The sequence below is a fragment of the Siphateles boraxobius genome, unplaced genomic scaffold (assembly GCF_051911475.1).
Source record: "Siphateles boraxobius isolate OS27281-9 unplaced genomic scaffold, OSU_SipBor_1 43, whole genome shotgun sequence".
In the NCBI taxonomy this organism is placed as follows: domain Eukaryota; kingdom Metazoa; phylum Chordata; class Actinopteri; order Cypriniformes; family Leuciscidae; genus Siphateles; species Siphateles boraxobius.
Window position 1 is genome coordinate 2,975,922 of NW_027509064.1, and position 144,179 is coordinate 3,120,100.

General features: G+C 37.9%; 2 protein-coding genes across 9 annotated transcripts; both read left to right on the top strand.

Moving 5' to 3' along the window:
- The first annotated feature begins 640 nt into the window (after positions 1 to 640).
- LOC143708839 (uncharacterized) lies at positions 641 to 4,186 on the top strand. The gene is made up of 4 exons (XM_077200152.1): positions 641 to 735; positions 1,674 to 1,762; positions 3,266 to 3,358; positions 3,468 to 4,186. The coding sequence occupies exons 3-4, from the start codon at positions 3,320 to 3,322 to the stop codon at positions 3,783 to 3,785; spliced, it is 357 nt and encodes a 118-aa protein (XP_077056267.1). The 5' UTR covers positions 641 to 735; positions 1,674 to 1,762; positions 3,266 to 3,319; the 3' UTR covers positions 3,786 to 4,186.
- Positions 4,187 to 6,980: 2,794 nt separating this feature from the next.
- phactr4a (phosphatase and actin regulator 4a) lies at positions 6,981 to 105,529 on the top strand. Of its 8 annotated transcripts, XM_077200113.1 has the most exons (15): positions 6,981 to 7,379; positions 50,623 to 50,670; positions 73,623 to 73,787; positions 74,253 to 74,333; positions 74,638 to 75,558; positions 77,755 to 78,225; positions 94,389 to 94,520; positions 95,810 to 96,293; positions 97,024 to 97,271; positions 98,705 to 98,861; positions 98,952 to 99,007; positions 99,135 to 99,196; positions 100,942 to 101,079; positions 102,231 to 102,307; positions 103,676 to 105,529. In XM_077200113.1, the coding sequence occupies exons 2-15, from the start codon at positions 50,658 to 50,660 to the stop codon at positions 103,689 to 103,691; spliced, it is 3,021 nt and encodes a 1,006-aa protein (XP_077056228.1). In that variant the 5' UTR covers positions 6,981 to 7,379; positions 50,623 to 50,657; the 3' UTR covers positions 103,692 to 105,529. The 8 variants fall into 8 exon arrangements, with proteins under 8 accessions (XP_077056228.1, XP_077056230.1, XP_077056234.1 ...); XM_077200115.1 differs by lacking the exon at positions 94,389 to 94,520; XM_077200117.1 differs by lacking the exon at positions 77,755 to 78,225 and having other exon boundaries at positions 7,044 to 7,379.
- The last annotated feature ends 38,650 nt before the right edge of the window (positions 105,530 to 144,179 follow it).

Here is a 144,179-nt window from a genome sequence, read left to right on the forward strand (position 1 = left end):
TGAAAAACAAAAAGGCGGGAATAAACTCTAACACAAATAACAATTTTAGCATATGGATGATAGGATGCATGTAAAGAACCTTTAAAGAACCATCTTTTTTAGAGTGTATAAAAAACTAATAAAAATGACAAAACACACCAAAACTTTGAACTAAACTTTAAAAGGGTGGTAAAACACGATTTCAATTTTCTAACTTTAGTTAGTGTGTAATGTTGCTGTTTGAGCATAAACAACATCTGCAAAGTTACAGCGCTCAAAGTTCAAAGCAAACAGAGATATTTGCTTTTAAAGAAATCAATTTCTAAGGACTACAGCAAACAGCCGGTTTTGGACTACACAACATTCCTCCAGGGTTGCTGACTCAGCAACCCCAATAAACCCCTCCTCCAACACTCAAAAAAATGAAAATTGGTAGTTGTTGGTCCTAAGAATCTAATTATGTTTAAATTAAATAATGCTCTTACGTTTGTGCATTAAAATTAAAACAGTTGTGTTGACAAAATTAGAAAAAGTGATATTTCCCATTTACACAGCTCATTTGTGTTAAATGAATGAAATGCAGTTATGTTGCTTCTGCAGTACCGCACTTTGGTCAGCAGGTGGAGCTGTATTTGCACATGCGCAGATGGAAAGCACATCCAACGATCCTTCAGCTCACTCAAATTCCCTCATCGCCATTTTGTGCAGTCAAATGCAACATTTCACAATCAACGTTTTGTCTTTGTGGACACAGAGGTGAGGTATTTTACTTTTATGCATTTATATAAGCTAGAAGCTGTCAGTAGATTATCGCGGATATCATGTTTTGTATGTTAGGCTATTTTAATGAAGTTGCCGCGTTCCTCGTCTGGTTTTCGCATTTTTGTTAGTTAACGTTAGGCATAACGTTACATTCGTGTGTTTCGATCTTTTATAATATGCATACTTGTTAACTTTGATGTGAATTTCCTCACACAAAGACACAAATAACTTATTAAATTGTTAGTTAATAAGAGTTTCTCCATTTATGTGTTGACAGAGATTGTTGTGTGTACGTTACTGTATAAAGCAAAGCACTTTCACATTTTAGTAATGTTATCAGTTTTAATAACTGTCTCAAATAATGGTGTTGAGCATTTTTATTTAATGTCAAATGTTAACTCTCAAACTTTGGAAGACCCAAATAACAGCTATAAACACATTTGACATGTGAATAAGATGGCATCTGATGTTAGCTAAGTAATACAAGCTTGGTGGTTAGGCCTAATCTAAAGTGTAAACTATTTATCATGGATATACAGATTTTTACTGTATAGCATACCACTTATTAATAATTTATAAACCTGTATTAACTAATAATTTATAAATTACTTATATCTGAATTAACAAAAATATAAAAAAATTGCATACCACTTATTAGTCATTTATGAATGTAGTCATGTTTTGTAAATGATTAGTTCATCATTAACTAATAACCTTATTAGTGACTTATAACTAATTTAACAAAACATTCATAAAATGTTAGCACAGCACTTATTAATCATATGTGAATATAGACATGTTTTGTAAATTATTAGTTTATCATTAACTAATAACTTTTAAGTCACTTATAACTGAACGTTATTATAAAGTGTCACAGTGTTGTTTATATCATTATTATTCTTTGGTGACTTACATCTTGTTTTTTCTCACAGAGTTTTGGAGTTCTAGAGTCCTACATGTGGCTGTGCAGAGATTGTGGCTCGTCTCACACATCAAGATCAAAGCTTTTAAAACACTTCAGGTTGGTACATGGACACTATGGCCGCAGACAAGCATATCCATGCGCATATTCTTACTGTCCATGCACTTTTAAAACCTGGAATGCACTGCGGTCCCACTTATGCAGATCACATGGTAGTGAGCAGCAACCTCAAAAGCAAAATTCTAGCGAAAGTACAAAGATAAATTGTCATGTTTGTGGTGTTACTGACATTCCTTCAGTAAATTATTACTTTCTCCACATAAATAAGCATTTGCGCAGTCATGAGACAGTAAGTTGTATGTTTAAGGACTGCTTGTTTAAATCAAATGTGTATAGCACATTTAATTCACATAAGAGGCGAAAACATTGTCAGTGTTCGTTGACTGATTTTAAGGAAGGAATAGTGAAAACACAAGAAGTAAGAGGAATATCTGATGACACTCTTTCAAACGAAGAAATCAATACATCTACGTTAGAGGAGGATTCCGATTGTATTGATACAGGAGAGGTTCCAGAGAACTTGCCAAAGTTGGTAGAGCTAAAATTTGCTTCCTTGCTGTTGAAGCTTGAGAATCCCTATCATGTCCCAGGCACAGCTGTCGATGAGTTGTTGGAGGACTTGCATTATTTACTGAGTGATGCTTCTTTCCCTTTGTCATACAGAATTATTGTAGACACCTTACAAAAGCACAGGATTGACAATGATGAGTTTCTAGTCAAAGACCTTGTTACATCTTTAAGTACAACAAATCCTTTACTCACAGCAATAAAGCATGGTGGTCCACTAGCCTCTGCATTTAAGCGTAAAGAATATTACAGGGAAAATTTTAAAGTTGTAGACTCCGTGGAGTATGTTTTGAGGCCAAGAGAAACAGAACCCAAAAAAATGGTTTTAAGCCAGGTATTTAAATCTTTTACTGCAGTGTGTCTGTACAAAATGTCGGTTTACATTTCCAAACATTCTTTTTGCCATTAATTGTAATAATCCAGTGACATCTTTATATGCACAAGGAGTCTGACAATAGCCAATATGATCCACACAGAGATTGGATCTCATCATCATCAAGTCTGTCTATGATTACATGAAGAAACAGAAACACTGAGAAAGATTCAATCCAGAAGATCTGCGTCAACATCTCTAAGACACCTGAAGAAACCTTCCTGCGAAGCTACAGTAATTTTTGTACTGTTTTAAAACATAATGCCATAAATAGATTTTATTTACTTAACTTCTATTAACTACATAAAACCAATACTTGGTGTGACCAGCCTTTGCTTTTGTCCAGGTACACTTGCTCATAGTTTTTCAGTTAGCTTTGCAGGAAGGTTTCTTCAGGTGTCTTGGAGATGTTGACGCAGCTCTTCTGGATTTAATCTTTCTCAGTTTTTCTGTTTCTTCATGTAATCACAAGAATGACAAACTTGACTTGAATGAAAACATCACAGTGGAATAATCTGTATAATGCTACTTAAAATGTTACAGGTACAGTAACAAGTCTAAAAAGCAAAGTGCTAACTAATGCTCATTTCAAATTTTTTCAGAATGACACCATCGAAAAAAAACGGGAATGCATCTTGAAAGCCGTTACGGTTTACATGAACGAAGACCCCACAAACCTTGTGAAGGAGTACTTGGTAAGTTATTTACTTAAAAAAAAAACTATTGTATGTTTCTTTACAACCAACTCCCACTTTCACCCCAGATCTGTTATTAATTATTTCTATTTGTGTTTTACTTTTTTAGGATGTTGAACATGATGAAGCCCAAACTTCAGTGCGCAACACCACCCTAGGCATTTATGTCATCGTACATGAAGGGGCAGATGCTACAGACGCTTATGAAGATGTCGGCATTATCATTGAAGGCGTCCAAATACTCGAAAACCTGAACAATGTGGCTAATGCTTGTTCTGTGATGCTTGGTCTAATTTACACTTTAAACTTGGCTTACCCACAGGACCTGAGGTACACTTTTGAAGTATTTCAAAAGATTTTTATGGAGCTAGATGCACACAAGCTTTCAAACAAGGTCCAGGTCCTGAAAAATAAACTCCTTTCGTAAACGCTGTAACTTGATGTCAGGAGTAACTTGATGTCAGGACCAAGAGCCAGGAAGGCGTAATGGAGTTTGTTTTCTCCATAATGTTGCATACTGTTGCATAAAGTACATACATAATACTGTTGTTTTTTTTGTTTTGTTTTTATGCAATTAAAAGGAGGCAAAAGAAGACTGCTATTATTTTTCAAGTATAACACATGTATGTGAATATTTTATAAATCCTTTAATTTAAAGACAACATGCTTTTATTTATTTTTATTTTCTTGTAATAAGCAGATTCTTTACATTTTGAAAAGTAAAGTTAGTCTTTTGAGATTACATATTTTGTACAAGTTATTCTTGTTGGAATTTTGGTTGAAAGTTTTCAGAATTGTTATTGAATGGATTCAATAAAAAATGGAACAGAATGAAAATGGATTATTTATTTTGGATGAATTTAAAAAAATTAATTTTAGGATAATTGTAGTTAATTAACTTTATTGTTTAAAACAAAACCAAGACTGGTAAGTTGATTCAACTAAACAACATTGCATTTACCTTAAGTAATTCACTTACGTTTACCGAAATAAATAATGTTACTTAAATCCAACATAACCCAGTTATGTGCATTCTGTTGACATAAAAAAGTTAAGTTAGTCCAACATATCATTTTTTTGAGTGAAGAATACTAAATAAGGGGGGCGAGGCCATTTTATATTGCGTTGGAGAAGAGTTGTGGTATAGGAGTGTTGTTGCCACAAAATGTCGTCGAAACACTGTTATTTTCATCAGTGCCCGGATTGCAGGTCTACTTTCTTCAGCCTTCCTAGGGTCGCGGGAGTTAGGGATCAATGGTTAATTATTACCCAAATCTCGCTCTCTGTACTGCACATTTTACGAGGTAAGCTTCCACAATCTTTGCGAGTTCAATGCGGGATTCGCACAAAGGCTTGTGCTGAAAGATGGAGCAGTTCCAACTGTAAGAACAGAAGCTGTTGTTTACGGACCACAACCTGTAAGTATGATTTATTTTTCGTCGATGTGTTTTCCTGTAATAGTTCGTATTGTTAATTGTACGTTGTTGCAAGGAAGTAAACAAATGACAACGCTGTTTGGCTCTGCAAACCAGTTTGTTAAATGTTCATTCATACTTAACGTTATCCGACAAACACCTAACGTTACAAACTTTTTTTAAATCTCAACAGCGAACTTGGAATTAGAGTAAATTATTCTTTGATTAGAGCTTTTAGGTATTGTTTATCGCTTGTTTATCTACAGGCATGCAAAACATGGTTCTGTACAGTGTTTGATTTGGCTACTGCAGTAAAGCCAATGTTTAGTGTTAGTTTTGGGTTAATAGTTCTGGCGACAGATATTTGGCTACAATCGTTCTAAAAATACAAAAGTAACCGTGCCATACAGTCAGTAACGATCACTATAGATCCGCAGTCTTTACTCAAAAAAAAATCCCTTTGAGGACTGTAGTATAATTTGTTAGAACGATTATATGAAATTCTTGTTTATGAAGCTTAATTTTTTGTAATAATTTAATAATTAGTACAATTAAATAACAGCGTATCTAAAAGGTAATGAGTCAACAAAAAACAAACCTTTCTGAAACGTCGTTTAACAGCCGTTCTTGAACAGGTTCTGCTCGATCATCTTCACTAACATTCTCTGGGTCTGATTCGGGCTCAAATTGGTATGGTTTTATTGACGCCATCGTTTATAATACACCAAAGCACAAACTAGGCTACCGGTAAAGGTACGGGGCGTGAAGTTTCCGGAAAACGTGCACTTATCGGTTAGCGAATCACAACACACTGGGCCAGCTAACCAATCTGAGCCCATTGCGTATTTTTGAGGGACTGGCTTCATAGAACCCGGAAACCATCAGACTGTTTTTACAAGGAGGGACAGTGTAGAATCAAAGACAGTAAAGAAATGGACGCACCGATTGATTTCAACGGAGAAGACTGAAGCCCGATTATTGCACTTCCTGTCTGATGGCTGAGCGACTGCGCTGGCTCAATCTGAGCTTGACGACAGTCTGACAGTTGTATATCTTCTAGTAGCTGTGCCAAGACAAATCTGAATCACCTAATTCCTCAAAATCATTGTAGAAATATTTTGTCCCATTGTTTTTATGGACTCTCTATCTATGGGCTTCTCCCTTGACTTTATTCCTCTATGTCCCCCCGATTGCCTCATAGACAGTAAAAGATTGCCTGCGAGCTTCTCCTCCTGTCTATACAGTAATGTCTCTATTGTGCAACATAAAGTTGCGTGGTTATGACACAATCGTTAGCCTGTTTTTAACAAAAACGGCTTCTACGGGGCCATAACGTAAGATACACAGTAATGGAGCCTTTTATACATTGTCGTGTTTCTTTAGAAATAAATAATGGACAAATAAGTCTTTGGACGCCTCAGATGTAAAGTTATTCGCTGTCAAAGTGACGCCAAAATGAATGGGAGTCAATGGAATGCAAACAGCAGGTAAAGTTCTGCTACAATGGTGCCTCCCGCGAGGCTTCAGTTTCCGGCTGATGGATTACCCCCTTGTGTAGAATAAAGGTAAAATATATGAAAAATAATGCAATTTTTAAAACGAAGCATGAACACATGTTACAGTGCACCCCACAAACACAATCAAGCCTTTGAAAAAATGTGTTTTACCACCCCTTTAACATAAAAATGAAAACAAACATATTTACAAAACTATAACAGTATGTCAATGATGCTAAAATAACACTGGAATGGGTAAAGGCTTCAAACTCATAATTCATATTTAGAAACAAGACAGAAAGAGTGAGAGTTTTAGAGAATTAAAAAACATTTTTTTTTATTAAAGTCAAATTGAAATTTAAAATACATGTACATCAAGTCAAAAGTAACATTTGGATTTTATAGTGGATTTTATATTTTTATAGTGCCTAGTAGTTTCCAGTTTATTTTCTATGTATTTCTGTAATGATGACATGGCAGTTGCAGTCCAGTCAAACAATAACAGTAAATTAATAAAGTTATTTAAAAATATATTTAGTTAATACAATTATTAACATAAACATTATACAACAACATGTTACAACTTAAATATAAAATGTAATTATGATATGTAAAATAAATAAATGAGCAAAATATACATTTAGAAGGAGGGATTTATTATGGCAACCTGGCAACCTTGCGATTTTGCTGGCAAGTTAGAGCTTTTTCCTTGTCACATGATCTGCCAGACTGCCAGCCATGGAAGAGAACGAACCGCCACAGGTTTTGCAGAGGAGGAATTCCAGGTGAGATACCTGGCAACCCGTGATCTCGCGCTTGATCAGAGAAACCTGACAGTCAACCAACTGCTGCGCTCGATAAACACGGGTTGACATTGGGTTAACCGAACTAACTCAACTCACAACAACGCCATGAGGGGGCCTTGGATTAGGACATATTAATCCAAGAACATTTTGGGTGCTTCTTTGTTTCATTTCATCTCATTTTGGGAGTTTGTGGATCTGACAGAGTTTGACTGACAGCCGCAAGGTTAACCTGTGGGACCCGCGTTTAAAACTCTTCACGGCTTAAGAAGTTTTATGGAGGGATTTTATTAACACATTCACACAGGTAATGGTTTTTAAGTTGTCTAAATGTCTTCATTTATAATAAAAGGTGATGTTTTAATGTTTTGACTTGGTGTGAAACATTAGCTGCTAACTGCTAGTTATTAGCTCAACAACCTGTTGCTGTTTCAGAACATCATCAGCTGAGCAAACCAGGAAATAATTAACAATAATAAACAATTTTAAAAATAATGTAAACACCCGAAGCAAATCTTTTAAACACAAACGTCTAGGGGATAATTGTATAAATAATGTTGTCATGTAATTTAGTTAATGATAAAGTGACTAACGTTTTGAGTCAAGTTAGCATCCGGTCTGTTATTCACCTTTTCACCATGTGATCATCAACAGTGATTTGTAGTTTATATGTAGAGTGACTTTCAGCCGTTTTGTGACTCGGTCAGATGAACTTATTTGTCGTTGACATGCACGAATTCATTGCATTCCCCACATGGTTTCAGTTGGCCTGGACAAGTTTCAGCAGGCACAGGTGATGTTCAGGTAGAAACTCACAGAAATAGCAACCCCAGGGTTTGTTTTCTGCCTGATACACATTGAAACCACCACATACTACAGGAATTCGAACAACTGGTGCTGTTCTGACATCTCTATTTATTGCAAAGTTCAGGGAAGGGAAAATTGGCAAAAGTGACGACAAAAAAAGTTGAAATTGACATATGCCTACTAAGAATTTGATCTTTTTGGGTCATAGTTATTACATTTAAAGGAGCAGTATGTAGGATTTTGGTCAAAACTGGTACTGCAATCACCTTCAAATTACTGTAGAGCGGTGTATCCCCTTCCCCTCCTCCCTGACTCGAGGTTGCCAGATAGGCTGCAGGATACAGCTGGAACCTAGGCTGCTACAGAAGCTTCCAATGGCAAGTGACGAGTCCTACACAGTAGGCTAAGTTTTTTTTTTCTCTTAATTATGTTTATGCTTCAAATGAGAGATGTTTTGCAAAGTAATTATATATCGCAAACATTTACTAATGGCGATTAGCCAAATATAATAGTAAAGATTTACGCTCGTATGTGACAGTACATTGTTAGAACAGTAGCTGTTAGTATACTAACGGTAGGTATCTGTCATTAACGTAAGTACAAGCACAAGCCTCGGTCACTATGTGTAATCGATATCAAAGTTACAGCTATTCATTTAGCTGACAATATAAGTGAAAGCGACCAGCTGTATTTTTTAACTTAGTCTGCAGTACACGTCCATAACGCTAAAATATGTGATGTGAAAGATTACATGTTATTCTATTATTTTTGGCTGTAGAACTTGCATGATAAACAAGTAGGCTACAAAACGTTCCAAGTGGGACACATTATTCACATCATAGGCTACAATGTGCTTTTCATTGGTGTTATGGACGTTAGAAAAAGTTATTTTACCCTGGAATTGCACCTATAGTGCTTCCAATTCGATGACCCACCTCCTCCATATGAGCTAACGTAACGTTACTTTGCACGAACATGCATAACTTTGTTCGACTGTCATGAATATTTGAAATGTCCATTTACATCAAATACAAGTTAGCCAAACATAGATGAATCTTAGTTACCTGTCCAGAAATTCTTCTCCGTTTTCAGCTGTCTCCATCTTTCAAAGGCATCTCCTATACAGATCCTTGTTTTATTTCGGACTTTGTCTCGAAGTATTTCGGATTCATAACGAGTTTGAGTTTATCTGTTTATCTGATTCGCAATGTTAGACTTTTTTTTTTTTATCCGATTCCGAGACGTTTGTAGCTGCAGCTGTGGTTAATAGAGCAGAGCTGGCAACCCGGATGCCGCAACACTACTGACTTCGTGATTGGTAGATAGGTGGAGGGTCGTGCATCAGACCAAAACACAACATTACAATATCAACATCAGTTGAGGGCTGCAACTCCACTTTTTAAATGACAATATCCTGGCCGGACTACTGTTGTCAGTGATAAAAGTATTTGAAATGAACATGATTTCTTAATGTCTAGTGACATATCAGGGCCATTTTATGATTAATTCAAATCAATTTCTTACATACAGCTCCTTAAAAGTCATAACTTGTACTGTGAAAACTGAATGCTGTGTAACTTTGCTGGTGGCGGTGTCCATCTTAATACTATTGAAGACCATTTCTGCTTTGGTAAATCGTCATTATTTCATACTAAGATATAAATATGAGATTTATAATGTGAAATTATGACATACTAAGTCATAAATTTAAATTTTTGTGCCATAGTTATGATATTAAAAAGTTAAAAGGATGACCGTATCAAGATCAAATAAATCTAGAAAGTCAATTTATTATTTTTAATGTCAGGATTTTTGTCTTTTTAATCTCATAATTAGGCCTATCACTTGTTATGTCATAATTATCACTTAGTATGTCATCATCACAATTATCACTTAGTATGTCATAATTGTTACTTTATCTCAAAATTTTGACTTAATATCATAACTATGACATAAAAAGTTAAAAGTACAAGTGTGTCAATTTAATCTTCTTAATCTCATAATTATGACTAACAGTACTGTATGTCATAATTATGACTTAGTAGTAGGCCATATCATAATTTGACTTTTCATCTCGTAGTTATGACAGTATATTCCATAGTTTTGGCTATACAGCTCATTATAATTTTGACTTTTCGTGTCAGATTCAATATTTTAATCTCATAACTTGATTTAGCTATTACTTAGTAGTGTCATAATTTGGATTAGGGCTTTGCGATTTGGGGAAAATGTCATATTGCAATTATTGAGGTCAATATTGCGATTGCGATATAATAAACAAATGGTTTCATGAGTCAACTTCCTAGGTTCTCAAGGAAAATGCACACAGATTAGTGATAATGCTAATGTGTAGGCCTATTTCTCTACTCAAACTAGCAAGCAACAACAACTAAATGCACTTTTACATTTTTTTTTTTTTTACAAATTAAATAATGACATTTTTGCATTACTGCAAACTCGTTATTGTTTCAATAGTACAATAGTATAAATATAACAATAAATAAGATAATTCTGTGTGCTCATGAACATAATATATTTTGAACATTCTGTCCAGACAAGCAGGGACATTTAAGAAGCAGGATGTAACATAATATGCTCTGTCTAAACTCAGTCTGTGGATCATTTTTGGAGAATGTGTATTGTGATTGTCAAAACAATTACCAAATTGGTAACTAAACAGAATTTTGTTAAGTTTAGTGACAACATGTTACAACGTTTACATGGTACAATGACTTGTTGGCTACTGTTTTTATTATTGCTTGACACAAATTTCACGATTTAATTTAAAATCTTGTGATTTGACTCCGATCTTGATTTAATATCGATTCATTTGGATAAATATTAGGTAGCCTAACAGTAGATACATGTTAAGTTTTCTCAAGAAAAAAAATATCTCGCCTAATACAGAGAGCCCTGTCAGCTCGTATTATTATTAAATGTTAAAGATAAAAACAAATTAAATATAATGTGGTTTTTACTAGGCTATAATAACAACGTTACAATATTTTATTAAAGTAAAAATAATATAAATATTTAATTTAGCCAACTAACGTGCTATCAAATGGCTTTCCTGAGGTAAATGTAACGTTATGTGACATTGTTCTCCAGCTGTTTTATTGAACTCTCTTTGCGGTTGAAAAAAAAAACACTGATTGATCGATATTATGTATGAGGCATAAAGATTTTGGTAAGTTGTACTGTATCTTTCAACGCATCTATTGTTCATTCGTGTTTATTTACTATTAACTAGTAGTAAAGAGTAGGGTCAGAGATGTTTGTTTCACGACCACGATCTGACCCGGTGCAGGGAGCCGGAGAAAGCCGAAAATGATCTCTTATAGTTGTTTATGGAATCAATTATATCACTTAAAATACTACCAAGATCTATATTACTATCACACGAGCAAATTGCAATTAAATGCACGGATGCATAGTCAAATTAATGGTGGGGTATGTGATTTGGAAAACGACCGGCAGATTTTGAAAATACACAATTCAAATGGTCCTACCTTCTTTCCTCCAATGCTGGCCCTGACTCCGCCCATTTGAAGAACATGGACGCGCAATCATGCACGAGCGAAAACTCAGATGCGCGAGAGATTGTAATGACGATTTACTACTAATAATGGAACCGGCTTTATTGACGAGATGCGCATGCGTCACGAGTTTTGAGTATGCGCACGAAGGGGGTCACGCGCGCTGGGGGGGGGGGGGTGTGGTAACGACCGTTTGATTGACAAACTTACTGTTTAATGATTCTAGGTGGTCTTGGAAATGATTGGCTGGAGTTTTTCGAGTCCAGCCCGTTCCACAGATGATTAAATTGCTTAATTTTCATTTCAGTGCTTCTAACTCAGGGGCTGTAAGTGGGTTAGGAATAGGACTTCAAGTTATTTTGAAAAAAAATGGACAAAAAAAAGAGTATCACATACCCCACCTTTAATCATTGAAATACAACTGTTCACGTACAGAAGATTGCCTTGGACTCATGCTGCATACGCAATGACAATTATGCCTACTGTAAATATAGAGTTACAACTACAATTAGAGTTGTTTGGATAAAATACCCCATGAACATTCACACGTTTGCTCTGTGATAGGCTACAATTTATCGCCATAAATACTATTTTCTCAATTCTGCACATATATTTTCACTTGCTTACATCAATTGCTCGATCAATATTATCATCACATATTTTACGCCTACATGCTTTCTTTGCATCATTTTTTTTATAAATAAAAACAACAGCGATTAAAACATCTTAATAATTGCGATTAATTAACATTTTTAACTGTAGTTAAAACAAACAATTTAATATAGCTAAGTTTGTGTATATTTTATACGTAGTAAAATACTGTATGTGCTGCTTATAAACACCAGACAGATAATGATTTATGAAACGGATGCTCTTTACTCATCTCATTTGCACAAATTAAATGCAGTAATAGAAAGCATAGAAATGCAACAGTGTTTACACTGAAAATTATATGCATTTAAATTACATAATAAAATATAAACAGTTACCCTAGCAATAATAATTTTACCAAAAAATAAAGTAATGCCGACTACAGACCCGGGTGTTTTTGGTTGGGTTGAAGTTGGATCTTCTGCATCCACTCAGCCCGTACCGCAGCGTCAACGGGGAATGCATGAAAGCTCACTTCTTTGTTGTAACGTGACGACACCGTACATGCATGATTCATCAATGCATTGCAATTATTTGTTTCTCAATTCAATATCGATTCATCAAATCCTATGAATCGATTCAGCCCACCGGCCAGTGGCGGCGCTGTGGGCAACACTCTAGTGAGAGCGTTCAGTGTTGTACAAGACGCGCTTTACCAAAACAGCAAGATGACGGACAGCAGCTGCACTCCGTTCAAGCCTGCACCACCAACCAGGGACGTCGTTAGGCCTATTTTAGGGGGGCTGAAGCTACCCCAAAATGTTCCTAAGCCCCCCTAAATGATAATAAGAACAACAATAAGTCTCCAGGAGTCTCCTGCATATTCATAGCGGCTCCCTGATGTCCGCAAATTAGTTCAAATCTCCTGAAATCTAGAGCTCGCGAGCTCCAAAATGCGTAGCGCGCGCACGACAGAGAGGGAGAGAGTAATGAGTCCTTGCGTGTATGTGCAAATGTGTGCGGGTGTGCCTCACGAAGCGCATTTGTTTTTATGAGTATGCACATTTTGTGTTTCTGTTTACCTTTCTTTTATAACTTGAATGTATAGACCAATTTCGAGCCGACGTCACAATTACGTCACGGCGCTAGCTGGAGGCAAAACAAAGGGAAAACTGCAGGCGGCCAATACAAACCAGCACAGATTCGGCTACATAATAAGGAGTTTAAATTACTATTATTATTATTAAATGTCATCTTGTTGTGTTGTTGGATGCAAGAATCAATGAAAAATGAATATGCTGTATCTGGAATTTTTATTTCTAGAAAATATTCACATCATTAAAATTGCACCGTAATGTCACTCTTTACATTGACGTCTTCTTGGCGCTGGCTAGGCAGAACTGCGGATCGTACCACACAAGTCTTGTACATGACCATTCATCACATAGTTATAGGCATCTAAAGATTTATATGACCCCAGTATGTCTTTACGCTCGGTTTCTCTATCGGATAGGTGTAGGACTGAGCCTAGCGTTAACGTTAATCCTGTCAGATCGTCCATCCATTGCCTGAGCGTGTACGGGTCAGCCAATCTGGTTCCGTCTGTTATAATTAACTTTTGCAAATAACAATCGCGGTCCTGGACAGTGAGTGACCTTGCACATTAAGATAAAATCGGATTTTCTCCAGTCATTGTTAAAAAACAAGCTAACAAAACTTGCAAACTAACGTTAGGGAAGCGGCCAGAGGGATCGTTCTGCAACCACCTAAGCTCCGCCCACAGAAAAACGTCACCATGTTTACCAACTGAAAAGGGGTCTATAGGAAGAAAGAAATATACTTTCTATTACAGTTACATGCACTTTAGAGGTGTGTTAATAAAGCACCTGTTTGTTACAGTTGTGGTTTGTATTCAACACATGTACAATATTGTACAGTTTGTTCTGCTAAATAAACCATGACAGGAAACATGCTGGGGTCAATTTGTTCTTAAACATTGGTAATACTGCACATATCATTTAAAAATATACTCAGGTACTTAATTACTTGTTTATTTACTAATTATTTAATCGATATCGAAGCTAATAAATCAATATCGAATCGAAATCGAATCGAAGCCTCAAGAATTGAAATCGAATCGAATTGTGAAATTCCTAACAATACCCAGCCCTAGTTGTCATGTCCACATATACATTTATTTATTTCAGAAAATCGCAGCATCTTGCGTCATATAATCGCATAGGCTTAACATCACGGTTGCAATATGATTAATCGTGCAGCACTAATTTGGATTTATCTCATAATTTTGACGTTTTATCTCATAATTATGACTTATGAGAAAGTCATAATTATTACATTTTATGTCATCTTGTTGTGTTGTTGGATGCAAGAATCAGTGAAAAATGAATATGCTGTATCTGGAATTTTTATTTCTAGAAAATATTCACATCATTAAAATTGCACCGTAATGTCACTCTTTACATTGACGTCTTCTTGGCGCTGGCTAGGCAGAACTGCGGATCGTACCACACAAGTCTTGTACATGACCATTCATCACACGCGTGCAATAAGCCTATACGTGTCAATGGGCCATTACCGGAAAGGCCACCGCAAACAAAACACATTTGCGCAATTCATTAACTGGGTATATTTACAGATTTCAGCACATTTACACACATTTACAACTAATATTTGCGAGCATGCATCGTTAATGATAATGAGGCAGCATTTAAACTAGTCAAAATATAATCTAAACACCTACTAGGCCTATTTTCTAAAATAACTTCTAAATTCTAACTTTCATACATAATGATCTAACATATCATTTACACGTAGGGCCTATACAAATTCCCTAACGAAGTGGTTTAGTAGCATATGCACTAAAAACAAAACAAAAAACATTTTTGACGTTGAAATGGTGTGAGATATTAAATCCATGGGATAGATATGCACTTTATAGCACTCTGTTAGTAAAAAAGCACTTTTTGTGTTTTTTGCCTTAAGTTTGCATGCCTCTACAGGGCTCCAGTCTAACATTTGAGAGCAGTAGCACTGGTGCCACTAAGTTCTACAGATGGTGGCACCATCAACTGATTTGGTAGTGAGCTTGAATTGAGGTGCAGATAAAATGAACTTTTATTAACAACAGTTAATTGCAAAAACCTTTACAAAAAACTTTAAATATTCTACTCTTTTTAATATACTATTGTTCTTTTATAGTATCATACTGAACTCACCAAGAGCTTCAGTGATTATAAAAGGAGTGCTCTTTACCTAGTTTCTGTGTAATTCAGTTGCAATTTAAAGAAAAGTTTTTTTTCATGAGACTTTATGACTTCCTACTTTTTTCTACATATTAGGGAATGGAAATGGCTAAAAAAGTGCTCCTCTGCTGCCATCTACTGGTTATAGTGGTAATTCCATCTCTTTTTTTAAATAAAAGTGTTTGTTTGTCACAATTTTTGTTTTCCTGCATCTTAAAACTTTGTTTTACAAACCATCCCATTAAAAATAACATACAAATTGGATAGGCCTAATATTTAGAGCTTTGAAGTGCTGGAACAAGTTTGAAGCACTTGAAATCCCTTGAAAAGTGATTGAATTTTACTAGGTTGTACGAACCCTGATATTAATAATGTAATTTTTTTTGACTATTTCTGCCACAATACCATGGTTACAGTTAGTGTAGCTACAAATGTTGGTGATTTGTGGACTGACAAGCCTTCTATAACTTGTTTGTTCATGGCAGATTGTTTCTCCTGGTTTCCACATCAGCTGTGTTTGGTCTGATATGGTTTATAACAGATAATTCTGTGCCGGATTTGAATGCTTCCCACTAGATTTCGCTGCAAGTTGTTAACTTGTGGCAAATTCAAACGATTTCTCACTGGATCTCCCCAGCCCTGTGGCCCTATGTTTCAATTCCAGAGATGCTGGGATCTCAAAATGGCTCTAAAAGTAAATTGTAAAATTGTACACATTTTCAGTGGTCAAATACAAAATGTGGTTCACTTTGTTATCTGCAATATTTGCAGAACAAATAATGTTGAAACTATGTCTTGTTTTTTTCTATCAACACAATTACATAGAACATACTGCAGTTGTAGCAGTGTGGTCTGTGAAGCTTAGGCCTAACCGATCGTCAATCACAACTCCTGGCTGCCCTTGATGGAGTTATGGCTGGCGAATCTAGCTGAACGTAGAAGTTGTGATGAAGTGTTGGATTGGCTGAGACCACAAGCAGCTCTATCTTCGCAAGGTTGAGTTGAAGGTGGTGGTCCTTCATCCAGCAATACATTTCTGTCTGGCTGTCCGAGATCAACCTCTTTCCTCATTTATTATTTTCTGTGTGGAAAACTGTACACAGTACATTGTGCAAATTTATTCATCTTGTGTTGTTCTGAAGAAAGTCTGTTCTATAAGGCGCCATTTACACTGCATGGTTCAAGTGAACCAAATCCGATTTTTTCCTCTCATGTGGCACAGATCGTATATGACCGGTGAACATGTAAGCAGGACATTTTCTCAAATCGGATTCAGGCCTCACTCATATGTGGTAATAAATCGGAAATGAATTGGATACGTGCATTTGCGTGTGCCATGTAAGCAGACAAATCAGATATTCCCCATTAAATGCGAGTCGTACGTCATTAAAAATGTGACGTCAACTCAGGTGGACACTAGGGTTGGGCGGTATTTCGGTAATACCGTATACCGCGGGGTCTTAAAATAGAAACGGTATCAGTTTCAATACCGTCATTACCGGCACTTATATATAATATATAAATATAATTTATTCAATGCCTAAAAATGCTTATGTAGTTGTCATCAAGTGACAGTGTGGAGGAGAAAGAGAGAGAGAGAGAGAAGGGAGAGGCGGTAAATACTGACGAGGCAATTTGTAAATGTTGCAATAAAAAAGGTGACCACGAGAGATGGAAACACCTCTAATCTAATGTCGCATCTCCGAAACAACCACCCACTCACTGCTGCGAGGATGCATTTTCCCCCGAGCTCATTAAATAAGCGCAGTAGTTTATATTTGTTAAAATATTATAATGTAATTTTTTTTTACGTTGATAATGAAAACTGAACAGCACGAGTAAGATGGGATGCATCGGGAGTCAGACATTGACCACTTAATTAAGTTTCATTTTGTAAAAGGCCTTTCTTTAAAGTGAATTTCGTTTTGTATAAATTGTATCTTAATTTTAATAATTTTTTTATCAACCAATAATAAATAAGAATCAAATATAGCAGACAACATAATCATGACATGATCGTGCGCTGGCGCGCCGCGGTCACTTGCATTGAAATCTCATCATAAATTAACCGAAACTCAGTGTATGCCTCACAGACATGACAGATATCTAAATAAAGCTTGAAATGTCATTAAACGAAACAATTCAAAATGAAAAGAAATAGGCCACTCGCTGATTATTTAATCCATGATGTGCATTTCTCTCTATGCGCGTTCATACGGAAATGGCGATCATCAAATTAAACGAAACAATTCAAAATGAAAAGAAATAGACTAGCCTACTCTCTGATTATGTAATCCATGATGTGCATTTCTCTCTATCGTTCACTACGGAGAGGGCGATTCGTCAATTTCTTTAAACGAAACAATTCAAAAGGAAAAGAAATATAGCATACTCTCTGATTAATCCATGATGTGCATTTCTCTCTATAGGAGCGTTCACTACAGAGATATCAATCGACAATTTCTTTAAACGAAACAATTCAAAACGAAAAGAAAAAGGCTAGCCTATACCTTCTGATTATGTAATCCATGATTTGCATTTCTCTCTATATATGCGCGTTCACTAGGTGATGGCGATCGCCAACTTAATCTTTGCAGCACTGACAGAAAAGTTGTATTAATAAAAATCAATGGACGCGTGTCACCGGATTTACAAATGCACTTCTTGCTTGTTGCTTGTTAATTTAATTTAAAGTAATTAATAAAATGAATACAATTGTCATAATTAAAATAATTAAATATTATTAATTGTCCCATTTTTGCTCATTTATAAATAGCATTTATATCTACCACCCCCTCAGCACATGGGTTAAACAATTATTTGGCGCCACCATATTATAACGGCCCACGTATTAAAAATAGTTGAGTCTAAATAGGGCTACGAGCCGTAGGCATTATTACATTTAATGCCGTCAACAGGGATCAGAATCAACGTGCACGGGTTGGCCTTGATTTTTATTTATTTTATTTGCCCGATCTGGTATTCAGTTTCTGAACGTGTAGACACAAGCCAACAGTTTGGTGACGCTGTCTGAGCCTTATGTCATAATTTTTAATTAGTCACGGTAATACCGTATACCCCGGTAAAATAGGGAGGAGGTTTGAAGGTATCAAAATTTGGATACCGCCCAAGCCTAGTGGACACCACCAACTGAGATCACATGACTTATTATAGGCGCGATGGAGGACGAAGGATACACACAGTGGAGCAATGCGGAGGTTTCATGTCTTTTGAGTGTTTGGGGCGAAGAGACAGTGCAGCCAAAAATGCAGGGTTGTTACAGAAATAAATCCGTGTTTGAAGACATTTCACGAGATATGGGGAGGCATGGTTTTAAGCACTCGTGGCTGCAGTGCTCTCCTCTTTTTTTCTCCGCCGTACGAGACCAATGTTTTGCTGACTTTTCAAAATATTGTGGAAAGCAAAACACTGGATAATTTTATTCACATCTGCATCCATTGCATTTCGTGCTGTTTTACTTCCTTTTCCAGGTCAGAACTTCTACATTTGGTAGTTTCAGCAGTGCATAGTGTAAATGCAAAAATCAGATACGGGTCACTTTTAAAAGATGATGTAAGCGGGTCGTCTAAAATATATAGTCATATATAGTCAGAAGATCGGATTTGGGCATCAAGACCTGCAGTGTAAATGCAGCCAAAGTACTTTTCCTTTAATTAAGTGCTGGAGGAGCATGACAGTCTCAGTTTTTTAGATCTGTGCCATGTGTCTGGGGCTTGTTTGAGCTAAAATCTAGCTTGTACTTTAAACTCTTACAGCTATGTAAACACTGCAGTGACACCAGGTCACTTTACACAACCAGTCAGTCCAGTTCCGTCTCATTTTTGTTAGGCTTTGGCACTGTACAGTTTCTCTATTGTGGGGATGTTTGACTGTTTGGATGTTTGGTTGGTTGTTTTTTTATTAATTTTATAATCATATCCCTGCAGTCCACATTATGCTGTTCACATCACATGCACATTCACAGCACTGGCTGTCTTGTGATTGCTCTTGCATTTTGTACAGTGTCAGTAAAATGGCGGCCCAAAGGGTTTTTTGCTCACGTTTCCTCTCTAGAGGGGGGTGATGCAAAGCTGCAGGAGTGTCAGTGTATGTTTTGTATATAATTCAAGTGTTGATCATTTTGTTGCTTTGTCTATATTGTTTAAGATAATAATTTTAATATATTATAATGGACATTGATTGATAATTGAATGATTTTAGTGTGAGTTTCTGTTCAGTGTTACTTCGTAAAGTATTTTAAAATGGGCTGGGCTGCCAGAGAATTGTCAAAGCACAGACCTGTAAAAGTCAGTTTTTTCTCAGAGGTTAGCCTTTGTCTCAACATGTCCTCTGTGAGCATGAATTGTTCAAGCTAACTTCAGCTGTGCTGCGTTTTTTTCAACTGTGTACTGTACAGTGTTCAGGAGTTGTCAGACCAGTTTGTCAGGCCTTACAAATGCGTTATTACTACTACCTTAATTTTGTTCTCCATCTGCACTTTTTGTTTTGTTTATTTATTTATTTTTTCGTTCACTTTCGTTCACTTTGCCATCCTTTGCTGTGTTAATGAAGATGAATTCTGGAGATTGTATATCTTTTTTAGGCAACTTGTCAAAACAACAGCAGGCACAATTGATTAACCTTACTATTTTAAAATTACGGTACATGTTGGTCAAGTCACTTGTTGATGTGTGTTCTTACATAAATATCCTGACACGTGGCTTTCAGTCCTTATTTCTACTCAAACTACTGGAGATGCAACAGATGCCTGGGATCTTGAGCGATTTTGGAAGGTGGTTAAGAGAAACACGCAACCACAGTTTAAACAAGTACGAAGACATTTTTATCCATCATAACTTCTAGAGGGAAATAGTAGGGCTGGGTTAAAAATATAAATTTCTCAATTTTAAGTGAATAATTTTGATGAACCAATATAAAGTATTTTATCAATAATACAAATAATTTAGCTAGTAAGTAGGGCTGGGCAATATGGCCAAAAAAAAAAATCACGATAATTTTTTTATATCAGTCGATATCGATAATTATCACAATAAATGTCAAATCTTTATTTCTTTCAAGTTTAAAGGCAGATTTTTGCTCCTAAGTGAAATTTGTAGAAACCAGAGCATTAATTGTGGTTTTAAACTACTCTTTATTGTCAGAACATATGACGAACACTTGCCAAACAGGTGAACATTTCACAAATCTGAGGTTGAACTTTCAAACATTTGTCATTTTTCCTTAACAAAATAAATATCTGAATAGAAAAACATATTTCTTAGTTTCTGCATGTGCTAATGGGGGATATTGTTTCAAGTCTTCAAACAGGGTTGTGCTGCCTGACTTTGACGGCACGTATCTTCAGCACAGTTTGCAGTGCAGGCTGCAATATTAATATTACATGTTTTGTCTCGAAACGCTTATTTGACAGTGAGTTGACAGTGAATCTGCATAATCTGCATCACCTAACTCAAGCTAATACTACTGTTAAATTTATGTTCATTAACAAAAACAGTAACATCTGTTAAAAATAAATAAAATAACGACCACATTTTTATTTGGTAAAATGTAATATTCTGACTGTTTGAGTTTTATTAAAATGAACCATTGGTCATCCAGCATCATGCATTTAGATCATGATAACCACAGATAAAACCAGGCATAGCCTATAGCACCTCACTATCATGGCAAATTGTAACTTTATGGTTTCTATGGTATTTGTATGAAAAAGAGTAGCCTAAATACATTATTAAATACTGAAATACAATTCAATATGTATTATCCCACATTTCATGGTGCAGTTAATATTACTAGGCTAACGTTACAGTAAATCCATGGTAATTGGATTCAGTATCAATTCAGATTCTGACTGTATCGTTGCGGACAGTGTTTCAACTGTTTGTCACCGTTGTTTCATCTGCCTTTAAACTGGACATTTGTGTTCTTCGCTGAATTCAAGCGCTTCTCACTGGATCTCGAGACCGATCAGAGTAAACGCATCTGCTCTAGTGAGCTCGCGCTGCCGTTGGGACTTTCAGTCGAGCGGTTAAATGGTCCGTGTGGCGCGCGGGTCAAATGAGTTTCGTTACACTTTTGGCGCATAAACATTATCAAACATTTATCGAACTCTTGATATCGTTTTTTTGAGAAAAATTATATCGGGATAATTATCGTTATCAGTTTATCGCCCAGCCCTACTAGTAAGTGATGCAGCTAATAAAGTTATGGATATGAACTATGGATATTTTTCTAAAAAAAAACGCATCGCTTCCAAAGGCCTTTATTAACCGCCTGGAGTCATGTGGATTACTTTTATGATGGATGGATGCACTTTTTTGGGCTTTAAAATCTTAGTTACTATTCACTCCTATTTTAAAGCTTGAAATATAGCCTTGCTCTGATTGTGTTTGGCTGAACGAAGAAAGTCAAATACACTTAGAATGGCTTGAGGGTGAGTAAATTATGGCATATTTTTTGTTTATTTCACTTTAAACCTGTAACTGGCGTAGCTTATTGAGAGTCTGCAAATTAGTGCCTGTCAAAAAACTTTAATATTTCCAACATGATGTTGGAAAACACTTTTATCAGAATAATTTCTGTATATTTTTTTTGTTAAAGGGTCATTCACCCAAAAATGAAAATTCTGTCAGTATTTACTCACCCTAATGTTGTTCCAACCCTGAAAGACCTTAGTTCATCTTCGGAACACGAACTAAGATATTTTTGATCAAATCTGAGAGCTGGATCACTCCTCCATAGGCTTGTTCAGGGATTGAAACTTGCGAGCCCCGAAAAGTTGTTAAAGATATCGTTAAAATAGTCCAAGTGACTATAGTGGCTCAATCTTAAGTTTATCAAACGACGAGAATTCTTTTTGAAATAAAAATACTTTATTTCAACTATTCATTTCCTTCTCTGTGGGCCTCGAGTGAGTTCACTAGTGTAATAGCGTAAGCTTCTGTTGTTATACATCACACGCATCACACACATGACCAGCGTCGGCCAATAGTGAGCCTACGTGTGACGTAGCACTACGCCATCACACCACCTCCTAGTGGTCATTATATAAAACCTACGAGAAATTGCTTAATAAATGAACACCCTTAAAGGGTTAGTTCACCCAAAAATGAAAATTCTGTCAGTAATTACTCACCCTCATGTTGTTCCAACTCCGTAAGACCGTCATTCATCTGCGGAACATGAATTAAGATATTTTTTATTAAATCTGGGAGCTGGATCACTCCTCCATAGGCTTCTTCAGGGATTGAAACTTGCCAGCCCCGAAAAGTTATTGAAGACATCGTTAAAATAGTCCAAGTGACAACAGTGGCTCAATCTTAAGCTTAAGTAAGTGACGAGAATACTTTTTAAGCGCAAAAACAAACAAAAATAACGACTTTATTTCAACTGTTTATTTCCTTCTCTGTGGGCCACTAGTCAGTTAAAAATAGCAAAAATATACAAAAAAGTGCAAGAGTTCATTTCTCTAGGAACCAACAAGCTGTGGACACTGTAACTTATGACTAGCCTGCAGAGGTAAATATAATGCTATGTGACAAAGCTGTTTTATTGACTTCTTTCCACTGCTGAAACACTGATTGAGCGATTACACGAATTATGATGACTTTCAATAAGTATACTGTATCTTTCAACATACCTTCAGGAATCAGGTGTCCATTCATGTTTATTCTGTAACTGAGGACGAGATGGTCACGTTTAATCGCTGCCGCTTGAAATGAGAAGCTAGTACAGATCTATCACGCCACATCACAGAGTGCCGAAACGGCATTTATTGTTTGAATTTCGTTTATTATCAAAAGAGTAGTGGTCTAACGATATGGGTTTTTTTATGGCCGATGCCGATATCTTAGAGAGCAGGGTGGCCGATATAAAGCCGATATTTTTATATATATATATATATATATATATATATATATATATATATACATGCACACACACACACACACACACTTTATATTTATATATATATAATACATTTGAAAAATTTAATACATATTTAAAAATCTTTAAAATAAACATGCTTAGGCCCTATACTTTAGATGGCAACTTCTTGAATCTGCAATCCTATTACAGAATTTTTCACAAATAAAGTAATTGTTTAAAAATATATGAATATGTGAATAACAAGGAAGTAAACACTGTAACAGGGCACTCAGTAATCTGGTAATTAATCAGTAATCACTGATAATCATATTTTTTCAAATAAAGACTTTTTTTACTTTGACTTTTGACAGGGTAACGCTAATTTTACATACAGCACACAGTGAAAACGACATGAATATGACACAGTGGGCCACTGGATATAGCACAGCATATTCTAAAATGAAGGATTTAAAGTGTTTCGATAGTCTCCTGTGAAGCTGATCTGTTCGCATTCACTCACTGCGCACGGACCGACCGTCACTCGCAGGAACACGTTTATGCAGGCTAGAAATGCACACTTCACAAGATATCACAGCTGGATTCGATTAAATCTGCAAGGTTTGTGAAATTAAATGTTTATTAGATATTCAGAGATTTGTTTAAATGATGTAGATGCGCATTTGCTGAATGTTGACGGTAAATGAGAAAGCATTTTAGGCTGATTGTTTGCCTTTTCGGTTACAAATAATATAAAAGCAAAAGTATTACTTTTTCGCATACCATTTACTTTCTTTGACCAGTTCTGTAGCCACCGGTTCTGTCTAACAAAGTATTAGATCTGACTGACAGGGATCGTAAACGAATGAAGACGGAGAATGTGAGTGAGCGCTGTGTGATCAGGCGCTGCCGTTCTCTTCTGGTGCTGGTGTTCTCAGCGCCGCCCGTCAAAATAAAAGTCCGCAGCGCCGTCAAAATAAAAGTCCCGCTTCCAACACATCGGCCAATCAGAAAAACTAATCGGCCGATGCCGATATTTAAAAAAAAGACAAATATCGGCCGATATATCGGCCGTGGCGATATATCGGTCGACCACTAATACGGAGCTTGCTATTATATGGTGTTAATGGTGGTTAGGCTACAAAACTGAATTTGTTGTGTACATATAAGACATGAGGTCCGATGAGCCAGGGCTGGGCGGCGTAGCAGGGGCGGGGCGTGTTCGCCATGAGAGAATCGCGATGCGTATCGTGTGTTCTGTATCGCGTTTTTTCGGTTCGGTTTGAATATCGTTACACCCCTAATACATAATAAAAAAAAAAATATATATATATATATATATATATAGATATTAAGGGTGTCACGATTTCGAATCGATCGAAATTAATTCACAAACTCAAAAATCGAAATAAAAAATGGAATCGTCGATACTGCCACGCCCCCATGTCGCGCCCGTGATGGAAAGTTCGGATCGTTTTACTGACTCTATTGTTCAATCTCATTCATCAAAATTAACTAATCTTTTTTCTAGTCATTTCAGGGGCTTTAAATGTTATACTTTTAACAGGCAAATTCCCCGAACACATCCAACTAGGGCTGAACGATTATGGAAAATAATCTAATTGCAATTTTTTTTAACCAATATTGCGATTGCGATTACTTTAAGTTCTTTACCTTCTGTATTAGTCGACAAAGACAAGCAATAAATCATTGTACAGTAGGGATGGGAATCTTTAGGCAGCTCATGATCCGGTCTAATTTTTTTCTTAATTAATCTTAATAACACTTAAAATAGGTATTTAATTACATGTGTAAATATATATATATATATATATATATATATATATATATATATATATATATATATATAAACACATTTAATTAAACCAATTATTTAATTAAACCAATTACATATTAAGAATTTTAAATGGGCTATAAACTAATATAGCTTCAAAATATAAAAGCTAGTAAATAAAGAGGAACAAAAAAAAAACATTACAAGCAATAAACAAAGAGTGCTTTCAGTATTTAAAAGTAGGTTGTCTGAACGTTTTCGATTCAAGAGCTGGAGTGATTTTCCCCCTATACGATAAGCTGCATTCACACACTAAACCACACGTCCTGTTGGTTTAAGATATAACTGACCGTGTTTACATTAATTTCGCGTCAAAAGCATTTTGAGATGCAAGTACATTTAACCAATGAGTCGTTCACAGCCGCATGCACGAACACTCTTCACAAAGCGCGCATAAGTATTTTAAAACGAAAGCAGCTTTCTCAGTGATTTTCATATTTTTAATATATAAGCCAACTGCATTACAAAAGACATAAATAATGCCTTTGTGGAGCATTTGTAAAGAAAATTCCGGCGCACTGCAAGAGTAACTTTAACATCAAAGCGGCAAAACCTGTGCAATGAAGCCCGCGACTGTCCTTGTAATTCGCTTAAACCCCGAACTTTATGAAAGCTTATTTTTCGGAAGGTTTGAGCGGTGTCGTGTGTGTGTGAGAGAGAGAGAGAGAGAGAGAGAGAGAGAGAGAGAGAGAGAGAGAGAGAGAGAGAGAGAGAGAGAGAGAGAGAGAGAGAGAGAGAGAGAGAGAGAGAGAGAGAGAGAGAGAGAGAGAGAGAGAGAGAGAGAGAGAGAGAGAGAGAGAGAGAGAGAGAGAGAGAGAGAGAGAGAGAGAGAGAGAGAGAGAGAGAGAGAGAGAGAGAGAGAGAGAGAGAGAGAGAGAGAGAGATTAGAGGCAAGCAGAATATGTTATTTCTAAAGCAAGCGCAGCGTCATCACGCATCTGTGTTTAAAAACTAAGCTCAGACTCGATTCTGAAATTCTCTGAATCGATCCAGAATTGTTGGAGAGAGAATAAATAACACTATCACATACATAAAAAATAAAAGTGTTCTTTCCTGTATGCCAGGCCTCAAGTTGATGCTTGGTCTGCAGAGTGCTTTTCTCTCGCGTGTCACGTGACCAGTGTAATCGCAGCTTTTGCGGTTACAAAATCTCATTTCATCATATCGCGATATTATCGCAAATGCAATTAATCGTTCAGCCCTACATCCAACGCAATCTTGATCATATTCTGAATTAAGAAATCATTATAATGCAGTCAAAAGTAATTTACAGGGAACATTAATACTTGACCTTCCGAGTCTTTTGTTCATTTGTCGCGTGACAGAGGCAATTAACGGATCGTTCATGAACGACTCATCACGGCGCGGGAAAAAAACACACGTGTTGAAAGGCTGTGAGTCCTCTAACTTGGATTCTATGTCCGAGCCCGAACTTGGCCGATATTTCCCGTCACTATCCTCGGGCCGGGCTCTTGATCTATAGACGTGCACTCCCAACGCAATAGAGTGCGGCGCGGGACTAGATTTGATGGCCGAGTGCGAGCGCGGGGGGTAATGCACTCACTCTTACCCCTTTTCCACCAAGGCAGAGCTGGTGCTGGTTCGGAGCCAGAGCCTAGTTTCAATTCGGTTCTTTGGTTTTCCACACGCAAAGCACCAGCTCCGAACCAGGAAAAGTGGTTCTTAAGTAGCACCAAATCATTGCTGGTCTAGAACAGAGCCAAGTAAGAACCACTTGCGTCAGGGGCTGGGGGCGGGGTTACCGTGACCAACAAGACGAATAGAAACTTGTGACCGCCATTTTTAAATAGCAGCTAGTCGAGCTAATAGCAGCTCGATTATAAATATCCATCTATGTAAGTTACGGCGAGCTGCACAAACGCGTTGGACTCCGATGTATTTTGTAAACCCATGAGCATCCATAGTATTGCAACGTCCGTTATTGTTGATGGCTTGTTCGAGATGCATCGGAGCGGCGCGGACCGATCGGAGCTGCGGGAGTGTTTGGAGAACATACGACTCCTTGTGCTTTTAAATCGCTATCGCAGTGCTTTGATGTCATGCGGAGATCGATCTGCGAGAAGCCGATGCATCTCGAACAAGCCTGGCGTACTGTTTGGCGCTGCCGCACTAGCGTTGCTGGGCAACATGAGACGTATACAGTGACGTAAGATCTGGCTCTGTTGTGGCTCTCTAGCCGGTGGAAAGGCAAATCGGTTCTTATTAAGCTCGTCAGTCGAACCCACTCTGAACCAGCTCTGGCTCTGAACCAGCACCCGGTTCTTGTTGGTGGAAAAGGGGTATCTGTGTGTGCGGGAGAATAAAAAGATTCGCGGGACTCCCGCAAACTAGAAATATCTATGAATAAAAACTAATACTTTTTTTCATATGTTGCAGAAAAGCAACAAGAACAACTAAAACAAAATAGAAACGATTTACAGGCCAGAGTTTCTATTTATAACATGTTTGCAGCGTTGAGCGATTTAGCCAATCACAGACATACGTGTTGATTTCTTGAACGCAATGACCAATCAGAAGCATTTCTGATGGTCTTCAAAAAAAAGTCACACTCGTGGTCTTCGGGGTCTATTGGACCCCAGACAACAACATTTAATTTTGTAACCGAACAATTTTTTTTTTTTAACAAATATAATTTTACTCGGTTTATTAATGTTTTTACTCAACATTTGTGCAGTTTTTGTAGAATTTATGATTTTTAAAACATTTCTATAATAAATAAATAAATATTTGATTAAATAGGATTTTTACAAAAAAACAACATTTTATGTTAAATAAACTTTATAAAAGACCCATATTTCTAACTTTCATTCCTGGGGATACCATGGATAATTTTACAAGGTTTAATGTAAGATTTTTGCCCATTTTTTGGAAAATACAGGTTAAAATTTGTAATAAATCTCTTTAACCACTAGATGGCTATAGAGCTCCATTATATGCTATTTGCTATTTGAATTACTGAAAGATACAGTTTCTAAAGTTGGATTCAGTTGGATTCATATCTAAATATTATAAAATCACAATTATAACAAAAATAAAATAATTTTTGTCAAAATTTTGCATTTTTTGTACTGAAAAAACACAATGCATGGTAAACCGCATGACTTCTGCAGACAGGGTTGGAGCAGGTTTGGCACTTCACTGTTGTTGTTGTTGTTTTTGTGTGTGCGTGTGTGTGTACATTTTATTTTTATTTTTATGTGTACAGTGTCACCAATTTATTTTTGAGGTGGTTCTTCATTTTGTATGATTTTATTTGACAAATTATAAGACTTTTTATAGCCTTACAAATGTATTTCTGTGTGTGTGTGTGTGTGTGTGTGTGTGTGTGTGTGTGTGTGTGTGTGTGTGTGTGTGTGTGTGTGCGCACGCACATTTTCAATGCGTCTAAGTGTTACCAATTTATTTTTCTGGTGGTTCTGCATTTTAGATTATTTTATTTTACAAATGATAAGAGAACAGTTTTTATAGTCTGTGTGTATTACTTTATAAATGTATTCCTCTTTATGTGTGTGTTTGTGTGTGTGTGTGCGCCTGTGGTGAGCATGATAATTTTGGATTGTGGATGTTTTTTGCATTGTTGGAAGTGTGCCACTTTATTTCTGTCATTTCTGTCTATGTGTTCTACGTTGTTTCTGATTTTGATGATGTTATTTTGTCTATTTTGATTGCGGGGTTCAATAGACCCCAAAGACCACGAGTGTGACTATTTTTGTCACGCCAACATAAAAACAGATATCATAATTTTTTTTTTTTTTTGTAGATCTAGAAAGTGTTGAGAGCAGTAGAAAGTTTCAAACCATTTGGACAAAGAGAACATTTTTTTTATTTTGAGCAAAAGTCATTTGGGGTCCAATAGACCCCGAAGACCATCAGAGGGTAAGATAGGCAAGGCAAGGCAAGGCAAGTTTATTTATATAGCACATTTCATACACAATGGTAATTCAAAGTGCTTTACATAGAAGAAATTAAAATAATCAAAAGAAATCAGAATAATTAAAACGGTTTAGAATAAAAGATAAAATACAGAAATAATCAAATGAAATCAGAGTAATTAAAACTAAATAAAATACAGTGCAAACAGTCGGACGAACAGTGGCACAGTGCTCATTCAGTAAATGCACAGCTAAACAGATGTGTTTTGAGTCTGGATTTGAATGTGACTACTGTAGGAGCACATCTGATCTTTTCTGGAAGCTGGTTCCAGCTGCGGCTGGCATAGTAGCTAAAAGCAGACTCGCCATGCTTAGAGTGAACCCTTGGTATTTCTAGCTGATGTGATCCTAATGATCTGAGTGATCTGTTGGGTTTATATTCAGTGAGCATATCTGCAATGTATTGAGGTCCTAGGCCATTGAATGATTTATATACCAGTAATAATACTTTAAAATCAATCCTAAATGTAACTGGCAGCCAGTGTAAAGACCTGAGGACTGGTGTGATGTGTTCATATTTTCTGGTTCTGCTCAGAATCCTAGCAGCAGCGTTCTGTATGAGCTGCAACTGTCTTATGGTATTTTTGGGAAGGCCAGTGAGAAGTCCATTACAATAATCCACCCTACTGGTGATAAAAGCATGCACAAGTCTTGAATGGAAACAAAGCATCTAATTCTTGCAATATTTTTCAGGTGATAGTATGCTGATTTAGTTATTGCTTTGACATGACGACTGAAACTAAGGTCTGACTCTGGAGACACACCAAGATTCCTGACTTGATTTTTAGTTGTTTGACCCCTAGACTGAAGGTATGCTTTCACCTTGAGAACTTCATCTTTGTTTCCAAACGCAATGACTTCAGTTTTGTCTTTGTTTAACTGAAGAAAGTTTTGGCACATCCAATTGTTTACTTCATCAATGCATTGGCAAAGGGAGTCAATGGGGCTGTAATCGTTAGGCGATAGGGATAAGCAGAGCTGTGTGTCGTCTGCATAGCTATGGTAAGCGATTTGGTTCTTTCTCATTATTTGGCTCATTGGGAGCATGTACAGGTTGAATAGGAGTGGCGCAAGAATTGAGCCTTGAGGGACTCCGCATGTCATGGATGTCCACTCAGACTTATGGTCTCCTATACTCACATAATAACCTCTGCCTCCTAAGTATTACCTGAACCATTTTAGGACTATCCCAGAAACCCCAACCCAGTTTTCCAGGCTGTCAAGAAGTATGTTGTGATCGACAGTGTCAAATGCAGCACTGAGGTCGAGTAGTACCAGCACTGATAATTTGCCTGTATCAGTATTTAAGCGAATATCATTTATTATCTTTATGAGCGCGGTCTCTGTACTGTGGTGCGGTCGGAAACCAGATTGAAAATTGTCAAGTATCCATTCGAGCTTAAGAATTTGTTCAGCTGATTGAAGACAACTTTTTCAATGATCTTGCCTATGAAAGGAAGATTTGAGATCGGTCTATAGTTGTTTAATATGGTCTTATCCAGATTGCTCTTTTTCAGGAGGGGCTTGACAACAGCAGTTTTCAGGGAGGTTGGAAAACTCCCAGAGAGAAGTGAGCAGGGTCCGAAATTAACTTTTTGGCTCACCTGCCACGGGGATTGGTAGATGAAAAAATCCACCAGCCAAGCATATTTTTTACCGGCCAAAATAATAAACAGCCTTTTTGTGTCACATATACATTCATTTCAGTACATTTAATTGAGATAAGTATTATGTTGAATGAATAAGAGTACATAGAAGTCAAATCAGAGCAACAAATATAAGACATGGAAGATGGGAGCATGGAACTAGTGCTCATAACAGTACATTTGAAGGTTTTGTAAAACTAGGGCTGCAACTAACGATTATTTTGATAATCGATTAATCGGACGATTATTTTTCCGATTAATCGATTAATCGGATAGAAATTAAATTAGATTTTTTTTTTTATTATAACTAAATAAAACCGTAAATCAGGGTATTTATGTGTTAAAGTGTACTTTAAAAAGTGCAAAAGCCACACATTGAGTTTTACTAATATCAATTTTGCATTGTTTTTAATAATAATTGCTGATGGCAAGTTGACAAACATGATTATTGTTAAAAAAATGATATCCAACATATTATGTTTTAACACAATTTTTGTTAAAACAAATTTACACAGACATGTTGTTCAGATGTGAATATCTGAACTAAAAACAAACTAAAAACATCTAAAATATATAATTCATTTAATTTTTATTTAAAATTAATTATATATAAGGAATATAAGGATAAAGAATATAATATATATTATATATATAATATATAAAAGAATATAATATAAGGATAAATTGATTAAATAAATATAGAAAGACTGAAAACAATTGTGTGAATGTAGAGCCGCAGTAGATCGCGTTTGAAAAACAATTAAAACTTAGTAGACAAATGCTATAAAAAGAGAACGGAATGGAGGTAACGTTACCCAGCAAGCTAACAGGCTTGAGTAAAGGACAGGAGAAATTATGCATTAGTGCACAAGCATTCGCTGAAAACCACTGAGTACAGTGACTAAAAAACAATATTTTACTGCTGCTGTTATTAACTGCCTTTGTATTTAATGCTTCACTTTGTAAACACCGTTTTAATTTAACCTATTTCTGCGGTAGCGCTATTTTAATCCATCACTTACGTTGCGAGCGAACTGATTGCACAACCTGATGCTCGAGACAAAATACAGACATCCCGGAAGTCCCGGGAGTCTCCCGCATATTGATTGCGGCTCCCTGATGCCCGCGAATTAGTTCAAACTCCCGAAATCTAGAGCGCGCAAGCAAGAGCGCGCGTGCGAGACAGAAGAGACTGCTCCAAACCGTGTAGCGCGCGCGCTCGGCAGAGCGCCTGAGGGAGAGAGACCTTGCGTGTGTGTGCGTACCAGTAAACGCTCCCCGTGACGTAAGCAGACCAACTAATCGATAATGACATTCGTTGACAACGATTTTCATAATCGATTATAATCGATTTTATCGATTAGTTGTTGCAGCCCTATGTAAAACTATCAGATACTTTACCGAAAGTAAACATAAAATTATGTTTTAAAATTATATATATACACACACACACACACACACATTTAGCTTTTTTGTTTGTTTGCTGCATGGTAAAAAAAAAACAGTATATATACCCTGTATTTGTTAAATCATGGGGTGCGTCGACACGCGCAACCACACGCGCCTAAAGACATATTTCGCTGAGCAAGCACAATGAAGCAAGGCAAGCGAAAAGAAGTAGCTACTGTGTGGGACCATTTTGACAGAAAGGGCGACGAAGTTACTTGCAAAATATGCTACGTGGTATTAAAATAGCAGTAGGCCTAGTGCAAGTACAATGCAATATCACTGGCGAAGCAAACATCCACAAGCAAATGAAAGGCGCTTTCCGAAATTGGCCACTCTAGCGAGACGTCATCTCTGTATTCCCGGGACATCTGTGCCATCGGAGATCCAGACTCACCCCACATCATGTAGACATGTGACTTTTGAGTATTGAGGTAGGCCTGCTATTTTTATTTGACGAAAAAACGTAGTCTGATGAAAAAAAGCGTTTTTTCAAAGCTTCAAACTGATTCAGTGTTTTCTTTTTGTCATCTTAATTAGTTAATTCTTTAAGTTAAAATAATATATTTAGTGTTGGTCTTTTGGGTGTGGAGAAGGTTCACACACGCTTCTTGAGGCACACACACACACACAAGGTCTCTCGCTCTCTGCAGTGCGCGCGCTACACGGTTTGGAGCACAGTATGAGCGCGCTCTTTCTTTCTCGCTCGCTCTAGATTTCTGGAGATTTGAACTAATTTGCGGGCATCAGGCAGCCGCTATCAATATGCGGGAGACTCCCGAAACTTCCGCAAGACTTTGGATGTCTGGAACATCCACCCGCCAGTGTGGCGGATAGCCTTTTGAGATTTATTCGCCAAACGGAAAATCTACCCGCATTTGGCGCTTGGCGGGTGCTAATTTCGGACCCTGGAAGTGAGGCATTTACCACTTCTAGGAGATCTGCTTCTAAGCTGTGTAACACATTTTTGAAAAAAGATGTGGGAAGTGCGTCAAGGGCGCAGGTTGATGTTTTTAGGTGCTGTACGGTTTCTTCCAAAATTTTGCCGTCAATTTCTTCGAAATCAGACATAGTGGCTACTTTCTCAGGCTGTTGTCTGATCTGCCTGACCCCAGCGCAACTCAAGGATGAGCTGATCACCTTTCTGATATTATTGATTTTCTCAGAGAAGAAAGAAGCAAACTCACTGCACTTTCTCACTGAGAGCATTTCACTGGGAATCTGGCTTGGGGGGTTTGTCAGTCTCTCTACAGTAGCAAAAAGAGTGCGCGTGTTGTTTATATTGCTGTTTATAATATTCGAGAAGAAAGTCTGTCTAGCTTTGCCTAGTTCCTTATTGAAAGCATGGATGCTGTCTTTGTAGATGTTATAATGGACTACAAGTTTTGTCTTCCGCCACATGCGCTCTGCTTTTCTGCATTGTCTTTTCATATTTTGCACTGCTGTTGAGTTTCTCCAAGGTGCTTTTTGTCTGCCACTCTTCTTCCTGACTTTCACAGGAGCAATATCATCAATTACACTGTTAACTTTTGAGTTAAAAGAATCAAGGAGAAAATCAACAGTCAGCAGATATGCTTGGTGTTAAAGATATAGCCTTCATAAATAGTACACTAGTGTTCTCATTTAAGCATCTCTTCTTGACAGACACAGATCTAGCTTCAATGGCAGGAGAGATCAATATATCAAAGAAAATACAAAAATGATCAGTCAGTGCTACATCCTTAATAACAATTGATGAAATGTTTAGACCCTTACTGATAAGTAAATCTAGAGTGTGTCCACGATTATGTGTGGGTCCATGTACATGCTGAGTCAGATCAAAAGTTTTTAAAACAGTTTTGATTTCTTTTGCCATATTATTTCTGCATTATCTATGTGAATGTTAAAATCTCCAGCAATGGCAAAGCAGTCAAACTCTGAGGAAATTGTTGATAACAGTTCTGTTAAGTTCTCAGCAAAAGCTGGAGAGTATTTTGGAGGCCTGTAAACAATGATAAGTAAAATGCGTGGAGCTACTTTTAACACAATACCCAGATATTCGAAAGACGGGTAATTCCCAAATGATATTTGCTTACATTGATAGACATCTTTATAAAGAGCAGCTAAACCTCCGCCTCTTCTGACAGCTCTGCAGACACTCATAAAAGTAAAGTTAGGAGGGGCTGTTTCATTGAGGACTTTTGCACTGCAACTTTCTTCTAGCCAAGTTTCTTTAGCAACATAAAATCCAGGTTGTATGTGGTTATTAAGTCATTGACTAGAAGTGATTTATTTTTAAGTGAGCGGATGTTTAAAAGTGCTAACTTAACAGTCTTACTTTTTGTCCCCACAGCAATCTTGGTATGTCGTGTAATAGGCACCAGATTAGATGGGTTTGCTGTACGGCTTTTGAAGGCCTTAGACTTTCTATCATGTAATCGAACAGCAAAAGAAAAGGATACAGGCACACTGGGTTCCCACTTGTTCTGTAAACATTTGAGAAAGTTATTGTTGAAATAACTGACTCAAAACTGACTTTTTGTTCAGTGCTGAATTCTGTAAGCTGGCAAATCCTCTAATTATAACAAACAAAGTGTAGGCTATATATTATGAAAGATTCATTGTGCAGTCAGCTTCACTGATAATAACAGAGATGTGTGAGATTGCGATGAACTGATGTCAGCTTTTTAGGAGCAACAGCAACCTGTGCTTAAAAAAAAAAAATCGAGAATCGAATCTAACCTTGACCTTAGAATCGAAAATGTAATCGAATCGAGGATTTGGAGAACCGTGACACCCCTAATATATATATATATATATATATATATATATAAACCCCCAACCACCCACCAACAAACTGTTGCACAGTTTATTTGCGCAGAAGTCTTGCTCATACCGAAAATAAAATTAGCTGTTCAGACCCTTTATACTAACCATTTGTGCTACACTAGGGCTGGGCGATATGGCCTAAAAAAAAAAATCCGATTTACGATTTAAATCGATTTTTTTCTCTCCCTACTTAAAATCAATCTGCAGATGACAAAGAAATTGTTCAAAACAAGTTTTTACTTTATTTTGTTTTAATATTCCCTTCTGGGATTTGATCTCGATTAAAGTGCAATCAGAAACAACAAGCCAAAAAGGCAAGAGGACAGGCCCTGTCTTTGAAAACAATGAAAATGTAACATAAAATAAAATGGGTGGATTGGGATTGGGGGGGATGTGTAAAAAACAAAAAACTTGCATCACAATAAGTGTATTGTGATTGTCAAATTATTTGGTAACTAAACATAATTTTATTAAGTTTACTGGTATGCTACTGTTTTTATTATTGCTTAACACAAATTTCACAATTTCAATTCAATTCTTGTGATTTGATTCTGATCTTGATTCAATATAAATTCTTTTGGATAAATAGGTACAGTAGATACGTTAATGTGTTAATTGTTCTCCCAAAAAAAAACAAAAAAAAATTCACCTAATGCTGTAAACATACAGAAAGCCCTGTCAGCTGGTATTATTAAAGGTTAAAACCAACTCAAATGAAATATAATGCGTTTTTTATTTTATAATGCGTCTAACTAACATGCGTGCTATGGGTCATTAAAAGGCATCCTGAGGTAAATGTAACGTTACGTGACATATGTTGTTCTCCAGCTGTTTTATGGACATCTTTCCGCGGTTGAAAAACACTGATCGATCGATTTTATTACATCTCGGTAAGTTTGTAGTAAAGCGTAACAGATGTTTGGTTCACGTGCTGCTTGAACTGAGATCTGCCAGCGTTCTTTCACGTCAAATTTACAAGCGCCAAAACGGTGTTTATTGTTTGAATTTTGTAATAAAATTGACAGAATCTGAGAGCTGAGAATCTGTTTCATATCGATAGTAACCTGCTCTGTCTTGTCTGTCGGTGTCAGTGTCCTCTTTGCTTCGCGATTTTTCTTTGTTTTGATTGTTCGTGCGAAAATGGATGTGTGGCGTGAGAGCGTGTAAAAAGTGACAGAATTGCGTCTCTCACAGTGAACTCGTGAGAGTTGGCAGCCCTGCAGATTCAGCTTGTAGCCTAAATGTTTTCGACAGGTGTGCTTCTGCTGCCGCGGTCTTGCTCATTTGCCATGTTGTTTGTGTATCTCTATCATGGCAAGCGCTGAGCCCGGTCGAAACTACGGGAGCCCAGATGGGAGCGTCGGCGGTTGTTAAAGAGAAAACCGATTTTCATTCAAAAAAATCGGCGTAAACTACACATTCGAGTTAATCGATAAAATCGATTTATCGCCCAGCCCTATGCTACACAATAATTTGAGGCAATGCAGTTTTCTAAGTGATTAGATTTTCACCTGCAGTTCATACACATGACACAAGAGAGCATCATAAATAGATTTATCATAGAGTATCATGTCATACTTTTTTGTTGCGCAGCACCACTCGTCAGAAAATTTGGGTTTTGAAAATATAATGCGTGGAAATAAATATACTAATCTTTGCCAGCCATTGATTTTTACATGTTCTGTTTGCTACTTTTCAAGGATTACACTCAGGGTCCGAAATTAACACCAGCCAAGCGCCAAATGCGGGTAGATTTTCCGTTTGGCGAGTAAATCTCAAAAGGCTATCCTAGGGTTGGACGATTTTGGCTAAAATTATAATCGCGATTAATCGAACAAGTTACCTCGATTACGATTATTGAACGATTATTTTAAAAAAAACTTTCTCATGTGTCACTGGCAAGACTTATATATAATTTATACTTATAAATATGTTCACGGTTATTTTTTTTAATGAAAGAATGCATAATCCTATCTTTGTGATTCTAAAATAAGGAAACACACAGATAGCTTTTAATGCTTACTTAATAAAGATTTCAAACAATTGAATCAAACAAAGCATACAATGCTTGAAATAAAAACGTCTTATATAAAACTAATTAAGTTTTAATGTAAAAAGAAAGTTTCCTAAAAATGTAGAAAATAGTTATTTTTGTAAACAAAATAAATTATTGTAAATATTGCCATCTTAAAAGTAAAATATAACTTGTATAAAACTAAAAAAACTAATCCTTTTCATATTGTGTAGCATTTGTAAATGCTTGTGTTATCGAAACCTGCTTTGTGGAGTGGAGGCACGTGTTGCTGGGCGTTTGTCAGTCTCTCTCTTTTTTCACGTGTTTCTTTGGTACAAGCGGCTCCTGTTGCTGAGTTGACTCAGTGTTTGAGTTCCCTTTCACACAGAGATTTCGGAAGTTACACGGATAAAGTGGGCCGGGATTTGCCCCGGGTTCGTTTGACTTTGGTTCATTCACACTGCCAGTGATTTTCCGGAATCAAGAGAGTGCGTTCACACAGACACACACAACCCGCAAAGACACGTGACATGTCCCAGTGGCGTCTATAGTTTGCTTATGAGCTGCGATTTCTCTCGAGAAAACCACGCTTGTGGATTTTTTTTCTCTGATTCGATCATAAACTAGCTCATTACGAACCGTTTCACGCTGGCGAACGATCCCGGCTTAGCGCCATCATTACGACACGGCATTGACTATGGCTTTTGTTCACACAGCGCGCGTTCCGGGACTGAACACGGCAATGCTACTATGTCCCCAACCTGGCATCAATCCCGGGTCGTGTTTGCGTTCACACAGAAGGTGTTTGTTCTGGCAATTTCCCGGGATCAACGCGCTGTGTGAAAGTGGCTCCTGTTGCTTCAATGTCGCAGACTGGACGGGGCGGAGTTACATGACTACACACGCGGTAATATGTTTTAAGGGGAAAGTACATTAACACACAATGGGCGGAAATATTAATAGGATTAAAAAAATGAAATAACCGACATGGTAAAATTACGTCGGTTATAGGCTCTGAATTTCGGTTTCGATTATTTTTCGATTAATCATCCAGCCCTAGGCTATCCGCCACACTGGCGGGTCAATGTTCCAGACATCCCAAGTCTCCCGGAAGTTCCGGGAGTCTTCCGCATATTGATAGCGGCTTCCTGATGCCCGCAAATTAGTTAAAATCTCCCGGAATCTAGAGCGAGCGAGAAAGAGCTCGCACATACTGTGCTCCAAACCGTGTAGCGTGCGCACGGCAGAGTGGGAGAGAGCGAGAGACTTTGCATGTGTGTGCCTCAAGAAGCGTGTGTGAACCTTCTTCACACCTAAAATAGACCTACACTAAATATATATATTTTTAACTTAAATAATTAACAAATTAAGATGACAAAAAGAAAACACTGAATCAGTTTGAAGCTTTGAAAAAACTGCTTTTTTTCCTATCAGACTACGTTTTTTTCGTCAAATAAAAATAGCAGGCCTACCTCAATCCACAGCTTGTCTAGTTTTTACTTAAAAAAAGTCACATGTCTACATGAAGTGGGCTTAGTCTGGGTCTCCGATGGCACAGATGTCCCGGGAATACATAGACAACGTCTCGCTAGAGTGCCCAACTTCGGAAAGCGCCTTTCACTTGTGGATGTTTGCTTCGCAAGTGATAGCCTATTGCATTGTACTTGCACTAGGCCTACTGCTTTATTTTAATACCGCGTAGCATATTTTGCAAGTAACTTCGTCGCCCTTTCTGTCGAAATGGTCCCACACAGTACTTCTTTTCACTTGCTTCACTTTGCTTGCTCAGCGAAATATGTCTTTAGGCGCGTGTGGTTACGCGTGTCGACGCACCCCGAGATTTAACAAATATAGTTTATATACTGTTTTTTTAACCATGCAGCAAACAAACAAAAAAGCTAAATATATATATATATATTTTTTTTTACTTTTAAACCGTTTAACTAATAGTATTAATCTGTAAAAATGTTTACTTTCGGTAAAGTATCTGATAGTTTTACAAAACTTTCAAACTACTGTTATGAGCACTAGTTCCATGCTCACATCTTCCATGTCTTATTATTTGTTGCTCTGTTTTGACTTCTATGTACTCTTATTCATTCAACATAGGCTAATACCTTATCTCAATTAAATGTACTAAAATTAATGTATATGTGACACAAAAAGGCTCTTTATTATTTTGGCCGGTAAAAAATATGCTTGGCTGGTGGATTTTTTCATCTACCAGTCCCCGTGGCAGGTGAGCCAAAAGGTTAATTTCGGACCCTGACTACACTGGAGAGAGTAAAGATAATGACTGATACTAGCATGTTTGTTTTGCTATTAGAAGGATAGGGTTTCATTAATGTTGTCATGCATGGTTGCCTCATCCTTTTGCTCTGCCAATGACTGATCCTCAAATCATCCATACAAATAATGTTTCTGTTTTTCATAATCAGGCAAATGAACAAAAGCCACATACACACTGTAACGTTTCAGGAGTGACAACCGCATTTAAATACATGATTGAATCCCCCAAAATATTTCTTTAGTCAACGAAAACAAAACGTTTTGCATTTTTGGAATCTATTTTTTTTAGTGCTGTCAGTTAAACGCGTTATTAACGGCGTTAACGCAAACACATTTTAACGACGTCAATTTTTTTAAATGCTCTAACATTTGTGCTTTTTTCAGTTATTTATAAACATGTTAATGGCAAAGGTGTAAATTCACTCTATATAGCACAAACAGGGCTACCATAATATGTAGGGCTGCAACAACTAATCGATAAAATCGATTATAATCGATTATGAAAATCGTTGTCAACGAATGTCATTATCGATTAGTTGGTCTGCTTACGTCACGGGGAGCGTTTACTGGTACGCACACACACGCAAGGTCTCTCTCCCTCAGGCGCTCTGCCGAGCGCGCGCGCTACACGGTTTGGAGCAGTCTCTTCTGTCTCGCATGCACGCTCTTGCTTGCGCGCTCTAGATTTCATTTCGGGAGTTTGAACTAATTCGCGGGCATCAGGGAGCCGCAATCAATATGCGGGAGACTCCAGGGACTTCCGGGATCTTGGGATGTCTGTATTTTGTCTCGAGCATCAGGTTGTGCAATCAGTTCGCTCGCAACGTAAGTGATGGATTAAAATAGCGCTACCGCAGAAATAGGTTAAATTAAAACGGTCTTTACAAAGCGAAGCACTAAATATAAAGGCAGTTAATAACAGCAGCAGTAAAATATTGTTTTTTAGTCACTGTACTCAGTGGTTTTCAGCGAATGCTTGTGCACTAATGCATAATTTCTCCTGTCCTTTACTCAAGCCTGTTAGCTTGCTGGGTAACGTTACCTCCATTCCGTTCTCTTTTTATAGCATTTGTCTACTAAGTTTTAATTGTTTTTCAAACGCGATCTACTGCGGCTCTACATTCACACAATTGTTTTCAGTCTTTCTATATTTATTTAATCAATTTATCCTTATATTATTCTTTTATATATTATATATACTATATATTATATTCTTTATCCTTATATTCCTTATATATAATTAATTTTAAATAAAAATTAAATGAATTATATATTTTAGATGTTTTTAGTTTGTTTTTAGTTCAGATATTCACATCTGAACAACATGTCTGTGTAAATTTGTTTTAACAAAAATTGTGTTAAAACATAATATGTTGGATATCATTTTTTTAACAATAATCATGTTTGTCAACTTGCCATCAGCAATTATCATTAAAAACAATGCAAATATTGATATTAGTAAAACTCAATGTGTGGCTTTTGCACTTTTTAAAGTACACTTTAACACATAAATACCCTGATTTACGGTTTTATTTAGTTATAATAAAAAAAAAATCTAATTTAATTTCTATCCGATTAATCGATTAATCGAAAAAAATAATCGTCCGATTAATCGATTATCAAAATAATCGTTAGTTGCAGCCCTAATAATATGTTAGCAAGATGTATGTACATGTTTGTATTTTTGAGAGAATATTGTTTATGCATGGTTATTGAAAAAACTAAAACTTAAAGTCTCTGAAATAAGGCCACAAAACACATACTAAATATGTGTCCACAAGACTTTTGACTAATGGATGTTCTCGCCTAGGATTTTTGCTTCAAAATGATCTGAAAATCATCCTTCCAAATCATTCACATAAAACAATACATTGATTTAAATTTAGTAAAACACTTTTTGTTTGGAAAGGCAATATGTGAAATGGCCGTGACTCATGTATAATGGTCTGATTCACACCTGTGAAGACAAAAGACCTGTTTAATGAGCCTGCATAATGAGCTTTTCACAGGTGTGTCACTGAGCCACAAGAAAGAATACAAGGACACAAGAAAAGAAATGTGTATATATACTACAAAATTGGTTCACAGTTGGAAACATCTATAAAAAAATAGTATTTTTCCACTTGTATTTTTGCTTGCAAATTGTATAATATCCAAGGTGAACATTTCTAGTAATTGTGTAGTTAATTCTCATACTGTATTTTCAGAAAGTTTTGGATATGTATCCTCTCCCCATATTTGTCACTAATAAAACACAATACAAATAATTTGAAGAGAAGGCTTATATTGACCTTTTAAGATTTTGTTTACATCTACCTTGTAAATATATTATTTGCTATTTTATTAAAAAGGTTACAATTACAGCAACAATTAAAATAACAATATTTCAAGTGTAATATTTCTTTGTAAAAACTAAAGTATACATTTTATCATACATATTTCAAAGTTAAGGATTCATTAGTTTGAATAAAGCCTACATTGGAACAAACACTATAATAGCATCCTAGTTGATGACTTTATTTTTGACAAAACAAACATAGCCTAATATATTTAACATTTGAGCAGAAATTGGTGAACAAAAGCTTATTCAATGTGGCAGTAGTCTATAGTTTAGGCTACAGTAAACAGTTAATAATATATCCAAAAACTAGTCAACGAAATGTTGTCTTTCATATTTCGTCTGTAACATAGGGATATCGTTTGTTGTTTTTATGATAGCCTATATTAGGGCATATAAACATTAATTTGCAGTTTAATACGTTGCTAATACAAAGACATTTTAACGTTATTTCAACATATTTCAGTCGATTTTCACTCATCTCAGTATAGCAATAGGGTTTGGTAAAAACTGTTCAGTTCATTCATTCACACACGCGATTCATATTTAAACAGTCTTTTTGCGGTTTACATACACTATTAGGGCTGCAACTAACGATTATTTTGATAATCGATTAATCGGACGATTATTTTTTCGATTAATCGATTAATCGGATAGAAATTAAATTAGATTTTTTTTTAATTATAACTAAATAAAACCGTAAATCAGGGTATTTATGTGTTAAAGTGTACTTTAAAAAGTGCAAAAGCCACACATTGAGTTTTACTAATATTAATATTTGCATTGTTTTTAATGATAATTGCTGATGGCAAGTTGACAAACATGATTATTGTTAAAAAAATGATATCCAACATATTATGTTTTAACACAATTTTTGTTAAAACAAATTTACACAGACATGTTGTAAAAAACAAACTAAAAACAAACTAAAAACATCTAAAATATATAATTCATTTAATTTTTATTTAAAATTTATTATATATAAGGAATATAAGGATAAAGAATATAATATATATAATATATAATATATAGAAGAATAATATAAGGATAAATTGATTAAATAAATATAGAAAGACTGAAAACAATTGTGTGAATGTAGAGCCGCAGTAGATCGCGTTTGAAAAACAATTAAAACTTAGTAGACAAATGCTATAAAAAGAGAACGGAATGGAGGTAACGTTACCCAGCAAGCTAACAGGCTTGAGAAAAGGACAGGAGAAATTATGCATTAGTGCACCAGCATTCGCTGAAAACCACTGAGTACAGTGACTAAAAAACAATATTTTACTGCTGCTGTTATTAACTGCCTTTATATTTAGTGCTTCGCTTTGTAAACACCGTTTTAATTTAACCTATTTCTGCGGTAGCGCTATTTTAATCCATCACTTACGTTGCGAGCGAACTGATTGCGCAACCTGATGCTCGAGACAAAATACAGACATCCCAAGATCCCGGAAGTCCCGGGAGTCTCCCGCATATTGATTGCGGCTCCCTGATGCCCGCGAATTAGTTCAAACTCCCGAAATCTAGAGCGCGCAAGCAAGAGCGCGCAAGCGAGACAGAAGAGACTGCTCCAAACCGTGTAGCGCGCGCGCTCGGCAGAGCGCCTGAGGGAGAGAGACCTTGCGTGTGTGTGCGTACCAGTAAACGCTCCCCGTGACGTAAGCAGACCAACTAATCGATAATGACATTCGTTGACAACGATTTTCATAATCGATTATAATCGATTTTATCGATTAGTTGTTGCAGCCCTATACACTATGATATCGCGATTAGAACACTAATAAAAAAAACTTACTTCTCAGATGGATATTTCATATTTCTTTGTAAAAACTAAAGTATACATTTTATCATACATATTTCAAAGTTAAGGATTCATTAGTTTGAATAAAGCCTACATTGGAACAAACACTATAATAGCATCATAGTTGATGACTTTATTTTTGACAAAACAAACATAGCCTAATATATTTAACATTTGAGCAGAAATTGGTGAACAAAAGCTTATTCAATGTGGCAGTAGTCTATAGTTTACAGTAAACAGTTAATAATCTATCTAAAACTAGTCAAGGAAATGTCTTTCATATTTCGTCTGTAACATAGGCATATCGTTGGTTGTTTTTATGAGCCTATATTAGGGCATAAATATTAATTTGCAGTTTAATACGTTGCTAATACAAAGACATTTTAACGTTATTTCAACATATTTCAGTCGATTTTCACTCATCTCAGTATAGCAATAGGGTTTGGTAAAAACTGTTCAGTTCATTCATTCACACACAGACGCGATTCATATTTAAACAGTCTTTTTGCGGTTTACATACACTATGATATCGCGATTAGAACAATAATAATAAAAAAACTTATCAGATGGATCCGTTGCTCCTCGAAATGAAAAAAAACAGCACATGTTCTGAGGTAAATGTCCCAGGATTATTCCTCACACAGCCTCGCAAGAAGAAATAGTAGGCTACATTAATCTGATGATTACATTTGTTGTGTTATCGCGTTTATGAGGGGCGTTGACACTTTGAATGTGTTGCTTCAGATCATTTGCGTTTGAATACCGCACGCTCTCCGTAGGCGTGTCAGATTAGCAGAATAATGAGCTAAGAGAACGATAATGAGATCGGCTGATACCTCTCTCTTTTTTAATAGATTACATAAACAGAGAATATTTATTTTAGTTTTCAATTAGATATTTTAAAAGTACAAATTTAAATGATTATAAAGATATATTGCTCGTGCTTGTGTGAATAGTATTCGCTGAGCTTTGTTTAAGTTTAGAGACGTGCACCAGAAAAAAATTTAACGGAGACAGAGAGGCAGAAAGCACACCCTGTTTATTTTCTTAATTTTACAAAAGCACACGGTTTTGATGTTAATGTGAGTGTACACAAAAAAAAGAAGACCCTCCATAGTTTATAATCATGTATTGATTTTATTTATATGACCAAAAATGACGGAGTATTTTAAGTCTATGTTGCTGCTATGTGGAAAAAAAACAGCAAAACGCGCCGGCGCTTTTCCCGGTCCTAGAGAGTTAAGTAAAGGGGAACAGTACTTGTGTGTGTTAACAATTTTTGTGTAAACATGTATTATAATATGCCTATATATATTCAATGTAATTTGTGATAATCGTAATTAATAATCGCAATTACAATTTCAAGGGAATAATCGCAATTATGATTTTTGTCATAATCGTGCAGCTCTAACATTAACTATATTTTCTATTGGATAGGAACTGTTGTTTTCTAGTAAGATTCATTCATAATGATGCTTCTGCCCCATTGCAAGCCTGTACTCTCTCTAAACTGTCCGTGTGCTGCACAAAGTAATGCGTTACTGTATTCTAATTACTTTTCGTGATAACGCAGTAATGTAAATCCTTACATTTGAAATGTATGTAATTTGATTACAGTTACTGATGTCAATCAAATTACTTGCGTTACAAATGTATTAAGAAAAAAATATTTAGTAAAATGCATTTCTAATCACGTTTGGCCGGCTGCGTCAGTTAATGAGCATGCGCTGTGAGGCACACACGCACACACACGCACACACACGCAAGGAGAGACCGGGAGACTTGGGATGTCTGCAATAATAAATGACACTTTGTAGTTTCACTTTATAGTGTATTGTAGTTTTAAAACGTTTTCAAAGTAACTTGAAAGTAATTAGTAATCTGATTACTTTTTACATGCAGTAATCAGTAATGCAATCAAATTACAATTTTAAAGTAGTAATCAGTAATTTGTCGTGGATTACTTTTTTTTTTTAATAACTTGCACAACACTGCATGTAACCAATAATCCAATATACCCTAGTGACAGTGTGACACTTTAATCAGCTTGTGCAGTTGAAGGATCTAGATTAGATCTGTTATCCTTCATCCTGTTCTGGGTGGAAGGGGATATTTCACATCTGCTGTCCCAGAGTTCATGGTGCACATTAGTCCTGGTGCTTAAAGCTGCGCCAGCACTACAGGGAAGGGAACTGAGACAGATATTCTGTTTAAAGAGGCTTATTAGTGGAAGCCTAACCACACTTTAGAAACAAATTATATGCATAGTATATTCTGTGTTGTTCGAAACTGCAACACTTCAGCATTGCTATTAAAACTGAGATTTGTTTAACTTTCTGTGGATCTAGCAAAAAACCAAAAAAACCTGACAATTGGTGATATGAAAGACATGAGCAACTGTTATCATTTACATAGGATTAGGATTAGTTGCTTGTAATTAGGGATGGGCATTTTTCAAAAATATTGCATTCGAATATTCGGGCTCATATAAATCGAATATTCGTTTATTTAAATGACGTTTAAGTTTTTGTCACCATTTCTGAACAAGCTTTCGATTAGGCAATATACACAACAAGCTTACAATATATGTTAAAGTTTCTTTTAGTTGAAACATTAAACAATAGGCCTATGTGTAAACAAAAAATATAAAGAACAAAAGCATTTAAGCTCAAGCAGCGCGAACGGAAAAAAAACGGCCAATAAAGCAAACTGCGCTAGATATCGCACAGAACGTACACATACACTTGAGTCAGCCTATGATTATCGTGTTTATTGTTTCACGTTTATTTTGAGAAAAACAATAATATCCACATGCAGTGCTGCCAGCAATTTATGCTCGAGTGAGAAAACATGCTGCGCTCAAAATCAAAAGTAATTCCATTTTGTAAGATCATGTAGTAAGGTCATTTTCAAGTAATTCCTGCTCCCCTGCGCCATTTGAGACTAACAAGTTTTTATGGCCAGATTTGAACTGATCTTTCCAGCCTGAAACCCCCTTGCATGTAGTGGATATGCACAGAACGGCTAGAGATTTGAGCCAGTCTATTTCAGTAACGCACAAACATGCAAAAAGATCACCACAATTACAGTATGATTTGCTAATTCACTCAATTTGGATCGTTTTGAAAATCTGTGTTGTGTAAATAATATACTTTTAGGAGTGTTTGGGATTGATCATTTTAAAGAACCATTAAGCCATAAGGAATTGGCAACTCTTTAAAATTCCGCCATTTTGTAATTCATCTGGAATAATGTTTATTGTTGAGAGAAGTTTTCGTGGTTTGAGGAGTATGCATGATAAGTTATTTTTATTTGTGCCTTATTACAGATTGTTTCAAAGCAGCTTCACAGCAATACACAGAAAAATAACAGTGTTAATGTTGTAAAGTTAATCAATTATGTAACAAATTCAATGCTGCTCTACATGAAAATTTGTTTGTGGGATTCTGTTTTCAAAATGTTGCAAAACACAGTGTTTCCCGTACATTGATTTATCTGTGTTTATCTGCCACAATATCAACATTGACTGACACAAATAGATTTCAGTGCTTCCCATTCATTAACTAGACTGAGGCGGCCGAAAAAATATTTAAACTTCTCATAATAACAAAAGGTCTTTCATGTCATATTTTGTGCTTCGCAAAGAAAAGTGTGCACTTCACTCACGTGATCAGCTCAGTTCACAGTGAATGAATGTGGTTTAGCGGGTACCAGTTACGCATTATTTCTACATTTGCATAGTTGACTATTACAGCATTTCACTAGATTTGTAATGCAACGCGATTGTAAACTTGTTTTCAGGAAGGAATAAAAGCTCGACTGCAGTTTCCGTCAAAATAAAAGCTCACGTTTATCTCTTGCATGTATAGAAATTAGGACAAAATAATTATGAAAAGTTTCATTTATTTTTCTGTGCATTTGTTTTACAATATATGACTATTACTGTCATACACTGTCAGAAAAAAAAAAAAAAAACTGTATCTTTTAGGGTACAAGTGTCCATCACTGGGGTTGGTACCCTGAAGGGGTAGGCTATAAACAAAACAAAATGTCGCAATCCAAACCACAGGACGTTTTTGGTCTCAAAATGTAAACTGAGATAACTAATTACAATGGTTAGCCCTGTAAATATATAGTGTTGGCCACCTTTTTTATTGAGAGGCTAAGGTATGAAAGTTTACAGTCTATGGATAAAGGGCGCTGGCCCACAGAGAAAAATCCTCGAGAAAAGCCTTGATTTTCTTAAAATATCTCAACATGTGACAGTTAACATACTCGCCCTCAAATTTTGTCCTCTCCTCTTCAGAGACTTCGATGCCAAACTGCAATAGCTCCTTTATTAATTGAGCGGTAAACAATTTCCCCAACTCCATTCTGAACTTCTGAGGGCTTTTCCCAATCGATCAGTAACGTATAACAGCCAGTCTGACTTGAGTACTTTCGGGGGCCTTAAGCAGGGGAACATACAATCAGACAAAATCAACAGAAAATGCCATCATATGTGAAAAAATAAGAATATATAGCATGAAGAGATCCCGCATTTACATGAAAAATGTAACCTCTGAAAAATCTTGTTCTGAAATTCGGCCAGAAGGGGTCAGGAACGCATCGGACGACTCAAGCCAAGCGGGAAATTTTCTTAAAGCGACAACAACCGTAACGTCTGCATAAACATGTTTTGAATGTTTTGTTGCCGATCATCATGGTCTTTATTCCAAATTTAATTCAAATATCTGTCTGTTTTTGATGCAAGGTTTTTTTTTTTTCTCGTAATTTTTTTACAAAAAATCTATACTAGCTACATTACAACAAACATGAACAATTATTACAAATATTTATTTAATAAATTCATTAACATTTGTCTTATATTACAGACAAGATAGGCTACATGGAGTGATGAAGTATTCATACACATAGCCTAATCTTATATACAGGCCTACAAAATTTATTTTTAACATTTAAAACAACTTAATATTGTGTTTTGATGTTATCATGAACTGATATGCATTTAATTTATATAAAAACAGACATAAGTTATTCTAGTTGGAGCTAAACTGTAAAAAAAAATTGCTGTCATTTAATTTCCTGAGGAACAAATGCTGCTTCGTAAGTAGGGCTGGATGATTAATCGAAAAATAATCGAAACCTGAAATTCAGAGCCTATAACCGACGTAATTTTACCATGTCGGTTATTTCGTTTTTTAAATCCGAATTATTAATATTTCCGCCCACTGTGTGTTAATGTACTTTCCCCTTAAAACATATTACCGCGTGTGTAGTCACGTAACTCCGCCCCGTCCAGTCTGCGACATTGAAGCAACATGAGCCCCTTTCACACAGCGCGTTGATCCCGGGAAATTGCCAGAACAAACACCTTCTGTGTGAACGCAAACACGACCCGGGATTGATGCCAGGTTGGGGACATAGTAACATTGCCGTGTTCTCCCGGAACGCGCGCTGTGTGAACAAAAGCCGTAATGAATGCCGTGTCGTAATGATGGCGCTAAGCCGGGATCGTTCGCCAGCGTGAAACTGTTCGTAATGCGCTAGTTTATTATCGAATCAGAGAAAAAAAATGCACAAGCGTGGTTTCTCGAGAGAAATCGCAGCTCATAAGCAAACTATAGACGCCACTGGGACATGTCACGTGTCTTTGCGGGTTGTGTGTGTCTGTGTGAACGCACTCTCTTGATTCCGGAAAATCACTGGCAGTGTGAATGAACCAAAGTCAAACGAACCCGGGGCAAATCCCGGGCCACTTTATCCGTGTAACTTCCGAAATCTCTGTGTGAAAGGGAACTCAAACACTGAGTCAACTCAGCAACAGGAGCCGCTTGTACCAAAGAAACACGCGAAAAAAGAGAGAGACTGACAAACGCCCAGCAACACGTGCCTCCACTCCACAAAGCAGGTTTCGATAACACAAGCATTTACAAATGCTACACAATATGAAAAGGATTAGTTTTTTTAGTTTTATACAAGTTATATTTTACTTTTAAGATGGCAATATTTACAATAATTTTATTTTGTTTACAAAAAGAACTATTTTCTACATTTTTAGGAAATTTTCTTTTTGCATTAAAACTTAATCACTTTTTTATAAGACGTTTTTATTTCAAGCATTGTATGCTTTGTTTGATTCAATTGTTTGAAATATTTAATAAGTAAGCATTAAAAGCTATCTGTGTGTTTCCTTATTTTAGAATCACAAAGATAGGATTATGCATTCTTTCATTAAAAAAAATAACCGTGAACATATTTACAGTATAAGCCTTGCCAGTGACACATGAGAAAGAATTTTTTTTGAATAATCGTTCAATAATTGCAATCGAGGTAACTTGTTCGATTAATCGCAATTATGATTTTAGCCAAAATCGTCCAGCCCTATTCGTAAGCAATAATCCTGTCTGGAAAAAATTTAGTAAATAGTTAGTTATATACTGTAAGGGTCTGCAGTGACATAACATAATTAATGATTATTCATTATAATTTAGACATTTTTTAGCAAATACACGTGTTTTAATGCAGATGATAGTCATGTGAAGGCCTGTATTTACTGTCAAGCATATCAAGTGTTTTGGAGTTTCAGAAGGTGACAGAAAACATCTAGGATGCTTTAAAAAAAAAAAAAAGGTTTTGGTAAAATCCAAAAAAAGGCACAATTTTAATGTTACAAATGTTCTATAATTTACATTTAGTAATAAATACATTTAAAATATAAAAATATATAATATAAATATAAAATACAAATAAAAAATAATTAAAAAATATTGTGATTAAAATTAAAATATACAAAAAATGTGTTATTACATCTATTTAGAAGTTATTGGAAATAATAGTTGATGGAAGGTAGTTCTGTATCGATTACCTTTCTTAAATTGTGTGCAAGCTTGCAAGTTTATTTTATGTTATTTTTACTTTATTTGAGATATTTGTATCGTGTTGGAATGGATGAGATATGGTACGTTCTACGTTGTGTTAGTTTTACCAGATCAAGGACTAGTCGTACATAATCAAAGTGAATAAATATTGATATAAAATTATTCTTAATTCTTAATGTCTATTAAGTAGTATAATATCTATATAAGATAATATAGTATTATCACCAAAAAAGCCTTCAGGGTGATGTCCTCTGCTTTGTTGTTGCTGTTTATTTTACAATAATGATGTTCCTTTACTTGCATGTTGGCTTCATTCATTGGTTCTTGTTGTGTCAAGCAATGTGAGGTCTGTTGTTTTAAATTTGTAGACATTGTATTGTGAATATATATACACATAGTGTTTTTACTAATCAAGTCATCCGTCTCTTATTTCCTCAGGAACCTCTACCTGCTGCTGTGTTCTTGACGTGGGAATGGAAAACCGAGGTAAGACAACGGAAGGATAATCTTGTCAAAAAGTAATATCTGTAATTGGTCACAGTGGTCATCATTTAAGGGTCATGTGGATTGAATTGTTTTTGGGCTGCAGCTGACGTGTTTTATTATACTACAGGGCCGTTGAATGCTTGAATCTGATTGGTTGACGAACGTTTTAAGGTGTGCAATTATTTTCAGGGAAACGCACGGCTAAAGTAGTTCCAGGCAGGTCTTGACCGCATTACAGTTCCACATCACTGCGCGTAGTTGACTGTAATAACGGAAAATAGGATACAATTCATAACAAGAAAAAACATGCAGCCCCATCCGCTTGATCTGCAATTTTCTATGTCTAACTTCAAAATCAATGGAAACATGCAGTTTAATTTTAATAAATAAAGTATATAGTCCTATCTATAATCAATAGAAAATCAAACTGAATAAATTGATAGCCCTGATGCACGGGTTTTCGTAATTATTGCAGATAATATAACAAATAAATAATTATTGATAGGCCTACTTGTTAAAAGGGCTTTGTGATGTATTTATTAGACTAGTCTGTCAATAATAGAAAAAAATAATGAACAAATTAATTAAAACAAATTGAATTAATAAATAAATAATAATATTGACGCACATGCTTTTCTGTCTCATTATTGCAATCTCTCTCTCTCTCGCATAAAGCTGGGGACACACTTACTCTAAAGCTGGTTATTAATTTAATTTGATACTTATGACGGATCATGCCCAAACGTGTTCAGCGCAGCGCGTTCAGTCTGTTTTTACTGTCTGCTATCAGTGGCTCAAACCTCCGTTACTAACTCTAAAATGGCGTTTTAGAATTAGCATCGAGGGCATGAGATTAGATGCGTAAGAAATTAGTCCTACATACAAAAACGCTTTAATAACAAAAAATTGACAAAAGTCTCAATACATTATCTGAACAATGTTTATGTGGTAACTGTAGTATAACTGATGTACTCCACTTTGCGTCAAGACCGCATTACCACCTCGGTGTGCATTATTTTTCTAATAATTCAATAGCCCAGAGTAAATTATTCCTTACATAATCAATTTATCTGTTTTAGATACAAATTATTTGGAGATTCCGCATCTTGTCCAAAACATGCACAGAGCACAGTTCAAAGACCTCAATAATTAGTAGTAAAATTAGATTTTCTAAAATCATTATTGCTTATTTGAAGATTTTTCAATTAAGCTATTTGTTGTTCCCCTTGAATAGTTTAACCACATACTTCATAGCAAACAGTGTATGGTTTTAAGAGTGTAGTTGGTGATAGTGATCCTGGGTTATATTATAAAATCACTGACCTCATAACGAGTGTTAGCCTCATAAAGAAGATTGACCATGTGACGCATAGGTGTGCTGGCTCTCGAGTGAGATATCTGATCACGCTTTGCCCAGTCGACACACCCACAGGTGAAACTCGGAGCTTTTCATTTGCCACGTTGTAGCTTTGTTTTTCTGTGGGGAATTATACCTTTATGGACAAAGAGAGGAACTCTGTAGAAGAGGAGTATATCTCATCAGGTAGGAAAAACTTTGTTTGCCGCACTTCATTGTCTACAGACTGAGGAACAGGGTAAATATTTGTTGTCTACCATTGAAGTGCTTTTCTTTGATAACGATGAGGGACATTTAAAAATAGAAGCAACCTTTCATTTTTGTTGGTACAGACTGTTTTTCCCTTCATATTTTGGGTTATCCATTTTAAAAGGGATGTATTCCTTTTCATTTAGCTATATAGCTCATGTGTTATGCAACAGCACATATGAGCATGTAAAATTGCACACCATAAATGGCCGTGTACTTTAAAAACTACTTATTTTTACAAATAAATTCTTTGTTTATTCCATATCAAAAATCTGTCAACTGGTTTAAGATTACATATTTGTTTTAGTTTAGAGAACGATATACACCAGTAGATCTGTGATTATTTGCCCATGTGATACCTTTCAAAGTACTGTACTGTGTCAGTATCATAGTACAGTGATGTTTGAGATTATAATGCACTATCATACTTCCATTTGTACAGTACTGCTTAAATGTTAGGGGTTAGTAAGACTTTTTTTTTTAAAGAAATGTATACTTTTGTTCAGCAAGGATGTATTAAATTGATCAAAAGTGTGAGTAAAATACATTTAGTGTTACCATTTTTTTTTAAATAAGTACTGTTCTTTTAAACTTGAACAAAATAAAAGAAATGGTAACACTTTACAATAAGGTTTCATTAGTTAGTTAATTTATTACCTAACATGAACTAACCATGAGCAGTACATTTGTTACTGCATTTGTTAATCTTTGTTAACTTTAGTTAATAAAAATGCAGCTGCTCATGGTTTGTTAATGTTACTTCACAGTGGATTAACCAATGTTAACAAATACAACTTTTGATTGTCATAATTAGTAAATGTTGAAATTAACATTAATAAATGCTGTAGAATTGCAGCTCATTATTAGTTCATATCAACTAATGTATTAAAACGTATGAAACCTTATTGTAAAGTGTAACCGAAAAAGGATTGAAAAATCTTGCCAACACCAAACTTTTGAATGTTAGTGTATCATATTACATAGTGTTAGGTCTCAGCAGCAAGAGGGAAGTAGAGGTCAGTAAGCTGGGCTGAGTTGAGTGGGGGACGGAGGGGGGTGACTCTGGGACGCCAGAGTCACTGTCGAGCCCTCTTGAGGTGTCGTGGGCTAGTCGACGAAACACTGAGGACGGAAGGTGCCCACTTGAAGACCCTAGAGAGGTTCCCTACTCCGCTCAATCCAGAGGGTTGTTATGGGGGGACCGCACTGTGGTTGCAGCCGTTGTGTGTGCTGATGTGCAATACACTGCAGCTATTAACACCAGACAGAAGGAGATTCACGTCACCAGATGGAAAGAAGCGTAAATGGATGGAGAAGCATAGGTTACTGTAAAGCTACGTCTTAGTTGGTGCTTATCTTGGCGAATGCTGAGTACAAATCAGCATGAATTTTTAACATCTACTCTCATGTAATGGAAATCATTATTCTATGGTACACCAATGTTATTTAGGTCGAAATAACGATGCTCCATCTAAAACGGTTGTAAATTTGGTAGTATCTTGCGAATTCTTGCTTAATTACTATTTATGCCCTTTCTATTTTGCTATGTAGATTATTTTTCCTCAGGATCATTTAAAATGAACTTGTAAAGACAAAAAGGTGTTAAAAATCAGATACGTTATATAACATTCAATGATAGGTATTGAAAATGATACCATGTTATCGCCATGCTACCATAGTCCTGTTTTATTAAAAAAACTTTATAATACCATGGTACTTGTTGATACGTTTTGCTAGTCATGAAAGTTATATTCAGGGACTGTGCCAGGAAGTGGAGTTACTCTTTACTTACAGGAGTTTCTGCTGTGATCTGGAAACAGTCCCAAGAGATTTCCTTGATAGGATTTACTCGCCTCAGTGTTTTGGCCTGTTTTCTTCCCGTGACTCTTGTCCTCAGCATTGGGACACAGAGAGAGAGAGATACCAGGACAGCAGATAGGGAAAGAACAGGGATACAGATAGAGTGTTGTGTCTAATGCTGGGACAGATCACATACCGGTAGTTGTGTTTGTTTAATACATTTGTCTGTACCATTGGTGAATTCCTTTAGAAAGTGAGCATCATCTTTATGCTGTATACTGGTACACACTGTTGGAATCGTACGTCACTGCCGCTTTATCTGAATCTAAATGTCACCTTGACAACAAAGCAGAAAATGCATGTCTATAGTGGTTAAGAAGACTGAAAAAAAGATTTTTTAGATATTTAATGCTAATTGATTCTCGTTTCTCTCTGTATAGTGTTTGGTAAAAGCAATCAAACAATCAATAGTCAAAAGATGTAATAATGGAAGAACTGTTTTAAAAAGTGATTTTTTTCACTATTATACCAGGATATTATAATAAATAAAATATTTTTTTATCATAAAAGACAATAAAAATAACATTGAATCAAAACCACTCCTTTCTTGGTAAAAGAAAATGTGCTTGATTTTCAAAATCAGTGAATTTGCGACAGTTGAATGTAACAATTGTAACAAGGCAAACATGTCAGTCTCTGAGTAATGTTATTTATTTAAGCTACGAAATAAACTTCATTCCGTAAAATAAATGTAATGAACTATGCAGAAAGCATTTAGAATGTCTCCAGCACATTTTATTTACCTAAAAATCAAACATATTCACCCCTACACACGTTATCAAGTCCGTCAAAAACCTAGGCTCGCTGTCGGTTGGAATATTAGAACTAAAAACATCGACTTAACACAATCATGGGCAACAAGCACTTCACTTAATGCTTGCCAGCTAAGAAATACCTAATTATTACCTGTTTTTAAATCCAGATCACGGCATCGATGTCTGTCAAAAAAAATAACGTGCACAATACAAGGTAGTAGAAGCAGGGATCCAGCGAGTACACGCATTTCCTGGAAACCCACACTACCAGATGCTTTCCGAGAAGGAGAAAATGGTGGCCTAAGTGGCTTCAAAATGCTCTCTGTGAGAGATGATAACGTGGATAATACATAATAAACTGGAGTATAAATTTGTTCTTCACTTACTGAAATTTAATCTGAATAATCAGGGAACCATTTGAAATACTTCATGCTGCATTAGGGCTGGGACGGTTACCGCAATACCGTGGTCAGGTGACGCCTACCGTGGGTCTGAGCTCGTCACCGTCATCACCGCAAAAAACAACAACATTGGCCTGAACATGTGTGCACGTTGTGGCTAATGACATGGATTCATTGATTCTAATGACATTGTGTCTTACATGGATTCAAGGTTTTCTAAACAAAACTTATCATCAAAAGATGGAGCAAATCTGACCTTTCGTGAGTTGGGGATCGCCATCCATCCGCACCAACGTTTTTTAACCAATTTTCAAAACCACACCCGCCCGCCATCCGCTGATTGTTTTAAGGTCAATGGGTGATGCAAGGCGCTGCTGCCGGCGAGGATAGAAAGCTGTTGGCTGTTCTAGAAAGGAGACTCATATTTAAAGCGGTTTACCGCTATACCACAGGAATTTCTTGCTTTTCAACCGCGGTTAGAAAAAATCCATACCTTCCCAGTGGGCTGGGAATGTAGCCTACTGGGAAGTAGGCTACCTACTTCCCAGCTAAAGAGAATAAATGCCAACTAAAGCCTTGTGCACACTGTGCGATTTATAATAGTCCTTTACGATTGTTGCTTGTCAGACTGTACAAACGTAATCATCGCTGTAAGCCATGTCACACTGTAAGATCAGTTGTCATAAATGTGAGGCTGTATGGCAGTTAAGTGTGGCACTTAATGAGTTTTACATGATCAATCAATGACACGTTCAGTGACAGTGAGCTGCATTACACGCGGGATTGAAATGGTGGCTATTAGGGATGCATGATATATCGGCCACCATATTGGTATCGGCCGATATCGGTTAATTTTTAGGGTCCTATCATACATCTGGCGCAATGCGGTGCCAGGCACGACGCAGGTGTTTTTTGATTGTTTCATAGCCCAATGCAGTTATCATTTTCACATCCTGCGCCACGTTGTTTAAATAGCAAATGCATTTGCGCCCATATGTCCACCCATGGGCGTGCTGGTCTTAAAAAAAACAAGGTGTGTTCAGTGGCATTGTTGGCGTGTTGCTATTTTGAGGCAACTAAAAAAGATCGCGCCATTGACCAACAAAAACCTGGTCTAATATCAATGGTGCAGTAATTTTTTTGTTATTTAAAGGGCAGATTAGTTATATGCGCCTATAGAGGGGTGCACAACCCGCATACACTCTGCTTATTACACACGGGACGCGCAGCAGCACACAAAAATGCCAATTATTAAAAATAAAAGGATTACAATGTAAAAGATTATTATTGTGTACATAAAGATATGGTGGAATCCGGCTTGTCCCGTAGATGGTTTGCTTGTGCTCTTTAACCTTGCGCACGAATAGATCCGTTCCCGTTCAGGAGAAGCATTCAGTCTTTCCGCTTGCAATTTCCACTATGTAAATAGCGAATCCGCCATGGCGCAACTGGCTTTTAAAGGGAATGGGAGATGAGACTCTGATTGGTTTATTGCATGTTACATCCCAAAACACTAACCTGGTCCAACCAGACTCTCGTACATTCTAGTACACTAACGATCATAATTTTGGCAATAGATGAACTGTTAAATGAGTGATCTTGAGATGAGTCCCTGCATTGGAAAAAGTGGACATGTGCAGTTGTTGCTTTAAGGTGGTGTTTCTTCCTGATTCTACCTATAAATTCAAATTTTGTTGTAACCTAATTCAATCAGGTTTATGTAACATACAACAAGACAATGCTGTTTTAACTAAGTGCTGTCAGTTAAACGCGTTATTAACGGCGTTAACGCAAATCCATTTTAACGGTGTCAATTTTTTTATCGCTAGATTAACGTTCTTTTTGGCCTAGCAAACTTTGCAGTTTTTTTCACATGCTGTTGCAACAACTAGTAACGTTAGAAAAACTACAACACCACACCGGATCTAGCTAGACCGGAAACAAAACAACAGACACGCCGCACACACTTGCTTGGGCTTGCGAGCCGACCAAAGGGTAGTAGGGTAACGTTACGTTTTGAGTGAATGGTGAGCGCGAGACCCCGAAATGGATGCCAATAAGATTCTGAATGGAAAGTTTACTTTTAAAAGTTACCAAATGGTTCCATTGACAAGACCAAAGTGATCTGTGTGTTTTGTAGTTGTGAACTGGGCTATCATCGCCGCATGTCCAGTCTGAAATACCACTTGATGTCCAAGCACGTATGCGAATTCTCCGCCCCCTCGTCAAAGCCAGGCGACGGCTTTGAAAAGGATTTATTTATTTATTTTTATTTCAATTAAACTGTATGTATATATTTATTTTCATTTAAATGCTTTTTTAGGTTTCATTCAAATAATTACTGAACACTATTATGTATTACACACATAATTGTTTATTGACTTATTTATAAATGTATAATTTAAATGGAGTATTTCAGACAGAAGCGCATGGATACCACAACAAGAAAAAACTTACTGCCGATCCACTTTTCCATGTTGATAAGAGCGTTAAAATGAGAAAAAATAATGGGACAAAAATAAATCAAGGGACATTTATAATGGATAAAAATGTGTGATTAATTGCGAGATAACTATGACATTAATGCGATTAATCGCGAATCAATATTTTAATCGTTTGACAGCATTAGTTTTAACTTAATTGAGTTACATTGACCCAATATATATTTTCCAATAAAGCTCAGGATGAACACATTTGACACATGCACCAGACATGCACTACACACCAGAGGGCACTCTAGTCGTGACTCGTGTCAGCTAGTCGTCCAGTTTGACTCATATGCGGATGTAAATATATTATTAACTTGATAGGTGATATTTAGAAAATTTTGTTTGATTACTATCTTCTTGGTTGTTTAAAAGATTAAGGCTATTATCAAAGTTTGATAAAATGTTTCATTTTCTAATAAAAGATGGTACATTTTTACATGATTTGTTACATTTAATTACTCCTTAGCATATTTTAAGTCAGATTTCCAGATTTAGATTTTTCTATTTATGTTCTGATCTAGAATATTTAATTAACCTCCAATTGCTCTTGTGAGGTCTAAATTTTCTTGCATATCATGATATCTATTTTTTTAAACAAATTGTTCCTTCAATCATCTTTTAAATATGTTGCACGGGCTCACAAACCAGTCTGAATTACTTTGAATGACCAAAGGTGTGGGAACTCAGTTAAAATCCAATTTGCTTCCTCCAAGACACCATGGTATGTATACTTTGCATGGCCTTTAAATGTGTTCCTTCCTGTAATGCCCTTTACTGGTTCAAAAGTGCCATGGGGAATAAACCCCCACTGTGTTGATGTTTTTAAATGCTCAACGGTTTCACGTCTTCCGTCATTATAATCATATGCTAATGTCCAGTGAGTCAGCAGTCGAGCACCACAATGAACTGAATGCATCTAAAGCCTCACATCAGTGTATCAAAAGAACAACTAGCCAAAGCAATTCAGAGTGGGGTGAGCAGTATGATAGCAATATATCCATGATTGGAATGCCAGTGTACACATTGTATGGAACCAAATGTTTAAAATTCATAGCCATTAAGATTGTTGAGACTGACAAACATGTGTTGCAAATATGGACACCTTGAATGGGATGTTTTATTTTATTTACTAGTGTTTGTGCTTTTGGGTTAATGATTAGGCCTAATGTTTGGATGAAGTGCTTTATAGTTGAATTAATTTAATTGGATTTCAATAGCACACTGTGTCCTTCAGATGGCACTAGTGTAAGTCATTTGGCTTTTGCTTCAAGCAAGAGGTCATATGTAGAGCTAGTGGAAATGTATGCTGTCAGCCTGTATCTGCTTTACAGTTTCTGTTTTTGTAACTGTAGAACAATAGACCTGTGACCTGTTTACTGTGTCATATACAAGTTTCTCTCACATCTATTAAAGACACAGTATGTAGGCCTAAGTTTAGCCGCTAAAGGGCGCTTATTCAAAACAATAACAAAGGCGTAACTTGATGTATGAGCGTGGAATCATGGGAGTTGTCGTCTTCACCTTCACAGCCTATAGAAAACAATTCAACTGGACTCAGGCAGAAATCATGATTTGGCCTATAGTTGTATTTGCGTTACTGTGGTATTAAGGGCAGGGCCTTGTACATTTAACTTTACTGTTTTTATTATGCTTAAATGCCACAGTCGGCCACTGCTGCTCCTTTCGTTTAGTGAGATAGATTAGTGGATAATTCAGCAGTAAAATTTAATCTAGAAAAATCACAAGTGCACAACAATTTTTATAAAATCTCAACATTTAGTGAAAAAAAAACATTATTTAGTGGGGAACAAATAAGAGATAATAAGTGTAGTACTAAATCTGGTAAAACGTTACATATTGCTCTTTGTATTAAGGCTGATCAATTTTATCGATTCTGCGATATAAATCAATATTTTTTTTCCCAAGAAAGTATAGATTTTTAAGCTGCGAGTATCGATACATAAGTCCCATTCAAATCCCCGTGTTTACCCCCATTCGCTTTAAAGCGTGGACGTTTTTGGTTCTGCTGTCGGTACTGGAGAAAATAGAAAATACATGTAGGCTACTATTTATTATTGATATAAAGACGTAATCTTGAACATGTTTATCTCGCCAGCCAGTTCTATATATAATAATATTAAACCATTTGTCTGTGATTTGTCTGTAAACCATTTGTCACTTTGCTATTCGCAGTCCAGAAGAGAGAGAGCGATCTCTCACGCGGAGCCACAGCGCGTGCGCACAACACGACACGACAGCCCTGCTCAATGACTGACAATGAGGACAAAAAACTAAACATTCAAACGTGGTTACACTTTAGATCTGGGATAATATTCTAATTTTATTTTAGATTCGGCTTTCAGAGATTATAAAAAGAAGATATTTGAGATGAAACCAAACTAACTGCATTATGTCTAGAGCAACTTCCTTCCCTTCACAGCGATGCGCTGTCATTTCTTCCTAAAACCCAAAGTACCGTCAGAATCAGCACGATCGGTGATTGTTGTAAAATGCAGTCTCTACTGTTGCTAAATTGCGGACGCGTTTAATCATTAAAAGAGCTATTAAAAGCACAAACATCTGCGCAAGAGTTCACTAGGCGACGCGCGCTCCAAAATGGACTGCGACGGGACAAGAAAAGTATAGGCTACTTAACTTTGGGCTTCATGTGCGCATCTAAACTATCAAATATACATAATAATATAAAAATGACCAGCTATGAGATTAACTGAAACACAGTTTATTCACTTAAACAGTTTAGGTCTTAAATGGACGTAAATAGTTAGGAGAAAATGATGGTGCATCAGTCACCTATTAGATCTGCACTCGGTCTTAAAGGGGCAGCGTCTAATAAACCTGCTGACGATGGAGCCATTAATGTGAATCAAACAACAAAAGGCACTCACAGCTCTTGAATGGATAACTTAAACTTGTCCAGTCAGAGACATATATTGTGTAAATCAAGTTTTTAGTTTTCAGTTCAAATAATTCAATCCAAGTAAATGGAACACTCACAAGATGTCACCAAAATCACTCTGTCCCCTTTAAATCTTTCAGAAAATGATGTAAGTGTATCGAATTATATCGAATCGAATCGTATCGTTGGCTGAATATCGTGATATATATCGTATCGTGAGCTGAATATCGTGTATCGTATCGTGAGATTAGTGTATCGCTACAGCCCTACTTTGTATTGTTGTAAAATACATTAATGCAAAACCAGATAAAAAAAATCAAAAAGATAAAAAAAAATGTTAGGCTATACTATAAAATTAAGACTTTTTTAAATGTATAGCGCAGCTGTTTAATGAGGCAGCAACATATGATAGCTAGGGCAGAACAAGAAAGGCTATTAATATTCTTTCATTGCGCGAAAGTATTTTGATATGAAAGGCTCCAATAGACCTTTCTCACAACTTCTCTGTATTTGTGAAAGGAAATACGCAATCGTTGTGGAAATCCAACTGTTTTAAAAGGCAGTGCTGTCAACATGCTCCACTGGCAGAATAAAGCTGTCTGCTGTGTTTATCTAAAATGCAGACCAGTAAAGTCTTATTTCTGTCATTATTAGTGGGATATTTGGGAGATCTTTTAATAGATATTTAAAAAATGGTTTATAAACTAAGAGCATTTAATGTCCAGCATTAAGTTGTATCCTATTTAACGATCCAGTTTTATCTATCTTAGTTCATTCAACACTTGTCTGGCTTTTGTCTCGTGACAGCTGAAGTGATTTTATCCAAACTCTCTCTGTGTGTGTGTCTGTCTCTCTCTCTGTCTCTTTATCATGAGGTTAAATCCTAATATAACTGGTTGGCATGCATTTCTCTTTGATTTACGGGGGGGGGGTTTTGGTTTTTTTTCATCTCAATGTCCACATTCCAATAAATTTTTGGAAGTTTTTTGGAGTTGGTCCTAATTTTTTAATGTTTTTGAAAGAGGTCTTCTATGATCACCAAGGCTTCATTTATTTGATTAAAAATTCAGTAAAAACATTAAATTGTAAAATGTTAATACTAGTTAAAATAACTTTTTTATCAGTGTTAAAAACATTAAAACATTTTTGTGGAAATTGATACATCTTTTTTTTTTCAGGATTATTTTATGAATAGAAAGTTTATAAGAATGGCATTTAAATGAAATTGCAATCTTTTGTAACATTTTTAAATGGCTTTACTGCCACGTTTGATCGTTTTAATGCATCCTTGCTGAATAAAAGTGTTTCTTTAAAAAAATATATATATATATTTCTGGCCACAAACTTTTGAAAGGTAGTTTTTTATTTTCTCACTGACCTTTAGAAATTACTAGACACTTGAGCCACACTTATGTTTGAATGTCATTGCATTAGATGACAAATATCAGTATTAGTATGTATTCGTGTAATGAACATTAGTTATAACCATTCTATTTCATTCTAGCCAGTAACCTTTTGGAAAGGAGACCCCTGAACTGTAAAATTAGCCTAAGTTGTGATCATGAGAAAACAACAATTTTGGTATTTTGAAAATGAGAAAACAAGAAAGAATAAAATGATAATGCATGGCCTTATGGCTTCCGTAAACAGTAGATATAGATATAGTTAATATGATGAATCTCACCTGTATGGTTACTTTTCACCCTGTATAATGTGTAAACCTGAAGAGAACTAACTTTTACTTACATTCACTGAAATTACTAACTACAGTTTATTGAAAATCATTCCAAAAATTGTTCAGAAAAGAAGTTAGTTATTATCCATGAAGATAATGTGAAGGTACTGCCTCCAAGACACACATTCTGATCTCATTTTATATTTATTAAGCTTCATTTTATTATTTTATACAAAATACAGACTTCACTAAATACTGTACAATTCTGGTATGTTCTTGATCAGAGCAAAAAAAGACAAAACATTTATATCCACCCCATGTAAAGTATAAGGTTGCATATTCTCATTAGATGTTACTGAGCAGTGGAGGAGAGTAAGACTATACCAACCACATTGCAACACTGTATTTCTCAATTTAAGTTCTCATCAGCATAATTGTCTGGAATTTTACCTCCCACTTTGGTTATGCCTAGGTGCTCAGCATCAATGTAAGTATACTGTGAACGGGCTTCTTTCATGCCCACACATATAAATAATCAGCCTGTGACGCCAACTCACTATCTGTCTCACTCACTGTAATTTGAGCCTTCTATGATGTCACTTCCTGCCAGTCAAGGGCTCCACCTCGCCCCATTTCAGGTTGCAGCCACTCTCGGGTTACACTGCACCGTCTAATGCATTGTGGGAAATGAAGGTGTGTAGCAGCAGAGGTAGAGACTGGCTCCGACCTCCTCTGGTCCCTCCAGAGTTTCCCTCTGTGAACTTCGGCTCCGAAAAATCTGCCACCGGGAATGACTGGCATCCTAACCAGCTGACATACTTCAGACAAGCAGCGTATGTTATTTATGAAGTCAGGGCTGCTGAGAGGGAGGGACCTTCATGAGTTGTTGACTAAGAGCAAGCGAACTACCTAAACAGAAGTTGTGAAGTAAGAAGGAGGGACGAAACGGCGACCGTGAGCACGAACTTCTAGGATTACAGAGCGAGAGTACCTGCTCTCCGAGAATAGTGGAACTGTGTTTTGCCCTCCCTGCCGCGGGCCCCGGGACTGGCAGAGGACAGGGCACACGGGACTTGGGGGTACTGGGCAAGATTATGGGACAAGGAGCAAGTACTCAGACTTTAAACCCAAATCTTACCTACATAACAGGTGAGCTACAGCTGGATTTTGGGCAGAATGTTGATTCAGAAACCTTTGTATGGTTTCTTATGTTTGGTTTGCCAGACCCGTTTTGCTTTTTACGCTCGAGGCGATCAGATGATATTGCTTATGCATACTCTGTACAGATGCCAACTGTACTAGTCTGAATTATTGCAGGTGTATGTTTGTTTCACATGAAGGAAGGAGTAAGAGACAGGTAGGGGCAGGTCAATGTACGCTGATGGAATTTGGCGGTTGTGCAATTGGACATTCTCATGTTTCTGTCAGGCACGCTTCCTCTCGGATTAGAACCTACGAGATGATATAAGAACGTGCTTCGCTGTAACTGACTGTTGCTCTCTATAGCAGTCTTTATATTGCATCTTTTTAATCATGTATGACCATGTGTTTGGTCGAGGAGTTGTGTGCAGCAGTGTTAAAGGAGAAAACCTGTTTGTGCTGTCTATTGATAAAGGCTGACTCAAGTGGTTTGTTGTTACATTGTTTTCCAACCGTAAAAATTGCAACATTATGAATTCGAACCCAACATGCAGCCTTGCCCTTCCTTTACTGCATGCTTTAAGACAAGACGAACAAGTAGAGGCTCTGGGCCTCATTCATAAATCTATGTATTGAATGCTTTAGTTTACATGAGAATGGTTTTATGAACGATTTGCCAATTTTGTTGTGAAGGTGGTCTTATTTTCTGAATAGCATAGTACTGTTTCTGCTGTTTATTATGGTGCATGGATAGGTGTATTGAATTAACTGGAAATAAGTTTTTTTTTTATTATTTTCGATGGGATTGACAAAAACTGACATATTACACGAATTGATTTGATTGGATACAAATTGATGCAGTTGATAACTAGACACTCGCATGGTTAAACTGAGGTCATTTAACCATAGCCTAATATTTACTGTTTGAAATGTTTCACATAATGCTTTTTAAACGTTTTAATAGTATGCAGCATGCTTGTATTTCATTCCAAATATATCCATAAAATACTTTTAACAGTCAAAATACCATATTACAAATTTATTTTTGTTTAAATTCTATTTTATTTTATCTGTCTGTATTTTATATTTTAGTTAGATTTGTTTATTTCATTTTGAAATAAATTTGAATTGTATTCATCAATAATGCTTAAAATTAAACTAAAGTGACTGTATAATATTACTGTTCTTCTTGTTTTTTTGATAAAATAAATGCAGCCTTTGTGGGCACATGGCTGCTTTCAAACACATTTTTTAAAAGTCGTATTATTAGGTTTAAATAACCCAGTTTTTCAGTAGTTGTTTACCTTCTGATGACTTGTCATATTGTTTTAAGGTGTTGCCGTGAATCTTCTGTTTGCACAATACTCTCCACTAGTTTCCTCTCACTTAAGGTTTGATCATTTTACAAGCTTTTTCACTTCTCCCATTGACCTCTGTGCTTATTTATACACAAAGCAGTGTCCTTGATGTCCTACCTCTACCATTAACATAGCTGTATATTACACAGTGTTTTCAGGACAGTCGACTCTGATCCGATTCTCACGTTTGTCACTGATATGAGAGGAATGTGCAGCCTTCCTTAAACAAAGAGCTCATTGAGTTTGATGCAGTGCTTCATAGAAGCGTTGATTGAGGTGTATGTTTGTGTGTGTGTGTGTGTGTGTGTGTGTGTGTGTCAGGTGAAGATCAGTGCTTGGGGTTGTTGGGTATATAGTGGCCTGTGCTCTTATTATGCGACCTTCACTTTGATAACTTTATTTAGTCAAGGTCATGGTGCTATGACAAGTCACATTGTTTTCTCTTGTCACTGTGCCCTTCTTTTTCCAATCAACATGAGGACAGTGTGTTTTTCCAGTAAGCAGTAGGTAGACCCCCAGTCAAAATTTAGAGGCTATCCCTATTCCATATATTCACATTGATTTCATGGGAAAAGTTGCAGAATTAATTAATTAAAGAATGAGTGGTACATAAAAAATAAAAAAATTGTTGTTGGGCTTGGACGTGGATGATATATACATTTTCACGAAACAATACATTACACCTTAGCAACCACACAGCAATGCCCTGGCAACAACCCACCACAGTCTAGCGGTGGTTACTTTTTCTCTGGCAGGGTCAACCACTTTATTTTATTTTATTTGTTTTTAACATTTTACTCAGAAAATGTAAAAATACAGTTATCTTAAAGTTATTTGAAATCATAATAATATTTCACAATGTTACTGTGTTTGTATCAAATAAAAGCAGCTTTGGTGAGCATTCTCTCATGATGAGTTTGTGACATTGTTTAAAGTGTTTTCATTGGAAAATCCCTTTTGAGTGAAGTAAACTAGGTCTGTGTGCTGTCAAACATTTGCTTAATCAGTTATGGGCATCTATGCCAATGGGGCTGCCAAAACCCATAAACATTCCAAACCTCCCCATGTGTCATACACAACTTCTCTTGCCTTGTCTTGTGTCTCCAGACCAGTTTAACGGTCTCTCTCTCTCTCTCTCTCTCTCTCTCTCTCTCTCTCTCTCTCTCTCTCTCTCTCTCTCTCTCTCTCTCTCTCTCTCTCTCTCTCTCTCTCTCTCTCTCTCTCTCTCTCTCTCTCTCTCCTTTCTCTCTCTCTCTCTCTCTCTCTCTCTCTCTCTCTCTCAAAACATTATTCATGCTATATAGACACCATTTGCACAGTCTTACAACATTTTTATTCAAACAAAGGAAACATTGCATGTACTGTGCAGTCTATGGAGCAAGTGTAAGGGAGGAAACATCAAGAGGATTTAATAATGCAGGGTTCTCAAGTTTTATCAAAAGCTTGGAGTGAGATCACATGTGGTTAGACCGTGTGTCCACCAAAGCGTTTTTTCACGCACCTGGCGTAAAATTCTAATTGTTTTCAATGTGAGTTTTTTAAATGCCCCGTTTTTTAAATGCCATGAGCGTAGTAACAAGGCGCTGAGCGTGTATTTAACGCTCAAGTGCTGAGCGCCCGGCGTTTTTTACTGGTCGCCGAGAAAAATGTTCAATTTTGGGTAAAACGCTGCACTCATCACTGTCAATTTTCACCCAGCCGTCCAATCACAGTGGAGGAGGGGCGGGACAAATATCACACCGACCAACTGTCACAACATTCTTTCTGTACAACGACATCAACCAGCAGAGCTACCCGAACAAAATGGATGAAAAATAAATTTGTAGAATGAAACAAATTAACTGCGAAATCAGTTACAAGTAAACACTGCTGCGGATATTCTGTATCATAGCAACGAATCGTCTCAACTGAAAAAATGCAGCGCTGCCAAAACGCTCTCAAGCGCCCATAGGTAGGCGTTTGCAGCAGAAAAAGCACTAAAAACGCTTTGGTGGACACACGGCCTTAGGTGAGGAGCCCTAACTAGCACAAATTGAAATTATAACAATTGGTAAATCTGATAAATGTCAGAGCAATTCATCACATCAAATATAATCTTTAATATTATATATCAAAATTACAAATATACAAACATTACAAAAATATAACAAATTGTAAAAATGTTTTGACAGTATATAAAATATCACCCAGAGCACTCTGCTTTAATACATGTAGCCTTAATGTAACTAGAAAGACTATTAATACAGTATAATATATAATTTAAAATAAAATGAAGAAATACATCTTTATTCCTTCCCATACCCACTAACATTTCCCTTTGTTTTAGATAACGTAAGCTAGCCAATGAGCCAAAGCTTCTGCCCTGGTTGCAAAGTAGTTGTAGAGTTTTTGACTGCATCAATAATAATGTATACGATGGGCTAACGTTATATATTAAATGTTCTAGCCTAAAAATGTTAGACGAGTTTTCTTCCAACTTACCTTCTCATTCTCTGTGTTTGCGCGATGTTGTTGGTTACCTAGTAACGAACGGAAGGATGGCCGAGAATGTTCCGTCAACTTCCGTGTGTTCGCGCATATATGTTGCCTAGTAACGAACACAATCAAGCCGAGATACGTGCTGGCGGCAGGAAACTTAACTTTGTGTGCCTGCGCCTCGTATACAACGTTATATATAAAACTTACAGGACAACTTGGTTGGCATTGCCTTTTCAGAGTGAGAATACACGGTGTGGCATGTGAGCGTGTGAACTGGTTGAATTGCGTGTGTCTCACAGCCAATGCGTGAGACTTGAGAACCCTGATTATGTTTGTATTTAGTGTTGTCACGATACTGTAATTTTAACTTTGATACGATACCTTGAAATATATATTGATATTCGATACCATTTTTGATACCACAGGGAAAACTGCCATATATACCGCCATAGAGATAATTTATCTCATATATATATTTTTTTTTATAATTTTGTTGCAATAGCTTACAAACAGAGCAGGGAATCTTTTCTTGAATCATTAAACTAAACTAAAAAAAAACAAGTAAACAGTCAGTTATAAAATAAGAAACAATGCAAACAATGGCTCAGATAAATACAATTGAATAGAGACGCATGAAACAAACATGGCTTTACGTATTTCAGGAGGGTCTATTAGTAGTGGTCAGGTAAGGAATTGGCCTACTACAGAAATGAAAGTATAAATGTAAAATAACTGGATAGTCTTCATTGTAAAAAAAAAAAAGAAGAAATTTGGTACTCCCGAGCTGTTTGAGAGGTGGCTTTATGTGAGCGTATAGATTAGTGGTGCACGCACTTTTGGTGAGTGTCGAAACCTGTGGGAATGAGTAAAATTATGCACAATACCCGCAACCCTGCCGTGAAATTCAGGCCATCACCAAAACTTTTTCTACGATTCTGCCAATGATATTCAACGAGATAACACGCTAGGGTGGAATGGATCGCACTTTCGGTTCTGCACGCATGTGATTCGCGGATTAACTGCTAAATCATAGAGTGAAAGTTTATCATTTGGACGTGTATTGTCTTGCCAATTTACACATTCAAACCATTTTAATCGCAGAAGAAGAGACGAAAACCGGGACTCGCGCGTTATATGTGCGCACAGCCCCCAGCAACACACACTCTCGAAGCGCACAGAGAGAGAGAGAGAGAGAGAGAGAGAGAGAGAGAGAGAGAGAGAGAGAGAGGCGCGTGTCAGACAGCGCTCGAATACAGAATTGATTCCTCTTTCGCATTTCCTTCCCCTTGAATGGACACATAAACACAAAATTGTCAAAATACCTGACTGTCTAAATGGACGTCTCAACAACTATTTTCTCGTTTATGTCATAAGTGAACAGTTGAGAAAGAAATGGATGTTTTCCAGTCATTTTTTTCCAGTCTGTGCAGTCGGTCTTAAAGTGACAGAAGACACTTAATATATATACATTCACTGTTTTCTGTGTTATTGATATTAATAAAACAACAAAATACAGCTTTAACAAAGATGAAACTATATTTAATTTATACAGTGAACAAATAGTGTTATTTTACATTTAGGCTTAATTTCTGTACCTGAATACTACTGCTAGACTTTGTAAACTTTGTTATTTAGTATTCATCTCTGCTTGTAATTTGTGTGTTTGTTCTTATTTTATTAATGACTGTTAACTTGTTTTAAATAATGAGTGAACTTTATCAGTTAGGGTATTAGTTTTTAATGTAGCTATCGAAAAACTTCAAGTGAGCTTTAAGTAATAAATGAAAAGCAAAGTTATATTATAAAACTTATCTCAATTAAAAACTTATCCTAAACTACAGTATGAGATGTAACTGCTAAATCACAAAGTACCAGCGGCTAGACGAAACAAACTTCTATAAAAGCAATATCCAAAACTGTCTGTGCTGGCAAGGAAATACCTCTCTATCACTGTTACAAGTCCCCCATCAGAAAGGGTTTTTAGCACAGGGGGAACATTGTAACATGCCTGCGTTCCTCCCTGAAACCTCAAAATGTTGGTAGGTTAGTGTTCTTGGCCAAGAACCTTTAAGGTTCTGTGCCAATTGGAGCAAAAAGCACAGCTTTTGTTTAGTTATTTTTATTTATTATTGTAGATGTTAATGTTATCTTATGTTCAACAACATAAAGCTTTAAAACGATTCACTTTAAGGGGTCTAAAATAAAGAAAAGTGATTTTTTTTTTGTTACTCCTGCACTTTATTATACTGAATAACCTGTGTTTTTTGTTGTTGGTTTTTTTTTGTACTTGAGTGCAGTAAATTTTGGTTGAAAAAATGAATCGTGTAAGAGAATCGTGATCTCAATTCCCATGGAGAAAAATTGTGATTCACATTTTAGCATGAATCGTGCAGCCCTAAAAGGAGTATTGGAACTGTTTCAGATATTTGAGTATCGATACCGAAATATCTATATTTTTGACAACAATATTTTTCCCTGTACTCAAAAACAGGCTTAACGACACTTAATTTTAGATTTTTCCTCTCTGCATTGTCTCATGCTAAACATACTGGGAAATCTGGTATCCAGTCATATTGATACAAATTATTGATGTAATACAAAAGAAAACTATTGTTTATAAATGTAAGTGGATTGAACTTAATGAAATGTATTTGTGACAAAACATGTATTAATCTTATTTTAATTTTATCTTATCTTATTTTTTTTAAACTTAAGTTTTTTACACATTATTAAAACATTGTACTAATTTAGGAATTATACAAATATAAATGACCTACAATGCTGTCGATAGACTTTAACAACCTGGAACACTTCTTTAGCAATCTATTTTACCATAATTGCTGAACATGCTAACTCAACATTAATTAAACAAGCAAGGGGGAATAGATCTGTGGTCATAGTTAATCTTTATACCAATTAAATTTATACTTCTGAAATGCACATTAAAAGGGTGGCACCTTTTAGATTCCTATGGGATGTCTTGAAATGCCATGAAACTGGATAGTTGGCTTGATGTACTATGATTAGATCTAGATATTGTATTATGTTAAAGTGAAACTGAAGCACATCTTTCTACACTGCATAATGTGTCCTGTCATTATGGCTTCAGGTACTGGGTTTAATAGAAACGTTTTGTAAACCTCAACTGGGTGTCACTGCATGCAAAACTGTTTGACGTCTTGTAAATCACAGTGAGCTCATGGCTTGTTTGAGTCAGAGTTTCAGTATCCATATACCTTTTCTAAATCTCTACCCACTCTTGTTACTTGTAAATGTGACTCATTAGGTTGTTGAAATGATTGTAATTGTTATGTCAACCTATTTTAGCAACATATTACACTCAAACTGTGTTATCTCAGACTATAAATATTTAGGGAATTAGAGTTATTGTGTTAAGTACTGAATCATATTGTGAGGGAACTGAGTTATTTTACGCTTCCTGTGAACACATAGTGCAGTGGTTATTATGTTACCATGTAGAAGTGCCATGATGGTACTTTCTGTAGTGTGATTTTGTTGTTGGATTCAATGTAGAGTGTTCTTACACTTTTGGGTTTAATATATCACCGAGTTCATTACACATTTTGTTGAAAATAATTCCATCTATTCTAAACATAATAAATATAGCTGCAAGCAGTCATTTCCAGGGCCAAGTGCAAAAGAAAGCACAATGATTTATGCAAGCATGGCTGTGAGCTTCAGAGCAACTGCAACAATGAGTAATGCAATATTTTTATTTTTTTATTTTAGTCAAGATGGCTGAAAAATCACAAATACAATCACATGTAATGTGATTCAATTGCTTATCACTTTTGACCAATAGGTGGTGCTGTAACCAAATTGAGGTTGTGTGGTCAGTGTGAACAGACAATGACACATAACAAGTTTGGTGTCAATTTGGTAAAGCATTGCAGTGTCATCAGAATCAGCTTGGCACCATGCCATCAAAATCGTTGATCTGTTATTCGAGAACTGTTTGGTCAATCACAAAGCTTTTAATAACTTTTGGCTGACATGGTCTGAAGATGATCTAAACCAAATTTAGTGAAAATCAAACCAACTTTCCCGCAAGCGGTTCTATGGGCTTCCATAAGGAGCTTTCGCACCGGAGGAACCTTTTCATAGCTCCTAAAACTATTGGCGGAAGTACCCGGATTTTGTCGTGTTCGCACCGCAGGAAATAGCAGGATTTTAGGTCTAGGAACTTCTTTTGGAGGATCTAATTTAGCTCCTACTCCAGAGTAGGGTCTAAACCAGCACTTTAGGAACTACCAGTGACGTTAGTGTACGCTGATTGGCCAAACGCACGAGAAACACCAGCACCCGCCATTTTTAAAAAAGCAGTGTAAACACACAGATTAGAGCCTATATATTTACTCCAGAAACTCTATGAACATGGAAAACAGTGTTAGCCTTTAAACTAAGAAGAAAATCCAACGCAATTTTGAGGGGGCCAAGCCAAACATGATTATGTATTTCTGCTCAGCCAGCAACACTGGACATCAACCACACGACATACGCTAATACCTTTTCATATATGGTCTACTTCCTATGTATAGCAGTTCTATCTAATAACGTATTAGATAGATCATAAACTAATGCTAATTTTTTGAGATAGGAATTTTGGGTTTTCATGAGCTGTATGCAAAAATCATCAGTATTAAAACAAAAGACCTGAAATATTTCAGTTGGTGTGCAATGAATCTAAAATATATGAAAGTTTAATTTTTATCATTACATTATGGAAAATAATGAACTTTATCACAATATGCTAATTTTTTGAGAAGGACCTGTATGTACAAATATGAATTATACAAGATCATAGCTATTGGTAAGAATGATTTTATTAATAATTATTATAGGCTTAAATTAAAATATTCTGACAGTGAGACTTCGTAACCATAGGTAAAACCATGCATGGCTACTCACTCACTCACACTCTATAATAAATGCCTAAACAAGTAAAAACTATACACACAATTAATTATATATTTCTTTAGCCCCCTAATAAATCTAATGCAATATAATTGACTATAACATAGTATTCAATATAAATATTCCACATTTCTGCCCAAACCATGGTAAATTACTACAGAACATTCATGGTAAATGTTTGTAAGGGTGGTGATTAGTGATTTAGTCTTCTAACTTCGTTCATGGCACAATGTTTCTGCTATTTACCTCATCAGTCGTGTTGGGAATGTTGAGTTTCATCCGATTTAAAACTAGTTAAAATCATTGAGTGATTTCTGGTTTGTAACAGAGAGATGTGTCAGACTGAAACGCTTCTCACTGGATCTCGCAACACTGTTTAATAATAGTGTCCGGGAGTGGGAGTCAACGCAACTCCTTTAAGCTTGCGTTCCGTTATCCACTGCGCCGCCCTGCGTAGTTCAAAGTAAACTAGTGAAACAACTGAAAACAGCAATATTTGTTCTCTATTTGTGGTTACTGTGGGAGAAACCGCTTCAGATGATTCAGTGTCAGAACTGTCCGAACAAATCCAAATAGTTTCAGACCGTTATGCAAGCACGTTTGGCCAATTCATGGAAAGGAAATAATCGAACCAAAGAATGATTAATTCAGGAATGATTGATATCGCTGGTTCAGTCTACAGAAATACGTGACACACACATAATAACTGCTGAAATATTCGGACTGAAAACGTTTCTCAGGTCAGTCAGAGCGCTCATGGTACACACACAGTGCGTATAGCCATACAGCTGCAGGCGCCACTGCGGCCATGCACATTTCTAACCAAATTTAGCCACACCGCCAGGAAAAGAAGAGGGAGGTTGGGGTGCTCTCGGGCCAGATGGAGATGATTGGTGGGCCGGACCTGGCCCTGACCAATAATAGGGACACTAATTATTACAATAAGTGCCTACGGATCTTCGGTGCTTGGCCCCTAAAAATCCACATGAGGGCATGCATTAATCATTTTATCTTAATTAACCAAAGTAATTTTGGCATAGATACGTTTTTCTGAGTTGTATTCTTACTGTATATAAAGTGTATAACTAAAAACAGTTTAAAATGATGTTTCAAATAACTAATCAAATATAAAATGCATTCTGTTGTAAGTTGTAAAATGTGTTGTTTATCAGTATTTGACTACATACCTTTGCACAACATTAGAATTAGCCATTGTAATTGTTTTTTTTTTTTTTTTTACTTAATTGCTTGAAAGTACAAAATCTGCAAAAAAGGTAAAAATGGACACCAAGTTATAGGCCTGGAAACGACTTATCTCTCTTTCCTCTTCCTCCCCAGACGATGAAGTTGATCATAGTATGCCAGAGAGTGATGGAGCACATCCAGGAGCAGGAACCCCTTCGGCAAAGGGCAAAGGCAAGTTTTCCAACCTGGGCAAGATCTTCAAACCTTGGAAATGGAGAAAGAAGAGAAGCAGTGAGAAGTTCAAGGAAACATCAGAAGGTACTTGTCTTGTGTGATTTCGTGACAGTAAAACGGCATAATTACTGTCATATAATGCTAATACTGTTGAAACCTTTATTTTTGGAAGTTACAGTTATATGTTTTGATTTGTTACTAAATTTGTTACTAATTGGAAATTTTTTTTTTTTTAAGACCTTTGCCATTTTTCTATTATTTTGTGGTTTAAATTAGGATTTTGGAAATGGGGGAATGAAAAAAAACAAATTAGGCAATTGTTTAACTTTTGAGGTAACAGAATCCTGTATGCATTTTATACAAAACAGTGACTCCAGCACTCATGTTCTGATCTTCTTTTTTTTTCTTCTACACTAGTAGTAGCATACACACTACCAATGCAACTTTCCAAAGCATTGCAAATTAAAGTATTCCCCAAAACTCACTGCCTTGCAAAATCTGCTGCTTGTGAGATTAATGTACATATCTGCTCTCTTTTTGAATGATTAGTGCTGGAGAGGAAGATTTCGATGAGGAAACCTAGGGAAGAGCTGATAGAGCGAGGGTTACTTAAGGACATCCCAGAGAATGGTATGGCAAACTAGCAGGGTCAATGGTTCACTAAAGGGGAACCAAAGGTTTTATCGGATCTTTAACTTTCTTTAATAAAACATGTCCCGGTCATATTTTTTATGTATTATGTGCTGAATTGTTATTTAAAATAATGTACAAAATTCTATATGATTCTACAGTAAAATAGGTTACTTTACAAAATGGAAATTGCGATTATTCTTTTCTTTCCTATTTTGACATGTATACACATGAAACATCTTGTTTTTGTTTTTTCTTTGTTCTATACGTTTCGGTCTCACTCCATTACCCATATCTGTTGCAGAGAGTAATGACGTGAATCCTAAAGCTCCTCCAGTAAAGAATGGCCACACTGCTCCACTACCTGGAGAACGCAGGTCAGACACGGGATTGGAAGTTAAGGCACCAAATTCACGACCACACGGAGAAGAACAGAGGAATAGCCTCGCACCTGAACCGGAGCGGCGCAACAGAGCACCTTCTGATGTCAGTCGCAACCGTCAGCCGCTGGATGTGGACGCTCGAACGCGGTTACCACCTGAAACGGAACGGCGCAGCCGCATAGAGTTGGACTTGGAAAGACGTGCAGGATCGTTACCAAGAGAGAGACAAGGACAGGAGGAGGGACGTTATCGGCGGGACGACCGAGACGAGAAAGCGGGTAGGGACAGAGAACGAAGGGATAGAAAAGATGACAAGGACGTAAAGGCTGAACGTAGAGATGATAGAGACAGACGAGATAGGAAGCCGGATAAAGAGGACTCGCACGGAAGAGGTGAGCGAGATGAACGAGAGAAAGACAGGAGGAATGACAGAGAAAAACGGGAAGAAAAAGACTGGAGGGAGAGCAGGGACAGGAAACAGCCACGAGACAGGAAAGAAGATCATGAAAGGCGAGATGATCCCCCCGAGAGGTCAGACGATCGAGAGCGAAAGGAACTAATTGAAAGGAGGGAAGACAGGGAAAGAAGAGAGGAACGGGATAGACGTGAGGAAAAAGATCGAAAAGATGACAGAGAAAGGAGAGATGTCAGGAGACCAGAACCTATGAAACAGGTGTCTGATGGGAAACTAGTCAGGCCTCAGTCAGAACAGGACATGCGGCACATTCTTCAGAAGAGCTCGTCTGACATTGGACCGAAGTTGCGGCCGGTATCGGAGGCCATCCAGAGCAGCACACTGCCACGATACACACCTGCAGAGGAAGAATCAAGGGCACGAACAGGTAAAATTCCCACCCAGCTCGCTTCATGCATGACAATAGATTTGTGGTCTCATAACATTGAATAAAGGCATCACCAAAAACTGTGAGATTTACTAGGACACATTTTAATATTCACATACATCTAGGGCTAAAAAGAAATACTGTCACACTGGATGTGGTGCACTTGCAATACTTCCGACAAGAAGAGAAATTAATTTGGAACTTAGGCCATGTGTCACCAAAGCGTTTTTTCACGCAGCTGGCGTGTAATTCCAATTGTTTCCAAGGGCAGCGCCGCGTTTTTTAAACGCCATGAGCGTAACGAGGCGCTGAGCGTGTATTTAACGCTCAAGTGCTTAGCGTTCAGAATTTTTTACTGGTCGCCGAGAGTTGAAGAATGTTCAACTTTGGTTAAAACGCAGCGCTCATCACTGTCACTTTTTACACAGCCGTCCAATCACGGTGAAGGAGGGGCGGGACAAATACCACACTGACCAACTGTCACAACATTATTTCTGTACAACGACGTCAACCAGCAGAGCTAACTGAACAAAATGGATGAAAAATAAAGTTTTAGTATTAAACAAATTATCTGCAAAATCAGTTACAAGTAAACACTGCTGCGGATATTCTGTATCATAGCAACGAATCGTCTCAACTGAAAAAACGCTGCGCTGCCAAAACGCTCTCAAGTGCCCACAGCTAGGCGTTTTCAGCAGAGCGTCCAGCGTTTTCAGCTGGCTAAAAACGCTTTGGTGGACACACGGCTTTAAGCTTTGAAGCATTCAGTGCATTCAGTCTTAATCAGCTCCCTAGTTCAGTAGTCAGGGCACTGATGAAGGAGTCGGCCATTTTAAATGTCTCAATCGCGAAATCCAACCAGTGCACTGAAATGTTTGCTCCCTAAAAATTCTCACAATGCACTATGAAAACCAGGGAGCATTGATGCTCACTATGTCCCCTTAATGAAAGTTCTGAAGCACGAAACACAACTCACGTGAGCCAACTCACTACACATAATGACACGCGATAGATGTCTTAATAATACAAATGATTATTTAATTATATTTCAGCTTAAACACACATCGCTAGACAGGTAATGAACATAATCTAGCAAACATTTATTATTTATTTACGTCTGTAATGTTGCATATATATGTAACAAGCATTTATCATATTCATAAATAACATTAAATATAATAAATAACATTAAACAATAATGTCAGAAAGATATCAGGTCTGCTGTTTTTCATATATACCAGTAGTTGTTGTACAGTGACGACATTATGTCTCCGGATCCATGTCATCAGTGTATCAATGTGTAGTGAGCCAGGGTCCTTACTGCCCTTACCAGTGCCTGAATTTGTGTACATGATATAGGTGATATACACACCTGAACCAGCTAATCGAGGTCTTACATATCACCAGAAACTTCTAGCCAGGTGTGTTGAACATAAACTCTGCAGGAAAGTGGCTCTTTCGGGAGCAGGATTGGACACCTCTGGCGTAGACAGGGTCAAACTGTTGCAGCGTGATTAGACTACGTTCAGACAATAGGCAAAAGTGGTCTAAATCTGTTTTTTCAAAACAGTGTAAACACCATCTAAGATCAGAACTGATAGTTAAATCCAATAGTCCAATATATCCAAGCCTGTACAAGAATATCATACAAGGCATCATAGTTTTTTATCACACATGATCTTTCATTAGTGCTTCAACCTGTTTTTCAAATGAATGTGATTGTAATAGATGACAGTATGGTGTCTTGTTTTTGCTGTCAGGATAAAATTACAGTAGGGTGTCTGTGCCACAAATACATTTACTTGAGCTCTTCAAAGCAGCTTATATTAGGTTCTCGAGAAACAGCTTAGCTGTTGGGGGGGGGGTGGTGGGGTGAGAGAGAGAGAAGGTATGCAGTTGTTCACTGTGTGGCTGAAGTTTTGCTCAAAGCACAATGGTGTTAAAGAAGACATGAAACAGCTAGATTACAGTGTTGGGATTTTAACAATTGAAACCCTTGAGGTGGGAAATATTGATGGGTCCATCCCAAGTATGTTTAAAGTGCTCCTGCACCTCACCGCCACTGTTAACATGCTATACCTGATGTACTTGTGCCTGCTGTTGTGACTGTGCTGTGCACTTGTGTGTATTTTGTTAGCTGTGTTTATTTTGTTAGCTGTGTTTATGTTTGTGCATGTGTCTTGTGCTCACATTTAGGATCACTGGGTGTGCGATTTGTTCCTGAGCCCAAACCTGCAAGTACCTTCACTAAAGAGTCACAGCCACCCAATAAACAGGCCATTCTCCCTCCCAAATGGCTGATGGCTGCTTCCTCCTCCACAGAGCTTGCTCCAGTCCCATCCTCACCCCCCTCCTCTTCGTCATCATCATCATCTTCATCAGCATCGTCATCCGCTGCTCCCCCCATTGCTAAACCTCCTCCTCGGACTGTGTCTTTAAATGTAGACGACTCCTCCCGCACTAATCCCATCCACACTGTAACAGCACCTGAAATCCCACCCACTGTTCCCACCCACTCCACCTTGCCTGCCATTCCTGCCCACTCCACCCCGCCCTCTATTCCTGCCCACTCCACCCCTGCGGCCCCTATTCCTCCGACTGCTCCTAAACAGCCACCAGTGCCCCCTCCCAAACCTGTCCATCACAACAGCAACACTGCACTGCAAGGTGAGTCAATATTTGTCCTGTTTTTGGCTTCTGCTCCAAAGCTGCTACTGTAGATTATATGTGGCTTCATGCTGCTCTCGTCATAGACCTTAGCCAGAGTAGACACTACTGTGAGGGATGGAAGTTTGACTCGTTCAATATGTTAAAAAAATTGTGCAATATTCATGATCAGCTGGAATTTCTATAGTGATTCTAAATTTTTGTACAATTTTTATCCTGCCGGAAAAGGTTTTTGTGAGTTCATCATAAAATTATATAATAAAATGTTTTCTATTTTTGTCTTTTTAAATCCTTATCCTGTAATTATGAATAACTAGAAAAAAAACTGTCTAGAGTAACTGGGTCCGGATTCATGAAAATCATCTTGGGGTCTGAGGTGTTTTCTGGGTCCTGGAGGTGTTCTGACATGCTCTGACATTTTTTTTTATTTTTTATATATGATTTATTTATTGAATTTTTCACAACACCAAAGACAAACAATCAATATAAAAAATAATAATATAATAAAAACCACACAAAAAAACAGACATAAAAAATAAAATAAAAATAAACTTTAATACAAAAACACCAACACAAAATCCCTCACAGTACTAACAGGTTTAGTATAGTATATAATATATAACAGAGCTTTATGTCATAATACAGAAATAGGACAAGGTCAGCCTTAACTAGGTCCAGCAAGTAAAGTTGAGTAACCTCAAAACTTAGAAAGTAATGTGTGCTGCTAACGATAATACCAGTTGAAAACTGAAAAACCACTGAAAGTGCAGGGTTGGGTGGTCAGTCAGTCAATTGAGACTGCGTCCAGTTGCAGAGATTTAACATGCTCAAAAAAGGGTAACCAAATTCTTGAAAATGTAATCATGGAACCACGAAGGCAGTGTTTAATTTTTTCCAATTTAACAAAAAATAAGGCATCTTTTATCCACCGAGTATGAGAAGGGACTCGAGGACCCTTCCAATTCATCAAAATGCAACGTCTCGCTAGCAGTGAAAGAAAAGCTACCAACTCTGCGAAATGAGACGGCAATGAGTAATTAGTAGGTAAAACTCCAAACAAGCCGATTAGCGGAGAGGGATGGATATTGACTGAAGTAATAGCGGAAAGGGAGTCAAAAACCAACTCCCAGAAAAGAGATAAAACAGGACAAGTCCAGAACATATGAGTTAGATTAGCCGGTTCTACATGACACTTATCGCAGCTTGGATCTATGTCAGGGAACATACGGGCTAATTTACTTTTAGACCAATGTACCTTGTGGACCACTTTACACTGTAACACCCCGTGGCGAGCACAAACAGATGACGTGAGAACACGTTTCAAAATCGAATGCCATATTTCTGTCTCTATCTCTATATTAAGATCCCTAGCCCAGATAATCTGCAGACTGTCAGAATCCAAAGGGCAACATGTGAAAAAGGCATAATAAATCGTAGAGATGGCCCCTCTTTGATAAGGATTGATATTTGATATGGTATCGACAATGGTGGAGGGTGGGAATGAGGGGAATCCCAGAAAATGCTTGCGGACAAAGTCACGGACTTGCATGTATCTGAAAAAGTGGAACCTTGGTAAGTTAAAAACTTGAGTCAATTGTTCAAAAGAAGCGAATGTTCCGTCAATGTAAAGATGGAAATGATTGAATTAATGGAAATGATCCCATGGTCCACCCAGGCCGCAAAAGCCTTATCAATGAGAGAGGGAGGAAAGAGGGGGTTAGAATGTACAGGGCATAGAAGAGGTGTTGACTGTAAAGTAAAATGCCGCCTGAGTTGACTCCAGATCTTAAGACAATTTTTAACTATAACATTACTGGAGAAGGTTAAAGGTGATAACGAGAGAGGAAGACACAAAGGAGACGTAAGCGAAGTGCTGCCACAAGCAGCCTCCTCGATCCTTAACCAGGGTGGAGGCTGACCGCTGGAACAGCACCAGATTAACATATTACGAACATTTGCAGCCCAGTAATAAAACAAGAAGTTAGGTAGTGCTAAACCCCCCAGCTCCTTAGTTTTTTGTAAAATGCCTTTCTGTATTCTTGGAGTTTTTCCATTCCAAATAAATTGAGAAATAGTGCAATCTAAAGAGTGAAAGAAACGTTTTGGAATAAAAACCGGTATGCATAGAAAAAGATACAGAAATTTAGGCAGTACATTCATTTTTATACAATTTATTCTACCCGCAAGAGAAAGAGGCAATAGAGACCAACGATGAAGATCTTCGGTCAAACGATCCAACAGAGGAGAGAAATTACAGTTAATGTATGGAACAAATAAGTCCACTCCTCACGATCAAATGCCTTCTCTGCATCCATCGAAATAACCAACTCAGGGGTGGTAGAAGTTGAGGGAGAGTACAATATGTCAAATAGACGCCTGACATTGTTAAAAGAGTGCCTTCCCTTGACAAACCCTGTTTGGTCTATAAAAATGATTGAAGGCAAAACAGCCTCTAGACGCCTTAACAGCATTTTAGCTAATATTTTAACATCCGCACCTAATATAGAAATAGGGCGATAGTTACTACAGAGAAGGGGATCCTTGCCTTTCTTCAATAAAAGTGAAATGGTGGACTGTCTTAAAGTAGGAGGGAGTATGCCGCATTGTAAAGATTCGTTAAACATATTTAGCAGTAGTGGGGAAAGTTTATCTTTAAATGCTTTAAAAAATTCATTAGGAAAACCATCAGGCCACGGACATTTCCCATTCTAAATGGAGTGTAACGCATCTTTAATATCATCTACCGTAAAAAGCTCATCCATCCCAGAAGATGTCTCAGGGTCAATGGAAGGAATGTTTAAGGGCCTAAGGAAACTATCCAACTGAGCCTCGTCAGATGAACACTCAGAAGTGTATAACAAAGCATAAAAATTCCTGAATTGGTCATTAATAGTTTGAGGGTTAATAGTTGTGCCATTGACAGTATTAATTTTTAAGATATGTTGAGCCGAGGCAGATTGTCGAATTTGGTGAGCCAATATTTTGCCTGGCTTATCACTAGATTCATAATAGCTGTGACGAGACTTAAGTAATGCTTCTATTGCGCCGTCGGAAGCCAATATATCAAATTCAGACTTTTTATTAAGCAATTCTTTTATAAGTTCGGGTTCAGGTGCATCCTCGCATCTGGACTGCAGGTCAGCCAATTCCCTAGAGATAGAGATACTCCTTTCAACAGTGTTTTTTTTTCCGAAAGGCACAGAAAGAAATGATCTCTCCACGTAAATAAGCTTTGCATGCCTCCCAAATGGTTGACGCTGACACGTCTGAATTAACATTAGTGGAAATGAAAAGATCAATGCGACCATCAATGTTTTTTTATGAAATCCGGGTCAGTAAGAAGAATCGAGTTAAAACGCCATGGGGATCGCGTGAAGGACACACCAGGAAATGAGATATCAACTATGATAGTAGCGTTATCTGAAATAACTATAGGACTGTAGAAACAATTGTTAACAGAAGAAAGCAGCTTGTTGTCAATGAGAAAGAGGTCAATTCGAGTAAAAGTACCATGTACAGGAGAAAAAAAAGAAAACTGCTTATCACTGGGATTGAAGAAGCGCCATACATCCGAGACAGCATATTGCTCCATAAACAGTTGAACAACTTTAGATGATTTGGATGGAGAGATGGGCTTAGTGGATGAGCGACCGAGTGAGGGGTCCAGACAGCAATTAAAGTCTCCACCGAGAATAAGGTGACTAGACACTAAATCAGGAATTGAAAAAATAATTTTTTTATAGAAATCCTCATCCCAGTTTGGGCCGTAAACATTAGCTAGCGTCAGAGAAATGCCAAAAATGTTACCGGTAATAATAATAAAGCGACCATTGGGATCCGATATGATTTTAGAGATGGACAGAGGTACTGACCTATGCACTAATATTGCAGCCCCACGAGCCTTACTTGAAAATGAAGAATGGTAGAGTTGGCCTACCCATCCTCTACGAAGTTTAAGATGATCAGATGGTTTAAGGTGGGTTTCCTGCAAAAAAGCAATTTTAGCGTTTAAATGTTTTAAGTGATCAATCACTTTATTACGTTTAACAGGTGAATTAAGCCCCCTCACATTCCAGCTGACAAACCTCAACCCACCACTAGAAGCCAACTTGGCATTACAGTTTAACATAGAAAGGATATGTTAGAGGTGGTATAATCCAACAAATCTGCACCCATGACAGATTCACAGCAGCAGAAGAGAGGGAGGAGCAGGCAGCACACAAAATTAAAGAAAAAAGAAAAAAAAAAGAGGGAAAACACACACACACACACACACACACAGCACAAGAAACCAAACCAAACCACACACACACACAAAACATACTAACCCCAACCCGGTTGCTGTAGAGAACGAAACCAGCAACGAACACACCTCTGATACAACGATCAGCGAATATTACTACTTCCCTAAAACAATCGCACTGCCCCCACAAACAAGTGCAATTAAACCTAAGAGAACAATTAAACCATATTAAACAACTCGCATAAAACACATTGAAAAAAAACAAGGCCTGGACTTGTAAGACCCGTAACGTCAGATAATCAACAGAAAATAATAAAACAGCATTCACCTTAAAGCCGGTGTACAGTGCAAAGATGCATGTTATAAGAAACCGAATACACAAGACTTATATATAAAAAATAAAATAAAAAAATATATACCTATCCTATATTATATTAAAAAAAAGTAACATGCATTTACCGTCCGTAATAAGACAGGAAAAAGGTCTGCACCGTTTTAGCAACATCAGCCGCAGACTGAAAGTGCCAATTTGCTAGCTTACGAGTTCTTGTTTAAGTCCTGGTCCTGGATGAATTTAACAGCATCTGAAGCGGACTGGAGCCATGTTTTATCTCCGTTGGGTAGAGTGATGCGCAGTCTGGCTGGGTAAAGAAGTGCCGGCTTGAACCCGCGCTTTTATAGCTCCGTCATGGGACCTCTGTACTCGGCGCGCTGCTTCACCACGTCGGGGCTGTAGTCGTCAAACAGTCGAATCGTATGGCCTTTATAAAGCAGGACACCCTGTTAACGAGCCTCGCGAATTACAACGTCTTTAATTTGGAATCGGTGGAAACACAAGATAACAGGCCGCGGTCTCCCTCCCGGAGCCGGCTTAGGAGCGAGGCTCCGGTGCGCACGATCTAACTCAGGGGGCGAAGTGAGGACCTCCGTACCCAGGACATCAACAAGTAGTTGAGAAAAGAACTTTGATGGACGAGGACCTTCAATCGATTCAGGTAGGCCTATAATCCGAATGTTTTGACGTCTGCTACGTCCCTCCAAATCAGCTACTTTGAGTTTGAGCAACTCGTTGTCTTTCTGCAAAGCGGAGTAGGCGCCCTCAAGATGCTGAAGTCGTTGGTCAACTGAAGTGGCGTTAACTTCCAGAGAATCAATGCGTTGCTCGTGATCAGTAATGGTGGAATGAATGCTGTCCAGTGTAGATGCAAGAGACTCGAATGAGGATTTGAAATCAGCCGAAAGGGCCTCTCTGTGTTCATCCAGCAGTGAGCTAATGTCAGCCATGGAAATGCTAGCCGTTGAAGAACCCTCCTTCTCTTTTTCTGCATATTTTCCTTTAGCCTTAGACATGATGAAGTGTTCCGAGCACTTACAGTTTATTAAACTTTTGTTGACAGTATAAATTAAAATTGAAGGTTTGGCAAGAAAATTAAAAATGAAACTGTGGGAGCAGGCTGAGCGCGCGACTAATCTGCACTCCTCATAACCGGAAGTCTTATCATGCTATGACATTTGTGCTTATTTCTGTTACTTGTGACATTTTCATGGCTAAAGTCTTATTACTTTGTATTCAGCACAATCTCTGCTACAGTAATATGTCAGCAGCATGTATGTAAAAGTTTGTAGTTTTAAGATAATAATGTTTATGCGTGGTTTGTGAAAAAACAAAAAACAAATGTCACTGAAATAAGGTCATAAAACCCATTGTGATTATTTCTTCACAAGACTTTTGAAAATTGTATCACGTAGCCTAGAATATTTGCTCCAAAACTATGTGAAAATCATGCATTCTCATTTAGATAAGACAATATATTGATTTAAAATTTGTATGACGTGTTTTGTGTGAGAAAGCTTTATGCGAAGAGGCGTGAATCTCTCATTAATATGGATGCATTTTACACCTGAGAAAGACAAAGACCCTCCCCTAATGGCCCTATCAGGTAGGAGTGTAAATATTAATCGATTCGTAACGGTGCATCGATTATACAGCCGACGATTCAATGCATCCACAAGAGTATCGATTAATGTGTTTGTTTTGCCGCCTGTCTATTTTCAGCATCCGCTCATATGCGTACAAACGATTGTTGTTATGCACTGGGCTAATGTTAGTTAGTCACCGAACTAAACTGCGAGTGTGAATGCAGCCTCAGTCACTTAGTCGGCGAATTCCAAGCTAGCAGTTACTAACGTAAACAAACAGGCGCTAACGTGTACAAAAGGCTACTTCAACAGCTTACTTGAAAAGTCTAGGGTGCTTTCACACCAACTCGGAACGGAACGGTTCGCATGAAAAATCGCTAATTATGTAAATGCTGTCTGTCATGCGGACCAGGGTGCGCACTGGGGTACCAAACCCGAGACTGCCTGGAGGAGGTGCGCTGAGTTCGGTTGCACTCGAACCGTGCTGCGGCTCGCGTGAATGTGAAAGCATCACAGACTCGGGTGCGCACTTGTTCAGGAAGTAAGTGACCTGCGCATGCTTTTTAGTTGATTATGATGTATTTAGTTAAATAAAACACCTTTAAGGGATGATAGTGTTGATAATTTACCTTGGATAAGAGCGAGAGTGAGTCTGCAGTGTATTCGCACACACACAGCGCGTGGACTCAGGGCAACACATTAATGGAAATCCACTGTCTCCTGCGTTTGCAATCTGCAAAAAGCCAAATGCCACACACAGTGAACCGGTGTTGTTCACTCAGCTGTGCATAATAGCACCAAATAAAATAAAAAAAACACAATATATTGACCCGCGTTCTGTTTTCTATCATGCGTCGTGCACGTTTGCAATTGCGTAAGATGCACGGAAACGCACCACAATTCGATAGAATCAAGTTTTGTACTGTATGCAGTAACTGTTAAATTTGCTGTTCTATTTGCAGTGCATTGAGCACAACATACACATTATGTGAATAGAATACTGTTCCTGTATTCTCAATAAAAGGCAAATTACAAAAAATTTTGTTCATTTATTTGAAACTTAATAGATATCATGTAAAAATATCGAATCGAATCGTATCGCGGGGAATTCTGAAGTATCGAAAATAATCAAATCGTTGGCTTAAGAAATTGGTATCGTATCAGATCGTCATGTAGGCTCCGATTTACACCCCTGCTATCAGGTGCTATCAGGCCCGATCATTATGAGGAGCCTTGCACAAACATTGAGTAGAAATTAAAAAAAGAATGGCTTTTAGATTGTCTGGATTTATTTACAACACAACATAATCAAAAGATACACAACAAAGGACAAAAAGTACATTAGTAAACACACTGATCTAAAGACAAAGACTTAAACAGTCACACACCTTTGTACCATTCCTGAAACATAGTAGCCTACATACCTGTCATGTCCAAGGTGTTTGACTTTTAATTTTACCATGTTCATGTACAGAGACTCATGTGAATGCTGAAGTCAGCAGGACTCATCCAGTGGCATCTGGTCCCTTTCTAAAAAAATAAATAAATAAACACCTGTAAACATGTTGATATCAAGACAAACTATAGGGCTGCAATAACAATTGATTTGTGAGAGAAAAAGTTGCAATTACCTTTTTAATATTTTTTTATTAACAAACAAGCTTTCATAGTTTTTTTGTTCACCTTGCATTTTAAATAGTTATTTATCAGAGCCTGTCTCAGGATCTTGTGGCCTTTTGCATTAAGGCTACGTTCACACTGCAGTCTAAAATGACCCAATTCCGATTTTTTTGCCCCTATGCGACCTGCATCTGATCTTTTCATGACCGTCTGAACGACACAGATGCGTTCTTTTGAAATGCGACCCAGGCCACTTGGGTATGTGGTCCAAATCCAATATGTATCCGATCTTTTGAAATGCGACTTAAATCTGAACGGCCAGGTCGCTTGTATCCGACCCGCACGTCATTGATATGCGACAAACGTCATCATTCTGCATTGAAGTAGGCGAGAATGAGAAGATAAACAACAACTGGCGGACGATGCTGAGACCAGTCAATGGAAAGGGAAGCGAGGTTTCTGATTTAATTAATATTTGGACGTCGTTGACCGTTGAGTACTTTTCTGCAAATGCGGGTCACTTCTGGGTCATTTCACATTCACGTTCTCATTCACACAGGAGATCACAAAAGGTCGCATTTAATTGGAAATGTGAACGGCCTTGCAATTTTTTTTTTCTTCAAAAAAACGTAATTTAGCATTAAGCCCCAGCTTAATGCTTAACCCCCAGCACTGTGAACGCAGCCTAATTTGCCATCTGTCTTTCTTGCACTCTCACTGTGATAGCGCTACCAGAGTGAAAATAGCATGTAATTATAAAATTTATAATATAATTTATTCTATTTGAGTCACTTCTGTAGAGTTCTTTCTGCATTTCGAATTCAGTAAAAAGTCACATCACGGACAATCATTGTTTACATGATATTTCATTAGTGTCACTTCATAGTATTAATGAATTGATTGTATTAGTGTCACTTCATAGTATTAATGAATTGATTGTATTATTGTATTATATAGGTATTAATATGTATTGACTAGAGTAACGTTGTATCGCTGAACATTTGAAAAAACCCTATTAATTCATTCCACATCTTACCTTTAGGGTTTTAGGCAAGTTGGAGGTTATTTGCAATGTAGATTACTACATGCTGTAAAAGTATTATTCATTGTCATTCCATGTTAGCTGTTGAATTTATTTTAATCTGTATAACCTTATTGTAAATTGTTACCTACATATTACATTAGCAACATATAATTTTAATTTTTTATATTTTAAATAATGTCTATAAATATCTTTCATATCTTAGTTTCACTTGTCCAGACTTTTGATTATCTGCACAAACTCTGCTGAACTTTGTAGCTTTCTTAGGTAAAATAACAGTCAATTTAGGATGGGGTGGCCCAATTTTTTTTTTTTTTTCTAGCTTAATTTCTCTGGGGGAAAATAATTAAAGTAATCTGAGAAAAAACTATGCTTTGTCATTAAGTACTTTCAGTACAGGTTTGTACAGATATTTAATCTGGGCCTATCTTCATATTCAATCGTTGTAGATTAGTTCTGAAAGTCATTTTCATTTTCAATGTAGCATTTATGCAATTTGGAGGTTTTGTTGCTCAAGAAATTAAATGAAAATAAATTAAATTAAAGTTCATTAGGGCCACTCCATACATTTTACTTTAAGGTTATCCTTTTACAAACAGCTGTTACTTGCTTCGCTTGGTGGTATATCATTGCAGTGATAGAAGGAATGCAGTTTATCATTACATTTTTTACACATACATACTAAATGTAGAAATTTCGCTACCATTGGACAAAGAATCTGAACTGGCTGGTGTCAAGTGTTATTTATAGGCTTTGTGTGTTTGTAATGTATAGCACAGCGAAGAGAAACAGGAAAGAAGAGAGGGAATGCTTTAAGTAATAATAAATGATGGCCTATTTTCTCCATTGAGTCTATGTGTTGGTCTTCAGATGGCTGTAGAGTCCAATCTGCAATCCACATACTTTGGTGCAGTGTGGGCAGGGGAGAGTGGTAATCGTTGGTGGTGGTTGAGCCTTTTTATCTTTCTCCTTTCAAAGCTGCCGCTTTGTTTCTGTGGGTCGGCAGAGTTATATTTCATGACATGCTGCACCTTCATGCACTGCTTTCTTCCAGGTGCTCGTGTCCAATGCAATGTGTTCCCAGTTGCTCGATGTGATATGGAATTTCTTCAGAACGGCCTTGATATTGTCCTTGTAATGTTTCTTTTGCCCGCCAGTTGCTCGACTACTTTCCTTCAGCTGGGAGTACAGGATATGTCTGTTGAGATGTGTATTGGACATGCAGATGACATGGCCTGTCCATCGGAGTTGGTACTACATTATTGTAGTGGTGATGCTGGTCATGTTGGCTTCCTCCAAGATGCTGATGTTGGTGTGTCTGTTCTCCCAGCTGATCCTCAGAATCTTTTGTAAGGATCTTTGATGGTATTGTTCCATGGCTCTCAGGTGCCTGCTGTAGGTGGTCCATGACTCTGATCCATACAGCAGGGTGGGGAGGACAATGGCTCTGTAGACCAGAAGTTTTGTTTGGGCTATGAGGTCTCGGACTTCGAAGACTCTTTTCCTGAGTCTGGCGTAGGCTCCACTGGCACAACTCAGGCAATATAGACTCAGAGTCTATGGCAGCTTTTGAATAACCTCATCTCCATACTGGCATGATGACTCAGACCCCAACCAGATGGAACTGGATAAATATTGTGAAAGCTCTGATCCAATCTGACTTCTGACCTATAATGCTCCTGAATCATAATCATACACTGTTCGTTCGTTGGCCAAAGGAGGACTGGCCCCCTGACTGAGCCTGGGTTCTCCCAAGGTTTTTTTCTCCATTCTGTCACCTGATGGAGTTTTGGTTCCTTGCCACTGTCGTTTTATTCGCCATTGGCTTTTCGCTTGCTTAATTGGGGACATTTAACATTTAATTATGAATTTAACAATACTATTACAACTTTACTTTCCTGTTATCTCTGTAAAGCTGCTTTGAAACAATTTGTATTGTAAAAAGCGCTATATAAATCAGGGCTCGACATTAAATTTTTGAGGCACTTGTCCCTTGGACAAGTAAACTTATGTTTCACTTGGCCATGCACAAAAGTCACTTGTCGGGGTAATCAATTTGCAAGTCCTGTCAGTTTAAACATCAAGCGCAAGAAAACTGGAACTTGCGCACTGTTTTCTGTCAGCCTTTCTAAACCGTATTTTTGTCCCGCCGAAGCCTTATTTGTCCGGTGAGTGATGTTGATGACTGACTGCTGCGCTTGTTTAACTTAGAGAACGAGCAGAGAGAGCGAAAGCCCCGGTCGTGCGGGCGCACTCTCACACAGTCTTCAAACTGTCTTGCTCTCTCTCCCTCCCTCGTGCATATTAATGAATTGAGTTGACTGAAATATCTTTGAGAATAAACGATGTTAAAAGGTCAGAAGACCGAAGTTTTTTTTTCTGAACTACCACTGGTTGTGAATTGTGCTAAAATAATGTTGCCTTATCTTCTCTGAAAAGCGTTCCACACATTCAGATGACATAAACCACACTTTCAATAAACAAAAAAAAATCTATCCAGTGATGAAATGTTTTCTGTGTTGACACAAATCTTGTGCGATGTCCTAAACCGCCTGTATAATCATACGTGTGCCGTGGTCCGTTAACGTCCGATTCGCGAACTAACGTTAATGACTCCTTTAAAGCGACTCACTATAATGAATGGTTAAAACAACTGATCTGTCCAACACTGAACTCAAGAGACATCGGAATCGGAAACACTATACAATAAGGTTCCATTTATTAAAGTCTGGTTAAATGATTATTTAACATTCTATTAATATTAGTTTCTATGCGGGTTTACTCCATGACAAAACCACCCCAGTCATTCTACAATGATTCATTCTTTACAAATAGAGCTATTCAAGTCATCTGGTGAAATTGTTTTTATATCGCATTATTACATGGCTTGGTTGAATTCTAATGTAATTGCGGCCTGTTATCTCTTGATAACAGACCGCTGCTAACTTAAGTCAAAGTATAACACCGTTGCCATGAAAAACAGAGCATTGCCATGGATTCTAACCGTAGAGACGGAGCGGACTATTTTCTTTAGCGGAAGCAATACAATCGTTTTTAAATCAATAAACTCCTTTTTAATTCAAAATTTTGTTTAAAATCATTTATTTATTTGGTAGGTAGCCATGTAATAAGCAGGATAATGTAGAGTGAGTCGGTTGTTATAGCGAATACAACCCCTTCAGGCTGATTAGGACCCTGACGCGAATCGAAGCTCGCTCTACATTATCCCTTAACGTTAAATATATATCACAGAAAAATAAAATATTGCAATGTCATTTTTTACCAATGTCGTGCAGCCCTAATACAAATGCTGTTAATGGTTGTTTACAGTTACACGGCTAGCTAGCTAACGTCACTTAGCTTGTCAGCCAGGTTGGGTTGCCCCCGACAGACGCCACAGAGCATAACTCCGTCTTCATAAATAACCCAGTCGAATTCATCTTTCCATTTGGTTACAAATGTTCGTTCCCGTTTTAATTCGTATGGTGCTGTTGGTGCAAGGTGACTTGTTTTTGGAGCTTTTCCTGGCGCTTCGCGGGGCTGCGGAGCCTGAAGAAACATCACTCCCCACCACTGTTCTTGAGTCAGGTAAAAATGTTTAAACTCCTGATTGGCCAATCAAAGCATTCTGAGCTGGACGCTGGTTCGACGGATTGTGGGGAAAAAAATTAGTTCGTTTCAAATCGGTAAAATTAAATCTGTAAAATCGACGTAATGAGTGGCACATAACATGAAGTAACATGCCATTTTATTTTGTCTGAAATTTAACTTGTCCAGTGGGACAAGTGGGTAATTTTCTTTTCCACTTGTCCTACAAAAAAATCCACTTGTCCCGGACAAGCGGACAAGCCTTAATGTCGAGCTCTGTAAATAAAGGTGACTTGACTTGACTTGAAGAAAGAAGGCTGCCAAGGTAGGTAAGTGGTCCACATTTTCAAGAGTGGTGTTGTCCACTTTAATTGTTTGCTGGGTAGCTGGCAGGTTGGGTGGAGATTGATATAGGACCTGGGTCTTCTTGATGTTTAAATTTAGGCCCAGGGCTCTGTGTGCCATGGCATAGGCATCCAGAATGCCCTGGAGGTCTTCTAAGGAGTGTGCTGTGATGATGTTATCATCTGCATACTAAAGCTCTGTGGTGGTGGTGAAGTTGACTTTGCTCTTGGCCTTGAACCTGTTAAGGTTGAAGATTCTGCCATCATTTCTATACATGATTGGAATCCCCTGTGGCAGCTCTTCGCCAATGAGGTGGAATATGGCTGCAATGAAGATGGCAAACAAAGTAATAATGCATCCCTGTCTGACCCCTTTTTCCACCGTGAAAGGCTCGGACTCGAAGCCGCCGTTGCTGAGCACTTTGACTGACATGCCATCATGTAGAAGCCTCAGTATTCTGATGTACTTGTCATGACAGTTGTACCGTGATAATATGCTCCACAGGGCCTGGTGGTCTACCTTGTCAAAAGCCTTTATCAGGTCTGTAAAGGCCACGTACAAAGGCCCCTTTAGTTACCTTTAGTAATTTTTCCTGTTGTTGCCGTGCTGTGAACATCATGTCTACTGTATCTCTAGATGGGGGGAACCACACTGTGTTTCTGGGAGTACTCCCTCAGACAGTGGTATTAGTCGGTTTGCAAGGACACGGGCAAGGACTTTGCCTGTTGTTGACAGGAGTGAAACGCCCCTGTAATTTCCACATCCAGCTTTGTCCCCCTTGTTGAATATGGTCACTATTAGAGCGTCCCTGAGCTCTGAGGGAAGTTCTTCTTTTTCCCAGATTTTGAGTAGGAGGACTTGAATGTGTAACAGGAGCTCTGATCCACCTTCCTTTAAGATCTCAGCTGAGATCCCATCTGGACCGGTAGCCTTTTTGTTCTTAAGGTTTTCTTATGGCGTCTTGAACCTCTGTTATAGTTTGATGGGACTTTGGGGGATGTGTTTGGTAATGTCTATTTATTTGTGCTGTCATTGTTGAGGAGTTCTTAGAAGTGCTCCTTCCATCGGGCATTAATGGACTCGTTGTCCTTAAGCATCTCCTGCCCGTCCTTTGTGTGCAGCGGGTTAAGGCCAGCTTGGAGTGTAGACGGCCTTGGTAGCACTGAAAAAGCCTCTGCTGTCATCTGAGTCTGTCAGTCTCTAGATTTCCAGAGCCTTTTTCTGTCCACCAAGAGTTATTTAACCCCCTCACCATCTCTGGACATTAGACTTGGCTCTGGAGTGAGTCAACCTTTTGGCCTTGCGGGTTACATCATTTTGCCTGGCACGAAAGGATTTCCTTTTCTTGGAGATGAGTTGTTCTATCTCTGTGTCATTCTCATCAAACCAGTCCTGGTGTTTTCTGGACTTGTGCCCAAGAATGGTTTTGCAGGTAGCAACGATAGTAGAGTTTAGCAGACTCCAGTGCCCTTCGATGTCATCGGGGTATTCTTGTTAGAGGCTTTCACAAAGAAAGGCCTGAAGTCGCTGCTGGATGGCAGTTTCATCAAGGCTGTCAAGGTTTTGGTCGGATCTGTTTTTTTTTAGCTCTCCTCTTCATCTTGAGTTTGATCTACATTGTGGAGCGGAATAGGCTATGATCTGTACAGCAGTCATCTGCTTCTACCATGGCCCTAGTGATGTTCACGTCACAGCGATCCCTGGCTCATACAATGACAGTCAATCAGATGCCACTGTTTTGGAGCGGGGATGTCTCCAAGATGACTTAAAATTGTTTTTCTGGCGAAAGAGTGTTAGTGATGGTGAGGTTTTACTGAGCAAACTTGCTGAGAAGCATAATTCCATTATAGTTGATGTTCCCGATGCCTTCCTTTCCTATAGTGACCTTCCAAAGTTATTGATCGAGGCCAACCCTAGCATTGAAGTCTCCAAGGAGAATAATCTAATCTTCCCTGGGGATTTTCGACAGTGTGGCAGACGTAGAAGGTCTCTTTTACTTCCTGTTCACAGTCTAAAGTACGTCTGCGTAGAGTCTGTGTGCGTGCGTGATGTTCCTATAGGACTCAAGTGTTGCTGTTTGTCCTCCATAGCAGCTGATGCTCTGTCTGCTCACAGACATGAGAACTCCCTGTACTATTGTTCTCAGACTTTATCAGTACAGTAGGACAGAACAGTTATTGCCCACTTTTTTAGCCAGCTGATTTCCAGATGTATTTTTTCCCTGTTAATTTTGTCTATTTCAGAAAATGGATTTTTTTCACTTTCATGGATTAAAGTAACTACTTATACATTTTATTTAGAGAATTTTATTGAATCAGTGAGTTAAGTCCATAATTTGCTGCATTCATATGCTGTTTATTTGGATTGACTTAAAATAGATGAGATCTCATTCTGACAGCTGGACCAGTGTCATTAAGAAAAGATAACTTTAGACATGCTGTGGCCCAGTGACATGAGAGGCAGGCAGCAGCTGCTCAAGTGTTAGAAACACAGTACACTACCCCTCTCCAACAGGATCCATTTATAGACTCCCTAGTCCAGATACCAGGACAATCCCATTTCAATTATAGTCTGTACCATTTGAGCAATTGAGTGTTTCCCCCAAATTTATTTATACTGGCTTCATATTTGGAAATTTTGCTGAACATTGTCATACTTGTATTTAAATCATAATATTTTCTCACTTAATTTTTAGTAAAGTTCATTTTAAGGCTTTGAATTTGTTTTAAGCCTACTTGAACACAATTTAAGCTGAAATGTGTCCTTCTGGACCACTAATAAGACCAAATAGAGTTGCATATAATCTTGCATGTCTTCCTTTGTACTCTTGCTATTGGTTGAGCCAGATGGTTACATGTTCTTTCATAATTTACTCACCCTCTTGTCTTTCCAATACAGTACTTTTGTTCATGTTCAAAACACAAATGAAGATATATTAATGATTATTATTTTAATGCTAATGATTTTTCTGTCCCTCATTTGAAAGTCCATTACACCAAATGTTAATGCTTCAAAAAGTACATAAATACATTGTAAAAATCTGTTTGAACATGATTGCTTTATATGATAAACAGATTTCATTTAAGCTTTGATGTACATTGATCAGCGAACATACATAGACCACTCAATATGATAAACGGAGGCTCAAACAAATTTGCTTGATGCACGAAAACAAACTTAACCGGTTCATGTGTCAAGCAAGAATGCTTCAGTTCAGTTTACCATATTCAGTGAGCTTAGTGTATGTGCATTGGTCAATGCTTATATGTGAATAAAAGCCTATACTAACCCTTTAAGCAGGAGGTTTTAATAGTTGTCAGCTGTTGAAATAGACCAGTGTCCAACAGTGCTTGTGATTGTTGTATGAGATGCTAAACATAATGAAACCCTTGATCCACCCCAAAGTTGCAACGTTACAAAGATATTACAAAGCTCCGCCTCCTCAGCATTGGACAAGCTGGAGACAGCAGGGCGAGTCTGGAGTCTATCTGTCCCTGCCCACCTACCTCAGCCAAAGGGGCTCTCAGCTCCACCCAGGTAGCCCTGCTGTTTCCCCATCCCACACCAGCTGGCATGCATGTCCTAATGTCCTAATAACCTCACAGAGTCGTGCTTTTTTTTCACACCCATACTCAACATCTTTTTGATTTCTTCTCCAAATCACTACGATTACTGAGAACAAATAAATGAAATTCAGTTCATCCTATTTAAAAATGTGACCATTACATGTAACCAGTGTTAAAGATGAGCAATAACCAGTAATGAAGATTAAATTCAGACTCAATCTGGATGACACCTGTACATGCACTTGTATACTAACGTTTCACCCTCTCACAGAACATACAACTTGACTGAGTGTCACTCAAGTTATTTGAAGTAAGTTTGGAGGCAGTGGCAGTGTCTAACATTGAGTTTTTGACATTCAGTGTGAAACTGGCCTGCGTTCAGGCATGCAAGCATGTTAACTGAGACGTGAATGCTTGGCTGACACATTGCAAGTGCAAATTTAACGTGCACTGTCTCAGGACTTAAGAGGGGGGTTATTTTCTTTACATGTCTGAGATGTTATTCCCAACAATAACGCGCATTGATGAATCATGCACAATAAGACCAGGAACATGTATTAAGAATCTTAAGTAGGGTCAATTTTGATTTGATGTTCACTACAACTAAGGCCTGATTGAGAAAACTGACCACTGAAGTAGGATGTTTAATAACCAAGCACAATAACTGTATTCGTTTCCACACCAATATAACTTTCTATATACCACTATAACATTATTATAAGCACACATTTTATCGTTCATCAGCTGGAAAATATTTCAGACAATATTCCTCTGTCATTATCATTGCAGCTAGGGTGTGGATGTTCCTTTTCTCATAAAATTAGGATGATTATTAAAACTTTATATGTATTATCATAACAGTTATCCTTAGTTAGTGTGAATAGGCCTCTACTCTGATGATCACTGTAACGTCCCTTGTGTCAGCATTCAGAATGTAGCTTGTTCTGAACAGTCATTTATGAAAAGTCATGCTTTTTTAGCTAGAATCCTTTCTGTTAACAGACTTGCATAGAGTGGAATGTTTCTGACATTATTATCAAACAAGCTCCCAGAGTATTATAATCTATTATATATTATTGAATCTATTATCGTAGAATATTAAATCCCTCCCCATCCTGTAATAATACCTGTTTGATTAATTCCATGGCATGCAAATTAATTACTTGGCTGATAAAATCCTAGCTTGGCACTTCCGTACAAACTTATGTGCGTTAACACTTTTCTCTGTGAAGTTCATTTTGATTTTACTTTTTTCTACAGTGGATCCCTCTCAAATCCCAGTCAAGCGATCTCCTCCCATTCCCCCAAAGAGGATGACTCCTGTGACCAAACGCCACTCAGACGACTCTTCGGCCAATCAGCCTGAGCCTCCACCCCCAGGCCCCTCTTCCGTCCAAGTTCCAGCCCCTCCTCCTGCTCATTCAGATGACTGCAGAAACTCAAACTCTGAAGCACTCTCTCCTCCACCAACCCATATTCCAACATCACCTCCTCGCTCCCACCCACCTCCTGAAGTGCCCCATGTGGACCCACCCAGCCCCACCACAGACCCGCCCTCCCAGCTGCCCTTACCTCTGCACATACGCATCCAGAGAGCCTTGAACAGTCCAGGCCTGGTCCAGCCCAAACCGGAAGGATCCCAGCGAGCTCACTCACTTCTCTTTGAATCACCTCCAGACTTTCTCGCTGAGGCTCCAGGAGGGGGACGATTTTCGCTTCCTGTCACTATCGAACCTCTGCGACTGTGAGTGTACATTTCAGTTTATCTCAGAACACAATGTTCTCTGCCCTTGTACTACTTGTAACAGATTGAAAAACTTGTACTTTTTACACCCCAGAAAGAAATGTTACAAGGCTCAACAATAGGGACTGCCCAATGGCAGCCAGCGTAAAAGACATTTGGAACAGTTTTGTGACAGTTGTCACAAAATTGTATCATTTGCAATAAGTCATGCCATTTTAAAAATTAAAACGATTTTAAACTATTCAAGCCCATGAAGACAAATGGAGTTCTCTTTCACATCTTGCCCTTGAACAGACAAATACACATAAAATTGTCAATCCCTCTTTGCGAGTATCTTCGTAAACACAGTCTGTAATGTCTTAAGTGAACATAAACAGTTGACAGAGAAATTGGATGTGTATCATTCTATTGGATCCATGCACTAGGTCTTAAAGTGAGAGCTGACTAATATACATGCTGATGTCTGTGCCATTAATGTTCATCAAACAACAAAAGACAAAGACAAAATCACTCACTGCTTTAAAAGATTAGCCTAACTTTTGTAGCTTTAACAAGGATTAATCGATATTTAATATATACAGAAGAGTCGAGGCTGAAAAGTGTTATTTTACATTTGATTAATCGATTTCTGTACCCTTAATAGTACTATTAGACCTGCCTGAAAATCTTAAGCACACAACCACACACCATTCATATGCTCACTGTGTCTTAATGATTTTGATTTGTTTAGGCCTGAGGATGATGATTTTGACATTGAAGAAGAGCTGCAGAAGCTGCGTCCAGTACCTCCGCCCACACGACAGCCGGAGCTGGAGCCACGCAGCCGGCGCGGTCTGGTGGGAGACCCTCGAGTCACTGTCATTCCCGAGGATGCAGGCCCTGGAAACAGTGAGGACGAGGATGAGAGCGATTCTGACGGACCCATTAATTACAGAGATGATGATGAGGAAGATGAGGAGGAGGAGGATGTTCCCACAAGTAATTCTGCTTTAATTCTGTCTGACTAGTCTAATTGTGATTTAGGAATGTTGTACTTGTCCTGCACTAATATGTGTATGAAAAGTTTGTGACAGTCAGCAATTTAAAAAAATGAAACAGTTGAATATGCTGTTAAAACTCTCTTTGTGTTTGTTTGGGGTCAGTATAATATTTTTTGAAAGAAATTCATAATTTTATTCAGCAAGGATGCGTTAAATTGATCAAAATGTACAGTAAAGGCATTCATAATGTTACAAAAGATTTATGTCAAATAAATGTTGTTCTTTTGAACTTAATATTCATGAAGAATCCTGAAAAAAAATTATCACGTTTCCATAAAAGTATTAAGAAACTGTTTTCAACATTGAACATTTAATTCATAAGCTGCAAATCAGAATATTAAGTTCACATTAAGCATCCTGTTCACACCAAGAAATTCAAGAATGATAACTATAACGATAACTAACTTTAAATGCTCAAACCTCGAAATCTTTAAAGCAGAATGTATTCTGATTGGCTCTCAATGTTTTTTATTGTTCATCAGCTGGAAAAAAAAAACATTCTGAAAGTGATTCTGACTATATTGAACCTCTGTTGTCAATATTTACATTTACATTTAGTAATTTAGCAGACGCTTTTATCCAAAGCGACTTACAACTGAGGACTAAAGCAAGCGAGTCATCGTGAAGTGGGAAGAATAACGCAAGTGCTCAAAATACAAAGTTCAGGCATTACTCAAAGTAGCAAAAGCCAGACAAGGGAAGATTTAAAAGGGAAGGAAAGATTTAAAAGAGAAGGAATTTTTTTATTTTCTTTATTATTATTATTTTTTATGTTAAGTACTCACGGAAGAGATGAGTTATATTTTTGGTGCGAACACATTTAAAACGATTTCTAGAACACTTTCTTTATTGTTATTGTCCTTGATGTGAGCGGGCCTTTAGAATGATTTCTGGAGGATCATGTGACACTGACAACTGGAGTAATGGTTCCGCTTTATCGTCACAGAAATAAATTACATTTTAATACATCCAAAAATATTTAAATATATATTCAAATAGACAGTTATGTACTTTCACAATATTTTTGTTTTTATTGTAATTTAGGTCAAATAAATGCAGTCTTTTTTAACAATTTTTAAAAAATACAGACCTCAATTTTTTGAATAGTTGTGTACTTTTAACCGTCCTTGGTGGAAATTATATTTTTGAGACTGTCGCATAGGCCTAAAAGTAAATGTGATTGAGTAATAGTGTAATCTCCTTCAGAACGTAGTTATTTGCTCTAACTCTTTTCTAGCTAACAGATTTCTTATGTCAGAGCGTTTTAATCATCTTTGTGTTAGATTATGAATGTTACAACTTTGCTTACACATAAGATCAATACAAAGTTTGTGAAAACACTTAATGAGGATTATGGGTGCATCTTGTCAGGTGGTCTTGCGAGCCGTGTGAAGCGAAAGGATACTCTGGCACTAAAGCTGGAGCGTCAGCAGGAGAAAGAGCAGTCTGAGGACCAGGAGAACATCGCCTGGAACAACAAAGAGCAGTGGGAAGCTGTCCGCAACAAGATCAGCACCACCCTCACAAGGTCTGCCTGTGTGTTCAGATGGGTTTTATGGGGTCTTTGTCCTTTCCACACTGACACTGTGTGAATTTTGTGTTTTGTATGTTCTCATAGGAGGTTGAGTCAGAGACCCTCCGCACAAGAACTTGAGCAGAGAAATATCCTACTAGGTCAGTTACACCCCTTGTCTTCTAGTCCTCCAATAGGGTCTGTGGTAATCAGTCATACCTGGTAGTCAAAAATTTGCAATGCTTCCAAAAAAGATTTTCTCAATATCTGCATGTTCTTCTGTTTCAGCCAAGAATGAAGCGGACCGACGGTTAGAAAGGAGCGAAATCAAGCGCAGGCTGACCAGAAAGGTTTGAAGGCACATTCATTACTTGACTAAGTTTGTCATGAAAACCGCTAAAGGCTTTAAACTTTTGAACAGCCTTTCAAACTAATTTCAAACATTTGTGTCAGTAAGAATTATTTTGAAATAAGTCTCTTATGCTGCAAGGCTGCATTTAGTTGATCAAAAATTCAGTAAAAACTAATATTGCGAAGTATTATTGTGAAGTTTTCCACTTGATTTTTTTATTATTATTGCTTTTTTCTGATGGCAAAGCTGATTTTATTTTTTAGCAGCCATTACTCCAGTCTTCAGTGTCACATGATCCTTCAGAAATCTTTCTTATATGCTAATTTGCTGCTCAAGACAAATGTCTTATTATGATTATTAGGGGTGTCGAAATTAATCGTTTCTACGATGCATCGCGATGCAGACGAGGACGATTCGGTATCGGTTCAGTAATAGACCATAACCGGTTATACTGACGCTTTTCTGACGCGTGTGTGCTTTGTCGCGGTAGCATACGATGGCAGAGGAGGCGAGACGCGAGTGCGAGTAATTAAAAATGCTCCGAAAACTTTAAAAGCCTACATCTATTCTGGGCACATTTCGGCTCTAATGAACTACCTGGTAAGCACGACCTGGAGAAGACACGCGCTGTGCGCGCTTATGTCACGCACACATAGAGCTGATTTAAGTATCTGAACCCGATGGTCAAATTACAATTATTCTGTGTTGTTAGCGTGATTATAAATGGATGATCGTTACCTTCAACAGCGGGCTCGGCGACGGTTGATGCGCGCATCTCTATGGTAACATTATACACTGATGAATGAGCGCTGCTTTTAAATGAACATTTCTTTACAACAAAATTGATTTGACACAATTTAATTTACTAAATGGCATAAAAAGGCTTTACTCCCTTGAAACTTTAACTGGAATGCCACTGTTTCTGTCAGTTCGACTTCCCGAACAGGCGAACACGCGTGCGCGCACGCACGCACACATCACTTATGGAGTAAACATTTAAATTGCAGATGCAGTGCACCGCGATGCATCGCGATATCGAATTGAACTGAATCGATGACATGATAATCGTAATCGAACCGAACCGTGAGACCAGTGTAGGTTCACACCCCTATTGATTATTATTATAACTAGTTGGAAATGGATGTGCTGCTTAATGAAGTGTGGGAAAAGTGTATGAATAGAAAGTTCAAAAGAACATCATTTATTTACTTATTTTTTGTAACATTCTAAATGTCTGACACTTTTTATCAATTGAATGCATCCTTGTTGAATAGAAGTATCAGTTTCTTCTAAAGAAAAAAAAAATCTTACTGACACCAAATCTTTTAACTGTACTGCATAAATTGTCTCTGTTTGGTTAAAGTTATGGTAATCAGCAGTAATTTAAAATTATAATTAAATTTAACTTAAGTTAATTTTCTTATCCTTTTCCAGAATAAAAGTGGCCATACTCTCTCTGTTAGAGTTTCAAAATGTAATACAATAAATATTAAAATAAAAATAAGTTTGCTCACTACTCACTTCTGATTTGGGGGTGGTGATGGCGCAGTGGATAAGAAACATGCCTTTGGTGTGAGAGACCCGGGATCGAATCCACTGTGAGACACAAAAACTATAGCTAACCAAGTTACATGAACGGTTACAAACTACTTCTAATTGTCAAAAATATTTGGAGTGAGGGGCAAATAGGTACTAATCTTGCATGACGTGAAAGTAAATGTTGTTGTGTCTTTACATCTGCAGTTGTCACAGAGGCCTACAGTAGCGGAGCTCCAGGCCAGAAAAATCCTGCGCTTTCATGAGTATGTGGAGTGCACTCATGCACAAGACTATGACCGGCGTGCTGACAAACCCTGGACCAAACTTACACCTGCTGACAAGGTCTGAACGAGTAACTGGTCTCATCTGCCCCCTAGTGGTGACCGATATAAGATCATTTCAATTTTGACTTGTGTAAATTGTAGTATTACATAAAACACTTGACCCTTCGCTAAGCCCCGCCCTCCCTAGTTACTGTTGCTACGCCTGACAAGCTTTCGCGCCTGGCATGTCTATTACAGTGTGTATGCACCGGTGTCAGACATTCCCAATGAGATTAGTAGTAATTTTTGGCGAACATGTGAAATATCTGAGATTAGTAGTAATTTTTGGCGAACATGTGAAATATCTGAGAGAGCAAGACAAAAGGGAGACTGCAGTATGCATTCGAGGGATATATCCACGACAGAATATGCAACCGATTAGAGGATCATTTCATAAAAATTGAAGCTAAAGCCCAGCGCAAGCAGCAGCAGCCTCATACACTGACCATTCAAATGGGAAACACACAAATTGAGGAACAGCTATGTTCGTGCACAGCAGGGTAAGTGAAATGTGAATATAATCTAATAATTGTAAATTAAACAGTTTATCCATAAATCTTGTGGAATAACACTAACACTGGGAGAGCAGCGATCAGATTGGGTTTGAGTTACTCAGTCAGGGGTAGTATGCCGTTGATTAACAAAATCCTGAAATATATTTTAAAAGTATGTCAGTGAGCCTCCGTCTTGTCTTTAATCGTCTTATTTTACGTTAAAATATATGCATTATGAACAAAGAGCAGTCATTATTTCCAAGTAATAGGTAGATTTTCGGGAAGGAAAAAAATTCCACTCCCCGTCCAAACTTTTAGGGTACCGGGTATCAGATTCGCACAATCCATACGCACAACGCTTCGGCATGTTTCCCTTGCCTAGTTACGGTTCCTAAGACACGATTGGCCAGTGGTAGTTTTCGGGTGTGACTTAGCGAATGGTCAATTGCAGATAATTGAAAATGTCTGCAGTCTAATAAAGTTTGCCAAACAAAGCTTATTTAAAAAAGCACAATGACATTGAAAAGACACTGTTTTTCAACCATCATCCAACTTCAAAGTCTTGGAATTGTATGTTGATTTGACCACATAACATCATCATTAAGACTCCACACAACCAGTGATAGTGTTCAGGTTGTTCTTTCTCTTTACTCTTGTGTTCTTTGTTCTCCTCTAGGCGGCCATAAGAAAAGAGTTGAACGAGTATAAGAGCTCAGAAATGGAAGTTCATCAGGAAAGCAGGATATACACCAGGTCTGACACTTTCAGCACTTTTTTAATTTGCATATTAGGCCTATATTACTTTCTAGATCGTATATACACTTAATTCAGAATATCCACATGGGATCTTCATTTATATCTGTATCTATAGAACCATTTAAATATTTGGGTCAGCAAGTCTATTCTGCTCAGCAAACCTGCATTTTTTTTATCAAAATACAGTAACATTATTATTACAGCAAAAACAGTAGTATTGTGAAATATTATTACAATTTAAAATAACAGTTTTCTATTTTAATGTATTTTAAAATAGTAAAAAATAAAAAATTAAATATTTTATTTTATTCCTGTGAAGCTGAATATTCAGCATCATTAATCCAGTCTTTAGTGTCACATGATCATTCAGAAATCTTTTGAACATGGTGCTCAAGCAACATTTGAATTGCTATTCTTGACAACAGTTGTGCTGCTTAAGGCGAGACATGGCAGGCAAAAACATTGTTGTTTTTTCACTGGTCAATTTTGAGATTTTGGGATATTTGTCTTCAATAACATGTCTTCTTTCAGACTTGTGGTCAAAAAAAGTCAGAAATACACATTTAGGTCTTTATTTTACTACACTTTGTCTGTTTGCGTCTGTAGATTTCTCATAAATTTAACAAAAGTTGTCGTTATAAATCATCCCTCTACTCCGCGATCGCGATCTGCACCCTGTCATCACACACACCGTTAGAAAGCTCTCTCTCTCCTGAACAAGACTGCCGGATCCAAAAATGGTCATTTCCTTTTTATCAGCAACTAATCGCGAAAGTAAAAGGGGGGATTTTACTCTATATGCGCAATCTCATTGGCTGATGCTAAATCTTTAAACCCCGTTTTCTCAAAATGTCTTTTCTCTCATACTCCCAAGTCCGAAATCTCCAGTTCAGTAGCACCTATATACACCAAATTGTCCAGTCTTGTACCTAGTTATATTATGAAGACATTTACAGAGGGATTTGTAAATATATTATTCCTAGCCTGATTTATATAACATTTTATTCCCAAAAACATGGCAAAATAGCGCATATTTAATTAGACAATGCCTCATTTGCATATTTAAACATTAAATTACAGAAAACTTGTAATACATTTTTTTCTCATCTTAATGTAGGTAATCAACTGGCAAAGTTTCATGGTGATATCTGATAGTTAAAAAATTTACCCTATTCACCTGTAGGGTCTCGCCTTAATATTTTTGTGGATACTTTCGTGATACTTTTTATTCACCCACCGTTTTATTCCCAGACTTCTTTTTTTTATCTAAATAAAGGCTATAATTAAAAAAATCTGCATGTGAACATGATCATTGTCTTTAACCATCACATGGCCTGAATGTGCATAACAAAAATGTAATTTCAGGTTTCATCGGCCATAATCCGCATCCTTAAAGAGGAAACCCTAGACAGATAAAAGCTGCCCCTATAACTGCAGCTAAAAGCCTCCATCTCACTCCAGCATCCTGTTCCCCATGATCCTCCACCGTATACTGATGAGTGCCCAGGCCAGCTGCTCAGTTCTCTAGAGTGAAGAGGAGGAGGAAGTGATGTGGGTGTGTGCAGGACACTTGTTACTTCAGACACTTTTGGGCAGCAGGTTTGAAGTGCCAGCTCGGTAGAGTTCCCATGATTCCCATGGGCGGAACACTTTGTTGGAGTATTTCAGGGAAAAGAGGACACAGAACTGTGTGGATTGGGGGTGTTTTAATTGTCTTTATGGTACACACATTTCTGTGATCAAGAATAAGCGTGTGTACTCAAACAATAATACTTTTATGGAAATTATGACACTGGTGATAAACTTTTTTTTAATGGCGAGTGATTGAGAGACTGTGTGTGTGTGTGTGTGTGTGTGTGTGTGTGTGTGTGTGTGTGTGTGTGTGTGTGTGTGTGTGTGTGTGTGTGTGTGTGTGTGTGTGTGTGTGTGTGTGTGTGTGTGTGTGTGTGTGTGTGTGTGTGTGTTATAAATGCTGTCCACTCATGCCTTAACACTGGTACGAAATGACTTTTTTAGCCTGACCTTTGAGTAATACAGAATAAAGTCTGCATATAAAACGTTTCTCATCCTGAACACACACTGATGTGTGTTGATCTGAAAGCTCATCTTTGACATTCTCAGGACGTCAGCACACGGTGTCACTTTCTATGTGCATTTTACTGTAAATTACTGTCATTTTTTTTACTTTTGCACACAGATTAAACCACCTTCTTTAATATTCTTCACTTTTAGCATCACAGCACTTCACTTTAGATATTTTAAGCTTAATCACACAAAGACTTGCAATATTTTACCCCAAAATCATAAGAAAAATAAATGTTTGGCATGAAGAAAATTAAGCCTCGAAACCACTAAGATTTTTAGCATTGTGATATTATTTTCATGACATTTAAGCATGTTTCCCCCAAAATATTCGTATTATAATGTGTTGTAACTTTTTTGTAAATGCACATTGTCAATGGTAATTCTTGTTACTGTAATATATATTTTTTTTACTTTATTACAATACAATACTGTAATTCAATACTTTTTTCATATTAGCATGCATTAAAATGACTGAATTATTATTATTTTTTATTTTTTTTATCACACTACCATAATGGAAATTAAATCTTTCATTTTACCAGGGGTTTTTTTTTTTTCACAATGCCAAAAATTTTAATGATCTTAAGCTTCATTTTCTTAATGCAAAACATTATTTCTTTTTTTTTCTTTTTTTTTATTGTATTGTATTGGGGTGAAATATGACTTGGAGATGTTATTGACATGTTTCACAAGATTCAGCTGTAGATAATGATATAGTTCATTGAACAATTTAAAACAAAATGGTTGATGTTACATCATGGAGTCATTGTGAAAAATCTTGGTGCATTTTTGGTACATAAAAGTGAATTATTTTCCATGTCACTGCTGGTGTTATGGTACACTTTGTTTTGTAGGCCACCAGAGGGCCTGTGCACTGTATAGAGACGCGCTGTAGATTGATTATATTGTATATCTCGTCTTCCTGACATCAAACATTTGTTTTAATTATACTTATTGTATTACACTATCCTGTTTTATAAGGTGCAAACAGTATGGCTACAGGTTAAGTGATATAATAATCTGATACAGAACAGCTGTATAGTTAATTTTTTTATGTAAAGGTATTTTAAAAAGGTCTTTCAAGTAATCCTTACATTCACTTCACCATTAATTAAACCTAAACTGTGAGTATCATTTGGTTAATTTATTTTGTTTTATTATTATTTTACATAAGACATCCCAGTGTACTGATGCATGGAACATATCAGTGTTCCTTGGATCCCTCATTAATGTGTTCACTAACACCAACAAACGTTTCAGATTTTCCCTCCTTTTTTTATGTCTTCACAGGTTTTGGAACATTCCATTGTAATTCTGTAGTATAACAATATGAGAGTCATTCACTATCAAGGTACAGATATCAAAGTATAATGATTTTTAGTCTCGGTATTATGGTAATACCTTTTTTTTATATCGAAGTACTATGGTATTACACCATCTGATGTCTGGTATTGATGACTATGTGTGACCATGTGCCACCTGTGTTCTACCTTAGCTAAATTAACAGGGGATGAATGGATGGATGGACAGATTGATGCTTACACACAGTCCTACGGACAATTTGTCCAATCCATGTCCAATCCATTTAACCTGCATGTCTTTGGACTGTGTTTGGGGAAACCAGCTAAAGTAACAGCATATGATGGGCAATAAAGCCATTTGCATTATTTACTTGGGGCCTGTAGATGGCACTATAGATTCGTTCAAAATGACTGCTTTTATTATGAGTTTCCTTTACCATTGCCTTACATTGTTTTCCTGTGTGATCAAGATTTTCTTAAGTATGTGATCTATGTATGTTTTAAACTGTTCTGCAATAGTTTTGCAATTATGATCAACCACCATATTTATTCTTATTCTTGTAGCATCTTGTTTAAACCGTAAAGTATCAACAATCGTGTCTGTCAGCTGTGGTTTCATCTCAGTTAAATCTCTTTTTATGTGCACTCGAAAGCTTTTGAAATGTTAATTAATACGCTTACAAAGAGGGATACCATTGTGGCTCCCTTATTGATGTTTATGAACAGGCCAGCCATCATGACATTTTAAAGTTTTCTTGTGTCATGAATTTTAAATGGCTTTCCATTGCTCTCCGAACACCTCTTCAACTCCAGCACTGCACTCTCTCATCCATGCACTCTCTATCCCTTTATCTGTCTTGCACAGTTAAAGTCACTTGTTTAAATTTATGTTTATGGCAAGCCGTTTTAGCATAGAATACACCTGGCTCTAGTCGTAATTTAGTTTTAACTAGTCAAATTTTCTGCAATTTTGGCTTAATTGGAATTAAGATTTCTACGTGATTATGATTAGTCATAATATGCATTATATATATAACAATGTTAATTTATATATATACATTCAAGATATCTACAATGCCATATTCTCCCATTGATATGGCAGGTGGAATTGGCATATAAAACTATGATATGACTATCAATAAATATATTTACTTAGTATATTTACATAAACGCATGATGGAGAATAATGCTTCAGAAGCAAGGCAGACCCAGTCACAAAAATGTAAAAGCTGATTTGAAAAAGATTTTGAGTTAATAAGCGTTTAGCTTGTATTAAAATACTAATCTCAATGATTAGTACAGTAGGCCCTAGGTTGTGCATGTTGTAAAATGACCCACACATACGGGACCTTTATTATACAATAATTAGACAAAATGGCAAATAACAGCAGTTTCCAAGGTAGGATTGTTGAATAAAATGTTAAAGGTGGGGAATAGCAAAGGTGTGTTTGCATGCATGTTTCAAATATATATATTATATATATATATATATATATATATATATATATATATATATATATATATATATATATTAGTGTTGACCAATACGAATGTTAAACCCAGATATCTATGTTGAAATTCCTCCCAGTCACAAAGCTAAATTCAGATATCTCCAAAGAAAGTTTTTCTTAGTCAAAAATCATCTTGAGATATCCATAATTAAATTGCAGATATCTTTAAATGAGATTTGACTAGTCAAAAATCCAATTTATGATATCTAACATTGTAATTCGACTAGTATTTTTTTCTCTCCATTCTGTCACCTGATGGAGTTTTGGTTACTTACCAGTGTCGACTTTTTCGCCTTTATCGCCATTGGCTTCTGGCTGCTTAGTTGGGGACATTTAATTGTATATTTAACAATAATATTACGACATTATTTTCATGTTATCTTTGTAAAGCTGCTTTGAAACGATATGCATTGTAAAAAGCCCTATAAATAAAGGTGACTAGTAATAAATTACTTTCAGATATCTAAAAAAACTATTTTAGATACCTTTAAACTTAACTCTTTCACACGTAAGTTAATAAGTACTAACTGAGGCCGTTTCTCAATATGCGTTCTTGTCTGTACTTGTGTTCTTGTGGACTTGTGAAACGTCATCAGTCGCTGCCCAAGTACTGTCTCAATACACAAGTTTGCATTTTGGCAAGAACGGTTAAAAATCCCGGAAGTGTTCTTGACACGCCCATTTTCCCGAGGATGCATCCATAGACATCATATAGATAGACGCCCTATCGACCGCTACTGCCTATTGGCGCGGACGAGCCGTGGGGCCGCCATCTTAAACCGGTCACCCGCTCCGCTCAGTGTAATCTGTTTGGCAGGTGCAATGAGCTGGCAGCGCATTTAATTAATCATATCTCACTGAATACCGAACTGATTTTCACGCGGGTTTTTTTGCTGCAAAGGTCATACACGTAGCTACGATACAGGACACATTGAATATTTTGTTCACAAAATACAACTAATAGTTCGGTAATGTTAAATGTTAAATCTTACTTGGGTAAGTAATCCCCGAGTGATGGTCCGCCGATTTGAGCAGGAATATACTGCACAGTGCTCTGAAATCTACTGCTGCTATGCAACGCAAATAGGAGTATGACCTGCTTAATATGGCGGCCGCATTTCTTGCGCCCCAGCGGCCAATAGGGCATCTAGTCTCTATATGATATCTATGGATGCATCGGTTGGTAACTTGTGTGAACTTGACGGCAGAAATATCCCAGGATTCATTTCGGCATTCAAGGAAGGAGCGGGGAGCAGAAAGGCAGAACAACAGTTAGTCGTTTTTCTACAATTTCGTATGCTATTTCATCACTAAATTCACTTCTGAGAGCATTTGATGCGAGAAATCTACTGTGTTGATTTCAAATATTGCCATTTTTACGAAAATTTATGGCGAATCGAAAATATGCTCAAACATTTTCGGTAGTGAACAATCTCCATAAGCGCACGCGGGTGTAGCTAGCGAGCCAACCGGCCAGTCATGCTAAAAACCTGGCTGTTATCATCAATAATTCTTGTTATGTTTGCGTACTGAAGACGGCGGTGTGCGGGGGTATTGCGCAATACCAGCAAGAACACATCGCCTCAAACTGTCAGCAGCGTTCTGTGTGCTCGTCACCTTGTAAGTTTATTCTTCCAAGAACAACTAGCAAGAGCGTTCTCCCCAAGAACACAAGTCCGTTCTTTGCATTCTTGGTTTTGAGAAACGGCCTGAGTGTCTGTTAAAAAACAGTGTCTGTTTTTGTACAAACAATAAATGTCAACGGTAGCTAAAACGGTTAGCAACATTCAGCAAAATATCTTTTGTGTTTTGCAGAACGAACTGCAGATAGATCATCAAAAATTATAGAAATTTCATTTTTGGTTGAACTATCCCTTTAAAGATGACAGTTTAGTTTAAGGGCACTGAAAGATAGAAATATTTTCAACACCACAAATGAATGTTAAGGGATTTACAGGTTAGTTATATCATAACACTTGTCATAGCAAAAAATCCTCTCCTTTGTAAATGAGCCATCACATCCTTGGTACTGCTGCTGTACCCTAGTGAAAAAAAGTATGCTAAGTATACTTGCAGCCAGACTAATTGTCAGTATACTTCAAGTATATTAATGATTAGTTAACTTGAAGTGTGCTATTTTGGATAATTTTTTTTGTACTAAGTGTATTTTAGTTATAATTAAATTATACTAAAGCATAACTTTAAGTGCATTTAGTGTACTTTTTGATGCTAAATTGAGACAATTTCAAGTATACTTAGTACACTTTAAGTACATGCGTATTTTCATGCTTGATTAGTGATATTAAAGCATACTTTTTGTATTACAAGTACATTACAAATTAATTAAGAGTGTCTTCCAAACAAACAAGAAATATTCCATAAATATATTATTTTTGAGTAAAAATATACTTTCTTCCCCAAAGCTGAATGAACTTGTCAGGGTCATGACAATAAATAAAATGTAACTTCAATACCACACAGATACACATAATGAACTCAAACTGTTTATTAAATCCTCACATGGTTTTAGCATTGAAAAACAGAACAAAATGCATCATGTTTTCAAAAAAAAGAATGCTGAAAGAAAACAAAATTGAAACATTGTCGAACAGCAAGCAAACTTAAATTTGTCTTGCTAAATAGCTCATTGTTGCACTTGCGCCTGACGGCCGCTCGCACTTCCGACGGAGTTGTGTGTGGAAACTCCACAAGAACAGTGTCTGTTAACAAAGTAAAATAGGGAAGGTCAGAGGGCATGTTCATACAACTTGTACTTTCCAGACAGTAAACAATGTATTACACCCAAAATACTTAATAAAAGTACATTATGTACTTGTAATCAGAAAATGTATCAGAGTAGGCCTATGTTGTGTGTTGCTGCCGATGGAGCGAATGAGAGTGTGTTGCGGAAGGAACGATGAGTTTTTGTGTGTTGCGGATGGAGCGAACGAGTGCGTGTTTTTTGTAGGCCTAGGCTATAAATACTAATGAGAAGGGTGGGCCTGCTTATTCTGCATAATCTGGTCGCAAGACGGTTCGCATGACGAGAGGGTAACACGAATGTCAGGAGAAGCATTAAGTTTGTTTCGTTGTTTAAAATTTTTAAAAGAGGATAACACGGTGTAGGCAACACCGATTGTTGTCGTTGTTTTCTGTACTGACAGCACTCCAAATTTACAAAAAAAATAGCTCAATTTTTTTGACCGGAGTTCTCCTTTAAGTTAGAAATCAGTGTCAGCATCATTTACAGCGGTTAACATCAGTATTCCACGTGTAAGTCATAATAGCAAATACATAGCAGACCTACCAAGGAAAAAAACTTAACAGTGAGCTATTTATTTATGCAAACAGCAAATAAAAATTACCAGTAACTTATGAGGGCAGATCTTCAATTCTTCGAGTCTTCTTCGACTTCGACTTGAAAAGCTTGGCTCTGATTGGTCAAATTGAATGTAGCTTAACTGAAAAGGACGTGTTGGTACACTTTGTCAAAAATACAAATGACACCGACAGGTAACGTTAATAATGTAATACAGATCTTACCTAGAATCACAATATAATAAGTTTCCAAATGTCACACGCCATGCAAACTTGAAGAAGCTGGGTACAAATAAGTAGTTCCAAACCATGTAAGACTTTCGTTCATCTTCAAATAAAAACGGACATATTTTAATTAAACCTGAGAGATTTACATCGCATCGTTAATCGCAAAAAACATCACCTAATCCATATGAATCGTGTGGTTTCCTCCTAGTCTTCTAAAGAGACACGATCGCACTATATATTTGTAACAGGTTAAATTCACACTTCTAAATCTAATCACATTCAAGTAATGTATAGGGACGTCCCGCGTGACGTCACGCCATTTGGAGCAGCCATTTTGACGGAATAGAAAATGCTATACCACCGGTGATAATACAGCTCGTTGCGAAATATTTATATCATGCCGAGCGATGCTGTGCAATTGGATGCGATCAGATACGTGATCATACAAAAGGAATATCTTTATACTGTATCCCAAAAGAAACAAAACGGAGAAACAAGTGGTTGGCGGCAATAAACAGGCAAAACGCTGATGGCGGTGTTACTGTTTGGCTTCCAACTCAACACAGCTTTGCACTCTTCATTTTGGATCAGGTAAGTTGTCCCCTCGAAGGCTAATGAATGATTTCTCGGAGTTCGGGATCAAATGTTATAAATCCACTGTTGCCATAGAAATCCGCAATGTGTGTGTGCACACTACCATTCAGCATAACATAACAGGGCTCTCAAGTGTCACGCATTGAGTGTGACAGTCTCTCATTTCGGTCTTTTGTCACCATCTCCCGCCACACATTGTATTTCTCACAATGAAAAACTATTTGTAATATATTTAATATGCTGCGGCGCCCAAAACTCTGGCCGCGCCGCTCTCACTGTGAAACCGGCAGGAATCAAGCGCGTCTCCTCTGGTTTTGTTCGTCGAGCTACACAATAGCCAATCAGAAAATAGCACTATTGTACCTGGGTGATTTAACACAACAACCAATGAAAATTTTTTTTACCCGGTTCTAATGGTGTATGGGTTGACTACATTTTTCTACGTTTTTTTTTTTTTTGTAGCAGTGAACCAACATTAGCTAGAAACAGTATTAAAGTAGTAGTAAAGAGAAGAGAGGCGTGGAATTGCTCAGTTAGCTTCAGAGTCATTTACCTAACACACTGTAGCCAAATGTCAAAAGGTTTTTATGTAATTATATTATCAATATAATAATATACTAATAATATATATTACCCACGGCAATGGATCTATTATTAGGGGTGGCCCACCCCTAATAATAGATCCATTGCCACTGAGTAGCTGACGGATGTATTCCGTCAAAATGGCTGACACGCGGCTAGGGGTCACGTGACTGGGAGATCCCTATACACACGCACGCACAGCATATCAGATAAACTCTGAGTGAGGTGCGAGCGAGCTCATTATCATAAGAACCAATCACAACCATTCAACAACTCTGGAACCAATCGGGTGCGTTTCCCAAAGCCAACTATGGTCGCAAGTTCCGTCGTTACCAATAGAGTTCAATGGAAATTGCGATCATAGTTGGCCAAGGATGCTTTTGGGAAACGCACCCCAGGACTAGTCATGTGTGTTATGCTATTGTTGGAATTTAAACAAATACAAACTTTTTTAAACCTCTGGAAATGTATGATGCATTTCAAATAATATTATGTTGAAATCCTTGTGGGAATTTCAGTAGTACACAACGTATCATGTAATGGACAACAGCCTTTTAAGTAGACTTTTACAAGTAGCCTACAAACAAATAAAAGTGAACAAAATTAATTTTAGGTATGCTTATTGCAATGCTTAATAATAGTTATTTTTTTTCTCCAAAATATTAAAATGATAAATAAATAAATAATTAAAATATATTGCAGTAGTGCTAATTGTTTATAAAGTACATATATTTTAAACACACTAAAAGCTTAATAATTTTGCTATGCTCTTACACAAAGTACTCATAAAATGTATTTTAAGTAAGAGCAACATAAGCATGTTTTCTTTAAATACACTAAAACCTCACTAAGAGTAAGCTTGTTTTTAGCATATTTCATTAAAGTATAGTTAAGCATATATTTATTACCAATGTAATTCTAGTGCACTTGTAAAAATAAGTAAAAATAAGTAAAGTATGCTTGTGGTTAACATATTTCTTAAAAGTGTTACTAAGCATATATTTATTACCAATGTACTTATAGTGCACTTTTTAGAAATATGTTAAAAGTATGCTTGTTTTAAATATATTTTTAGAAAATATACTAAAGTACAATTATTTTAAAGTGTGTTAAAAATTGTTTTGTGAAAATAGGTAAAAGTATGATGCTTATATACTTTTAATATACTTTTAAGATAGTATGTTTTTTGTTATTATATTTGCAATGTACTATTGAAAAAAGGAATATATTTCAAATACAATAAAGTATACTTTTTTCACTAGGGTAACTGATACATGAGTTTTACTATTTACACAGGATCAACTGAGAGCTATGACTTTAAAAAGGCTCATTGAAGTTCCTCTTCTACTTTTTATTACACCGCTGGTAAACAGTATTAAGCTTCACTCTGCAGAGTGCTTGACTGTCATCTGATTTATTCCTAGTGTGAAATACAGAGGCAAAGTCAGATTGCAAGAGAGCATAGAAAAGATAAAGGAGAAAATGAAAGAATGTGAAGATGAAAGGAAATAGAAAAGTGAAAAGAAAAGTTTGATTTCATATTCTCATATTCTCGGATGAAAGAGAATTAGGTTTATAGAATCAGTGTGTCTGTGGACTGATTTTAGCGATGGAGGTGGGCGTCTCCTTTTCGGATTCATTTCCAACTGTCTGACAACATCCATAAACATTCAGAAAAGCTTAACTTGATTTGACTGAAGACATAATGGGAAAGTTTATTCATTCAAAACAGAACAGTAATTGGTTTTGTGCAAGTATATATAGAAATATTTATAACAAAAAAAGATAATTTTGACTCAAATGCAATCTACTTATACTCTAAGGACTGCTAGTTGACATGTAGTTGCAAAGTTACTTATAGTTAGTAGAATGTCAAACCACACGTGGCTACGTGGAAGCGATAAATAATTCTTTATTATAAATTTTTAAGGTCAGACAAGTAGTTTGTTGAGGGTTGGTTTGTAAAGAAAGACTACACGCCTGCACACATATATATTCAAACGTGCATACCTAGACTAAACACGTAATGCGCATGTGCACACTGTCTGCCTTTTCGCGGGTTTGTGTTTTTGAAGTTTGCTCAGAGATAACCTTTTTTCAATTTTTTTCGAGGCTTGCACCTTGGAATCTATTTCGGGGTTTGTGTTCTCAAGCCACCAGGCACTTTTGTTGTGCAGATGATAGCGTATCTCCGCCCTACCTCATGGGTATATAAGGAAGTACGCTGGTAATATGCAGTTATGTTACCTGCTGAGGAGCCTAGACTGAACTCAGGCAGTTCCAGCGGTACAGCGGAAGTGGCAGGGAGACGTAACGTCTCTGTTCCCTCCTCAGGGAACGAAGGTTACATACGTAACCGAGATGTTCCCTTTTGTTCAGTTACTTTGAGTTACGTCAGTGACTGACGAATAGGGTTCCCAGTCTATTCACACCACCTCGAGTAAGTAAGTCTGAGCTCCCTTTCGTGAGACTAGCACGGACGAAGGACTCATGGTTAACACGGGAATACCAAGGTACACTGGGAAGCATATCTCAGTGGAAATATGCAACACAATGCCTGCCCCAAGGGAGGACTTAAGAATACACATATGACCCGCGAGCAGGTAATATATGGAAAACACTGGGTTATCCAGCCCGCAGGGTGGAATCTTTCAACCCCAAGGATGGCAATGTGGCTTGCCAAGGGAAAGACACACGCTCGGAGAGGCTTACAGTGGAAATACACACATGGGGGTCCCCAGCGGGGGAACCATGCACATGGAACACCTAGCTAATCATGAGGGCTGACCAACCGGGCATAGACTCTGGTGATGGCAACATCAGTGTAGGAGGAACTCAGGGTCTTGGAAAGAAGAACTCATCTGAGTGAAATAGCGCACATATCCAGTCTGTGGAGTGGAATGGTGCAGCAAGCGATGACACACTACCGGCCACTGGGGGCGAGTACATGAGAGGACACTGGCTCCAGTCAGAGATTGTAAAATCTTGCGAATGTGTTGGGTGTCACCCAGCCTGCAGCTCTGCAGATATCTCTCAGTGAGGCGCCTGCGCTGGAGCCCAAGAAGAAGCCACACTCCGGGTGGAGTGTGCCTTCACACCAAGGGGACATGGTCGACCTTGCTGCTGGTATCCCAAAGCAATGGTCTCCACTATCCAGTGAGACAACCTTTGCTGGGAGAGAACCTTTCCCTTCAGCTTCCCACCATAACAGACAAAGAGCTGGTCTGAGGCCCTGAAACACTGCGTCTACGTAACACTGTCTACGTAAGCATGGAGGGCACGTACTGGACAGAGCAGTGCCAAGAGTGGGTCTGCCTCCTCTGAGGGCATCGCTTGCAGAAAAAAAAGCACTTGCTGATCACTGAAAGGAGTGGTGGAACCTTGAGCACGTATCCAGGCCGGGGTCTCAGGATCACTTGAGCGTTAGCCGGGCGGAATTCCAGGAACGCTTTGTCATCCGAAAATGCCTGCAGGTCCCCTACCCTCTTGATGGAATGCCAAAGCGTCCAGGAGCGCTGTCTTCATAGACAGGAGCTTAAGCTCCACTGATCGCAATGGCTCAAAGGGAACTCTCTGCAGGGCAGATAACACCACTGTGAGGTCCCAAGATGGTACAAGCGGAGACCGAGGAGGATTTAGTCTCCTCGCTCCTAAAGAACCTGATGACCAGGTCATGCTTCCCCAAAGACTTACTTTCAACTGCATTGTGATGTGCGGCGATAGCGGCAACATACACTTTGAGGGAGAAGAGAGACGGCCTTCGCTCCAACCAATCTTGCAGGAAGGAAAGCACGACACTGATTGGGCATTTCCTGGGGTCTTCTCGGCGAGAAGAGCACCAGGTGAGAAAGAGGTTCCACTTCAGAGCAAAGGTGTGTCTCGTGGACAAGGCTCTAGCTGAAGTGATGGTAGCCACCACCGGAGGTGTTGGGGCACTCAAACCTGCTGCGTGCTGTCCAGGAGCCATACATGCAGGTTCCATAGATTGGGACGTGGGTGCCAGAGGGTGCCCCATCTCTGAGAAAGGAGGTCTTTCCTCAAAGGAATTGGCCAGGGAGGGGCTGTCGCAAGGAGCACCAGTTTGGAGAACCAGGTCCTGGTGGGCCAATGTGGCGCAACCAAAAGGATCTGCTCCTCGTCCTCCCTGATCTTGCACAGGACTTGTGCTGGAAGGCTCACTGTCGGAAACTCATACTTGTGGAGGCGCTGCGGCCAGCTGTGCGCCAGTGCATCAGTGCCGAGCGTGCCCTCGGTCAGGGAATAAAACAGGCTGCAATGGGAAGAGTCGTGGGAGGCAAACAGATCTGTGGGAGGAAAACAGATCTGACGGAGGCAAAAAGACCTGTGCGTCACTGAACTATTCCCAAATCAGCTGAAGTGTCTGGGGATGGAGTCTCCATTCCCCAGGAAGTGGCTGAATCCATGAGAGCTCATCCGATCCAGGAGCCCGTGGAAGCATGTCCATTGCACATGGCACCCCAGCCCGTGGTGGAGGCATCTGTTGACACAGTTACATGCCTGTAAACTCGTTCTATGGGCATTCCGGCCCGTAGAAAGCTGAGGTACGTCCACGGGGTGAAGGTCTGATGGCCTGGTTGCCATGCCCACCTCGGGACTCGATTGCGAAGCAAGTGCTGAAGCGATCTCATATGAAGCGATCTCAGCGGTGTGGCTGCCACTGCGGATGCCATATGCCTCAGGAGCCTCTGAAGTGGAACCGCACTCTTGCCCCCGAATTGTCTCAGGCAAGTCAGCCGTGACTGTGCGCGCTCACTCGTAAGCTGCATGCACATGGCGATCGAGTAGATTTCATTACCGAGAAAAGACATCCTCTGCACGGGGGAGAGTTTGCCCTTTTCCCAGTTGACCCGAAGGCCCAAGCGGGCTAGGTGCTGGAGCACTAGGTCCTTGTGTTCGCAAACCTGGTCTCGAGAGTGAGCTAGAATCAGCCAGTCGTCAAAATAGTTCAGGATGCAAACCCCGTGTTGCCTTGGAATGGTCTGTGTCGAGGAAGAATGGAGACACGAAACTACGCGTCCTTCAGGTCGATCGCTGCAATCCTGTGGTTTGGCCGTTAGCATCTTGAACGGATGCCTGTGAAGGGAACGGTTCAAGATGCACAGGTCCAGGATTGCCTGTAACCCACCGGATTTCTTTGGTACAATGAAGTAGGGGCTGTAGAAGCCGGACTTCATTTCGGCTGGAGGGGCAATCTCGACCGCACCTTTCGCCAGTAAGGTAGTGACCTCCGCACGCATGACAGGGGCATTGCCGCTGACCATAGTGTAGCGGACTCCCCGAAAGCGGGGAGGAAATCGTGCAAACTGAATCACATAGCCGAACCTGATGGTTCTCGCGAGGCAGCGGAACAGGTTGGGAAGCTCTAGCCAGGCTCCCAAGAACTGAACCAGCGGGGTCATGTGAACCACAGATGTACCCTCGGTGGGGCAGTAAGGTGGAATGACCGGCCCAGACGTGGGAGGCGGAGCGTCCCGGTGTGGGGGCACGGTCATAAGCCGCGTCCTGACATAGGAGACCAGGGAAGGACTGCGATTCACTGGGGCCTGCTCTGACAGGGTTCTGGTGACAGAGGGCGACGATAGTGGCGAGGCTCATAAGTGGCGCACATTGCCGTCTGTGCCCTATGCGGAAAAAGAGATGGGGAAGTCAGTTCTGTATTTAACCACATTAGGGTGCCTAACAAAAAGATTGCATAACAAAAGATTCTCCCCCGGCCCTCCACTGGGGGAAGGAGTGGCCCTGCTACCACCTCCTCTACAGAACTGAAGCCCATCTCTTAGCTGTCCGCGTCAGGAGCACCGCTTTGCCTTGCATTTAGCCGGCTGCGGGGCTGGAGTGGACTAGGGCGCCTTCCTGTGACCACCCCCTCGGCGCGGCCCGGGTGAAAGTTGCTGCTGGGGCAGAGCGGGAGGGGAGGGAGCCGCAGGAGGGGGCCCTCGGCGGCAAACAGGCTGAGGCAATTGTGCCGGCGGCTGGGTGGAGGCAGCAGCTGGCCGCCGGGGCCGTATATGTTTGTTGGCCTCAGTCTGTTTGTGGGCGGTCGAGAACTGTTGGGCGAAGTCCTCGATCGTGCTGCCGAAAAGGCCAGCCTGGGATATGGGAGAGTTGAGGAAACGGGTTAGCTTGGAGTCTCACATATCAGCCAGGTTGAGCCATACGTGTCTCTCCTCCTGGACCACTGTTCAATTCAATTCAATTCAAATTTATTTGTATAGAGCTTTTCACAATACATATTGTCTCAAAGCAGCTTTACAGAAAGTGCATTTCGGAAATGTACATAGAAAAATACAGTTAGTTAATCATGTATTAATTTATGGCATAACATATCGCCGGCTTTGAGTCGTCTCTTCACAGGCGTCGAGTCGTCTCTTCACAGGCGTAGGGGCATCTGAAGTCTCCGTGAGAGGCTGGATACAAACTGGAGCTGACGAACGCTATTTACCTCGGGACTGGCGTCCCGAGATAACAGCAGAAAGGCAGATAGGAAATAATTAGCATAGCTGATGTTCATAATGTTAATGCATTCGAACTGATTCAGCAGTAGTATTAAAGGTTAAGCATTAAGTGAATGCTTGGTTAAAGAGATGCGTCTTTAATCTAGTTTTATACTGGGACAGCGAGTCTGAGTATCGAACAATATCAGGAAGGCTATTCCAGAGTTTAGGAGCTAAATGCGAGAACGCCCTCCCTCCTTTAGTGGACTTAGATATCCTAGGAATGACCAGAAGCCTCGAATTTAGTGATCTTAAAGAGCGCGATGGATTGTATGGCGATAGAAGGTCTGTTAAATACACAGGAGCTAAACCATTTAGGGCTTTATAGGTCAGTAGGAATACTTTGTAATTGATACGTAACTTAATAGGTAACCAGTGTAGAGATGATAAAATAGGTGTTATATGATCATATTTTCTTGATCTAGTAAGAACTCTAGCGGCTGCATTTTGCACTAACTGTAGCTTGTTTATTGAGGATGCAGGACAACCAGCTAATAAAGCATTACAGTAATCTAGTCTCGAGGTCATGAATGCATGAACTAACTTTTCTGCATCAGAAACAGATAGCATGTTACGTAGCTTAGCAATGTTTCCAAGGTGGAAAAAGGCTGTTCTTGTAATATATGAAATATGATTTTCGAAAGTCAAGTTGCGGTCTAGTATAACACCCAGGTCTTTTACTGTAGTGGATAAAGTAACAGGACATCCTTCTAAATTAAAGTTGTATTGTAAGGGATTTTGTGGGTAGTTTTTTGGACCAATAAGTAGTACCTCCGTTTTATCTGAATTTAATAGCATGAAATTACACGTCATCCAGCATTTTATATCATTTAGACACTCTGTCAATTTAGATAAGTTAGTGTTTTCATCTGGTCGTGATGAGATGTATAATTGAGTGTCATCAGCATAACAGTGGAAATTAATTCCATGTTTTCTTATAATATTACCAAGTGGCAGCATGTATATTGAGAATAGCAGAGGGCCTAACACCGATCCTTGCGGCACTCCATAGTCTACTGACGTTATCTTTGATTTTTCCCCATTTAAACAGACAAAATGGTAACGGTCTGATAAGTATGATCTAAACCAGCTTAATGCCTGTCCCTGAACACCAGTGTAGTTTTGTAGTCGATCCAAGAGTATTTTATGATCTATAGTGTCGAACGCAGCGCTAAGATCGAGTAGAACTAGTATTGAGATACAGCCTTGGTCAGAAGCTAAAAGTAAATCATTTGTAATTTTAACTAGCGCAGTTTCTGTGCTATGATGCGGTCTGAATCCCGACTGGAATTTTTCATAGATATCATTTTCTTGCAAGAAAGAGCACAATTGAGCGGACACAACTTTTTCTAGTATTTTAGACATAAATGGAAGATTTGAGATGGGTCTGTAATTTGCTAAGTTATTTGGATCTAATTGCGGTTTCTTAATCAGAGGTTTTATTACTGCCAGCTTGAATATTTTTGGAACATGACCTAAAAATAAAGATGAGTTAATAATATTAAGAAGAGGCTCTTCCACTACAGGTAACGCTTCTTTCAGTAGTTTAGTGGGTATTGGATCTAATAAACATGTTGTTGGTTTAGATGCAATGATAAGTTTATTTAGCTCTTCCTGTCCTATAGTTGTAAAGCGGTGTAGTTGTTCTAGAGGGGCCATAATTGAGGCTGAATCATAAGACATCATAGAGGATTGTATATTTACAATTGTGTTTCGGATGCTTTCTATTTTCTCATTGAAGTAATTCATAAAATCATTACTACTATATTGTAACGGAATATTTTTCTCTGGTGATGTTTGTTTATTTGTTAGTCTAGCCACGGTGTTGAATAAAAACCTTGGATTATTTTGGTTATTTTGTATTAGTTTGCGGAGATGCTCAGCCCTGGCTGCTTTTAGAGCCTTTTTATAACGTGACATACTGTCTTTCCACGCGATTCTAAAGACCTCTAAATTAGTTTGTTTCCATTTACGCTCTAAGTTACGAGTTTCTCTCTTGATTGCATGCGTAGCACTGTTGTACCATTGTGCTTTAGTTTTCTCTCTAACCTTTTTTAATCTAATTGGTGCAACAATATCTAGTGTACTAGAGAACATGGTGCTCAAACTACTAGTCATTTCCTCTAGTTCATATGTTTGTTTGGGTGCACTGCGCAGCTGAGATAGATCTGGTAAGCTATTTGAGAATCTATCTATAGTGGTTGGAAGGATTGTTCTGCCTGGTCGATAACGTGGCGCAACATGACAAATTTCAGCAGTACGTATTACGCAAGATACCATGTAATGATCAGTGAGATCGTCACTTTGCGGTATAATATTTATATCAGTTGGATTGGTTCCATATGATATAATTAAATCTAGTGTATGATTTAGACGATGAGTGGGACCACTGACGTTTTGCGTGACCCCAAAGGAGTTTAATAAATCTGTAAACGCAGCCCCTAACGCATCATTTGTATTATCTACGTGTATGTTAAAGTCTCCAACAATTATTGCTTTATCGACATTGACCAATAGATCTGAGAGAAAGTATGCAAACTCTTTTAGGAAGTCAGCATAGGGCCCTGGAGGTCTATATAGGGTAGCCAAGGCTAGAGATAATATGGATTTGTTTCTTACATCTAAGAGCGTAACATTTAGCACAAGTACTTCAAACGAATTAAACCTGTGACCTGTTTTCTGAGTAACATTAAGAATATCTCTATAGATTGTTGCAACACCGCCGCCACGACCGATCAGACGGGGCTCATGCTTATAACAGTATCCTGGTGGAGTAGACTCATTTAGACCGAAATAATCATTTGGTTTAAGCCAGGTTTCAGTAAGGCAAAGTACATCGAAACTATTATCTGTGACCATTTCATTTACAATGACCGCCTTAGGTGTGAGCGATCTAATGTTTAGAAGACCTAGCTTTAGAAATTGTTTTTGTTCACTAATATTTAGATTTTCTGGTTTAATTACAATAAGATTTTTGCTAGATCCTACACTAGATTTATTGTTTGGCCTCACTAAGTGAGGAATAGACACAGTTTCTATATAATGTTCTACACTACTTATATCAATTAAGTTGGGACAGCAAAGACTGTGATTTGGACTTTGAATTACTAGTCATATGGTGTGTAACGTCTTGGAGATGTTGTCCGACAGAACAGCCGCTCCGATTCTGCTGGGGTGCAGGCCATCAGCACGGTAGAGCCTAGGTCGCTCCCAGAACAGATTCAATTATTTACAAAGAGCAGTTTCTGTTCATTACACCATGACATTAACCATTCATCTAGAGCAAATAATCTACTGAACCTTTCTTGTCCTAGTCGGTACGTGGGAAGCGGTCCAGGCACGATGATCGTTGCTTCAGGCGATGTGCTGCGAACCGTCTCGATCAGGCTTCTGTAGTCCTTCTTCAGAACCTCCGTCTGCCGCAGCCTGATGTCGTTCGTCCCCGCGTGTAGCACCACAGCTCCGACGCGCTCGTCACCGTTCAGGATCTCGGGAATCTGTGCAGCGACATCAAGAACACTGTTGTGGACATCACCTGACCAAGGGAGCGTGCGGTCACCTTCGTCACCCGGAAAGCGAGGTCGGTGGCGGCACGCAGCTCATCCAAGTCACCCTTGGTCAGCTCCACCCTCATGCATGTCCCTGAGCATCCTGGCCTGGTACAACTCGAAGTGACTGAACGAAAGGGAATGATCTTTGCAACGGAAGTGAATCAATCAAAACTAACTTTAGCTGGACAATACGTTTTTTCTAGAGCTGCTGTGAAGCCAAAACAATATCTGTTACTGCAATGTCCTATTATCACTTTAAAGCTGCTTTGAAACTGTCTATATAGTTAAAAGTGCTAAATGAAAATCTGAATAGATTTTTTGACTCACTACAAGAATATACAGTTTCCTGAAGTTTGCTTCTTTTCTTTGCTTTAAAGAGCTTAATAGTTATCTGTTTCGGGTCCTAATTAGGAGACAATGAGCATATGAAGCTTTGTGCCATGCTGCTTTATATATCAAGTAGTAAAAACGGCCCCTCCGATGCCCAAAACAAGGTGTCTGTGGATTCAAGTCTGAAGCAAGGACTGGTGAGACATTGTCCTGCACCACTTCAAAGACGATGAGTGGGAGGAGAATTTTAGAATGAAATGGGAGTCATTTATGGCACTATTCAACAATAACGTCAGCTCATTCTGTGCGTCATACGTCATTACGCCATTTCTACATTATTGCACATGCACAGTGCTTTCTAGTTTCAGTTTTCAATCCGAACAATTGTTGACATATTCTGTTGATAGGATTAGAAAAGGTTTAAACCACCCTTTACAACATTAATTAAAATTTTATTGGATTTGACCAATTCATTCTGATTTACATGGTTATAAGTGACTTTTCTATTCCGACAACGCTACCAGTCCGATTACAATTGGATTATTAGGTTCCATGTAAAGGCAGCTAGTGACGCAATACCTGTGGTCGGAGCTTGCACCATCTGAATTGCTGTAATTCTGTACAGGCTTCAGACAATTGTCACACCAGAGGGTGTTCCCATAGATACTAATGCATGCGCTGAGTGAAAATAAAGAGGAACTATACAAGTATTCTTTTTTTTTTTTTACCACCCACAGGGCTGTTGGACATCTTATTCTAATTGGTTGACCAACGTTCTAAGTTGTGTGATAATTTTTCAGTTTTAAAGAAGTTCCAGGCAGGTCTTGACAACAATTACAAGAAATAATCTCCAAATTATTTCAAAGACCCTTGCAGCCCACCACAGCAAAAGAACCAAAAATCCCAAAGACACTGAAGTAAACATGACAAACATGACAAAATGACATTTTCAAAGAATATCTCTGCTTTTTCTCTCTTACACACACACACACTTACAGACACTTCCACACACACAGATGAAAAAAAAAAGCTTCAACAAAACCATTTCACTTCCAGAGTTGAGTATAACGCGTTACAAAGTAACTGTAGTGTAATTACATTTCGTGATAACGCAGTAATGTAACTCATTACATTTAAAATTTATGTAATTTGATTACAGTTACTAATGTCAATAAAATTAAGTTACTTACGTTACAAATGTATTGTTAAGAAAAAATATTAAGTAAAATGCATTTCTAATCATGTTTGGCGCAGCTGCGTCAGTTAATGAGCATGCGCTTTAATGAATTACCGGAGAACGCGTGCTGCTAAAATGGACGCAGACGAGCGTGGTGGTTGTTTCTTCAAGTGGAAATATAAACATTATTTTGATTTCATTGAGCGTAAAAACAAAAATATAACTGTTAAATGCAAACTATGCGTAATTTCTAAAGAACTTTCTACCGCAATTAACTCGACCAGCAATTTGTTGAAGCACTTGAACAGAATACATTTTACGACAAAACTTGTCGCCAAGGAGGATAATGTTACCCACCACGCCCGAGACGAGAGCGGTGCAACCTCGTCTAAGCAAGCTAAATTGGATTTTTTGGAAGGTAACTTCTGGACAGGTGAAGAAAGCTGTAGCAGTGTTTGTGGTGGAGGAATTGCTGCCCTTGTCGACTGTAGAATCGCAGTCATTTAGAGACTTGCTCACGATGATACCCGTGACGGACAGGTCTGTACCCTTGCAGGACCGAAAGACATTTGCAAAGTATCTAGATAAATGCTATGCGGATATGGAGTATGAACTTAAAAAAACATTCGAGCGTTTGGAGTATGTCTCCACAACCGCAGACATTTGGACTTGTAATAATAAAAGCTTCCTTGGAATGACCGCCCATTGGATTAATCCTGTGAATTTCAGACGTGAAAAAGCTGCCTTAGCCTGTAAAAGAATCAAAGGAAGGCATACATATGATGTGATTGCAAGTGAAATAGAGCAGGTGCATTCAGCATTTGGACTGTCATTTAAAATCACAGCGACCGTAACAGACAATGGGTCAAATTTCCTCAAAGCCTTCAGAATGTATAAGCCAGCTGAAGATACAGAATCTGATTCTGAAGACTAATTGGATGATGATGAAGTGACATTCACAGATGTCGGACAGGCTCTCTCCTCTGAGTCAGATGGACAATTTACTCTTCCCCCTCACCTGAGCTGTGCTTCCCACACGCTTAATTTGGTGTCGCGTAATGATGTAGAAAAATGGCTAACAACCAAAAGTGAATCCAAAACTATATACAGAAGTGTCATCTGCAAGTGCTCAGGTTTGTGGACTAAAGCCAGCCGCTCAACATTGACCGCGGAGCTGGTTGAGGATGTAATTAAAAGAAAACTCGTTGTCCCCACCGCAACGAGATGGAATTCATTCCATGATGCACTATCACGAATATCTCAGATCGCACTTACAGATTTAAATACCCTTTGCAATCAAATGGGAATAAAGTGCATCACAGAAAAGGAATATCATTTCCATAAGGAATATTGCGCAATATTGAAGCCCCTCGCCAGTGCCTTGGATATTTTACAAGGTGAAGATCACTGCTATTATGGCACCATCTTACCAACACTAGAAGTTCTCATCTCCAAAACCTTGGCACTTCAGAGTGGGCTTTCAGTGATGACTTATAGTCTGCCAGATGCGATTGTAAAGGTTAGCCTCTTCTCTAAAAAGTGGATTCTGTACATTTAAGTTGTAGTTTCTTTTACTCATTCTAAACCTTTTGGTAGTGCCACACAGAATGTGATTTGTGGGGGAAAATCCCCCTCTCTATTCTGGAATTGATTGCTCGCTGTCAGATTATTGCGTGATCATAATTATTGTTTTGATGACTCGTTAAACCTCCGCGTTCTGTCTCCGCCCAAAACTAGCACGGATTAAACATATTTAGCCTATAAATAATATGTGATAGTGTATATTTGGAATGTTTTTTTTTCTCCATACGGTTCGTGGTATTTTTTAAAAAATTAAGAATACATGTTACCCAGGTGCATCTTATTATAAAAAGCAAAGAATAACATATTTCTGCATTTTTGTTTGATCAATAATTGGAAGGGGGGAAATCACACCCTGGTGTAACCTAATGTAGGTAAGTGTATTAGTCATTAAATATTTGACTTGGCTTAAAGTTAATTCAGTTGTTGAAACTACAAAGAAGGAATTATATCAAATCTAATTGTATTTGTAAATACGGATTAAAAGAAGGTATTTTTTTCTTACAGGCCATACAAGTGCGATTCAGCTCTGTCTTGGACAGTAAAAATGCTCTTTTGGCGGCTGCCACTTTACCCCGGTTCAAGATACGCTGGATTAAAGATGAGGAGAGAAGAAACCATGTGAAGTCACTGCTGACTGCGGAATGTCAAGCTCAACACTCTGAGGGCCACATTGTAAAACCTGTCGAGCAGAAACCTTCTAACTCCAATGACAATGATTTTTTTGTGTTTGAAGAGGAGGATATGTGTTATTCTACAGAGACAGAAGTAATGGAGTACTTGAAGTCTTCAGGATAAGAGCTGGACATTCTCAACAAATTCCCAAACATTAAAGTCATCTCACTCAAGTACAACACTGCAACACCATCGAGTGCTCCTGTGGAAAGACTTTTCAGTTTAGGGAGTCTTGTGCTGACCCCAAAGAGAAACAGACTTTCCAGCAAGCGATTTGAGAAACTTCTTTTGATGAGATACAACCGCTATTTTACTGACAAGTAAAATAAATGAATTTGTACCCTGTAGAGTAGAAGAAACTTTGACTTTGTAGTTGAAAAACAACTGCATTTCAGCATTCAAATATGCAATGTGTTTTGTTTTTTATAAATACTGTTTAACTGTTATCAACTGTTATCAAACACAGTTAAGCTACAGTAGCACACACATACAGTGCATGTTACACGCCGCAAGGAATGTTGTAGATACTGTAGACTTTAAATACTGTAGACACATTTAAAAATACTAGAGTTTCTATTGTTAGTCAGGTTTATGCTAAGAATTTTCTAGAAATGCATTGGATCTTTTAGTCAAGTTGCTGTTTTCATATTTCTGTAATATTTTTCAGTCAATATTAAATTACGGAAATAACTGAGTTTCACTTTGTAGTGTATTTTTCTGTAGTTTTAAAAGGTTTTCAAAGTAACTTGAAAGTAAAGTAATTAGTAATCAGATTACTTTTTACATGCAGTAATCAGTAATGTAATCAAATTACAATTTTAAAGTAGTAATTGGTAATTTGTAGTGGATTACTTTTTTTGAGTAACTTACCCAACTCTGTTCACTTCCAAAGAGCTACCTGACTTCTCAGTAGCAAGATTGTAATGTTTTTTTTTAATTAGTTAAACTTACTTATTCTCTGTTAGGACAAAAGAGCGTTTTAAAGACAAAAACCTGAAAGGACAAAATATCTGAGATGTTGTAACCGTGATATAAGCAGACCAATATAATACAAGAAAATCCACTTAGCTTTGTGTTGTGGCTTGATTACCATGCTATTTATCAATAATTCAATGTATTATTTTGTGAGTGTTGTGGCAAAAATCCTGTTAAACATCATCACTGCGTAAGAGACACTCAGAGTCAAATTAAATAAAGTATTCTTGCAAGAATAGGTTCAGTCTAGTACACAGAAGTTACGCTGTGCAAGAGAGTGACACACAACAGGAAGATATGAGACAGCCTTTATACACTTTTCAAGGTTCCTCCTCACCCGCTGTACCTTTCACCCACCCAGATAAGGTCCTTACTGCTGTTCAGTTTCTACTTAAAGACACAAACTGGTACTGAAATAAGCTGGCCAAAACTGACCGTCCCTAAGGTCAGAGGTCCTGTCCCATATGTTCCTGAAACGTCACGCACTTGTAAGCACGTACACGCATATACTTTTATACATTGAATAGGTTCTTTCTCTTATGATACCTGTTTGGGATCAATGACTATTAAAATTTCTACTACAATTCCCCCCTTTTTATCATTCAGATTACCCAATCATAATAATAAAAATAATAGAACAAACTTTAAAGTCATATCATCACACTTATTGTTGTGAATCACCAGAGGCAGAGAGATCCATATGCAGCATAAAAGTTCATTGACAGAATGGTTAGACAGGCAAGGGTCGATAACGGCAAACACAGCACTGAAGATGAGGCAAATTCAAAGTCGAGTACCAGGCTGAATGGTCAGGGCAGGCAGAGAGTAACCAGAGTCCAATAACCAGGCAGAGGTGACGTAGGCAGGCAGCAGGCAAGGAAGGTCTAGACGGAAAGGGTCGAGAATCGGTTAGGCAGTCAACAGGTACAATGCTCAGTAGTGTTTCACAAATAGCTAGATAAAACTTCGCAATGAGAGCTGTGCGAAGTGGGTATAAATAGCCTGATAGATAGGCTGCAGCTGAGCACAGTGATTGAATCATTAGAGAGGCTTGTGGGGAATGTAGTGAAAGAGAGAGTCAATATTTGGGCAAGGGCGACCTCTGCTGGCCTAAGGAAGGAGTTGCAGAGACCGGGCTTGTGACACTTATACTCTTCATCTCTGGTTACCATTACACATCTTGAAACCCACATGGCATTTCAACAGGTTACCATTACACATCTTGAAACCCACATGGCATTTCAACAGGCTAAGAAATACAAAGAAATAAAAGTAGAATAAAATCCCTCATTTCGACCCCTCTCCTTGTACGTCATCACATAGCGGATAACCACAGCTTTTAACCTTCTGTTCATATCAAAAACATTCATAGAAATAAAGAAAAAGAAAATCATACAATTTAACACATCACAGTAGCTCCCACTACTTGTATCATCATATTTTGTTCATCCAATTGAACAGACTCCCAGCTTTAACCAGTCTCTGTACTGAGCTGGAAACACACATTATAATGCATGGTAAACATAACAATATTGATAATCCTATCGCTGAAATTGGTAGTACAGTTTTGCAACCAGTACCCCCCAAAGATTAACCAATCTTATCCATTTACCATCAATCCACGCCCATTTCCATATATCCCCTCCATGTTCCTAACCATAATTTCCTAACTTTTAATTCGATTCAGCCAATGGTTTTACTTAGTAAGCTCTATTTAACACCATATTTAATAAAAATCTATCCAGAAAAGGTTTTATATATTTTTATCCGTTCTTTTAACCAATGTAGTTGTTCAAAATTAACTCAGATATTTCCATTACAGACCATCTTTTAGCTTATTACCATACAGATTTTCCCATGATCTGCCTTTCTTACCCTTAATGGAAAGCCTAATCATCAAGTTTCTTCAATAATAATCCCTATAATTTACCTGAAAACTTTTCTAATGCATCCTTAACCAATTAAAATCATTTGATCTAAGCCCCATTTTGATACAATCAAATACAATCATAAAAAAAAACAGATTATTTTGCTAAACTCAAACCATTAGTTGGTGCATCTTCCTCCAGGTGTGTTGGTCATCTCTCCATGGACATCCCGTCTTCACCAGAGTGACTCTTTACGAGTCGTTGCAATGGTCTTTCCCTCGTCGGTGAGGGAGGCTGTTACTAGTACGAGCCTTTGACCCCTCACTTTGTCCTCATATTTGATTGTTGAGGCCTGTCGGTGTAGTCTAAGGTGAGAGGCTAGGACCCAGGTGTCCCACTCTCCAACTATTTTCTGATCATAACCCGATTTGCTACTTAGATCACGATGCACACCCACTGGAGTTAACCATCTCCTGCTTTGACCTGTGAATGGAGACCTTAAGGGTTTGTTAGTGACCGCTTGTCTGGCTGGTCGTCCCTTATGGTGTGACCTGTGGAATTTTCACCATTTGTTCACCTTGCTGATGTTATGCATAAAGAATTTCAAGTTTATTCTCAACACTTGTCCAATTCAACTCTGTTTCTTCTCATTTTACAAATCATTTTATCACCAAATAATTTCTTCCTCACTTAATAGCACTCAGAGTCCTTTTCCTCTGAAAAACATTCAACCCACTTTGCTCATGTCAACAACACAATATTTATACATTTGGAACAGAATCAGTTCTGTTTGCTGCAATCCATCCTGACATTCTGTAAAAGGAATATTTTAAGTTATGCAGGTGTGGCCCCGTTTCTTTCTGCCACATTAATTACCCAGGCCAGGATAGTTAGTCAAATTCATCCATAGCCATTATTTTATTGGGCACATTCTGCCCTGTATCAAAGTCTGCATGCTCTGTAAAGAAAAAAACAAATGTTGAGGTTATTTTCAGATAGTAAGGTACACATAGTTTCTTTTGTCTGCTGTGCTGTCGCAGCCTTCGCTGTCACATCTGCCCTGGCGTTTCCGGTTGAAACAGTCCTGCAAATACACTTACAGGCAGCAATTTTGTTAGTGAGAAGAATGGCTTCTTGCCAGGCTTTTACCCAATTAAGCCTAGTGTCCTCCCAACATATACTGTCCCTTAATAAACCATACTTTGTCAATTGTTAGCAAAATTGTTACCAATTGTTACCATCCCCCCTTTTGATGCATGTATCATCTCGTGCATCAATCTAACATAATTATGTTTGGCTAAAGTTTGCCATCATCACTAACCCAAACGTTGTCCTAAAGCCAAAATTCCTCCAAACATCTTTCTCTTCCTCTGAAACAAAAAATATTACTTAAAGCCACAAACACATCTTCTTATCAGAGTATTTGAAGGGCAACGGCCCTCAGTCTTACAGTGTATCATGCTTTTCAGGCCTGTTGTTTGGTCTCTTAAGCCAGTCATCTACAAACATTTTCAAAGTCATCAATTGTTTCTGTCAGGTCAGGTCGTACTGTACAGACTTGGTCAATGTCAGTCAACATTTCCAACCTTTGTTCACAATAATCATAAATGTGAAGGACTCTCTGGATAATTTGATATTGACTAAGCCAAACTACAACTTCACAAATCCAATTTACATAAATGCTTTTAATCCATAGATTGATTCATAATTACCAGTAGCAGACAGAGCTGGATAACTAACCCATTTAAAGCTCGTCCCATGTTCTGCATCATCTTTTCATCAGATTGACTCAGCAGAATTAACAGCTTCTTTAAAATTTGTCATTTGCCTTACCACATTTTAGTGGCTAATGACACAATTTACACACTATTCAGACGGAGTATTAGTACCCCAAACTAACACATACAATACATAAAGTGCAGTCAACTGCTCATTTTCAATGTTCACTTTTCATTATATCATCTCTAAAAAGATTTAAATTTTAAGTAAGATTTTAAACTTTACATTTTACATTTAGCTGACGCTTTTATCCCAAGCGACTTACAATTGCTATATATGTCAGAGGTCGCACGCCTCTAAAGCAACTAGGGGTTAAGTGTCTTGCTCAGGGACACATTGGTGTTCTCACAGTGGATTCGAACTTGGGTCTATCACACCAAAGGCATGTGTCTTATCCACTGCGCCATCACCACCACCACTTCACATCTTAACCAGTTACAAAGCATGTCTGTTCATTATTCATTTGATTTTAGAAAAGTCAGCTGGGTTGTTTTGGTTCATTATCACTATTTTGCTTCAGCTTACTCTGGCAGGCCGATAACAGAAAGACAGACACAGTTACCATCTCTTCCTCCACTCAAGCAGTCTCTCTCACTATAAACAAATAATCTTTTCAACAGCCTCCTATGACTGTCATTTATACAGAATGTAATATTAAATTAATTATAATAACCTTTTGCCATTCACCTTTTTTATCCAGACTTTACTCAAATCTATAAAGCTGTCTACGTCTTTAGTCACCACCATGCCTAACGACCTTCAGGAGTTAAAACTATGTTATAGACATATTAGCTCAAAATTAACTCTTCTATACATTTTTCTTGCCCATGTGGCAACCAACATCATGTCCCTCATATAATTAAGTTTTGTTACTGTCTCCGCAGCAACTAATGCCAATCACCTCATGGTCTCAGGTGATTGAAAGCCCACTCCCATTAGCTCTTTATCTTTAATCTTCTTCTCATCAGGGTGTTGCCCCTGGCACAGTTACAGACACTTGTCACAATGAAAAACAAGCCATACAATGAACTCGGTTTCTGGTGAGTGGTATAGAGGAACTCACATTTCTGGGTCAGACTGCCGTAACTTCTCACAGCGCATCTCCCCTTCATGGTGTAATGAATCTGCTGGCCTCACAGAATCTGCTCGACTCTCATACCCATCTCACATAAACACCAGCCATCAGGAGATGCCCAGTGTCTGCGGTGACCCCCTGCCTTAGGTTGCCTTCTGTCTGGCCAAAGAAGATCTTACCTGTCGTCGAGTGATCACCTTCGTGCACACTGGTAACCGCTCTTCCCATTACCAAATCAGTTTTCTCCAACATACCAGTTGTTTTCTGGAGCTTAGGAAAGGCACATTCAAGAGTCACCAGAGCCATTTGGACTGCCTAATAGTGTTAACACATGGAAACAGGTTAATAACAGCAGCATTTCATCACTAAAATACATTTAACATCTTAAAGCAGCAACCAAGCACTGCTTAGATTATACTCAGTGAATTTAGTCATCATAACCGTCTATTCAGTGTACATCTACATCTGTAGCCGGAGCCATCGGCCCTGTTCCATGGTGGAGACTAAAATGAGACAAATAAGTTACTGGTCCTAAAATAAACTTAATCAAAAACGTCACTTCTATCGTTTAAGGTCTGCACCATTTTAAAGACTTCTTTAAAGTCATTCAGTTTTACTTTTAACATTTAAATACAAATTGCCCTCTGAATGGCAATGATTTCTTTTAAAATCTCTGTGTCTATGGTTTTCAACTGAAACACTGTGCTTTACTATAAATAGCTTATTGTCACTTATTACACAGGCTCAAATAACAGCTTTTAGCTGACATTGAAAGAGAGCGACTCGAGAAATTCAGGACTGGTACACTGCCCTCTCATAAACTTCTAACATCAAAACTTATCTACTATCTTTTAACTCTAGCTCAGCTTAATACATTTGTCAAAACTTACATAGGTATTCAAAAAAACATATTAGTATAGGTGTCTTTTGCCCATAGATCAGGGAATTTAGACATTACAAATTTCCACTCATATTGAGTCTCTGTCGTGCTGACAGTTTCAGCCACATCACACACCAGATTTAGATAAGCAAACTGTTTCAGCCAAATAACAAGCTTATCTTTTAAAAGAAAAACATCAGCTTTTAGTTCTTTCATGGTCAACATTAATTATCAACCCTTTAACCAGCACACTTTTCCTTTACGTTAAAAACACTAACAAGTTGTTTGTTTAATCAGATGCCTTTCTGCACGATTTACATTTATCAACTGTTAATCCAGTACTACTGTATCTGCTTATTTGATCTTAAATAAAAATAATTATTCTAGATCTCAATAACGTTTCCCATTTCATCTCAATTTTAGTTGTCAGTTTCTCAATTACCATAGTTTAATATCTGACTTAAAATTTTTCCTGGGAGTTTATCAATCTCCAGTCGGGATTCACACTAACTTTTACGAGGCTATCACATTCTGTTTATGATACATTTTGATACACATACATCTTTTGCAGTTATCATTTTAAATCATCCTTTTAGTACTTTTACAACTCATATTAGCAGTTATTATCTGTAATTTTACCTCAACATTTATTCATCAATTCAACTGTAAAAAATACTATTATAGATCTTTTCTTCAAAAGATTCACTTTAAGACTTTATTACACTTTGTTTTTTACACCTTCTCGTGGGCATTTACAGTTACGTGTTAAATGGTCCTGCTGACCACAATTAAAGCACTCTCTGTCGGCTCCAACTTACTGCACACTCTTGAAGCAGGGTGTCCCATTCAGGAATGCAAACAGAGCCACTGATAAGCAGTTCTTTGTATTATTTTACAGTCCACCAGTGGCGGATTCAATCCCAATAGCCGAATCATAATCTTTATCATTATTATTGGCAGAACATTAATTTTCATAAGCTGCATCGAAATGCACAAAATATTCTAAGTTGTTTTCACAATGTTTTCGTTTAACTTTAGTAATACTTGTCCAGGGAAATTATCCCCGACCCATAATTTAATTTATAAAACAGACAATATCTTTTGCTTCAATGACTTAATATCAACAAATATCCAACATTATACATTATTGATTTCCAGAATCTTTGGTCAAAGTTGTCTTTACATTTTACTAATTTGGTATTATCATCAACAACACTGATCACAAAACAAGTACATATTTAACATCTGGAAGCCGGGTTGAAGCAAGCCCTGTTGCTGTACCCCCAGCATAGCTGGACCATTTAGGTTCAAAACACAATGGTTGTCAAACTAAAACTAAATATAACTTCAATTATTATTTTACAATTAAAATATAGAATTGTTCCCCTTTTTGCTTAATGAAACATTCCTTATCTTTATATCACGTTAATCCCTGTTAATCATACTCAATGCCTTATTTTTATTCTGAAACTAATTTTCCATACCATTTAAACAGTTAATTTGACTTCCATAAATTCTGTCAGACATTTTGTTTTCATCACATATAGTTTTCTACTATATTTCTTCCATCTTTCCCTACAGGCCAATTCCTTCTGCATCATCTGTTCTACATGATAATTATTTCTTTTCTCTACATGCCAGTTCCTTCATTATCTAACCAGTACATGATTGTTTGCTTACAATCCCCACACACATATCTCACACACCAACCCTTTGTTTTTCACTTCCCTCTTCCATCAAGTCTCTCACTTACAGTTCCCTCTATTTCACACAGACAGCCTTGTAGCTGCTTGCTACTTCAATCCTTATCTTGTAAATGTATGTTCTCTAGACATCTAATGTCATCCATCCATTTACTGGATGAAGTAAAAACTTTATTTCTCCTGGCAGTGTGACTTTTTATTTTTTTATTTTTTTTATCTGCCTACACATGTTGAACGCAGCCATAACAACCTTTTTGTTTCTCACTGCCCTGTTCAACTGATTCCCGCATTACTTTTAATCTCGTAGCGCTCAATGTTCCCTCAATTGGGAAAATCATGATATTTGATTAAACTTTTTAATACCCTGCATGCATTTTCTACCCGTAATTCTTTCAGCATTTGACAGAAAACCGGTATATCAAATTTTGGCAAGCTTGTTTTGAGATTTCCCCATACTGGCTGTTTTCTGTTCTCCGCGGATTTTTGTTCGACGCACGTCTAATAATCCATCGCTGACAGATCCGATTTCTAACCTAAAATCGGCCAGGGGTCGTTAATTATGGTTTACCCAAAATCAGTATTTCAGTTAGCCTTAATTAACTTATGGTGTGGCAAAATCTCTTGACCTGTTCGTAGGTCTCAATTTCCCACTTTTGCGAGAGCTCAATCCTCGGTCAAAACTTCTTGACTCAGCCTCAGTTTAGAAAATCTCTTGACCCGTTTAAGGGTCTCAATTTCTTGGTCGAGGACCTCTTGCCTCAGTCTATGCCTTAAATCTCTTGATCTCGCACCATAGAAAACAGTCTCAGCCAGTATAGTTCGCTCACTCTTATACCAAAAGAAAAATATTTTACCCCAAATGAAAAATATTTTAGCCGTCTCTTACCAGAGATGTTTTGAGTTGCCACGGGTTCGCTTTCATTCGATTCCAGTGGAGTTTCCCCTGGCCCTGATAGCGGTCGGCCCCTCTCTCTAAAGCTTACGAGGTAGAGCTGGAACTGCTCAGTCCAGGATGATCAATCACCGTCCGCTCTCAGGTCCAGAAGGCAATTCCAAGGAATCCCACTGTTCTGACACCAAATTGTTGTGGCAAAAATCCTGTTAAACATCATCACTGCGTAAGAGACACTCAAAGCCAAATTAAATAAAGGAAAGTATTTATTCTTGCAAGAATAGGTTCAGTCTAGTACACAGAAGTTACGCTGTGCAAGAGAGTGACACACAACAGGAAGATATGAGACAGCCTTTATACTCTTTTCAAGGTTCCTCCTCACCCGCTGTACCTTTCACCCGCCCGGATAAGGTCCTTACTGCTGTTCAGTTTCTACTTAAAGACACAAACTAGTACTGAAATAAGCTGGCCAAAACTGACCGTCCCTAAGGTCAGAGGTCCTGTCCCGCATGTTCCTGAAACATCAGGCACTTGTAAGCACGTACACACATATACTTTTATAGATTGAATAGGTTCTTTCTCTTATGATACCTGTTGGGATCAATGACTATTACAATTTCTACTACATGACTTTTGGGTTTCATAGAGTTACTTGAATGTACACAGAGTAGCTTTTACAATGAACAATCATTTTGAGAAATATGTTTAAAATTATGTGCACTCCCATGAAATGAAGACCACTGTACTTATAATGGGGCTGACATGTTGATATTACATGACCAGCTAAATACTACTGACTTTTTGTTATAAGCATGAATTATTCATCAAATAGTGCAGCTTTTTGAGGAAAGGTGTGCCATTACTTTTATAAACAATTGTACAATTTTCACCTGGAGAACTACAAAATGGACTAAAAAGAGACTTGCATCAAAATTAAGGAGGACCAAAGCCAGAATATCATAAAGACACTGGCTGTGCCCAACGTCTTACTTCCTTATGTGGTTACTGAAGCCATAGGGGTCATTACCAAGAGCACACATACAATCCAATAATGCACTACACCACCCCCTAGAATACCCATGCACTGTGAGGATTGCGGCACATGAATTCCTTCGTCTCATCAGAAGATGGTGAATGATTCATGTATGGAATAGAGCATAATAGGGGTCAATTTTAAATATTGCTGTAGACTCTGGGCCAGTAAGCAACCAGCTTTTTATCACCCATAACACCCTAGCAACTACATACTGTAGCAATTCCCTAAAATCTCTCAGAACCCCTCAGCAACCACACAACACCCTGGCATTGGGGCATTTAAGTCTTTCTGCTATATGGTACTGTTTTACAGATGAGTTCGTTCACTGTTTTTTTATTATTATTTGGAGAAAGCATATCACTGTTAAGGGGAAATTAAGTCTGCAGAGGCAATGAAGCAGTCATTTCTGGGTCTCTGAAGGCTTCCTGATCCTGTGGGGAATCCACATTGTCACTGATGCTGATGTGAGACTCATTAAAATATGCTGGACTGGCAAGATTTTCCCTTATGTAATAAAAGTAATGTTTCCTTTTCTCAATCCAGTCTCAGGAGTTTAGCTTGTCAAGTAATCCGTATAAAGCACAGAGGCAGTCATAGACCTGGGAGTTTGATTAATAATTGTTCAAATACAAATGCTAAAGCAAATCTGTGGTCACAAATTAAATTTGGAGACTTTGGGACAATTATTTTATTCACTAAGGGTTGCAAATTAATATGATTTGACTTTTTCATGGCACACAAAAGGAGTTAAACATTTCTGAAGACATTTCATAGGATTGTTTGAGGAAAGGACAGAATTTTATCTGATATTTGTGACAGTTGACATACCGCTATAAGCCTTTAGACTGATAATGACCTTTTTAAGTATGTGTACATAGGCTACTTATATAAGATAAGAGATAGGAGTAAAACATTATATAACTACATAAAGGTAAACATATTGTAGCAAAATGAGCATCTTCTGCTCCGCCAGCTCTCCAGTCTCAATATTTTCGATCTACTGAAGAATATATGGTGATATTTTCAGGGTCTCAGGCCATTAGTCACATGCCATAAGGAATATTTCTCACTGTATTCTATAGCATAACCACAGGCTATGATTCATCTCACAGTATGCCTGAACATCTGAAATCTGCAACAAGTTTTGAAAACTTTTAGTATGTTCCCAAAGGAGAAAAAATTATTGCTCAATGGTTGCTTTTCCTGAGCTCAGGAGACGTAGTTGTGATTCTCATATATCTCTTATTTTAGTATCAACAGCATTTATATGTTTCTCCTAAAATTCCTTAGGAGAAATAAAAGTAGGCACAAATGAGGTATGAGAAATATTTGAGACACAAAGAGTCAAAACTGAGAACATGGTGGAAGAAACATAGAACATCTCTTTATTGTCTTTCTGCAATCTCTTTCAAGACTCCATTATAGGAATATTAATAAATATTCCACGATGGTCTGAATTGTTAAAGGTACTTTTTTCTGCCCAAAGCCACTAAGGCGCTTCCTCCGCTCTTACCCTCGATGGCGGGGTGGCCAAGGGGTACGTGGAGATTCCCCAGGTGGAACGTGCAGTTGAAAAATAAGCAAACACTGTGAGACAGGAGTACTGGCTGCAAGCTCTGGCAAAGGTTAATTAACTCTCAAATTCTTTTCTTAGCTCTCAATGTATTCACAACATTCAGATATTTGACTTAACAGAACAACACTTGTTTATCTGCAACACAATTACATGTTTATCTGTAACACATTCCATTAAAGAAAATTCATTTTTAATAAAGGATTTTCAGAAGTTACTTTTGTCTGTACTCGACTTGTTCTGTAATCACAATATATTGACCTGCTACAGTGTTTTCACATCACCATAAACAGTAATTCCAGATTCACACTGCCACATAAATGAATCTCGCCTTTGGCTTCACACTAACCTCATGTTTTACATGCAAGTCACCATTTTGGCTCTAGTTCACGCACGCATGTGCCGCCATTATGGCTCGAGATAGCTCCAGTAGCAAATGTACATTTAACTCGCTTAAACTTTATCATCCAAATACAATCAACATATAAAACCCTCTATAAACATTCATAAACTCTTTTCACATGAGTATTTTCTCTCATTTCACTTCAAATTCACATATTTGACTGACTGCCCTGCCGGAACGTTCGCAGCTGTTTACACGATGGACGTGTGGGAGAGGTAGGCGGGTCATGTGTCTGGCGGCTCTTTCCGTGGAGGACATTGAAGATGTCTACCTATTGGCACCATGATAACAGGTCTTCTGCTGATTGGATTAGGCATTGCCATGGTTTATCGAGGAACTAAGCAGACGGTGACAGCTGTCAAAAGCCCCGCAAGGCTGCCCGTCATGATTGAAGCGGTTGGCAGAGCTGTCAGCACTCAGACTGGGTCTATGAACCACAATATGGATAACATCATGGAGAGCTCACAGCTTTGCAAAGGCAAATGGATCGTTTCAGAGACCAAAATGGACCAGGAGTATAGCCTGTATAAATTGAATGCGGCTACTCGCCCCAAGACCAAATAATCCCAATCTTATCTGTTTCGGCACCCCCCCACCAGCACTGGCCTTGGCCAAGGCCGCTGCTGGAACAACAACTCTCCCGGAAGAGCACTGCAGTGAGCCGCTCTTGCATTCCTTCCCCGACTCCTCAGACACCTGATGATTGTTGACTCTGCCTGGGACATGATCAAGGTTGTCTCCATGGCAACTTGCTGTGAATCGCTATGACAATCCTGCGGACTGAGGCTCCTAGATTATGGTGCTGGCTTAGCGACTCTCTCCAGGCCTACACACACATGAACTTACACATACACAGATATGCACCTGCCCCACACCCCATCCCACGCCTTCGCCGCTTCGTACCCCCAGTCTGATGGGCGGGTCTGTGACAGCCCCATAATGGCTGCAGGACTGGATGTTGCTTGCCTGGGCTGGACTACCTCCATCCCCCACTCCCAACCGTGTTGCAATGTCTTGTTTGTAGAGTGTACTGTTTATGTGCTAATGTTGCTGAGGTGTTTTTTTTTTTCTGTTCCCAGACTGTTCTCCTTACAGGAGCATAGTCTGGGGGTTGCCTTTTTTTTCTCCTAACCTCTCCTCATGTCATGCTGTATTTTTCTCAAGTTGGCGCTGATTATAGCAGCCTAGGTAACACCTTATTACCAAAGCATATTCCTTGTATGTGCACAACACTACTTGGCAATAAAATTGATTCTGATTCTGATTCTTATATTTGTCACTCGTGTGTAATCCGATATATCACTCATTACCACTGCATGCATATTAATCAAACTAACAATCTTTTCCAGTAACCCATCAAACATCAACATGTTTGAAACAGTGTTTAACATCAGTTTCGACCAGTTTTTAAATCGTTTTTGCTCACCTGTAGAAAAATAAGCAAACGCTGTGAGACAGGAGTACTGGTAAAGTTTAATTAACTCTGAAGCACCCTGTGCAGTACCTTAATTTAACAGCGCTAAACGCCCTCTACAGGAGACAATAATAACAGCAACATTTTCTTTACCTACACCAAGAAGGTAACGATGAATTGAACCAACAATTAACAAATGTTGAAGGCCCATATATTTATGAACAATACCATTTTTTTTAAAAGGGGTGTCCTTTTTCCCTTTTATTTTAACCTATATACATAATTTTTTCAACCTACTACACAAAGTCCACGTCTCCAATGCAGGGCCAGTAAATTCTCGGCTGCTCTCGATGCCAAGGCTTACAGCGCTGCTAGACAGTCCGCCTCTGCCATGCATCCCATGGCTCTCCTGCATCCCATGGCTCTCCTGCAAAGTCTACTTTCTTTACCGCCCCATCTCCCAGGCCGGCCTCCTCGGCGACGCTGTCGACAATTTTTCCCAGCAGTTCTAGGCAAAACAGAGGCAGACGATTAAATACATCCTGTCCGGGCAGTCTGCTGCTGCGTCCACCCATCTGCCAATTGCAGTCCCCTTGCCTGCTAGTTGCCGAGGGCATCCCCCTACGGCCTCTACCTCCACTCTAAAGCGGGCGCAGCAGTATTAACCCAGCCCGCAACCTCGGAGCTGGCCGCAGGAAGGCGATGCAACCCATCCAAGCCCCTACCAGGCCCTCTAAGCATCAGGCAAAGCAATCTGTATTGTATATAGTGCTATACGTGACTTAAATGGTTTACCAAATAATCCACAGAGAAATGTACCGAACAAACAAATAATGCTCTACTAAAACATTCACATACTAGTTGAAAATAAACAGCCTAACATTAGTGTTGTCACCTTTATTCACAGCCTATAGCTCTTACTACAATACAGATTGTTTCAAAGCAGCTGTATAACAGTGATAACAGGAAAATAATGCAACAGTTTGTTTCTGCTGTACAGCAGATCTAGTGTCATAGACCAGCTTAAGTAAGTTCAGTGATGGTTCATTTTTGCTGTAAAAAAGTTATTAATTATATATATATATATATATATATATATATATATATATATATATATATATATAGCCACTCTGGTGAAAACAGAGATGTCATCGTCCAGCTCAGTTCAGTTCTCATACAATAGTGTCAATGCAGGCAGATCAATAATATTGTTGAATATAAAGTGTCCCCAACTAAGCAAGCCAAAAGCCAAAGGCGACAAAGGCCGTGGCAAGGAACCAAAACTCCATCCGGTGACAGAATGGAGAACAAAAAACGTTGGGAGAAACCAGGCTCAATCGGGGGGCCAGTTCTCCTCTGGCCAATGAACGAACAGTGTATGATTATTATTCAGGCTGCATTATAGGTCAGAAGTCAGATTCAAGAATTGTGAAAATCAGATTGTGGTCTTGTCTTGATGCAGGTCCTCCATCTGATCTGGATATGGCCCGGATCTAGCTGACTACAGTAAACATCGGAGTAAAGAGAAAGACTAACATTAGTGTGGCAGATGGAATATAATTAATAGGGCTTAAGCCCAGACAATTCACAGACTACGCCACGATGGGACTCGCACCCAAAGAATTTATTACTTCGTTCTAGCAAGGCACTCAAGTTCATTGATTGATTTAGCCAAAGACAGTGGTCCAATACAAAAATGAAAGTTTATTTTTTACATCAATGAACACACAATAGTTCACTCCACAATAAAAAAAAACATTTGGATTTCCCAACACACACAAGGGAACTTTTCACAGCAAACAAAAAAAAAACACTACACACTAAATCAATCAATAAGACACGCACCACCTTCACTCCTATACACACAGAGAATCGTACTGAAGCTCGCCAGTGCGAGACTAATAACTCCAGCAATGAGCATCCATGGGAAACACCCCAATCACACGTGCCGGGTTCACAAACACCTCAAAGAATAAGACCACAATGGAGAACAAACAACCACTGAATACATAAAGGATCCCACCACCGCATGGGCACTGCTCCCACTGCCAGCTCTCAGCACCTATACAGAAGGAAGACACATGACTTACACGGTTGCATACACACAGATTACAATGAACGGGTCCAGTAGACCACCCAGAGGGATTACACAAACTAACAATATGAATACATACTAATCCTCACATAATAAACAAACATACAACAATAATAAACCATACCAACTAATAAATGAAGGGAAAAATGCCACACTGAAGATCAGCAACTTCCAAGGTCTCCCGTCAGTGTGGACAACTCAAGAAAACAAAAACAGAATCAAACAAAAACAATCATAACAAATGGGCCAATCCCCTTGGACATCAGCAGAGGGGGAAAGGCCTCCAGGCAACCACGTAAATAAAATAAATAAACACAAAACAACTTTAACCTATAAAAAGAAAACAAAAAAAGAAGTGATGCAAATGCATCGAACACATTCTACAACATTACTCAGATATTCACAACAAAGGGAGAGATGAGAAATCCAACTAAGTCAGGCAAGCAACGGTGAAACAGGTCAGCCACTCGCTAAATTGGACTAGCCACGGGTCCCACAATCATCGATCTCGTGGGACAGAGCAGCCGAAAACGACGAAGAAAGCCCGTAGGCAACACATAACAGGAAATAGGTTTAAGCAAAGCAGCAGATGTTCAGCGCCGATGTCGCCAACTGGCGGCTGCACCCCGGCTAGATAGCACTCCCTGAAATACACAGAATGTCTACTTGTAAACATATCCCACCTTAACATCCAATTTACTCAGTGCAGTCAAATACCCGTGATTAACAGCGTTGATTCGTGGCCCTCGGTTTTACTTGCCAACAACAGGGCACACTCTCAGCTAGAAAAAAGGCTACTGCAGCACCGGGGATTCTACAATAATAAACATTCGCTATGAGCCCAAGTTATGGAGTCAACCGAGTGGAAAGAGCAACGGAGATAGTCATACCTTAAGTAAGGCAGATCAATAATATTGTTTAATATTAAATGTCCCCATGTCCCCAATGCTGGGAAGACTATTCCAAAGTTTAGGTGCTAAATAGGAAAAGGATCTACCGCCTGCAGTTGATTTTGATATTCTAGGTATTATCAACTGGCCAGAATTTTGAGATTGCAATAGACGTGAAGGATTATAATGAAGGACTAATTAGATATTGTTTATTCATTTATGTCTTTAATGGCTAATGTTTGCATTAGAGGTCATGAATGGTCATTTTTATTTGTTAAAATGTATATTTCCTCACCCATATGCATGGTATTGCTCATAGCAGTTTGTAATTATACTTTTAAAAATATTGTTGCTGTGTTTTGCTTATTATTTAAAAAAATATTAAACTTTTCCCCACCAGTTTGTATTGATGATTTTTTTTAAAACGTTTTTATAATTATTATTGTTTTATTACAGGAACTATTGTTTCTTAGTTGCAATTACAAGTAAACAACTTAAACTGTATTTGAGCACATTTTAAAGATTTCTTAACATTTGCTTTTGGAAAATTGCATCCTATGTTTTAACTGTACATAAAGCCATCAATGATACATTCACAATATGAAAGTCATTGTAACTATAATATAATGACATTATTGCAATGCAGGCTGCATTTTTATAACTACATTCATCGAACCATACGACTGACTAATTAATATATATAAATCAGTGTATAATGGATTATGGATTATGAGCATGCACATTGAAAAAGCAAATGTATGACTTATAAGTAATTATAAAAACAATACAAATGTAACTATAATAGTTCTTAATGAGTCTTTATACATGCATATATAAAATATTAATACTTACTTATAAATAAGTATAAATGGAGCCATAATTCATTATAAGCATGGCCTTCATAGAAAGAGTTACCGAATGCGGATTTACAGATGCTAGACACGTGGCTTTCAAACGAAAGATTGGTATCAAAGAACACACCCAGGTTCCAAACTGATTTCAAAGACTTGACAGCACAGCCATCAAGTGTTAGACAGTATTCTAGGTTACTATGTGCTTAGGTTTTTTGTCCAATAATTAGAAACTGTTTTTTTTTTTCAGAATTATGTAGTAGGGAATTACTAGTCAAACCATTTTTTTTTTTATATTAGCTATGCATTAATTCCTTTAAGTTTGTGAATTGGTAAGTTTGTCGGGCGCGAAGAAATATAGAGCTGAGTATCATCAGTATAATAGTAAAAATGAATGCCATGCTTCCTAATGATATCTCCTAAGGGTAGCATGTACAGGGTGAAAAGCAACGGTCCTAGTACTGAGCCTTGCAGTACTCCATAATGAACTTGTGATCGATATGACATCTCTTTATTTACTGCTACAAGCTGATAACGGTTAGATAAGTATGATTTAAACCATGCTAATGCAATTCCACGAATGCCAACATCATTTTTGAGTCTATTCAAAAGAATGTTGTGGTCGATGGATGGTATCAAATGCAGCACTAAGGAGCAACTGTGTCTAAAGTGCTGGAAATGAGAGAGTCAATAGTTTCTGTCGCAATATCGAGTTCTTCTAGGCTATCTGGGATGCTGAGGAGATGCAACTGATCAGGAAGATTATTAATAAAGCAATATTTAGTGGCAGAGGTGATAGTTCTACCATATTTGTAACAGGGAGTCGGCCTTGCAGCCTTGGCTAAATGGAGTATACACGATAGATAATGATCTGAGATGTCATCACTCTGCAGCATAATTTTGACGGCATCAACATTGATTCCATGTGACAATATTAGATCTAAAGTATGATTACGACAATGAGTGGGTCCTGAGACGTCTTGTCTA

Bases quoted from the DNA above. Each gene is read 5' to 3' on its own strand.
- LOC143708839 (XM_077200152.1), top strand. From the start codon at position 3,320: ATGAACGAAGACCCCACAAACCTTGTGAAGGAGTACTTG. The intron at 3,359-3,467 runs GTAAGTTATTTA...TTACTTTTTTAG, and splicing joins ACCTTGTGAAGGAGTACTTG to GATGTTGAACATGATGAAGC.
- phactr4a (XM_077200112.1), top strand. From the start codon at position 63,468: ATGGGACAAGGAGCAAGTACTCAGACTTTAAACCCAAATCTTACCTAC. The intron at 73,788-74,252 runs GTACTTGTCTTG...TTGAATGATTAG, and splicing joins GTTCAAGGAAACATCAGAAG to TGCTGGAGAGGAAGATTTCG. The intron at 97,272-98,704 runs GTAATTCTGCTT...GCATCTTGTCAG, and splicing joins GGAGGAGGATGTTCCCACAA to GTGGTCTTGCGAGCCGTGTG.